This window comes from Uloborus diversus, chromosome 9, assembly GCF_026930045.1.
Source record: "Uloborus diversus isolate 005 chromosome 9, Udiv.v.3.1, whole genome shotgun sequence".
NCBI lineage: Eukaryota > Metazoa > Arthropoda > Arachnida > Araneae > Uloboridae > Uloborus > Uloborus diversus.
This window is the reverse complement of record NC_072739.1, coordinates 123,084,169-123,207,513: the sequence shown is the minus strand read 5'-3', so window position 1 is coordinate 123,207,513 and position 123,345 is coordinate 123,084,169. Positions and strand designations below refer to the sequence as shown.

General features: G+C 31.9%; 1 protein-coding gene and 1 long non-coding RNA gene across 4 annotated transcripts; both read left to right on the top strand.

The window, feature by feature from the left end:
* Positions 1 to 20,015: 20,015 nt before the first annotated feature.
* On the top strand, positions 20,016 to 105,058 carry LOC129230681 (protein FAM13A-like). Of its 3 annotated transcripts, none has more exons than XM_054865096.1 (24): positions 20,016 to 20,205; positions 60,748 to 61,125; positions 62,737 to 62,829; positions 66,937 to 67,126; positions 72,955 to 73,158; positions 73,984 to 74,167; positions 78,143 to 78,284; positions 80,992 to 81,119; positions 81,490 to 81,548; positions 81,642 to 81,853; positions 83,746 to 83,859; positions 84,565 to 84,919; positions 86,449 to 86,551; positions 86,631 to 86,684; positions 87,709 to 87,771; positions 89,906 to 89,964; positions 90,196 to 90,254; positions 90,349 to 90,430; positions 91,368 to 91,570; positions 97,206 to 97,478; positions 98,770 to 98,927; positions 100,260 to 100,361; positions 100,451 to 100,505; positions 103,623 to 105,058. In XM_054865096.1, exons 3-24 carry the CDS (start codon positions 62,779 to 62,781, stop codon positions 103,689 to 103,691), a joined length of 2,919 nt encoding a protein of 972 aa, XP_054721071.1. In that variant the 5' UTR covers positions 20,016 to 20,205; positions 60,748 to 61,125; positions 62,737 to 62,778; the 3' UTR covers positions 103,692 to 105,058. The 3 variants fall into 3 exon arrangements, with proteins under 3 accessions (XP_054721071.1, XP_054721073.1, XP_054721074.1); XM_054865099.1 differs by having other exon boundaries at positions 20,036 to 20,205; positions 60,748 to 61,074; XM_054865098.1 differs by lacking the exon at positions 60,748 to 61,125 and having other exon boundaries at positions 20,016 to 20,105.
* Positions 105,059 to 110,013: 4,955 nt separating this feature from the next.
* LOC129229924 (uncharacterized) lies at positions 110,014 to 118,510 on the top strand. Its single transcript, XR_008581127.1, has 3 exons — positions 110,014 to 110,170; positions 111,993 to 112,086; positions 118,300 to 118,510. It is a non-coding gene; the product is annotated as an uncharacterized LOC129229924 (long non-coding RNA).
* Positions 118,511 to 123,345: the final 4,835 nt, after the last annotated feature.

Below are 123,345 nucleotides of genomic sequence, written 5' to 3'. Positions count from 1 at the left end.
TAATTTTTCGAGCGCAGACAAAATTTTTTTTTTTTTTTCAGCCGAAAGCAGAGGAGTAGAAAATGATTTCTTACTAATGAAGTTGATAATAATTTTAATGTTTTATATCGTATTAGAATAAATAATTAAAGATTTACTGGTTGAAACTCGTAGTTTTAATTTGGCATAGTATTTTTTCATTTGTACAAAAGTTCGAACACTGCTATTAGAAAAATCTACATTTCAGCATACAATGAAAATGTTTTTCTGCACAAAAAGGATTCCCTTGAGGTATATCTAATTCTTTTTTTATGCTTATACATTATGCTCAGTGGTCTGGACGGAGTCAAAGCTTAAAGAAATAAAGGGAAGAACACCCTTCGATTAGCAGTCAACTTATCTGAATGATAACTGAAGCCTGCATAAAGGAGTCGAAACACCAAATAGCATTCCCACTGCAATTTATTTTATTACATGTGTTATCTGTTGTATGTTATGAGTACATGTAATGCGTAATATTACTGTAAATTTGCTATTATGTCAGACAGTCCGAACTGGCGCGAAGTTCATTACAGTTTATAGCCGAACGCTCTACCGAAAAAAAAAAAAAAAAACCACAGGTAATTTTAAATTTTTTTTTTTTGCCGAGAAGTTGTTTTATTTAAAAAAATTTTTTTTACAATTTGCTATCGCAGGCTGTTTGAACCGTTATGACTTAGATGGCAGTACGTGTTCATCATTTAACAGCACGGTTAAAATATAAAATAATTTGAACTAAGTTCTTTTTTAAGCGTAGCTTTTCAAATGTAGTAAAAATGTGATACGCTATTTGTTTTTTTGCAAAAAGAAGAAAAATATATATATTACCCTTTAAATTGAGGTAGTATTTTTTTTATTTGTACAAAGAGTCAAAAACTCATTAGAAGAATCTATATTTCAACATACAATTTGTTATATTTTACTGAACAAAAAACAATTCCAATGTAGCCTGAAATCTTAAACCTGATACTTATATTTTCTCTTACATTATGCTTTAATTTCCTTCCCGGAGCCAAAGCTTAAAAAAAAAAAAAACCTCACAATTGAATATTAATTTAGCTCCGTGTTGCATCAAGTTTTCATAACAGCTAGGAGCGTTTCTTCCTCATGTGTTCCCTCATATTTATTATTCATGTAATGCGCGACATTTTTCTAATTTTTTGATGCACATTGTCCGGACGTGGGCCCGAACACGCACTCTCCTGGTTACGAAGAGAACGCTCTGCCGATCAAGCTAGTCAGCTCTGTCGGTCATAGCGCAAATTAAAGTTATAAGTTTAACTGAAAACCTAATTCTGGTTCTTTAAAACAGGTTTTTCGGCCGAAAAACACAATTTTTAGACCGTGGGTCTATTTTTCGTCAGTAGGCAGCACCATAAGCTTTAAAATAAGGCGTAAATCAAAGAAATCGATCAAGAATTGAGGAAAATCTGGCGTAGAAACCAAAAACAGGCTACAGAAATAATATATAAGGATACTGAATTTAGGACAATTTTTGCAATTATTCATCGATTTTTTAACGAAGTAAAACTAATTTAGTTAAGTTATGGTTAAAACAACTTAAAAATTTTTGAGCCTATAATTTTATACTCCACTGTATATACTATAACATTTATTTACACAGTTAAAACATGTAAAAAAATTAACTAAATAAACAACCTGAATGTGATTATATTTGTGTTTATTAGTTTGATTTTGTTTATTCCGAAAGTAATAAAAAAAAATTATGCCTATTTATTTTATATTTTTTAATATATCTACATCAAAAAATAATTATAAGGTTATTAAATTAATAATGAAATTAATTAATTAAATTAAATTAAAAATAAATAATATATATATATATATATAGAGAGAGAGAGAGAGAGAGAGATAGATAGATAGATAGATAGATAAATAGATAGATATAATTCAAATTACACAAAAAGCAATAACCACACATGACAAGAATTCTTGTTGACATTTGTGCAATTTTCACTCTACACTTACGTTTTTAAGGTAAACTAATTTTTAAAAACCGGAAAATGAAACCAGTACTTCTTACAGAAATAATTTTTAACAGTTTTGTCAAACACGAAATCCTCAAAATAGGAAAACAACTGCTGAAATATTTTCGATCTTTCGCAAACAGCATTGCTATAAATTTCCCAGACCCATCAAAATTATATTTACTTTTCCCTCACACGCGATCTACTCAAGATGATAAATGAATATTTTATGCTTTTTCCCCAAAGTCCTAAATTAACTTCGGCAGATTACAGACAAAAATTAATGTGTTCTACTTTCGGAAAACTACTACATTATTCACATCTTTCAGCAACTCATTGATTGTCCATAATATATAATGGCGGTAAAATCTAGTGGATTTTATGATTAAAAAATGAGTGTTCAATAAATTTCCTTCACCTTTAGATACATGTGATTCTAAGAATTTTTTTTTAAATGTATTTTTTATGAAATGAAAAGATTTGAAGCAATTTAATTGTTTGATAAAATTAGAGTGTCTTCGAGATGAGTTTTTTTAATTTTTCATAATTTTTACTTCCTTTTACGAAAAGGGAAGTATTGTATTCGCAAAAAAAATTTCACTCAAAAATCGACCTTAATTTCCATTTTACTCAACCCCGAATGAATATTGAGTTTTTTTTTTCGACTCGACCACACATGGATAAGTGCCTAAGAACGTATAGACAAGCGAAATATCCATAATGACGATTCTCGAGTTAATTACAACGAATTTTCTCGTGACGTCTGTATGTACGTATGTATGTATGTGCGTATGTGCAGATGTGTGTATGTGTGGATATGCGTGTGTGCGTATGTATGTCGCGTAACTCAAGAACGGTAAGTCCTAGAAAGTTAAAATTTGGTACCTAGACTCTTAGTGGGGTCTAGTTGTTCACCTCCCTTTTTGGTTGCATTCGGGTGTTTCTGAAGGGATCTTTTGCCCCTTTTTAGAGGTAAATCATTATTAACTTCGATGTAAACTCAAGTGGTGTTACAATTTGGCGGACACTTGGCGATATATCACCAGTCTTTTGGTCACCAACTTGGCGACAAATTTGGCGATTTTTTCTTTTATCTGTTTCAATTTGTCCACTGTTGGTGATATTTAGAGAGTAAACTATTGAATCACATTAAAATTGCCAGTAATAGGAAAATGACATTAAATTGGAGTAAAAGGAAGTCATGTGATGCACACATCAGCTCGTTCCTTTCTTTCTTCATCTTCTTTCTCTCTCCTTTTTTATTTATTTATTTATTTATTTTGAGATTTTCTTTTTCTATGTTATTTTCTTTTAGACATATTTGTTATTGGTCATGTTTTTACATTTTCTCCCTATTTTGCTCTCCTTACTTTTACTTGAAATAAAATTTTATCACCTTAAGCAAATACATTTCAAGCCTTGAACAAGAAAAGTAATTTTAGAAAAGGAAAAGAAAATACAAAACAAGACCTAATTGTTTAATAAAATAGTATTTTCATGCAAATTTCATAAATGTATTGAAGAATGAAGGCTTATAAAAAGATGAATTGAAATTGCGCAAACTTCTTCATATTATTATTTTTGATAGAGTATATTACAAACGCGTGTTTAAAAGAAATAAAAGAGAAAAGTTGTTTTCTTCCTTCACCAATCGAGCAATCTTTAAAGAAAAAGAGCTTTCTCTCTCTCTCTCTTCTTTTTTTTTAAAGGGTTTTTTTCTTTCCCTTTTATTTCCTTTTTACCCCTTGACGCTTTACTTTTTCTTTTGTTTTTTCCTTTTTTAGTCATTTTTGTTCAACGGTTATGCTTTACGTTTTCTAACTATTTTGCTCTTCTCGATTACTTAAAATAAAACTTTAGGACGTTAAGCAAATATATTTCAAGCCTCGAGCAAGAAAAATTACAAAAGAAAGAAAGAAAGAAAAAAAGTCACATGAAGTGAAATTGTTTTTAATAAACAACTAAAAATCTTCAAATTATTATTTTTGCCAGAACATGTTATAACACATGTTTGAAAGAAATAAAAGAGAAAAGCTATTTTCCTCTTTTACCAATCAAGCTATCTTCAAAATAGTACATCTTTTAAGGAATTACGCAACAATTACAGTTTTGTTTCATTTGAGGATTTATTTTACAGATGTTTTCGTTTGATAAATTCTTTCAGTGTTTGCTTTGAGGCTGCAAACAAATCCGATTTATCTGATAAAGCTCTTGTTTTATGATTTAAACTGAATACTTCTATGACAGTTTTATCTACGCCGTGACTTCAATGTCATAGCAACAATTTCAGCTGTTATAAAACAAATACATTCTCAATAGGACTGCGAAACTTCAGTTTCTCCTCAACACCTTGGATTTTCAACAGATATTGAGTGCTTTGGGTTTTATTTAGAATTATTGGGTTTGGTGCTTTATTAACGAAATGGATTAAATGTCTTAGAGATTACATTTTCACAAAAACCTAATTTTTTGGCCAAGCTATCTTACCCAGCGTTTCTCAACCTTTTTTGATCCTCGGACCAGTCAGAGCTTTTGAAAAAAAAAAAAAAAAAAATACGAACCGGTGATTTTTTTTTTCTTCTTTTATTTTCTTTCTTTCTTCCTCTTCTTCCTTTTTTTTTTTTTTTTTTTTTTTTTTTGCATTTACGGACCGTTAAAATCATGTGAGTGTTTTTTACTAGCCAGAGCTGTTTTTTCTCTTTTTTCTTCAACATTTTGCGAATGACTGAGAGTTTTTTTTCCGTTCTTCTCTGCATAGTATAAAATGAAGTCCCCAAAAAGCGTCTATTTGTTTGAACGCACAAAACTCAAGAACTAGCAGGTATATTTCACTCAAATGTTCAGTTTGTTTCTTTTAGCAGTGGAAAGGTTTGCAGACCAGTTCGAAAAAAGTACGATTAATAGTTCTTTTTTTTTTAAATTCTAATTTATGTCCAATTTTCGCATAAATTCCAAAAAATGGGACAAAAATTACCCGTACAGATTGATGTTATAATCGTTGGAAATGGCAGATTTTCCTGCGTTCTATTCAGTTTGTTCCAATTCTCTAACTTAATTATTCGCTTTTTTATCTGTAACTTTTCAAGGCTTCCCCGGATTTCAAGCACTACTTTCTTCATTAAAAAAATTTTTAAAAAGTGAACGAATTGTCCACATTTTTTCTTTGACTCCATTGAAAAGAACTCTTTTTACTTTAGATCTAACTTGACTTTCGGTCGAAGAACCAAGCTTCTTTTTCAGTTAGAAAAAAAGTTACAAGCGTGTTAACCTAGGGCTCAAAATCTGTTCTCCAATCTCCATTCAAGTTATTACCGTTTTGTTTTGTGCTGTCATGGTTAGGGGAGAGTGGCCCAAAGCGGGTAAGTTTTTGAAGAACGATCGAAAATTGTAGTTTTCGTTTTATTTCCTATAAGGGATCTTGAACTTCAAAATAAAAATAATCTTTCATTATTTCAAATCTAATATTTATTTATTATTAAGCATTAGAAACACTTGAAAAACCCGCTTTGCCCTACCAGGGGTCCAAAGCAGGTAAGCCGTTCGCGTAAAGTGGAAATGCTTAACTAATTGTGATTTGCTACATTTGTCAGTCAAATATGAAGTAATAACTGATTAAACCAATTGAAAAGCTAACTGTCATTTAAAAAAATAAAATAAATAAGGATATTCTTATCGAATTTAAATGAAAAATCTAAGTCAGCACATTTGTTTATAAAACGTAAAGAAATAATTCATTAAATCAATCGACTAGCAAATTGCCATCATAAAAAAATAACTTTTCAAAGTTATATTTATCCTATTTAAGTAGAAAATCTGAATCAGTACATTTGTCAACAAAACATATATACAAAGCATGTATACCCGCTTTGCCCTTCCCACTTTGCCCGAAAGCACGTTTTTTATTTCAATAATTATAACCATAAATTAAAAGAAAAAAAAACGGAATGATCATCGAGGTTCATAGGTGGATGGTGTCAGAATAATAAATAATAAAAAAAATTTTTAAAAATATTAATAATAAGCAGGTCTTCGACTAATTACAAGTTACATACCTTCAGGTTTTTTTTAGAAATGTATGATTTTTTGTATTTTAAGTCTGGTTATGCCATGCCGCTTCACCGCTGCTTCGCTGGGACTGATTGAAACTCGGGGGAATTCGGGTAATCAAAACATACGTATGCATCACCGCTTGCACACAATGCGGTAGCATACGATTACTTACCCGCTTTGGGCGACACATCCGATTTGGGCGACCCTCCCCCTACGCCTTTCAAATCCTTCGTTTCTTTCTTCTTTCTTATTTTAATTTCCTATTGGTATTTTATTTTATAGCGATCAGAGACCTGTTATTTTAATTATAATAGGGAAATTATGCTGTTTAGTTCAGGGTAATTCCGTGTGAGTTTTGATGAAAAAAAAGTTTAAGCGATTGCAGTGGAATTATTTTCATTAAACCTGACTTGTTTTTTCTCTGAACTTAAAACATTGAAAATATGAGAAACAAAACATTAAAAAATACATGTATTCCTTTTTCCCCTATTGTTTATGATATTTTCTGCTTCGTGGCGAAATGACTTTTTTGAACCAAGTTTTTTGGCCTTATGACTCTTTTTAACTAACGAAACAAATTCTTTTCTTTGTTTCGGAGTGGGAAGGGAAATTTACATTTGATTTAAGAACTTTTTATTATGCTCTATAGCACGAGCAAAGCCGTGCGGGTACAGCTAGTCTCTTATAAAACACCTGCAATTCTAAGCTTTTGTTCTGCATCGTAAGGAAAATGCCATCATTTTTTTTTTCTCTCAAACATTTATTACTAGGGAACCGCCCGTCAAGGTATGACGGGTGAAAATTGCTTCTACATTCGAACGAAGCCATTGCCTGTTTGGGTATTTTAATAGTTGAAATTTTAACCCTAACTGCAGTAGATTAACCCTAAACTCCAGTAGATAGCATTCGTCGTTGACCACTTTTTCGTGTCTTCAATCCCCTGAAATGACACAGCCTTACCAGTAAAACAGTTAAGTGACCGGATCCAGTTCAGCCTTCGCACAATAAAGCTTTTCCCTGTACGTTAAACATCACCAAAACACATTATTAAATTACCATGCCATGGCGCAAGTTTCATTGCTGATGACGTCATGCGCGTTACTCGATCATTGGCTATAATATATATGAGGATTTCAAAGCTATTACACGTGCTGTAACATTTTTCTTCGTGAGTAATCGTTCAAAATAAATATTACATCGGTATCAATATTTCCTCTCATAGTTGCAATAGTGCTTTAAGAGGTCATTAAAAATGAAAACAGCTACGCATTAAATTATTTATTCATGGATTTTTTGAAAAGTTGCCGAAAAACCTTCTTCTAGAAATTTCTCCAGATAAAAACATTAAAATATGTTTAAGTCCACGATTCATTCAAAGTTTTCTCTCGTTACTAGTAGCTTTTCTTCACAATTCGCAATATTACTTCTTGATATAGGAGACAATGGAGGCGACGCATCCTCAGAAATATAAATTTGCATTAATGTTATATTATAAGCACACTTAATTTCATTTCATCTGTGAATCTAGCTTGAATTATTAATAACATAGGAATTTTCTGTCCTAAAGATCTTCGATGCGACTCTTACGCAACATGCGATATCTTTTTTTTTTTTTTTTTTTAGTTTTTACAACTTGATTTTTTTTTTCGGACATGGGGCTCATAGGAGTGACTCCACCAGTCTGATTTTACACAGAAAAAGAAGTGAAAAAAATATCCAGAAAAAAAATCGCTTTTGATGATATTTTAAATATTTAAGGTAGGAATGTCCCCATGAGTCCCTGCTTGCTAAAAATGTTCATGCTTTTAAACTTTTCATCACTCTATCCCCTCAAAAAAAATCAAGTTTGTGATGTAAAGCCCCCTTCTTCTGAAAATGAAAATAATAGGCATGAAGGCGTTGAAAACAGAAAAAAAATTGAAGTGGGAGGTTGCTATGTTTAAAAAAGGTGTAGGCGATGGGGAAAATGGTTATCATGTTGGAATTCATGGAATCATTTACCATAATCTTTACTAATAATAAAGCTGAAAATCTGTATGGATGTCTGGATCTCTGTGACGCGAATAGCGCCTAGACCGTTCGGCCGATTTTTATGAAACTTAACCCAAACTTAGTTTGTAGCATGGGGGTGTGCACCTCGAAGCAATTTTTCCCAAATTCGATTTTTTCTTTTTCTATTCCAATTTTAAGAACATTTTACCGAGCAAATTATCACAACGTGGACGAGTAAATTACCGAATTATCATAACGTGGAACCGTAACATGGACGAGCAAACTGCTATAGCAAATTGGCGAGACATTCATCAACCAATAATTGTAAATATACAAGCGAACCAAATGACCTTTTAATTTTCTACTACGGGCAAAGCCGTAGAAACATAAAAATCGGTAAAAATCATTTTGAGAGGTTTTTATTTCCCGCATAGTGTTATTAAGGATCAGCCAGGACTCTGTATGACGCTCTCAGCTGCAGAGGATCGTCCACAAATGATTTCGCTCGTTTATAAAGCGATGAAATTATGACAGTTTGTGACAAAGGGGTGGGAGCGGTAACAAAAAATATGACATTCCATATTTTGGTTGAAATAAAAACATTCGTGCACAGCAATATGTTCATATAATAATGCATGACAGGGGGCGGGGAGGGGGGAAAGGTTAAGGGTGACACTTTGTACCAAAGGGTGCTTGAGCGAGTCAAATATGTTGAAACAAGATGTGACATCATTTATGGACTGTTCCCAGCGGGACTAGTTAACTTTGAACATAAAAAAGAATTCAGACTCATCTCAAACCCAATTTAAATAGGAGCAAGAATTCTGGAAATGAAACACGTCCTGAATTTTTTTTTTTTTTTTTTTTGAAAATTTAACTCTAGCGGAGGCAAACATTTTGACAAACACACATTTCACTCACCTTATCACACTATTTTCAATTTCTTTATTGTAAAATTATTGAATGAATAATTATTTTTTTTTACATGAAAGTAGGCTAAATCAGAGGAAGTTATACTTCGATGCTGTATACCTGAAATAAGGAAACTCCAACGGCACAAGATTTTCCTTTCTCACGCTAAGTAAAATCACATCAAATCAATCAACTTGCTGTCGTCATATCAACAGTGACGTCACCAACCAAAGTTACTACGATCGCGAAAACAAAACTTATTGAAAACGTCTAAAAAGGAAGAGAGCAAGCATTCAGGTAAATGTCTTAATCAGTCTTATGACACTCGAGTTTTGTTAATATTTCATGTTTCAGAGCTTTTCTTTTTCAGATATTTGAGCTTTAGGTGGCCTGTTTTACTTTATAAAAACACTCGGACATAGTTTTCTACTTTCTTGTACCAAGTAAAAAAAAGTAGTATTGCATTTGTGTAAAGTATCTCTCCCAAACTCATAGCTATTTATTACAGGGATCCCTTGCCAGATAGTGCTACACAGTGGCGGATTTACAGGTTTGGGGATCTGTTGCACTGTATTTTTGTGAGCCATAGCCATGGGCGTAGCTAGAGGGGGGCAAGTAGGGGCAGCTTCCCCTCCCTTGGTTCTAGATTAGAGTATATTTATTTCGTTATTTTACACTTGTTGGTTTTCCAAACTCAAATTTTCATTTCCGATATAAAAAAAAATAGACTTTTCTTTTTTCAGGATTATTTATTTTCAACTTGCATATTTTCCCCACAGATTACAATTAGAGAAAAGAAAATAGTAGGTAACCTTGATTGATGGCCAGGTGTTCTTTACTTATTTAAAAAATAATTTTAAACCTAGTAGAGCGTTATAGATGTCAGATCATTAGCTGTCTAAAGCTCCCGGTATCGAAGACACTGGGCCCTACAAAATGGCAATTCCTATTATTAATGATCATCTTTACTCTTTATTATTACTGATAATAAAGCTGAAAGTCTCTCTGTCTGTATGTCGGGATCTCTCTCTGTTTGGATCTGTGTGATGCGCATAGCGCCTAGACTGTTAGACCGATTTTCATGAAATTTGGCCCAAATTTAGTTTGTAGCATGAGGCTGCGCACCTCGAAGCAATTTTTCGAAAATTCGATTTTGTTTTTTTCCTATTCCAATTTTAAGAACATTTTGCAGATCAAATTATCATAACATGGAAGAGTAAATTACCATTACATGGAAGAGCAAATTACCATAACATGAGTGAGCAAATTAACATAGCAAATTGGCAAGAAACCAATCATTCATTATTTGTAAATATACCGACGAACCAAATGATATTTTAATTTCCTATTACTGGCAAAGGCGTGAAGGTACCACTAGTACATAATACAGTGGCGGACATAATTATAAGGACACACAGAAAAAATCCCAAAATCTTGTCTGCATTTGGTCGGAAAGTTATGCAATTTTTATGACTAGAAACTAATGGTAAAAGAAACTTCTTTCTTCCTTTTACAAAAAAAGGAAGTATTGTATTCGCAAAAAAAAATTCACTCAAAAAAATCGACCTTGTTTTCATTTTACTCACCCCGAATGAATATTGAGGTTTTTTTTTTTTTTCGACTTAACCACTCGTGGATAAGTGCCTAAGAACGTATAGACACGTGAAATATCCATAATGACGATTCCCGAGTTAATTACAACGAATTTTCTCGTGACGTCTGTATGACGTATGTATGTGCGTATGTATGGGTGCGCGGATGTGCATATGTACGTCTTTTGGTCGCCAAGTTTTGTCTCCAACCTGGCGACAAATTTGGCTTTTTTTAAAAATCTGTTTCAATTTGGCCACTGTTTGTGATATTTAGAGAGTTAACTATCAAATGACATTAAAATTGCCAGTAATAGGGAAATGACATTAAATTGGAGTAAACAGAAGTCATGTGATGCGCAAATCAGCTTGTTTATTACTTTTATTGGAAATACATAGGAATTTCGTATTCATAGAATGAAGTTTGAATTTAGACATACCTGTTATACGGAAAATTTTTGAAGGAAAATTAGATTTGACATTTTTTTATTAATCACGACAAAACATTTTTATTTTGTATATGCAAGAATTCTGTTTTTTAACAATGATTTCTAGCATGAAAAGGTATTTTTTTCATAAATTTCACTGAATTATTTCAGAAATAATTTTTTCACTGTGCAATTTTCTCTGCGTCCTTATAATTCTGACCACCACTGTAGTCTCGGTTGCGGCGACAGTATAGGGTTCATTCAGTTATGTTTTCACTTTTTTTTTTCTTTTCTTAGTCCTTTTTTCACTTTCTGCATTTTTCATACAAAAAGTTACTCGTTGGACACTTTTAAAAGATTAAATTTGGATTTATCACGCTGTTTTTAAGGGATGCAATGTATTGTTTTTATTTATTATTTTACGTCGATTATTTTGTTTTTAAAAAGTACTTTGCTTTCTATAACTTTCTATAACTGAATACAATAAAGTTCTTTTAGTCCTTTTGTTTTCCATCATTTTTTAGAAAACAAAATTTCACACAAACTTTTTTTTTTTTCAATGAGTATAGTTTTGTGCTTATTTTCAGGATTTGTACAAAATAAATTTGAAATGCGGAACACAAAGAGTTTAAAACTAACTGCAAGATAAATTATTTTGGTTTGACAAATACTTTTGTGTGATGTAGAGGAGAAAGCAGGAACATTGCATTCAAAAGAATAAAGAAAAGTGGGGAGACAAACTATATTTTAGGCGCTTCTGAAATTGGAAAGTTTGAAAGACTGAATTATTTCTAGCTAATGCTATTTTTCTTTATTTTGTTGTAAAATTAACTTCTCTAATGTGATAATTGGTGTCCCAAGCTATAATCTATTCCTGCATACATAAAAGAAAAATTAAAACGTTAAGTGTTCCAAGTTGGAGAATAGGATCCCTAATTTGGGACAATAAATATTTTTTGTAAATTTTTTTTAGTGGAAATGTCAACACATATGTACTTTGCCCTGAAGTAAAGTACCAAGGCTCGTCCTAAGAATAGAATATTTTTTTTAGATTGAAACATGTGATTAATATGCTTCTAAAGGTTAAAAGTTCAAAGCTGTCTCAAATATTCACCCTATTTCGTTAAAATTGAAATGAATTTAAGTCATTAAAAGCCGTATAGTTTTCTTACTTTACATGCAATGATTATTGTAAGTAAAACATATGTACAAGCTTCAAATAGGCCAAAAATTGCGACTTGTCGAAAGAAGCAATGTTTTTTTTTTTTTTTTTTTTTTTTTTTTTTTTTTGCATCCTATAAAATTTGTAATGAAAACACAGTACAGGCTTCAGGAAGTGTTATAAGGCGCTTGAGTGTACTCTTGCGTTTATATCACCGCTGATGACTGCCGACTGAAATCCTAACATATTGGATAAGCAATCGTGAAACACAGCTGCGCTATTTTTAACTGTAACTCTTATACGTTTTAAGTAAAGATTATAATTAAAAGACATTTTCTTTTCATCATCGGGAATAGCAATCGCTTTTGAAATATCGGGTACATTTTTATAACGACCGGGTGGAAAATTCCTGGGCAAGGGCGCCCATATAGGGGGCAAGGGGGGGCTCAAATCCCTCCCCCCCTTTGAAATGAGAACTTTCTTGCTTTTAATGCTTTTTTCATTGCGAAAATGTATAAAAATTTCTTTTCCACCCATTGATGAATAAGTTATTAAAAATATCAAATATTAATATCTCTAATCTCAACTGAAATCAGTTTCCATTGGGAAATATTCTGCTAAACCATGGGGAACATTTTTGAGTTCCCTTTAAAATTTTGCATATGGGCGCCCTTGTTCCTGGGTAGTACCAGAGGCAAACCAAGAATTTTTTTCTGGGGAAAGGTTAGTTCATAAAAACTCTCATTTGTCTATATACTATCATACAAGGATTGGTAAATAAATGCGCGGTCAAGAATTTGGGGGGGTGAACTTAAAAACTACCCCATGGTTCGGTCCTTTTTTATACAATTTTGTGCAATAGTTATGGAATTGTTTGATAATTCAATTCCATCTGTTTAGTGAATTATCTAGAGTGATTTCTAAATTAACATAAATAAAGGTATGACTAGCCCCTGAAAAAGAGCTTTATAATCCATTTAAATTTTTTATAAATTAGGTAATTAATTAACACACTTTTTTTTGTATTTATTTATTATTATTGTAATTAATTAATTTATTATTTATTTATTATTATTATTTTATTATTTTATTTTTTTAATTAATTTATTTATTTGTTTATTTATTATTTTTTCATTTATTTATTTTTTAAGTTTTATTAATGGTGCGATAGTGTATTTCAGATTCATTTCCGTTTTTTAATAAAATTTAGTAAATTATTTTAATAGTATATCATGTGCGACTCTTATGCAACTCATTTTACTCTAGAATACAAATTAATCGTTTCACTCGTTAAGATATAACGTAGTATTATTTTCGGCAACATTTGATAATCAGAAAAATGCTGTGTAACAAACATTTTGAAATAGACTTTCTTTATTGTTTATACTTTTAATTAACTGAGAATTTCACAGCAGTTAAATTATTATGTGCATAGAATGGTTAACTGTTTTCAGTGGCGCACACAAGGGGAGGTCCAGGGGATCTGGACCCCTCCCAGTACTCTTGACTTTTTTGATTGACTATAATCCTATGTATGTAGCACGAAAAATAATTCCAATCAAAGGAAAGAATAATTCCATTACTAAATGAAAAATAAAATTTATTTTTTCTCTTTCTTCCCCTGCAAAATCGAACTGAATGGAAACTGTTCTAAATGATGATATTGTTTCGCTGTTTTTATCTTTAACTATGAGAAAAGTAAATGCATTCATTCTGGTGCTTTCTGGCATTTTAATCAAGAATTTGTTATTAATAAGTTAATTTTATTAACTAATGCTAAGTAATTATTCAATTTTTTTTTAAATATTTTTTGTTCCTGACAATGGATAAAATCAAAAGAATATGTTTGGATGCGTGATAATGAGAATGGTGGACCTTCGGTCCCGCCCCCCCCCCTTGAAAAATTGTGCGCCACTGATTTCTATACATAAAATTTCAAATTAAAATATTTTATGTCGTGTGTTCTTTTTATTTATTTTGAAATAATATAAAATCAGCGATACATTTAAAAATAAAAACTTAAAAATAATAATATATAAGATTGTTATAACTTTTATACCCATGTACAAAATATTCGATCAAAATTAATACGTAATTTTCGACATTCAACCGAAGCCTAGTTACGAAAGAGTATTTTTTAAAAGAAACATGTATTTAATATATTTTTTCTTTTTTTAATAAAAACATACACCAGAAAGAATAATCCAAACAGTGTGTTTAAAGTTAGAGAGCCTATTTTGTAGTAGAGCTTGAACTTGATGCAATGTTAGAACCTCTTTCCCTCATGTAAGTTACAGAGGCATTGCATGAGAAACGCGGACCTGTCTTTCCTGACCTGTATTGTTCAGGTATTGCATCAGTTTTGAGGAATGTGTAGAAATCAGTCCCCCCTCTTCGATAACCTTTTCAACACGGAACTGGTCGAAAGTTCTTGTTCCGCATTGGCGCATTGCAGGATGTACACATATTTGAGAAGCATGGCACACCCTCCCCCTCCCCCTTAGATATTGGATATGCAACCTTGCTTTAAATTAAAATTAAATAAAGTGCAACTAGCTTAATTTGCTAGAGTATTCGTCACCAGCGCAGTCAGAATTTTCCTCAAGGACGGGATTGATCAATCAGTTGTTACTTTTATTTTTATATTTTCATGTTAGGATTGGTAATATAGCTGAAAATGAGGGGGTTGCGCGAGTTTAACCCCTTTTTTTATGCTTCTGATGCTCATGCGAAATTAGTGAGACCATTATTTTTCCCTTTTTTAACTCTAACACGCTTTCCTTTTGAAGCTATGTTTCTTACGTTGTGGGTGTCGGAGCAGGGCCGCAGAGAGCCAATGCGGGCGCCTTGTTAGTTTTGTCGCCAGGCCCCTGCCCTCCTACCCCACACACAAAAAAAAGAAAGAATAAGAAGAAAAGAAGATGAAATGAAGAAAAATGAGAAAAAGAAGGGGAAAAAATGGGGGAGGAAGAAAATCAGAACTGCTTACTGGAAAATAATTAACTCTATTATAAGTGCCATAACAGTAAATAAAAAAGAGATTTTACTTTATATTTACGTTTCCGCTTATCCGGAGTTTTTCGCCCCATTTTTCTTTCTTCCCTTTTTTTTTTTTTTTTGCTTCAATGTCCCCCTCCCCCCCCAAGGCCCGGGCCCCTAGTTTCCGACTTGGCTGATATGCCTCTCATCGGACTTGCGCCGGAGTGAACTTCAGAAAAAGAAAACTAAATAAAAATGCGTTTCATTGGTCAAACAGTCTAACGTATTTGAAAAAACTTAACCCGATTAGTTATTTCAACACACCTTGAAAATTTTTAGCTTACTGTTGTTCAATAACCCTTATAACTAGTCGGAGGGAAAATGACCAACTTCGAGAATTCTAGAGCCTTTGACTCTGACTCCTTTACCCCAAAATCAGTCCGACTCCGCAAGCGCTGGCAGAGTTTCGGACCTAAGACCAGGAATTAGTAACTGGAGAGAGCTAGTCCAATTCTTGGTTTAGGAAAAGCTGATGCAAAGCTCTCAAGTCACGTGATTCAGCTGCAACGAATGGGCGACACGTTTTGCGAAAGAAACCTAATTTCTTCCAAAACTTTACTTCAAATGCTATCATATGACTTGGGATCTTTGCTTCAAGGTTAAGATGCTTTTGTTTAAAGATTCACTCTCTCCACCTTTTATTTCATCTCAATGATGCGGACTTCGAAGGAAAATGACCGACTCCGACTCTTGAAATTTTAAATCTTCGAATCCTGACTCCAACTCCTTTATCCCAAAGACAGCCGGACTACGATTTAATGACTCCGACTCCGCATCTTTGGTAATAACTCTGAGTAAAAGCATAGGTTCTGTCGGTCAGTCTGGTGACTGCCATTTTTTCTCTTTTCACTTCTTCCTTATTTCTCATCCTCCCTGACAATTTTTCGACATTTGAAATGTACGTACAGGGTTGCCCGTTCCATCAAGAACAATGGAGACTGCCCCCCTCCCCCAAGACCGAGAGCCAACCCCCAAAAGGAGGAAAATGCCCCTAAGAACATCATATTGAAAACTCCCCGTTATTACACCTCCGTTTACAGGGGTGCCCACAAGGAGGGAGAGGGGAGGATTATGGCGCAAGTTGCGCCTTCAAAATTGGGGGGGGTGGTTCAAATTTATTTATTAATTTATTTTTAATTTAAATTATTTATTTTATTTTATTCTGTTTGTATTTCATTTCATTTATTTATTTCGTGTGTGTGTGTGTGTCTGTCATTGGCGTAGCACAGAACGTTTCTAATTAATAATAATTATAATAATAATTAAAGAAAATAAATAAACAATATTTTAAAAAAGTAAATAAAATTAAAAAAGAGAGAATTTAAAATGAAAAAATAAATAACTAATGTTTAAAAAAAAGTAAATAATATTCAAAAAAAGGAAATAAAAATAAAAAAGGGAAAAAGTTGAGAAATATTTTTTTTGGGGGGGGGGCGAATTTATGCCATCGAAATTAGGGGGGGGACACCCCTGTCCGTTTTCATTCGTTCAGAGTGTTGAGTTCTTCCACAAACTTTTTCTTCAAACAAAATCCATTTTTCTTTCACAATCAGCTCACTTCTACGTTTCAGGATACACGTGTATTGAAAGAGTTCTTACATCTTTGGCCTTATACCTGCTTTTGCTCACGTAAAAATACTCCCTCCGCGAACTGCCGAAACATCAGAGAGGACGATTCTCAAGGTCGGAACTTCGAACTCATATAGCTTCTCGGCGAACTGACGAACGACACACCCAACACGAGCTAAAAAATCCCCCGATTCTAGGTTAAGTTGTTTACGCAGTTAAATTTGGCAGTATGCCCAAGACTCATTTAAACTTCTTAAAGCTTACGCAAATTAATAGCTTGGTCGTCATTAATGTTTGTTCGCGAGGCGGAATGAATACGTGGAAAAGATACTTTTCGTTTGAGATATAAGTCAGTTATAATTCCTTTTACATCAGAGCTCTTTTGGCTAAATACTTCGAGCTGTTGCGCATGTTTCTATTTTTGCTTGGTTTGAATAGAAAAGGAAGAGACGGGAAAAAAAGAAAATAAATGGAAAATATTGTATTTATTATTATGGCGGGGGTGCATATCTCTCCAAGGACAGTGGCAAACTCCCCCCCCCCCACCTTCCAAAAAAAAAAAGATTAAAATGCCCCTGAAAGCACAAGGGGCGGATACAGACTGCTATTTCAGGGGGGGAAGGTCTTACTGAGGAATGACCCCCGCTCCTCCTCACAAACCTACGGTTTTTGGATGCGAAAAAATTATGAAATTGTTTCGGTGTCAACAAAGCGCACCAAATCGGTTAAGAATAATGCATCTAAGAAGGCAAAAACGTTACTTATTAATTTCATAAGCAAGGAAGAGAAGTGATACTTCAAATGTTTACTTTAAAAAAAAAAATCTGAGTTTAAAAGAATACTGCAATTGTTTACATTTTATTCTTAAATTGGTTGGACGCAATGTGGATGTAGAGTAGTCTAAGTTTAAAAAATGAGAATTTGACCTTTTTATACTCCTTCTGAAATTTTAAAGCTGGTACGTGATCTAAAAGCAGATATATTTATTTTTTAAATATTTTCCCCATATTTAAGATGTTAATACACAACTTTTTTTTTTGCTGTTAGAAGTCTCTTATCAAAATTATTCAGTTTTTGGCCCACCCTACACAGGAGCCCCTTAGCACCTATAGCTTTGAAATTTGGTACAAGTTAGTTTGGACCCCGTGGGAGGGGTTGTTCTTCGATACGTTTTCCTTGAAAAAAATTTTGTTATGTGTATTGTTATCAAATTCTTTTTGTTTTTAAATGGGAGCGGGATTTATTGATTGTTCTAATTATAATGATCATAATGAGCTCTTTACTTAAATTCTACTGCCTACTGATGGGAGAGCGGTATTTTCATTTTTTTTTTCTTATAGTAACGCTTGTTTTAATCTAGTTCTTTACAACATACGATTTAAATTTTCGCGAACCAAATAGCAGGGGATGGAGCCCCCTACAAATAAAATTAAACTCGTCTCTGAGCAGAAAAGCGCGTGAAAGAAATTGATATTGAAATCATTATTGTTGCGTTACTCTGCTCGCACTCATTCCCTTCAACATGAAAAATTTCGTCATTGGATTGTTTTGTGAATAATAAAAATTCCTTGGTCGTGCGTTTCTTCATTTCCCATAAAATTTTATTTAAAGCTCCTTTTCTGCCAATTCGTCACACGCAGAAAATAGTTCAGAAATCATTTGGCAGCAATTTTCTGCCAGCTGCTGAACGTTTTCAGGTGCAGTTGCACTGGAACAAAAGAGGAGCATTGGCACTGAATTGTTTTCTAAAACAACACGAGCTCTTCAGAAGACAATCACTGTAAACAAAAATGTAAATCATGTACTTGCAACAAATTGACGTCAAGTTACAGAATCGTTAAATTCTCTCACTTGCAAAAAGAAGTTTCAATTAAAGTTATAAATTGCAATATTGCTTTGAAAACAATTGGAACTTTCTTTCTTTTTCTTTATTTTTTCTAAAAAATATAATAGGGTCATTCCACAGTATTTTGCTGTGAAATGCCCCGTAATATATGCAGGGGTGCCAACTCCCTGCTTACGGCAAGGGCGCACCCCCTCCCCCTACATATCGCAAAATCCCCCCAAAGTACGAGCCCCCTAAAACGTAAAAAAATCCCCCCAAAACACTCCCTAAAAATTTTAATGCCACAGTCTGCACCATGCCCCCTACCCCAAGTGGGAACTCCTGATATATACGATATATTTTATTATTTTTTTCGCTGTAAAAATGCAGGGGACGAAATTTTCGATTGTTTCTATCTGACCTCCCAAAAACTTCCTTATTCGGCAAATTTTGTCTAACGATTCGGCAAATTTGGAGTCATAATTGTAATATTGCTCTTTTAAAATACCCCAGGGGTGCCTCCCCCCCCCAAAGATGAATAGCACAAATCCCTGCCCTTCTCAACCCATTTTCTTTTATTTATTTATTTATTTATTTACTCTATTTTTTATTTTATTTATTTTTAAAAAAATATTATTTAATTTTTTTTTAACTATTATTATTATTAAATTATTAGAAAAGTTCTGTTTTGCGCCAGTGACATACACACACACAAACTAAATAAATAAATGAAATAAAATATAAACAAAATAAAATAAACTTAAAATTTTCATTTAAAATAAGTCAATAAATAAATTTTTAAAAAATAATTTAAAAAAAAACCCTTTCCCCCAACATTTTGATGGTGCAACTTACATCCAGATGTACTTATGTGCATACCCGTATTTTATTACTCGGCAAAATTTGGAGTTCCATTTGACAAAGTGAGAACTTCCACCCCCCGCCCCCAAAATTTTAAGTTAAGGACGCCCCAGAACCCCTCAACCTTCTTATAACAAGAAGTAACCCCTCTTTTCTACGTTTTTTACTTTCCCGTGATATATTTTAAAACCCATCACCCTTTACATACCCACGCGCACTTGGACAAGAATTCCATCTTTTCCCACTCAAAAACATACGTTCTCCACCCTTTTAGAGCACCTAAGGACTGTCACTAGGATTCATCCTTTCAAGGACATGTACGGGAAAAGATGTTTGATAATAAATGTGGTAAAAGTAAACAATGTAATGTGATAACTCTCCCCTAGCTCACTTGAAAGCATGCATAACAATTGCAGCCAACATCCTGCGAGGCGATTTCTCGTTCCTCTTGGCGACTAAAAAAAATTTTCTGCAAGTCCAATGATGAAAATATTTGCCCGACACGTTGTTTGAATCGCTTGGCAACCCCCGGCTTCTTACGGTGGGAAACCGGCTTCAGTTAATTTCAATAGCTTGAATCATATGTCCATAAAGTTTTCAATCGGACGGTTTGTTTTTCCTGTAGTTACAAGGACACTCTTACGCTGGCGTTGTTTATATTTTTTTCCCTAGGTAAGTGAACGTGAAAAAGTTTTAAAGAAACAGTTTGCAGGATTGAAATTGCGTTTGAAATTATTTGTTTACATGGGATATGTCACTATTAAGCGGAATGGTAAGTTATCTTCATAAACTTTCTTCATAAATGTTATCTTTTTGAATTCATTTTCAGAAATTGATATCAAATTTTCATGTTTACTAGAATCTTTTAAAATGTTTTCAGCGCTTGAACTTGTTCATTTAAAAAAAAAATTTTTTTAATAATTAAAATATTTGAGAAGAAAAGTTTGAATGATAAGTAACCGAAAAAAAAACTTGTTGCATTGAAGACAATTTTTTATTTATTGATAAGTAATTGTTAGCGAATTTTATCAAATGGAATATGCAGCTAGTAAATCATCAGCTTGTATTTTTTCCATTCAATATAAATCATTGAAGTGCTCCGAACAATTATTTCGAGAATTTTCTCTGGATGGATTTGTATTGAAATCGCAAAGTGAATTTTGTTTACTAATTGCTTAGTTTATTCTTCAACTTTTTAAAGGTATATATTTATAGATGCAAAATAATTTTTAAAGTTATTCATTTGACTTTAAACTATTGTCATATAGCGGAAAGGGTAAACATATTTTGTAAGAGTTAATTTTGAAGACATTTTTTATTAATGTAAGAATAGAAACTAAGATAATATATGTGTAACTTTGGATTTATGAAAAAAATAATAAAGAATAAATTTTCGTGAAATCGAAATGCCAATAAAAAATTATAAATAAAATTATAATAAACTAGATTCCTGATTTAACGTAACTACAGTAAATTTTTGAATTAATTCATTTTTTATTCAAAAACAAGGAAATAAATACGATGCCAGAGAATTTGAAAAAGGAAAAAGATCGATGTGAGAGAGAAAAAATAAAGTGCGCGTTGATGTGCTCATTACTAATAAAAATTTTATTTCTTTACTTCGACTCTTTTTGACTTCGAGTCCGGCGCTTGAAATTCAAAGCTTTCGACTCCCGACTCCTACTTTCCAAAATCAGTCTGATCTCCGACTTCAAAGCACTGTAAGTGACAAAGATGTATAAATTTTAGTTAAAATTAAATTTAAACGTATTAGAGCAGCAGAAAAGTGCAGAGAGAAAGGAGCAATTTTATTTTAATTAATTAATTTTCTAATTTTTATGAATTATTTAAAAAATGATGCTAGCAGGGGTGAAATAAAATAAAACCTATAAATCTTACATTTCTTTAATTTTTAATGCATTTTTATTCGGTACAAGTAACACCTGAAGAATGCGATTAATCGGTTCCGTGTTCTTTGAAACCGTGTTGCTCGAAACTACAAAAGACGGATTTCGTTTTAAGTGTGGAAATTAAGAAAAAAAAAATTCTTTACAATTTTGATATTGATCTATTTTTTTTTTTAATCAAACTAACCACATATCTGTACTTCAGAGCAGACGGACGTAAATCACATAATCACATATCGCAACTTTATAAGAGAGAGTACAAACGTTTTTCTGGCGCATGCTAAGGCTGGGGACGGGACGCGCGCTCTTTTGACCATAGTCAAGATTTGAAAACGATTTTTTTTTCGGGAGAATTACGTTCACATGGCTCAATGTGGAATAGACTTCCACATACAATGAATGCACTAATCAACGGAGAACCGCAATTTTTGCGCGTACGTTAGTCTAGCTTTGAGGTACAGATGTTTCGAAATAATTTTATTATGTTCAGTCATGGATGATGTTAGTTGGTAGTAAGTTACGTCATAAAAGCTTAACTTCTCGAGAGCTGGATATTACGATTTAATTTTGCATTCTATAAGTTTGAATTTTCGTAATACGGTTTTTTAACTAGTTGGTTGCGTAAAAAAGTTTTTGAGGCGAAATAACATTACTAAGCATTGATTTTTTTTTTTTTTTATAAAACTTTTAACATTCGATTACGCATTATCTATAAAATTGGAATTGAGATTGGCTCAGGGTAGAAAAGAGTTATTTAGTTGTAAGAAGCGGCACAGAAAATTGAATGTATTTTTCATAATTCTGCATATTTAATGCATAGTAATTAATTTAACAAATAGTAAGATTTTAAATAGAGTGAATTATAGGGAAAACCTTCTGATTAAGAAAGACCGTGACTTACGTCTAAATGAGAGTGAGAAAGTTGGAAGCAAATAAATAAATAAATAAAACAAATAACTTAAATAAATAAAATAATTAATTGATCAACTTAAATAACTTGTTTTCAAATAATTCTAAGAAAGTTTTTTTCTAAGCATAGGAAAGTTCTTTGTTCTAAATAATGCACTTATGTTGGTGCTAATTTTGTAAAAAAAAAAAAAAAAAATTAAGAAGAGAAGGACAAATGAATAGAAATAGAAAAGCTATTATCGTTCTCTTGCACAAAACAAACGTATTGATAATATCGAAGGAAATTTTTAGTATTCTTTTTTCTAACTATAATAATTCATTGTATCTTGTTCTCAGAGAGGTAAATAATTATTGATTATACATTCTTAGTGTTCTTTACTCAAAATAGATAAACAAAAGGGATTGTTAATAAAAGAATGACAGAGATACTTTGGAACTCCTTTCATATGAATCGACGATTTTGATGAAACGAAAATAATTCTGTAACCAGGAAAAATTGTTAGCACTTTCGCTTTATTTAAGTTTTTAAGTTTTTGTAGCTTACATCATGTTATCGAAGTAAATAAATGACCGTTTTATTGTTTAAAAAAATGTTCGCTCTAAAAATCCGTTTCTGTGAACATTAATTTTGCATGAAGCAGTACTGGACTAAGAAAACCGTTTGTAATTCCTTACAAGAGAAGAAAGCCAATAAAGCATTTCTCCTGGGCTACGGAATCGGACTGATTTTGGCGTAAAAGAGTCGGAGTTGGCGTCGAGGGTTTTAAAATTCCAAGAATCGGAGTCTGTCGTTTTCCCTCCAAGTCGGAATTTATGTCATGGCTGCAGGGTTAGAGTCGTGGAGTTGGACTGTTTTCGGGATAAAGGGATTGGAGCAACACCAGGCCTGACGAAAGGCTAGGTCAGCCTAGTCGGAAACTAGGGGTCTGGGCCTTGGGGGGGGGGGCGGCGACACTGACGCAAAAAAAAAGGTAAACATAGAAAGGAAGAAAGGAAGAAAGAAAAAGGGGAAAAAAAGTGAAGATTAAGTAAAATTTACTCGTTTGGTATTTACTGTTGATGTATCACTTAAAATAGAGTTAATTGTTTTCTAGTAAGCAGTTTTGATTTTTTTTTCTCCCCCCACCTTTTTCTTCTCCCCCCTTTTCTTCTCTCCCTCGCCCCCTTTTACTTCCTTTTACAAAAAAAGAAAGTATTGTATTCGCGAAAAAATTTTCACTCAAAAATAGACCTTAATTTCCATTTTGCTCACCCCCGAATGAATGTTGAATTTTTTTCGACCTGATCACACGTGCATACATACCTAAGAACATATAGACGCCCGCAATATCCATTTTGACGATTCCCGAGTTAATTACAACGAGTTTTCTCGGGAAGTCTGTATGTATGTATGTATTTGCGTTGTGCGTATGTGCGTATGTATGTCGATAACTCAAGAACAGTATGTCCTAGAAAGTTGAAATTTGAAACGTAGACTCCTAGTGGGGTCTCGTTGTGCACCTCCTCTTTTGATTGCATTTGAGTGTTTCTAAAAGGGTCGTTTGCACTTTTGGGGGGAAAATCATTGTTATTTTCGATGCCAACTCAAGTGGTGTTTTAATTTGGTGGACACTTGGCGATATATCACCAGTCTTTAGGTCGCCAAGTTTTGACGTCAAGTCTAATAAGTGTTCTAAATCTGGTTTTAATTTGACCATCGTTGGTGATATTTAGAGAGTTAACAATTGAATCCCATTAAAATTGCCAATAATGGGGAAATAACATTAAACTGGTGTAAAAGGAAGTCATGTGATGCACACATCAGCTCGTTTTTTCTTCTTACTTTCCCCCCTTTCCTTTTCTTTTTTTCTTTCTTTTTTGGGGGGCCTGGCGACATAACTGACAAGGGGCCCTGCCTTGGCTCTCTGCGGCCCTGAGCAACACCTACTAGAAGGTGTTGGACCAGTTTAGAAGTTGGTGGTTGGAGCCAGGAATCGAAGGCTTTAAAATTCTTAAAGTCGGAGTCGGAGTATATCATTTTCTCTCCGAATCTGACTTTCTGCCACGGCTGCAGAGTTGGACTCGGACGGATTTTGGGGTAAAGGAGACTGGAGTCGAAGACTTTAAAATTCAAAGAATCGGAATCGGACTCGAACATTTCCTCTCGAGTCTGCATTTCTGCCACGGTGCGGAGTCAGAGTCGATGGCGTGGAGTCGAGTCGGATTGATTTTGGGGCAAATTACTCGAAGTCAAGGCTTCTGAAGTTCTATGATTCAGAGTCTGAGCCGATCATTTTCGCTCCGACTCCGCAGCTCTGTGCATTTCGGAGAATTTGCAAATGTAGTACTGTTCTTTACTTTCTTTACTGTAATACTGTTCTTTACTTCCGTTTCCCTGTACACGGCAGGGTTGTAGTCCTTTTACTCTACTTACAGTCCTTAGGAGTTTTGTCATTATTTATGTACTATTCAACTTTTTGACCCCTCTCCCTCCCTTCGTCATTATGCGTCACACTTCACCATACCCCCCCCCCCCTCCTTCATCAAATGTCACGCAATTTTTCATAAAAATATTGTTATAAAAAATGCGTAATGTCACACTTCTTGTCACTTCGCCCTCCCCCTTATCTCAAACTGTCACGATTTCATGAGCCCTCTCCCCCCTCCCCTCAAAGCGTCATATCATTTGTGAATAGCCCCGGTTAATAATACTGAAAATTAAGGCTATAATCTGAAGTAATTTGTGTGATGAGTACTTCTCCCTTCTTCCCCTCAAATTTCTATGAACTTTTACGTCTCATCCCTCTAATTGCCATGGTTCCCATTTTTCGACGATTCTTCAGACGTTAGAAAAATTTCGTCAATTGCGGCGATTCTTTCCTTGCTGGGTCACATGCCCAAATCTCCCTCAATTTTCGTCGATTTGGAGAAGAGTTTAATTGAGGCATTTTTCATTTTCGCGAAAAAGAAGAAAATTTAGCTAGATATAAGAATGCGTATCTCAGTGCAATGTTAAAATTTTAAACAAAAATTTAAAAGAACTGAATTTGAAAGATGACCCTAACCACTCTTACAACTTCCATGACAAATAATAAGAAACACAGTATAAATCAGGGCGTCGTAGTCGGATTGATTTTGGGGTAAAGGAGTCGGAGTCAGAAGTCGAACATTTAAAAATGCAAAGAGTCGGAGTTGGCGTCGAGGGTTTTAAAATTCCAAGAATCGGAGTCTGTCGTTTTCCCTCCAAGTCGGAATTTATGTCATGGCTGCAGGGTTAGAGTCGTGGAGTTGGACTGTTTTCGGGATAAAGGGGTTGGAGCAGCATCAGGCCTGACGAAAGGCCAGGTCAGCCTAGTCGGAAACTAGGGGTCTGGTCCTTGGGGGGGGGGGGGGGGGCGACACTGACGCAAAAAAAAGTGAACATAGAAAGGAAGAAAGAAAAAGGGGAAAAAAAGTAAAGATTAAGTAAAATTTACTCGTTTGGTATTTACTGTTGATGTATCACTTAAAATAGAGTTAATTGTTTTCTAGTAAGCAGTTTTGATTTTTTTTCTCCCCCCCCCTTTTTCTTCTCCCCCCTTTTCTTCTACTCTTTTTTTCTTCTCTCCCCCGCCCCCTTTTACTTCCTTTTACAAAAAAGAAAGTATTGTATTCGCGAAAAAATTTTCACTCAAAAATAGACCTTAATTTCCATTTTGCTCACCCCCAAATGAATGTTGAATTTTTTTCGACGCGATCACACGTGCATACATACCTAAGAACATATAGACGCCCGCAGTATCCATTTTGACGATTCCCGAGTTAATTACAACGAGTTTTCTCGTGAAGTCTGTATTTTTGTATGTATGTATTTGCGTATGTGCGTATATATGTCGATAACTCAAGAACGGTATGTCCTAGAAAGTTAAAATTTGAAACGTAGACTCCTAGTGGGGTCTCGTTGTGCACCTCCCCTTTTGGTTGCATTTGAGTGTTTCTAAAAGGGTCGTTTGCACCTAATTTATTATTTAAAAAAACTTTACTATAAAATTTAGCTAGATATAAGAATGCGTATCTCAGTGCAATGTTAAAATTTTAAACAAAAATTTAAACGAACTAAATTTGAAGGATGACCCCTAACCACTCTTACAACTTCCATGATAAATAACAAGAAACACAGTATAAATCAGGGCGTCGGAGTCGGATTGATTTTGGGGTAAAGGAGTCGGAGTCAGAAGTCGAACATTTAAAAATTCAAAGAGTCGGAGTTTGTCATTTCCCCCACTGTTACGGAGTCGGAGGAAATGTGACCGACTCCGGGGATTTTAGAGCCTCCGACTCCTTTATCCCAAAATCAGTCCGAGTCTACAGTGCTCTCCGCAAGCACTGATAGAGTTGAGGACTTTCGGGGGAAATGAGACTCCGACTCTTCGACTCCGCAGCCCTGGTTTTCCCTTCGAGTCCGCAATCTGTCATGTCTGCAGAGTGTGAGTCAAAGTCGGACTGATTCTGGATTGTAGAAGTCGGGGGATTTTGGAGTATAGAAGTCGGAGGATTTTGGGGTGTAGAAGTCGGAGTCGATAGCTCAGAAATTGTCGGAGTTGTAGCTCGAGTCTGCCAGTTTCTTTCCGACTCCGCACCCCTGATTTCAATATTAATAATAGTAAAGAAAGGATGAAAAATTAGCACATAGAAAAAAGTTCTGTGCATTGTTTTTTTTTTTTTTTTTTACCATCGACATGTTTTTCCTTCACTTCCGAAAATTGTCTCCTTTCATGCCTGTTTTTTCTCTGCAATTAGTTAAATGTTCTGCACACACGTCAAAGGACTATCCTTGCTTTTCTGAGAACTCTCAAATCGCTGCAATGAATCCTCCAAATTACTCCTATGGATTTAGGTCAAGGTTTTACAAAAGCATTACACATTAACAATTGTCTAACCGTCTTACTTGACACGGAGGCTGAAAAAAGGCTGCATTGACGAGGTTGTAAGTAATTACGATCATGTTGTTGTTAACTTGTTCCATCCTGTTATTGCTTAAGAATTCTAGAACTTTCTTGAATGACAAGAAGTTACTTGTTTGAGTTCTTGGTAGTTTTTCCATTTTGATTTCGAACGAAATGGAGATTGTGACGAATTCCAAATTTGTTTTTTAAATTTCCGGCGTGCTCTACAGTTTTATTGAGATAATTCACTGCTTTCAGCCATACATTAAAACTCTAGAGTAAGAATTCTGAAAAGTAGCCACTGGCTACCAGAGTCACAAAAAATGGTAGCCATTTTTGACTTTTGATAGCTCTTTTTTTTAAATATGTTCAGCACAATAAATAAATAAACTTAAGGCAGTTTGCTTCGAATTACTTTGCCAATGTGGAGTATACTTATGCGCTGAAAGTCTGAGGATTGGAAGCGTTGTCATAATACGATTTACGATATGATTCGTAATAAAGAAACACAAGGTTGCCACTTTTGGCGGCTGAATTTTTTGGCAGCCATTTTCAATGCAATGGTTTCCCGTTGGCGATTAGTGACCACTAATCTAGAGCTTTGCCACACTTGTACTAGAGAAGCCAGAAGTTTCCCTTGGGGACGGATCAAGGGTGGATACAGAAAGTTTTCAAGGGAGGGGAAATTGATTTTTATTACTTACTTTTTTCTATGCATACTGATTTAAAAATATTGATCACAAAGGCTTTGGACTTGAATTCCGAAACACATCCGAGATAAGGTCCAAACCTAAACCTCCCTTATCCTAACATCAATGAAACTCGTCTAAATTTGCGTTTTTTGAACTTCATTTTCGAAAAATTACAGGAGGAAAGTCCCTCAAGGGAGGGGCGATCGCCCCCATCGCCCCTCCCTTATATCCGTCCCTGGGACGGACTTCTTCAATTAGTTCTAACATGTTTACATATTTCGATACTGGGACTGGTGATATGGCTTAAAAATCAAGGAGTCTGGGGATTTAACCCTCAAACTCTCCCCACTGCACTCTTATATTTATTTATGTGTTTATATGCATCATATGTGCACATAATCGTTCTCATGTATAAGGATTCATCTCGTTATAACGTCAATAAAGCGCAACTAGTAAAAGAGATTTTTATACCCAGAATGATTTGGAGAAAATGCATTGGTGCACTATTTTAGCATAAAAATTCCCATCACTAACTGCAAATTCTGCATCAAGTTTCATAATTTATGCGAAACAATTTGGTTGTATAAAAGTTAAGGCAAGGTCTTGTACAGACGAGGTCTTGTCCTTGTTTTACAGGATAAAGTTTGATTTGTTATTTAAAATGGCAACCTCATTTACAGCGTTTCCTCATTTTTAACTTTATAAATATCGCGGGTTGTCCTAGTGGTCGGAAAAACTACATTTTTCTTTTTGTCACGAATTACAACTATAACCAGGGACGTGTACAGGGGGAGGGAAGAAGGGACACCTGTTAGCCCGGGCCAGAGTCTGAAGCGGGCCCGAAATTTTTAAAATGAGGGGTGAAATATATGTAGACACTTAGGGTTAAACAGTATTGAGAGGGCCCATGAAAGTCATTTGTGACGGGCCTCAAAAATTTCTGTGCACACCCTTGACTATAACTACTTTTCTCAAATGTAGTCAACTACAGCTACAATTGCTTTCTTTTTAATGTAACGACTACAAGCTACATAGCATGATAATTTGATAATATATTTTTCGTAATGTTTGACATGCAGGGGAATGTTTTATTTTAACAAGGCTGAACTGGATCCGGTAACTTAACTGTTTTACTGGTAAGACTGTTATTTTAAGAAAATGAAGAAACGAAAAAGTGGTCAACAATGAACGCTATCGACTGGAGTTTGGGATTAATCCGTTGCAGTTAGGGCTCAAATTTCACCTATCAAAGTATCACAAGCAGTTAAGAAACAATTTTTACCCGTCATACCTTGACGGTAGATTTTCTAGTAAATAAATAAAAAGCATGCACACACACCATTTCAGGATTGAACGAAGACATTCCAAAAGATATGAGATTTAAAATTATCATTTAAACATGAAATATTACTAAGAATTATTCATTATTTATTTATTTATTTATTTTGAGCAATTTGTCTTTCTAAATCGTTTTTACGATTTTTTACGAATATTCGCTGTATCGAAGGATTAAAAGATTGAAATGGTTCAACCGTCAAATTTTTAATGAATTCTTTCCAGCGAATAATTCAAGAAGTGTAACTCGGCTACTTGAAAAGCAAATAGAAGCAGTTGATTTAAATTTTACATATACATACAAAAGCATAAAATTAATTAGCTGATAAAAATTAATCTTTTAAACAGAAGAGAAAAGGTTTAATTTTCACCGTAGGAAAATATTATGGGAACCTATATTTTGTAGGAACTGGTTATTTTATTTTAAGCTTCAAACATCGGCACATGGAAACCATCCGCCTTTTTACGTCACTGATAAAATGAAACAAAAAAGTTTTTCCCCTACTAAATATACTGAAAAACTTACAAATATTTTATAATTGACTTATATTATGTTAATGTATCAACATTCAATCACTAAAAAAGCAAAGATTTAAAAATATATATATATTCCAAACGACGCTAGTATTCATTTTTAAATATTAATCAATGAGCTATCTGCTAGGTAAAACAAAACTAAGAATGCCTAACTTCAATGTGCAATCTTAAATTATATGCGGATGACATTAATTTAAAATAGAAAACTTTTTGCTTAACACAAATAGAACAAAGGAATCCCCCTTCCCCCTCAAAGTGCGACATCATTTGTGGACGATCCCACGATGAAAATTTTCACTTTCAAAAACTATACACAAAAAAAAGAGAGAGACAGAAAAAACGTATAACCTTGAAGTAAAAATGCATCAGCAAACATTGTGAAAAGAAGTATCTTTCGGAAGGAATTTCTGTGAATAAAACGTTCCATTGACTCAGTTTATATTATTTACGATGAGAAAATGCTACAGAAGCTGATAAGAATCGCCAAGCAATCAAATTCACCGGGATTGTCGTGATAAGAGACAAAAAAGCCCAACAATCAACAAGTAATGGGACAGCTTCAAAAAATGCCGCTGAAATCATTTGAACACTTTCTTTCATGTTACTTCAAGGTCGTATGCAGCCTAGCGAAGCCTGAGATTAAGATCGTTTGTTGATAAATATTGAAAAAACATAAACAAACCTACAGAATTTTTGTAGGTAAAGGAATATTTTTAAAGTCACGAGTGATGCATCTGCAAATTTGGCTAGTTTGAAAGAGTAAAAGGGGTTGTTCACAAATAATATCACGCTTTGGGGGGGGGGTAATGAAAATGTGAGTTTTTAAAAAAGGTGGGAGGGGTAGCAGGAAGTTAATGTGAAACTACAGTGAACGGATATGACAGAAGAAACAATGCGTTTCAAAAATTGGTATGCTATATTAAAGGCACATATTTCGAAAGGGGGGGGGGATGCTTTCGATGCCTCTAGTTTTTTCCACATTAATACTATAAACTGGTGAGAATGAGAAATGTTACGCATATTTTAATAATTTATGAAATAAAAGAAATTTTATAGCATTTTATTAAGTTTAAGTATATTGAAAATATAACTAAATTTTGAATTTGATGTCCATATTTTCGTGCTAAATACGCGTCATATTTTTGTGCAGGATCTTTTTTTGTGTGTGTCTGTGTGATTCGCATCTTTTGCAAAAAAATCCCCCCCCCCCCCGATAGCGAATTTTATGAAGACTCCATTATGGTGTTTAATAGAAGATCCAAATAAATCTCTTCAATTATTTGATTCTTACCTCCATTATAATACGAAAACGTTTCAGTTCTCTCTGAAATATTACTTTCCCTTTTCGTTTGTATATGAAAAAAAAACTCGGGTTTAACGCTCTATTTCTCTAATGCAATAAATTTAGCGTTATTAGAAGTCGAAATCAAGAACTAACCGCAGTTAAAATGTTCATATTGAAATTTCAAGGGTGAAGAAATGAATTTGAACGTCTGTGTGTGAACAGAGGTACTTTATACTTTTTTAAACTCTCCCCTAGCGTAACGCACGCACTAAAAATCTAAAATACACTTTAAAAAATAGTCAAGCTTATTTTCATGCTTTGTGTTTGAATTAAAATTTATCATTGTAGAAAGAGGAGAAAAAACAATTGGAATTTTTAAAATATTACATTTGAATGTTGTTTAATCGTTTTAAATGCAAAATGTCAAGCACTCGATTAAGGGAAAAAAAAATACCCTTCATTTCTTTTCTTTTTATCTTCCATCTCATCCTTATTAAGTTAGTTTTTTTATGGAATTGATTATTAATCCAGTCTTTACTGTTTTCGTACATTTCACTCCTCTAAAATTAATTCCACTTTTCTAAAAAATATCAAGGAATGTTTATAACTCCTTGACTTTTTTCAGAGTTTTTTGAAAAAACTCTAGAAATATATCTGCTTATATTATTGCGTAGTTTATTATATCGCGTGGTACATAGTATTTTCGATATAATTTCTTGTAACTAATTATTGATTTATATTATTTGTTTATTTGCTGACTGACATACTTCATGGTCCAAAAAGAACACATTTTAACAGCACTTGTAGCTCATTTCGAATATCAACTATGATATAATCACTGAGCAGCTATTTTTACGCTTTGTTATAGTTACGTACATTGCTTCCTATAATTCAACAATGACATATTGCTAAATGATCAATCATCGTTAGATTCTGAGGCTCGAAAACAAGCGATAAACTATTATTCGACGCTATTACTATGTAATTACTACTTTGGCGTTTTGGTCTCAGTAGTCATGAGACCTTTTATTGATGCGAAAAGAAGTTGTAGTGATTAATTAATTATACAGACATTTTAATAATTTAATATTTATTAAACTTATTTCCGTTTACATTTAAGTTCATTGAACTGCGATTCATTTTATTTTTTTTTTTTGTGTTTGCCTTATCTTTCACTGCATTTAGAATAGTTAGTATTTTTAGTCTTTCAAGAACTGCAATGGGGTCGTTTCCAAAATTTTAAAAGTATTTTTTTCGGAAAGAGCATGTTTAAAAACATAGAATCTGATCATTTTTTAAATAATTTGTTCAAGTTTAATATTTTTAAAAAATTACTTAAATCGCTTTCTCTTTCATTATTTACACTTCTGCCGATGACATCACAAATGATGAAATGCCATTCTCTGTTGCTATTCACAGAACAAAATATTTAATTCGCATCTTTACTCACGTGTATTGGCAACGATATGGTTGATAGGAAGCGTAGAGCGCAATTTTAATTCGCTTCTTGATTATCATAACGTGGAAACGCGTAAGAAAGATGCGCCAAATAGCATCATTTGTGACGTCAACAAGACCACGCCTTGTTTGAAAAATCGGACAATTTAAAAAATTAATTAAAAAATAACTGTTGGGAAAATGAAAGTATTTTCTGGGTACATGTTATTTATTTATTTATTCATTTATTTATTTATTTTATTTATTTTTTATTTATTTATTTATTTATTTATTTATTCATTTATTTATTTATTTATTTTTTTTTTTTTTTTTTTTGCTTATTCTATCGATTTCAGTGACAAAAAGTACTACTTTTGGACTAAAGGAAACAACCCCATTGAAAGAATACAACCTGCTAATCACTGATTTTTTGAAATATTTATTGACTTGCTTTTTCTTATTCAGACTATGCACATAACTTAAATGTTCAGTAGAACCTCGTTCATTCGGCTCAGTTTATCCGAATCTCCGACTAATACGGATCGAATTTTGTTGAGTTTCTTAAAATAATTATATTCACTTAAATATTACTTTCAAGTCATGATAGCAGTATAAAGTGCACCAACGATTTCCTTTTCATTTTGATTAAACGTACAACTGCATAATTTAGACAGTACAACAAATTATAATAATCTAGCTAGGCTATGGAAGTTGTCTGCTAAGTAACTGAAGAATATCACTTCGTGATTATATGTGTTGACCTCGACCAAAATGTGTAGGAACAGATTCAGAATTACATGCAGAGTTTATGAATAATTTGTGCAATTTTCGAAAAAGGTCTTTAGAACCTATTGTTTTTTTTTAATTATTATTTTATTTCAGTAAAAATGATTTAAACAGTCTTCAAAAATTTCCTTGTATTTGTTGTCCATTGAAACGTCAGAAGGGTCCACTGAAGTTTATTCGCGAAATCCATAAGAAAACCAAAAAAGTCTGGAATGTCTTTTTAGTCGATGCTCGATGGATAATATCTGAAAAGCGTATATTATTTTTTTATATAAACTAAAATATTTGTAGTGCAATGACGAAATGAAATTTAAAAAACTGAGAGACTGTCCACAATTGATATAACACTTTGAAGGGGTGGGGGATTGGTAAAATTGTAACACTTAGTGACAAGGGGGATGCTAATGAAAAACAGCGTGTCATCTTACAAACAGAGTGGAGGGGTAAGTTAAAGTGAGTCAAGAAAAAAGTGTAACATCATTTCCGTACCTCAGAGCCAGACTAACATAAGTCACATAATCGCTACTTCACAGGAGAGAGAGAAAACGTTTGTCTGGCGCTTACAAAAGATGAGACGCGCGCTTTTTTAACACTGGTAAATAATTACAAAGAATTATTTATTTACTTATTTATTTTCTCAGAATTACGTTGACATGGCTCGATGCGGAATAGAATACCACATACGGAACTAAGAAACGGAAAATCGCAATTTTTGGACTTACGTTAGTCCGGCTCTGAAGTACAGATTTTGGATTTATACCTTTGAGAAATTTCCCTGTTTAAATATCTTTGAGGTAGAATCCATTTCAATTCAACAAGGGACGTAACATGACGGTCTCTGATTTTTTTTTTTTTTTTTTTTGAATTTAACATATATGTTGAAATTCATAAAAAATTAAGAAATACCTTTTTTTTCTGTTTTGATGTTTTTGTTTTTCCGTAAAAAAATTCCTGGGCCGAGATACAGGCCGCCAAAGACGGCGGTCCCGTCATGATTTCTCGCTTGGGATTTTCGTCAAAGTCTTTAAAATACGTTATCTCAGGAACGGTAGAACATATTTTGTTGCGGTTTGTTTTATTTAAAAGGATATTTTTTTTTGTTTAGAAAAATATGCAACATTTTGAAACAGGGGCTTCAGTTTTTTTAGTCTTAAAAAAAAGAGTTTAAATTAATTTTTTGGATTTTTCTTAAAAATGTTAACTTTAAAATTTTTTTACATTTTATTAGTACCAGTTTTCAGAGTAGTATGTTCCCTGAAAAGGAGAGCTTCCCCTTTTTCGTTTAAGTGATTTTAGAGGCATGGGGATTTTTAAGGAACTTTTTACGTAATGGCAGACCTGAAAATTCAAACAAATTTTACGGAACATGTGGCCAAAAAACACCTTTAATTAAGTTATATAGTGAAAATTTCATTTTGAGTCTCCACTTTATCCAGGAGTTTATTCTTTTTTTTATGAAAACAAGAACGTAGTCTCCAATCAATTGTCTGCATTTCCCCGCGCAACCTTTCAGCTTAGCGCCAAAAGAATCGTTAAGCGAAATGCCATCTTGTTCTCACTAATTCAAAATCCTGAATAAAATGGCGACTCAATATGAAAATTTCGCTTTATAACTTAATCAAAAGTATTTTCTGGCCACTTGTTGCGAAAATATTTTTTGAATTTTCAGGTCTGCCATTACGTAAAGAGTTCCTTAAAGCCCCCCATTTTCTCAAATGCCTTTAAAATCTCTTAAACGAAAAAATGGAAGCTCTGCTTTTCAGGAAACATAGTGCTCGGTGGTACTAATTAATTGTAAAAAAATATAAAAAATTAAAATCGGCACTTTTGTGAAAAATCAAAAAAAATTTTAAAACTTTTTTTTAAAAAAAGACTGGAAGAAAATTAAAGCACATATTTCAAAATGTTGCATATTTTTTTAACAAAAAAGTATCCTTTTAAATAACACAAATCGCAACAAAATATGTTCTACCGTTCCTGAAATAATGTACTTTAAAGTTTTTGACGAAAATCCCAAATGAGAAAATCATGACGGGATCGCCATCTTTCGCGGCCTGTATCTCGGCCCAGGAATTTTTTTGGGCAAAGCAAAAAAACGTATTTTTTAATTTTAACGTCTGTTAAAATCAAAAAAATCGGAGACCATCATGTTAGGCCATTTTTAAATTGAGATGGATTCTACCTTAACATTATTAGTATTTGTTATTCAGTTTTGTGAAAAAAATTTCGAATCATTGTTCAACCTGTGATCATTTTGAAAAATAACCTCGGAAGCTTAAATTCTTTTAATGATCCTTCTCCATTGTACTACGTATACAGATCACAAAAGAGGGTTATGCCACACCACTCCATAGCCACTCGAGGTTTAAATGATAATATCTCCACCAAAATGTCTTTCGTATGAACAAGTTCAATGCATATCCTTAAAATTTCTCAATGCCATCATGTTTACCCGTTTAAGTGTTAGTTATACAGAAGGTATTACGTCATCACTGACGTCAGTGAAACAAACCCTTTCTCGGTCATGGACTTCTTTTTTTTTCTACTCAAGGATATTCAATAATATTTTCTTTTTCGTTTTTTGACTGTAATCGTAACTGATTGATATACTTTGAACGTGTTCCTCTTTATAATAGGTGCATAATTGCTCGATTGGTTTTTCTTTTAGACTCTAACTGATTTGTTCTTGCTGATTTATTGATGAACGTTATTTATTTATGCATTCCTGTTTTATAATGACTTTCTCGAAAGAAATGCTATCAATTGTGCAGCATGAATTCCATCCGTTATTTTGTTCTCAGAAAGAGGGTTGAAACTTCAACCTCTAATTAATCTTGATACTCGGAACAGACAATTGCTCAAGAACTCATAACTTACAACTTTTACAGATTTCCGTGGTTCTATTTAGATTTTAAATCCTTGCTTTTGAGATCGAAATGCTTATGGCAGAATGCTAATTAGTTGTAACTTGAAAAGAAGAGGATTCCCCAAAAATTAGAGTTCTAAGAACAAAACACTTTTGGTACATTTAATTGATCATTTCTGGCTTGAAAGATTGGAGATTCTATATAAATACTCCAGGATTAACTTCGAAAAACAAAATCCGTCTGCTAAAAAATGTTGGTGACTGAGAAGGCTGAGAAATGTTTTGAGTGCCAACTTTTTAGAACATAATGCTTCTGGTAAAAATGCTGATCATTCCTGGCTTTAAAATTTGAGAATTCGGCATGGAATTCGTCCTATCTTCTGAAAACAATATTACTGGTTCACATTCTGATCAGTTTTGAACTCAAAGGTTCAGGATGGCGCATGCAATTTCGGGTAGTACTAGAAACAAAATGCTTCTGGTAGTAGTGCTCATCATTCCCAAAGACTCATGCTTAAAACTTAGTCTTAACTTCTGAGAATCAAATGCTTCTGGTACGATTGCTGATCCATGCCTGGCTTTAAAGGTTGAGGATGGTGCGTAAAGTTTTGAAGAAAAAAAAAGAAGAAAAACTTCTGGTACAAGTACTGATAATTCCTGAGTTTAACAGAGGATGTCACATGATCCTACCATTACTACCAGTACTGGGTTTAGTGCAAAAGATGAATTGAGGCAGTGAGAAGCAAAGTGCCAAAATTAAAAGTTTGGAGATAATCAGAACAAAAGGTAGCTGAACCTCTCCTCTGTTTTAGGGCAAGAGATAGTACTAAAAGTTCTGGTAGGTGCTGGCTATATAGATTGATTTAGAAAACTTTTCAATGAAAGTCTACCTTGGACCTTATCTTCAAATGCGCTATACTCAAAACTTTACATCCCTTCGCTTCTCACTGTATTAATTTTAATTTTTGAACTCCATGGTTGATATCGTTTATTTCTATTGCATACTTTAATTGCAATTACATCACCAACATAGTTATGACATATTTTATTCTTCATAATCCAAATACAGTCGACTCCCGCTACAACGCGATTCGACTTACGCGAAACGGCTATAACGCGAATTTTTCACGAGTTACGAATTTTAGAGCTAACGCGAATTTTTCGTCTGTAATACGAATTTTTTAGAAGGAAGTATCGGCTTCGTTATTTGCCACTAAATATTGATTTCGTGAATACTATTACATCCCTTTAGGCATCACTTGCAGGGAAAGTTTCCACATCAAACTAGTCTACGCATCGCGTTGTTAGTCACTCAGCATCATTCATTTATTTAATTTTTTCATTTGAAATATTAAGGTTGATAAAATATAATGGTACCTTAGTGGCACCTTCATCTAAACTTTGTGAAAATGGGAAGAAAAACAAAGTTTCTGATTAAAAAAGGGGGTGGGGTTGTGGGGAGGGAGCTAACATTCTCGAGATGCTTGAACAACTACAAAACGTCGACGGTAGCACGACAATAAATATGAGTGAATCTTCCATGCGTACTAATAAATATGTTTCTGTATACTATACAGTACTATTATAGTGCAACGTTTTATTATTGCTACATACTGTGCATACCGTGTTGCTTTATTTTATATCTTTCCCTTCCGTTGAGCATTCATTTTGTGCATCTTAGCACCTCATCTCGAATAAAACAGTTTTTTATTTTTTTAAATACAGTAAAAGTTCAGTTTTTTATGTAAAAAACTGTAGTGTATAGTTGAGGAATGCTTTAAAGCAGTGTGAGAGCGTTCATAAGTGTCTAAAAGAATTTGGTATGCTTCTAAAAAAAATTGTATACACATATTTTTCCACAACGCGACATTTCGACTTACGCGAGGAGTCTTGGAACGCATCCCTCGCGTAAGTCGGGACTCGACTGTATTTCGTTTTCCCCACTTCCCACGTAATTTATTCATCTTATAAAAATAAAGGATGACAACGTATCTGAAAACGAATTCAACAGAAAAGAATATACTAGACTAGATGAAATATAATGTCAAATATAGTTGTTCTAACTTTTTATATTGCGTTATAAAGGCGTGTATAAGCACACTATATTCTGCGAGATTGGTCAAAAATTACTTGCGGTCGGTATTAAGGAATCTCAACTAAACTAGCCTGAAGGATTTGTTATTGGATTAAAGCGTTTCTAGAACATGTATACATCAAAATATGTATCCCTCAAAATGCATTTACCAAATGGAAAACTGGAACATCTCTGCTTAAGATTAGTTACATCTGGAATTTCATATGAATTTTCTCGCAAAATTTTGCTCTTAATCCCCTGAACTTATGCATCATGGGCAGAATTTCTAGCAAAAATGTACAAAAGCTTTCTTTTTCTTCATAACTAATTATAATGCACTAATCTGAAATTCGGTCTCATCCGTAAAAAATCACAGAAAAAGGAAGAAGAAAAAAGGATGACCTTTATAAAAGTTAAGCGGCTTTTTTAAGCCTGTAAAGTTGCTTTCTTTGTTAGTGGTGTACAGCTGCCAGGAAACAAACTTGCCAGTTTTATCGAGACGCCATCCGCAGTTGCGTTGTGTGGACAGATGAAGTATGTAAAGGGCCCATTAATTAACTACGTAAGGGTCCCGAAGGGGAGGGGGTTGGAAAAATCTCTACATATCCTTACTTTGAAGGGGGGGGGGTTCAAACGCATTCTTACGTAATATTTTCCAAGTCGATGTTTACATTTGAAATCGCGCGGTCAAGTGGTTTAACAGGGATTATTTTTCATTTGCGTCAAGAAGGCAAAAAGCATATTAGGATGAGCTGTTTTTTATTTGTTTTACAAAGAATGAATAGTGTAATAAAAGAAACGCACTATGTATGGCATGTTTTATTTTTAATTAGTATCGCATCTTATACAAAAAAGTGTCGAAAAAACATTCAATCTAGAACACAAAAAGGTTTAATTTAATAATATTGAATTTAACTTCGATTCCAGTGATGTAAGATTCGTTATTTTATTATTTTGAAAAATCAAATGGATTTTTACGTAAGAATAGGGGTGGGGTCTGAAAAATCTTAGTTACCATTGCATGGGGGAGGAGGGGTCAAAAATTGCCAAAATCATCCTTACGTAATTAATGAATGGCCCCTAAGGGAAGGGGGAGGAGGTTTTTCATGTGCCCGTGATCATGGAAAAGTAGGTTTTCGATGAACACGACAAGCCTCGCATGGCTCTTGAAGAACAACATGTGTATAGATTAGCACCTATTTTGTTAAATTTGAAAAACTGATATATTGCACTCAAGTCTATACAAGACAATTAAGAAAAATGAGACGAAAAAAAAGAACAATATATAACGCAAATAAATACAACTTATTGCGTGATTACTTTTTTATAATACAAATTAGCAAATAATAAAAATTAATACAAATTAGTTTGAAGATGCATCGGATAATCATTGACCTAACACTGAGAAAGATTGCTCTTTAAGCAAGAGCACCTGGATGGGAGGTCACGGGAGGTCATTGTGACCTCCAAAAATTTCCTTATTCGGCAATTTTGTCTGACATTCAGCAAATATGGAGACATAATTGCAACATTGCAGTTTTTAAATCCCGAATGTCCCTTTTGACGGACTTGTGTGTGCATGCTCGTATTTTATCATCCGGCAAATTTGGAGTTCCAATGGGCAAATTGAGGCTTTCAGCTCTCCCAAGGTCCTGCTGTCCTCAAGTAGCGACAAGCCGCAAGCGTGGATCCAGATTTTAGTTCCGAGAGGGGGGGGGGGAGTGGTGACCCACCTTAACGTTACTGAAAATACAGTAGACCCTCGTTTTACACGGGTTTATTTTACGCGGTTTCGATTATACACGGTTTAAAATTTGACACTTTTATTTTACGCGGATGGGGCAATGCAAACACATAACATTTCCCTCTCTTTCAAAATCCAAACCCTTAAGTATTGCAGATTACACGTAATAAACTGCATTTTGGTGTGCTAATAATCGAGTTTGGCTGGAGACATTTTACGCGATTGGTTCTAGAGCTCTTGCCAGAAGTAAAGTTATTAAACTCACACAGTTCAGAACTCACTGGAAGGGGAGCTTTTAGGAGTGACAAAGGAGGCCAAAGTCAAGGATACCGAACTTGGTGACACACAATCAAAAACGTTCACATTAAAAATTTTGAACCATTCCTAGACAATAGAAAGGATCTTTCTGATTTGTTAGTGAAGGAAGATTCTATCATGGAATTGACGCAAGTTATCAGGGATGCGTTAATGCTCTGCAAAGCATTACAGAGAAAAATTTTTAATGAATGCCAAAAGATTGTTCTGACTAAAGAATAATTAGTTATCCAACATTCCTGCGAAGAATGATCTTCATAGACTCATCGTCGCATACACCCTAAAAGCCCTTCACATACTCCCTGGGGATACATGTAACCCACTTTCAGAAGCACTGATTAAAGGAACTGAATTCCTGGCCCATTTCTGATTGAATACTTTAATATCACCATTTTCGAGGAACTTGGTTTCAATGTTGGTCTTTTTTAGAGATTAGTATTTTCAGGAAATTAACTTTACGCCACCCTAGCATAAAACAAAAATTTCTTCACTGCTTTCTTCGATTAAATCGGCTTGGGCATCGAATTATTTCCTTTAACGAGTCATTGTTCCTTTTAATGAACTGAACTTGGTAATTTATCTTCATTTATAAATTGAAGCTTTCCATACCTTCTGTAAAAGGGCACAATAGTTAGTACAAAAGTGCAGCTTTGGGATATAATGCAAAATGTGAGTTCTTATAACAGAAATCAAAAGCTGGCCACACAAGTTTCACAGTAACACATATCAACTTGAGTGGATGTTACATTTTTACAGCATCTGAATTTGGATCATTACGTACTTGCAACCAAAATAATATATCTTAATAGTGTAGTTTATTTAGTATTAGTGTTGACAAAATAATACATGATTTTTGATTGAGAAACAATGAAAATTCTGCTACAAATATCAAAAACCGAAAGTATTCTGTTATGTATGTGAAAATTAAAAAATCCTATAAAAATATGTACATTAGCAACAATATTGTTACTATTTTGTTTTATTAAATCCTCATTATTCATAATAATTTGTGTGACATTGTACTTACTAGTTCATATTTTACCATATATTTGAATACCATGAAAGAGGATGGAAATATGCTTTTGTTGTAGATACGAAGATAAATTCTCTATCGCTCTCTCCCTCATATGTGTGAGAGAGAGAGAGTTTTAGAGCGTTTTTAATCATTTGTTTTTTATTGTTTTTATTTACTTTGAATTATCATTTCAATGATGTAGGTACGGAGTATAAATTATCTCTCTTCCTCGTGTATGTGTGTATTTCAGAGCACTTTCGACCGTTTATTTCCTATTGTTTTTATTTCTTCGAATTATTATTGCAATGATGTAGATACGGAGTATAAATTACCTTTCTCTCACATATGTGCGTATATATTTCAAAGTTTTTTCTATAATTTATTTTTTATTATTTTGGTTTAATTTAAATTATTATTGCAATGATGTAGATACTGACTATAAATTATCTCTTTCTCACACATATGTGTGTGTATTTCAGAATATTTGCCATCATTTATTTTTTATTGTTTATAGACACGCGTTTCTATATTTGCTTTATACATGTTATGGGAATACAATTTTATACTTCTCTAATCATTTAATAGTCTATAATTGATGTTCATAAGACCTAAAAGAGATTAAAAATGCAAATAGAAATGAAAAGTGTGTCCTATTATTATTTTATTTGTTTTTATAATCAAGTTGTGTTATTTTGCTTCTACATATTCCTAATATGCTATTTTAATTTTTAAAGTAACTTTAAACATAAAACCGCTTTTCCGTGAGGACAACTTTTTATTATCAGTTCCTATACGTCTGGACAAACCTCTTTCTTTCTTTCTTTTTTTTTTTAATTTTCATTTTCATCTGACACGATGATACTTTTTTGAAGAAGTGTGCGTTATTCTTGTAGAACTTGACTTTCTCAAAAATGATGAAGAAAAAACAAAATTAATAGAAATTAAATTATTTTTTATCCTATCGTTTCACTTCGTACCACTAATTAAATAACCGTAAATAGAAAAACTGTTTCAAAAAAACATTAGAGATCAAAACTTTTTAATGAAAGAAAAGTCAAGAGAAAATCTTCAACACAAAAAGGTGTTTTAATTCCCCTTCTTCTTAAATGTTTATTAAACCTGCCAGTAAAGCATCAACGAAATCGCAGTCCCTTCAGCCCTCTTTTAAATCTTTTCCCACCAGCCCACTCTCTTTCCACAATTTTATCGCTCGCTATTATAATTATGCTATTTACATCAAACCCTAATTTAAAAATAGATTTCTCCTCCTTTGCACGAAATCTCTCCTAATGTCTTGGCGAATTTTCTTTCATCTTTTCACTCCCAAAAAGTCCATAAAACTGAGAGGGAGCGCCAGGGAGCGATGTTTACTTCCAATCCAGACAAAAGGACGAAATGGGAGGCTGCTGTGACACGTGCCCACATGCATGGATCGATAACTTCTTCCTCGGTAGTGGTTGATGCTCACCACGTGGAGCAGCTGGATGGAACATATACCTACCTCGCTATCCGGGCTCGAAATGCGAAGATAAAGCTATATAGCTGCCTAGTGACAGATGGCAGTTAGGGCGCAAAAGAGAGAGAAAACCTCCTAAAAGGAAGCGGCATGGAGCATCCTTCTTAAAATAGCACGCAGTCGGTTTATTTTGGTGGGGAGATATTCATAATTTTCACTGACGAACGGATGTCAAGTTGGGTTGAGACTTTTTATTGCGTAAATAACAGTCATAACATCTTGACACCTTCTAATCTGGTTTTTCTTTTGTATGATGGATGACACTGTTTTTTATTTTTATTTATTTATTTTTTATTTTATTTTTTACGTACAAACGCTTATTTTACGCTTTTAAGATTTTTTTTAGTGACGTTAAATCATTTTTAATTAACGTACATAAAGTAAACATTGCGTTTATTTACGTTACGCACGAACGAACAATAAACAAAATACGTTACGTATTTCGTTTATTGTTTTTTATTTTACGTATCTTTTTATGTTCATTTTTTTTTTCTTTGCGTTAACTAAAAAGCATAGTAAGCGTTGCGATTAAAGAAAAAAAATACTTTCATTACTTATTTACGTTATTATATTAGAGGAGACTGGGGATACTTGATACCTGGGGATATGTGATCCCATAGCCAAAAATGTACCAAAGTCATTAAATAGAGATATGAAACCTTAGCATTATGTTAAAGTTATACTTGTACATAAAATCTGGCAACACTTTTTTTTCAGTCATTTTGTTTTAGTTCAAGGAATGATTGTCTGAATGTGTCAAGAGAAGCTTTTTTTTTAGGAAAGCTTTCTGAAGTTTACATTATCCAATATATACAACCTAAAAAAGTACTGAAGTGTAATGTTAAAGTATAGACAGTCTTTTATAATATAACAAGTATGTTTGTAAAAACCGCATATTAAGGATACTTGATCCCTTCGTTTAGAGGGATACATGATCCCAGGAATCAAGTAGCCATATGGCAATATAAACACAATGAAAATATAGCAATATAAACACAATGAAAACAATATAACTGTTGTTTACTTAGTTGACATTAACTTTAAACATTTAAAACCATATTAACATAATAAAATTTATAATAGTATGAGTGATAGATTTATATAATCACTGCAGTAAATATGCTAAATTATTAAAATATCAGTTCGCACTTGTAACCCACCTAACACCTCAAACATCTAAACATAAACTAACTCTACTGATGAGTTATGTTTTTATCAGCCAAATGAGCTTGAACAATTTGAAATAGATGTCCCGTTCACTGGCACAAAATCTACTGAACCAATTTTCACAAAATTTGACGCATAATTTACGTCGCTATTTAATAGTTTTATGCATAAAAATTCGCATTATAGCGCAAAGCCTATAGTGCTTAAAGGGTTAGCCCAATTAGTATTATTTTGCAGATTTTGTAAATGGATCTGTTAATAAAACAAGTGATACACCTATTATTTCACCAAAAACTTTCCTTTATTACTTCCTTTTACAAAAAAAGGAAGTATTGTATTCGCGAAAAAATGTTCACTCGAAATTCGGTCTTAATTTCCATTTTGCTCACCCCCGAATGAATGTTGAGTTTTTTTCAACCCGACCACACGCGGATAACTGCCTAAGAACGTATAAACACCCGAAATATCCAATTTGACATTCCCCGAGTTAATTTACAACGACTTTTCTCGTGATATCCGTATGTATGTATGTGCGTATGTATGTGCGTATGTATGTAGCATAACTCAAGAACGGTATGTCCTAGAAAGTTGAAATTTGGTACGTAGACTCCTAGTGGGATCTAGTTGAGCACCTCCCCTTTTGGTTGCATTCAGGTGTTTCTAAAGGGGTCTTTTGCCCCTTTTTAGGGGGAAATCATTAATTTCGATGTAAAATCAAGTGGTGTTATAATTTGTCGGACACTTGGCAATATATTGCCAGTCTTTTGGTCGCCAAGTTTTTTTCGCCAATTTGGCGACAAATTTGGTGATTTTTTTTAAAAATTAAATCTGTTTCAATTTGGCCACTGTTGATGATATTTAAAGAGTAAACTATTGAATCACATTAAAATTGACAGTAATGGGGAAATGACATTAAACTGGAGGAAAAGGAAGTCATGTGATGCACACATCAGCTCGTTTTATTTTTAATTTTCCATCACTTCTTTCAATTCGTTATAAAACAGGTACACAAAGGATTCTCATAATTCAAAATTAACAACAGTTTCTATATTTATTCTTCTGATTGCAAGACCGGAAGGCAATCCACTAGATTCTCATGATACCATTTTTTACCTGTTCATTTAATTATTTTTACTTCTTTTTTTTCTTTTTCTCTACTTGTTCAAAGGAATAGTTTATAACTGGGATTTAATGTAATATAAATAAATTAGAACTTATTTGACAGTACATTTATGAATAAAGAAAAAAAAAGATTTGCAAAACGTTTCTAATTTAACTGCATTCATAAATAATGATTCGAAATAAAAAATACAGTGAAACCTCTGTAAGTTGACCACTTGCGCCTTGCGGTGCGGTACTTTAGTGGTCAACTTAGCCAGGTGGTCAACTTACAAAGAGTTTGTTATATGATTCTCATACAAATTTGGTGCATATTGGTGGTTAAGATAGACATGTGATCAACTTACAAGTGTGGTCAACTTTACAGGTTTTATTCTTCTTAATTTCAGTTTTCTTTTTGAAAATATCATTGTGCTTAAGCTGTATTTAAAAATGTTTTTTATGTGAAGTTCTTGGTGGCAACAACTTAGTAGTTCCTATACAAGTTTCGTTTTTTTTCTTTTTTTTCTTTCACTATCATTTATTCAAGGAATAATTTTGAAAAAAGTACTATTTTTTTAAACTTTGAAAAATGACGCTGAATTCAAACATTGAACTGAGCAACAGTTGAAATTTGTCGGGGAATAATGTAAATCCATTCTTTAGTAAATTAAATTTTCTTATTAATTTTCAGTAAACATAACACTCGTATGTATATCGTCCGCCCTACTTAAACGAATGTCAGCGATTACTATTATTCGACTATAAGGGGGAGGTAGACTGATATGTTATCTCGCGGTATAAAAGCATGACATTTCTATCGATATGTTATGTTTTTCTTTAAATTATTTAAAATCATTATATCCTTATTCTTTTTTCCCCCCAATCTTTCGCTTGGAAATCTTCAAGAAACTTATGTGAGTGATACAAGATCAGAATCTTGAAACAAGAAGTCTTCAAGAACTGTACCTCCATCCAACGCAATCCTTATATTGCATTGGAGGGAGAAATTATTCTAATAAACAGCGAAATTTGTCTTTTTGTCAATGAAGAAATCTTAGGATCTGGAAGGTTTTATTCCAACTAGCGGAGTATTTTTCTTGCAGTTATACAGATTAACCAATCAAGCAATTTATGTGTGAAATAACCAAACGGAAGCGTTAGGAAAACTTTTTTTTTTCTAAAGTGCAACTCTATATTTATTTGTGAAAAATATTTGTTAATAAATAATCTTTTCGTACGTTATAAAAAATACCTGAAGGCTTTATGAAATTAGCAGAGTGTTCTCGATGCAGCTCTCCAGTTTTACCAATCAAGCAAATATCTGTTACATAAAGCAAACGAGAACTTTTGAAGAAAAAAAATCCGAACAAAATGCAAATACATAATTAGGAATAATATTCGTAATGTTAGTAAATAATATTTTTTACGTTATGAAACAACATTTCTCCAAAAATATATGTTCCTATTTAACATTGAACAGAGTCGATGACTCTTATTGTCCTTCCACTCTTGGCTTAATTTTTGTTTCAGAACAAGAATGTTTTTCTCTTTTGACTCGAGTTCTAATTTTATGGTAGGTTTTTGGCAACGTTTCTCTTTTTGCCTCCAATTAAACCAATGTTTTTCACGGACTTAGTTTTTATGAGTCTGTTGAATAGCCCAAGAAAAAAAAATGATTTGTAGCTGAAATTGAATTTCAGTGGAGAGGAAGATAATTGATTTTCATGTGAACAAGAAGGGGGAAATATCAAAATCAACTATTAATGAAGTGTATGACGTCGCATGTGATTTGTATTTCCTATTTCTACAAATTATATCCAAAGTAATTTTTAATGATTTAATAAATGGACTCCGCCAATTAGTGGATTATTGATGAAATCATGATTTATTCTATTGACTGATTCATTGTCTTTTTCCTGTAGTAGCATCTGCACTTAGTTTAAGTCGAAATTGAGTTCTCACTGTCTTCTATCAAAAGGGATTTTTTTCTTTTCGTGGTTCATTCTGTCTTTAGATTCATTGTGTCTTTTTATGTAGTATCTTCTCTATATAATGTTCAATTAAAGTTAGTCATTTCTAATATTCCATAAAAATGATCTTTCGTTTTTCATAATTTATTCTCACGATTGATTCATTGCGTCTTTCAAGTGTTTTCACGTGTATTTAATTTAAAATTAAACTTAGTGATATCTATTCTCTGTATAAAAAGGGAATGATATTTCGTTTTTTCATTGTTGCATAGTTACATACATTGTAACCTCTCAACAGGTTTTAGGGCTCATTTCCGCGGATAATTTTAAGTAAACCAGTTATTTAATAGACTTTATTTGTGATAGTGCAAGTCATAAGTATTGCAAAGAAGCGACTATGCTACGTAATTAATAACGGAATAAAAACAGGACACAAATAAATATTAAGAGAAAGTAATCGAGAGCCTTAGAGCTAGAATATGCGAAATAATGATAATTGTCGCAGTTAATGCTAAATAAAAATTATATTTAAGATTGTATTGCTATTTAATAAAGTTCTGTAAATTTCTGCTTTTATTGTTATTTAGTTTCTTTCTTTCTTTTTTCTTTCTTTTTTTTTTTTTTAGATAAAGAACGAAAACACGGAATTTTTTTCAAAAAACATTCATGCCTGTAAAAAATACTTTGCATTTTTGCTCAATATAGGGGAATGTGGGGCAAAGTGAAATAGCGAGGCAAAGTAAAATAGCGGCGCAAAGTGAAATGGTGAAATATTTACTATGCTTTTAGTGCCATAAAACCGGTCTATAATATTAAAAATATCTAGTAATATTTTAACTATGTAGTAACTCAAGTAGTCTATTCCTGTCAAGAAAAATTACTTCTGAAAACCATAGAATATGATAATACAAGCAATTTTCAAAAATTGATACTCATATTGTAATATTTTGTTACAAGTTGAAAATTATTTTCAGTATTAAAAAATGATAAAGTTCTTATAATTAAAATTTGAAATATTAATTGAGATCTTCTAAATTCGGTGCAATACCTATTTGATGAACATTAAGCTTCTTTGTATTTTAAATATTTTGTACAATTAGACAAGTACATGCGGGGCAAAGTGGATGAGGCTAAGTGAAATAGTAAATGTCGTTTAATTATTCCATCATTTAAAAAAATCTCTTACGTATTCTTTATTAATTACTTTATTAACATACCTTAACTTATTCATTCACTCTTTTACTTACTCATTTTTTCCCCTCATACATTAATCTATTTATTTAATAATTCGTTTATTTTTCAGTATATTTTCATTTATTCATTTAAACTTTTCTTTACTGATTCATTTGATCAAAAGTATTTTTTATAGTCGAATAAAAAATATTTCATTACAAAATATTTCATTTTTCACTTTGCCGCATTAAAAAAAAGTGAAAAATTTCCACTTTTTTTTTAAAGTGAACATTTACTTCCAAAAATAAAAAAAATACTATTTCAATGCAAGTTTTATTATAAAATACAAAGTTTTTTCTTTGTGTACAGCAATTTTCAAAACAAAATTTCCAATTTGTTCATTTTGAAAAAGCTCAGCCTTCTTAACTATTTCACTTCGCCCCACATTCCCCTACTTGTATTATTTTCTGTTTAAGAAATAATAGTTGTTAATATAGAAAACAAATCGCAGATGCATAAAGATTGCAGCAATGCTTTAAAACTACGGAAGCTAACTTAAATTCTTACAAGAAACAATAGTGGTGCCCAAACTCTTTCTTTTCGAGGGCAATACCGCATGCTAAGATGAATCTCGCGGGCCGGAGCAAACACAAAATTTAAAAAAATTTAAAAAGTCTTAGATTACGTGTGCAAATTTGGAAAAGGAAAGAAACTTACAAACCGAGAATTGTTGTTATCATTACTTGATGCTTAGTTTATTGATACAAATTTCAAATATATTTTTACAAAACCCAATTAATGGCTATTTGACAAGTTAAAATTAGCGTTTGCTTTGGAAGGTTCCCAAATATTTTTTTTCGATCCGTAACAGTTAACATTGCAACGAGTCACATCCATTAGCTTCGTGGGCCTGTGTGGTCCGCGGGTCGTAGGTTGGCGCCACTGCTTCACAAGAATGCGTGGTTTTTTTTATAGTATAATCATTTCAGCTTTTTATTATTTGAATGATACATTAAGCGTCATTATAGTTTTTTACAATGATGTGTCTAAATTTCCGAAATAGTCAGACAAAATTGGCCGAATAAGGACATTTTTTCGAAGGTCACAGGGACCTCACGTTACCTCTTATCGCGGCTCCCCTCTATACAAGTACCTTTCGTTCTTCTGAAAATCAACCGAATAATATAAAAAGAAAGCCACGATGCTTGTTAAAAATAATGTGCAACTAATGCACGTAACAGTTTTCACAATCTCTCTTTTGTTCCTATTAATAACACCCTCTTCGCCTCTTCATATCGGTTTTTAAAAAAACGTTCGAAAAGCACTGACGTGTTAATTATTCAAGGCGGCGGGGATGTACAGAATGCGGTTGAGTGATTCGAACTGTCTCCCATTTTGTAGGTCAGGCACGTGGATACTTTATTCCTGTACAATGACCTACAGAGATAGCTTTTCGGAATTCCAACCCGTTTATTTCCTTTCATCCGCCCTCTCGCGAGCCATCGATCGCTGAGAGTCATTCGTTCTCGCCTAGAGAGTTGAATATCGTCTGCGTTTTTCACTTAGCAGAAGATACCTGCAAGGCCGCAACCACTTTCCGATAAAAGTTAGTCAAAAGGCATATTTTCTGGAGACCAAAGCGTAATTTAAGGGATTTTGGTTGGGGCGATTCCACACTTCCTGGTCTTGTTCAAAAAAGTAAATAAATTATTCTCTTGTGTGCGTACCGACAAGCGCCGAGGGCTAGGACGCCAAGACAAAAAAAAAAAAAAAATCAGGATCCTGCATTCATTTTTTGAATTTTGACGTCTTGAATTCAAATTATGTTTTTCGCAATCACGAATTGTGATAGGACCGTTGGGTTTCTAATTTCTATAAATGGAATGGAATGGAAATGGCAAAGGAATTTGCACTCGGCATATTATGACTGGTAATTTTTTTTTAAATAGTTAATACGAGGCATATCCATAAAAAAGAAATAGGGGTTAGGATGCGGTAGTAAAGATAAATATTTTATGGCCGATATTCACCTGTACACTTATCGTAAAGATTATTTAAAGCGTATAACGTTATGTATTTTTATTTCTCATCAACCTTAAATGATGGGAATAAATAATCTGGAATTTTATATTTAGATGAAGTTTTGCTGTTTAAGTTCATGTACGCAGGTGTTTTTTTTCCTGAAAATACGCAATTTTACACAAAAGAAAAACTTTTTTTAATGTGAAGTCTGCGTGAGTTAAGCTTTGAAGAAAATAAGAATAAAATCGAACCGCAGATGATTTGTAACTATGTCAAAGAAAATTTCGTTTTCTAAATAAATATTAAAAACAACCAGTGTCATGGTCATCTGAAAAAACAGAGCAACATCGACTTTGGTCAAGTGCAGAAAAAAGTAATTCGAGATTGCTTCAAAAAAATAAATAAATAAAATAAAATAAAAATAAAACATCTTGGTGGCAAGTTTTTCTTGGACAAAAATCTTTCAGAAGCTATGATACTTCGAATTTTCGTTATAAACTCTGAAATAATTTGTCCTGCCTCGAAATATTTTTAATTAAAATTTTTTCTGGCTACAAACATTTTGCAATTTTTGCGTATACAAAGATACATACAAATTCTTTCAACAGTCAACTACAACTTACTTAAATAAAAAGTCATCAACAAGGCTTTGTGTTAAAATAGGATTAAAAAGAAAGAAGAAAAAGTGGTTATTTATGCAGGGATGGCCACCTGGGGGGTCATGGCGCAGACTGCGTCATTGAAATTTTTATGGGGGGGTGAGGGGTAATTTTCTCATTTTAAGGGGGATCTTTGCTTTTTTTTGGGGGGGGGGAGTCTTTGCGATATTTAGCGGGGTGTGCCCTTAATATTAGAGGTGGTGGGCAACCCTGATTTATGCTTTTATTTTGAGTCTGTTAGAAGACTGCTTTTTTGATCTCACTTTGTCCTAAACCTCACATCTCGATTTCTGGCGGGCAGATTTCTGTTTTCTTTGTGATTAGTAGCAACAGTCACATGATCTTTTTTTTAAATTTCGTTGAATAACTAATACAAAACAAAAAAAAGTCACACAACCTAGATTTTCTTTGTTAATCGTCGGAAGTTTAGCTGTATTTTTTAATATAAAAAATTTGAAATTCTGTCAGGATTTAAAAGGTGTTAGAAAAATTAACCGTCCAAACTTTGACACCAGAAATATGTGAAACCTACAACATTATCATATAGCAAAAGTAAACTTTCGTTATGTCCTTTTCTCATCTCTGTTTTGAAGGTAAGTGAAAACTTACAAGCGTATACTTACAAAATACTCAATACTGCCTATTTCTATTTTGAAATTTTTACCCTGAAAATGATTGAATATAAATAAAATCGCAAGAATGATTACGACATTAAATGGAATATTAATAAAACCATCCGATTCTACATCATTCTATAAATGCTGCGAAACTTATTTCGACAGAGTAGAAGTGGAAAAGAACAAGTTCTTAAAAATTGATGCAAGTAGTATTAGAATTTTTCGTTTGATCTTCGATTAGTCACAGCCGAAGAAACCGGATTCGGAAAGTTTTTCTTATTTAATGATTTCACTGAAACCTTGACTTGAATGTCTAACTCTCCGTGAATAAATTAATTTATATTTCTTTTTTATATTCAACTTCGAGTTAATTGTATCCGATAATTTCTACTTCACAGTGAAAAATATGTTTTGGGATATTTTTATACTTGCCAATGAAAAAAAAAATGATTTTTTTTTTGTCATGAATAGTATTATCTTAGCTAATTAATTACTTCAACTTCTTTAGTCTTAGGATCAAAAAAAAAAAAAAAAACACAAATTTAAATAAAAACTTAACATTGTGAAAAAAAATATATATAGTAGGATGATACTTTGAAATTCCTCAGTAATTCGCAACTCCAATAAACTATAGGGGGCGCTGCACCACTGTCTAATGGCGGATGAAAAAGATAAAACAAACAAATGCCGTATCTTGTAACATGCTTTGACGATAAGTGAATGACAGTAATTTTTTATTGTGTTTGTGGGAAGCTTCCTTTTCTATTCTTCTGAGATTACATTACACCACAAACTGCCTGAAGCCTGTAATTTACCCCAAGAAAACACGTGGAATGGAATGTTTTACCTTTTTCTTTAGTATTATTAATCACCGCAACGTAGCGTATTCCAGCTCTGGAGTTGCGGATGAAATTTACTGTATTGAAGATCAATACATACATTTTAATTGGTTTACATCTTTGTTAGCTTCATACCTTATTGATCCTTCTCCTCCAGGGGCCCCCCGATGGGAGGTCGCTGTGACCTAAAAGAATTTCTTATTCGGAAAATTCTGACTGACGATTTGGAAAGTTTGAAGAAAACATAACACTTTTGCAACACAGTAAATCCTCATTAATCTGAACCCTATTAAACAGGACTTTGCACAATTGTGTGTTTTTGTAGGCCAGTATTTTGTACTTCCACAAAATCAAGTAAATGGGGAAAGCCCCCCCCCCCTCAACCTGATCAAACATTTAATGATGATGATGCGGCACGGTGCGAGGGAAGCTACCGTAGAGTCCGCGACGCTTCCAATGGCGTCAATAGCAAAAAGCTAGATTATTGCTTGAAATTTTACGTACGCAGTAGTTTACGTACCTCAGGTCAATTTATAGTTTTTTTTTACTCATCCGTACTTTCATTAATTCAGGCACTCTGGATCCCATATTAGTCCGAATTTATGAGGTTCTACTGTTTTGCTTTTTTTTCTTCTTAAATCTTTTTTATGTACCTTAGGGTTCCGGCACCAGCAGTGTTGTCAGATTGGGGAAAATTTCCCCATTTTGGGGAAATCTGGTGCTCTCTGGGGAAATTTTGGGGAAATGAGTTTTGAGGGGAATTCTTTGCGGAAAATTTTTTTTCCTGGGGAAAACCTGGGGAAAGAAAAAACCTCGGGGAAAAAAGAATTTTTTTCGTGTTTAGATTCACGACAAGAAGTAGTAGTTACATTGTTTGTATCAAATAGCGTTGGTTTAGCTTTGCTCAACTTTATGGAATTCGCATTTCGCATTATGTGGAATATTATGCTACGGAATTCGCATTAATGTTCTGCGTGAGTAACTAGTTGATACGTGAAACAGGTGCAAATAAGTGTGATGAAGAATGTTCTTGGATAAATATATACAAAAATCATAGTTTAAATGTACATACAGAAGCAGAGTAGTAAATGCAAGTAGAAAAATAAACATTTGGCTATTTCTTATCTTTCAGTCAGGCGCTTGTACTTATGAATAGCGACACCCGCGCGGCTTTGCCCGCAGTAGAAAATAAAAAGGTGTTTTGGTTCCTCTGTATATTTACAAATAATGCATGATGAATTTCTCGCCAATTGGCTTGCCTACGTTACGGTTCCACGTTATGATAGCTTGGTAATTTACTCGTCCATCGTATGATAATTTTGCTCGGGAAAATGTTCTTAAAATTGGAATAGAAAAAGAACAAAATCGAATTTTCGAAAAATCACTTCGAGGTGCACACCCCTATGGTACAAACTAATTTTGTGCCAAATTTCATGAAAATCGGCGGAATGGTCTAGGCACTATGCGCGTCACAGAGATCCTGACAGACAGAGAGATATTCAGACAGAAATACTTTCAGCTTTATTATTAGTAAAGATAAAGATAAAGAAAGATAAAGATAAAGAAAACAAAAAAAAAGAGCGAAAATGTGAAAAAAAAAGTTGGGGAATTTTATAAAAAAATTTGGCTATTTAGGGAAAAAAAATTTTTTAAGAGACAAAAATATTAAAGGAAGCCGATTCATTTTAAGAAAATATTAGTGGAAAAATAATTTTGAATTTGGGGAATTTTGATAGAAAACATCGCTTTTTGGGGAAAAGTTGGAAGGAAATTGGGGAAATCTGGATTTGACCATCTGGCAACACTGGGCACCAGAAACAGACATGCTTAAGACATCGCTCTTAGGTTAACTCAATTTTTGAGCCTTTTAATGATTATAGACTTTTTAAACTATTTTTCTCTCATGCAACTACATCTCATCTAACGTTTGGATGTATCTGGACCCTGTGATTTAATTGATTCTATTTTTGTTTATTCAATTTCGAAAAAAAGTCCAACCCTCAGTAGCAGACACCGAGAAATGTGATGATTACCCAGTAACAGATGGGATGAGGGAAGGATGAGTAATGTACAGAATTCCCCTTTTCTCTTCAAAATGTGCAAATGTTCTTTATTTTTAGAACCAAATCCTTATTAAAATCAAATGAACATGAAACACCAGCTGACCTCGTGGTGTCGTGGTGGTTATTCATAAACTTTCATCACTGCCTTGTAAATACCAACTGGCTCATAAAATTCACTCTGATAACGCTATATGGTTGCACTGTTTTCATGGACCACAGTAACATCAGTTTTACCAACCTAAAATTCTTATTTTTTAAATCCAAACCTATGTCTGTAACTGAACCCTTGTCTGTCACTGCTGCCGTTACCCTATTTCTCTTTTTATTACATAAAGGAATGTATTTTATTTTATTTTATTTTTCATTAACTTATTTATTTTAACATTCGATCAAATTCGTAGTTTCATTCCGTTCATTGGAAACCCCTCCCCCCAACTTTAGGTTCTCCTCCCCCTCCCGCAAATGTTATTTACGGGCATATTGTTAAAATTTACAAACGATTGAAAAGACGCTGCTTTGCGCTAAAAATGTATGAAACCTTTTTGACTGTTGTATCATTTCATATTCTAGTTGTGCATATTTCTAACAGCATATAGGAATTTTATTTATTTATTTATTTATTTTCATTTATGTATTATGGCAATTGTCGGCAGCCGTTTTATGAGAGTGGGCCACACTGATTTTAAAAACTGGAGAAAATATGGGCCGAATGCGGTTTAACAAATGATTAATCACCCTTCAAATACACAAACAGCATCCTCTTTGCTAATTATGTACTTATTATTATTTATAATTTAGGTTTTGAAAAGTAACTAGAATAAAAATTAAGAGAGCTGTTTAAGTAACAAAATTGCAATTAGCTGTAAGTACTTACGTGAAAAATAATAGTTTATTAACTTAACTCCTGAGACTGAAACTAGACGCATTTTCTAAATTAAAGGGAATACTTTTAGATTTTGCATTTATTTTTATTGAAAAATTTGCGCCCTTTTCGTCAGCTGGTCGAACAGACTTACAATATGGACCGTTCCGTATATGGCCCGCGGGCAGGAGAGGGCCAAAGGCAAATATTATTATAGACATTTCCAAGTTCAAGTTTAAAAATATTAACCCTTATTCACAGTGAGTAGTGTTAAGTTTATTTTGAGAGGGGTTAGGGCCCCTTCCTGACCTAGAGGGGTCAGCCCCCCCCCCTAAAATACGCCCTTGCCTGCCTGGTTGCTGTATTACGGAAGGACTTTTAAATTGTTCCAATTTATTAGTGTTCTTCTCGTATGATATTTAGCGTACGTAAAAAATTCTAAAAAAGCATGGTCTACTATCGAGAAATTCGAAAGGGTTAAAGATTTTTGAAAATGATGATGATGATGGCTTTTTTTAACTGCAATCCATCATTGTAAAAACTTGAATCTGTCAGAAAGTTTTTTTTTCTTTCTTTATTGAGCAACCAAGATTACTTAATAATTTTACTTTGTTGTGACTTGGCGTCAGTTTTGTTCGCTTTGAAATTAGTAAATAGCGAGTTAAGTTATTCGTTTTACTGTATGCGAAGCATCGCTCAAAAGCTCTCTAGATACAGTAGTTGAGGTAACTTTGAATGATATTCCTTTACGTTATGTCTACCTTAAGAATTTCTTGCAACAAATACATGAAAGCGAATTATTTAAAAATGTGTTTTTATTTTCATTTTGTCTGCTTTATAATTTTTAAACACTATAATTTTGAAATCGTATCTTTTAATTTAACATTACAATTGCGCACATTACAATCACTGCATCAAAAAATTATTTTTTTCTTACTTTTTATTCTTTTATGATTGCTTAACTTTTTAAAATTCTGCCTTTTGTATGAATTTGTTTGAATAAAAAATGCGAAAAGAGCATAAAATTCGCAAAGAGCGTTTTAAATAATTTAAAACATTGTTTCAAAAACTGGTTGCAATCTCTGATTGCGAAAGCTAGAAATAAATACAATTTTTCGTATTGCTTTTAATGTTTTAGCCTTAAATAATCTGGAATCTATTTTGAATCACTGAATTACATAAGTTAGTCAAAAAATAACCGAACGTCCTCCTCTGGCGACAAAACAGCCATGAACTGGCGAAAATTTCCTTCAATTCGTATGGTAACCCTATCGTGATCCTCTGATTCTCCTCTGCGAATAGCGAATGTTAAATCGCTCTGCACATTCGGCCATTTTTGTCTGAGGCTCACACTGGCTTTTAATGAATTCTACGTCATAGGGCTGATCTCGAAATTTAATTTCACTGGAAGAATATCAACTTAGAGTTGTAAGTATTCATTTTCTTTGTTTTTCATCTTTCCAAAAAATAACTCTACGGAATTTGACCGGAACTTGTGAACTGGGATTTATTTTTTTAAAGAGCATCTGTCTCCTGGCTGATTATTACAAATGATTTACTTTTTATACGACTTGGCTGAGCACGATGAAAGTAAAAGGGTAGCTTTTGATTGATTTTATATGAATTTTTTTGCCACATATAGTTTCAATGCTGTTTTAATTTCGAAAATGTAGTACAAATTTAAGATTGTGTTGCAAATAGAAATTTCTGGAATGGAAACTAAATCAAAAAAGAAATTTCTTATGAAAACATGTGAATTTTTATTAACGTAGATTCTTTCTTCATTTAATTTCATATTCGTCATATATGCAATGAGGATACATGCTTATAACTAGTCATTTTTGTGAATGAAAAGTTTAACCGGATATTGTGTTTACTTATGTACAGGGCGCTTGTGTAAATCGATATTTTGGAATACTAGCTCGACATGAGACTTTCACACCCCCGCTAGTCCTGGGTGTTTATTTTGAAATGCGATATTGATTTTTCTCTATATGTTGCTCCCTTGTGTTCATTCCCGATCTGTGCGAAAGGTCAAAAAAAAAAAAAAATGCATGTGTCATTGATTATTGCTTTCCATAAACTATTATACTTATTAGCCATTAATCGATAACGTCTGCGCTATGGTACTAAGGTATGGTTATAAATATTTCCGAAAAACAATGAACATATGCATTTCATATTATATAGATTTTATCTCTGTGCCTTTTGTGTTTTCGTACTTCTACTTAGAAAATTTCCTAATTTGAAAGTAAAACTCAATTTCATTCTGAGCAGTTTTTTGTCGAACTATATCTAATTGAGACCGCATCTTGTGCAGAAAAAAAATTCTTTTGAATGACATAAAACAAACGTTAAGGGAGAATGAAATAAAATGTTCAGCGGAAGGGAATCTCATCCCCTTAATTGCCAATTTATGTGAAATTTTTGCTAAAAAAATAATTACAAAAAACTAAAATAGAAATGAATAAATTCTCCGAAATGCAAACCCCCGGGACCCAAAACATTTTTGTACCAAATTTCAAAGCTGTAAGTGCTACAGGGTCTTCTGAATGAGGAACAGGCACCATTTCACAACTTCTTTGACTTTTTTTTTTAAATGTATGGAGGTGAATTCAGTTTCACATAAATCTTATGTTATTAATTAAAACCTAGGTGTAATAAATGTTCTAAATCCCAGGCTGGCAATTTTTACAATATTTTAGAGCTATTGATAGCATGTCAGTTATCTCCGTCTTCTGTCAGTTATTTGAAATTATGTATTTTATACTGTGTTATGTTTTGAACTCATAAATTAAATTTGTTGTAATTTACTAACAATAGGTTTTTGGTAGTACAATTGTATAGCTCGCAAATACCATTTTCCTAAATCCTGCATAATGAATTTTTTTTCATATTGAAAAGGTTTTGTTATTTACATTTTTTATGTACAAGTATTCATAAACACACAAATTATTTCCATTCTTATAATTTCAATCTACAAATATTCAAGTTTCTACACCCTAACTGTAATTTTTGCGAATGGAAAAATAAATTATTCTATAGTAAGGAATGTGTTACAGAACAACCTAGAAAATAGGAATTTATTATTCTGTATAGAGGTGATAAAATTTATAGGTAATTTTTGATTTTTAGAAAATTTAAGAAAACTGTCCTCACTGCTTGTCTTTATTAATGAATGAAATGTTAACTTAAGACACCATATGAGGAGAATTTTCTCTAAAATAGTTACATCTTCATTTATTGAGAAGTGAGGCACTAGTGACAGTGAGCCTAAATCATGTATCTGGTCAATTTTAATATTTTTTAATTTCTTTTGGAATTCTTGCAAAATTGAATTCTTCAATTATTAAAAACAATAGAAAGACTTTTAAAATGTATATCTTGTAAATGATAAATTGTACCTTATGCAATAAAATTAGAATAGCTACTCTAAGGAAAAGAATCCGCAAAAATATTTCCTTATATTCTGGTCAAGAAAAAGCCTTTTTTTTTATTATTATGGAGAAAAAAATGTTGAATTAATGTACAAAAATGGCTTTTAAAAGAAATTAAGCTGTTTTAAACAATTATTTCTTTGAAAACATTTTTATGGATTGCCGTTGTCACTTTTCAGATTTTGTAAAGGGTCTGCTTTTGCGTTTACAAGTTATGAGTAGGGGGCGTCAAGGATCACAATGATCTGCTTTTCTACTTTTCATTTTTTATCTTATTAAAACATTAAATGAACAGTTTGATTTTTTATGGGGTTTCTTTAGATATTTCATCATCCCAGATTTTTTTTTTTAAATGTTCAGTTAACTTTTTACATTATTTTTTAAACAAAACTTTATAATGTGGACCATTGTGCCCACATTATGAAAACAACTTCTGTTATAATTTTAGTAATAAATATTACCCAATATTGTTATTACCTTATCTTTTATGATTAAAATTAAAAAACAAAAGTTTAAAGATCAATATAACCTAACACATTAAACCAAAATATTAAATGAACCAACTTCTAATTTTGCCCTATTTATGCCAGAACCCTCTACTATTTTTCAAGATTCAGCACTGCTTTGATATTTCACTGTTGCTGTTGTAATTTTTTTCTATAGAAAACAAAATAAGAAAACTAGAAATAATTATGAAGTAAAAGAATTTTAGGAAATAAATTCAATTTATTGCTCCATTCTTCATGAAAACCATTAAAAAAAAACAAAGTTATAGACTCATGAAAGTTATTAAGCACTGCCAAAACTGCAATAAAATTTGTGCTGTAATTATAATTGTACCGTGTGATTTCATTAATACTATTTATAGAACTATAGGTGCTATTTGTTGGTCCATGAATTTAAATAAAAATATGAATAATATTAAAATAATCGAGACAGGGCCAACATGCCCACTGCCCTTGATATAAAATTTCTTTTTACCTTATCTTGTTTTTGAGTATAAATTTGTTTTCTATTGAACTTAACAGTTTGCATTGGTGATAGTACAATCCCTCAAATTATTGCTCATGAAAAATCATTTTCCCAATTAAATTCCTTAACAGTGATTGATTTACAGTACTGCTTTTATATTCTGTTAAATATTGCTAAGTGTTTTGTGTACAGTACAAATATTTGGCCAGCTAGTAGCTTTTAGGCCCTGGGTAATTATTGTGAAGTTTTGTATTGTTGAAAACTTTTTGCACCATCACCATTGACAACATTCTTGCTTTACTTCTGCCATAGCTGTTCAAAAAATTCAATCCTTTAAAAATCTAGCACTTATAAATTAACTTGAGTTATTATGCATATCTCCATTTAAATCTCTTACGTGTTCAATAGCAATTCATATATTTTATCTATATGAGGGAATTTCCATTTTAATAAAGAATCTATTGTTGTACGAAATAGCCTACAAAGACTCCAACGATCAGGGGCCGGCAAGTAATTTTAGTTGAAGTTAGGATACTTTTCAAAATTTTTATTGGTCCAGAAAGAACCCTCTTATTCTAACAAATCCGAAATTACTTCCAAAATACTAGAAAATGGATAATAAGTGGTGCATAAAGATATTGTTGCCTAAAAGTATTTTTTAAGAATTTATTTGTGTAAGTTATTTTTTCAAAACATTTTTGGGTCCACCAATTGCCGATCGCTGTCTTAGATCCTTGTTTTGTTGCATGAATTTTATGAAGAACATAAACTCGACTTCTATGAAATGCAATTAAATTTTGAAGATTTCCACAAGCAATATTTATATGATATTTTTTGCCCAATAATGGGCATAACTAATGACATACTGAGCTAATATTATTTAAATATTGTTTCTGGAAATCTTCAAAATTTAACTGAGCTATATAGAAGAAGTGTCCATGTTCTTCATAAAATTCACGTAATAAAACAAGGATTTAACATATTTGAAGTCTCTGTAGGCTTGTTTTGGGAAAAATTAAAATGTCTTACTGTGGATTGCCCATCTATTAAAATGTTTTGTATATTGTACGTCTTTTTTGTATGGTAATGGATTTTTTTTTTATTTTGCAGGTTTTCCTTTGCTTGGCTGAGAGGAAGGGGGAGGTGTAGGAGGCAGCTTAAAAAATAAGTTGCCTGTTCCAGTTGTGGCCTTCAGCCACAGCTAAATTGAGAGTCGCCTCACAGTAGCGAATGCTATCTTTGCGGCTGGTGTCTTGCCGGTTTCTCAAACAGCCATAGAAAGTTCAAATATGTTTGTTGATCACGATCACTTTGTTGCCTCCACAGACTAAGATCTGACTTTACAACAGATCTTTCGTGCATTCCTAGACCTCCCAGCAGGTTCTGGTTCGTGCCAAGTGAAGAATCTGTGTTCATTCCTGCAAATTCTTTGTAGTGGTTACGTATTTTGTTGTACATTATTGCTTAACAATAGATTAGTAATTTGTGGTAGGTAATGTACTTAATTATTGCATGTACCATTTCTTTGTGATGTTTTTCTTATTTTGTTTTTCTTATTTCACGTTTATTACTTTTTCATGCAGTATTTAAAATGCTCATTTTCTTGTTCACTAATTAAAGTTCTAAATGTTTTTTGCATTAAGTTTATACTGCTTTACTTTTATTGCATTCTTTTTATATTGCTGTTAATATATTTTAAAACTATTTGTTTCATTTTTTTGCTTTTGAAAAGCTTAAGTTACATTCATAAATTGTGTGAGAAAAATATTTTTAAGACCACTGAGAAAAGTATTACCATTTTAAATTATTTATTTCTAGGTAGATAAAGAAGATTTGGTAGGTTTTAAAACTTATAATTTTTTTATTTTATTACAGAAACTGCTGAAAGTTTAAAAATAGAAAAATTCTTAAGTTATAATTTTTGCTTGTTTTTATCTTGTCATTATTGTAGTTATTTGTGACTGTATTATTTCGTCTTTGTTTCTTAAAACTAGAGATGAAATGACTTAGGATTAATATTAGCTGACTGCATTGGGAACCAATTTACATCAGGCTATGGTTTGAGAAATGGACTTTGGCTTACTGTCGGGTGCAGTAAAGAGATTTACTTAAAATTTGAGAAATTCATTCAATTCTGAAATCACTCAAGTGATTCACTTGATATCTGAACATTTTATGTTAAATTAAGGAATTGTATCCATAACTATATAGAGAGACATATGCTTTTGTAGCGGGATGGTACTGTTATGAGTAACAAGTAATCCCTAGTCAAAGAAAACTTACTAAGTTCTATAAGTACAGCTCAGTCTGAAAAAATTTTAAACCTGTTTAGTGCATTTCATATATTAGAAATTTCATATGCATTTTTATTAGAGCTTAGCATAGCATGCAGTTGAAAATATAGATAAGTTTAGTCGACTAAAGAAACTGCTTAATTTTTGAGAATAACTTTCTGGCAAATTGACTGGTTAGTATGCTTTCTTACTTTATCCATTGATAACCAACAGAATTAGTGCAATTCAACTACTTTTGTTTTTATTCATACATGATTGAAACTTTTTTTGTTTTGCTACAAAATTTATTAGATGAAGTTTAAATGCTCTTAATAGAAACAGTTTTATGATTGTTAAAAAATTTCTATTAAATTGAATCAACATCAAAAAAAAAAACTGAATTTAATTATCTATTAAAAATATCAGTTCTATCACACATTTTAGGAATAGTAACTAATTCTTTCAATTTAAGTAAAAAGAAATGCAAAATATAGGTGATTGAATGAAAGTTATTTCCTTACCTAAGCACATAAACACTTCAAAATTTAAAAACATCATCGGTTATGTCTTTGTGTTCAACCCCATTCTAAAATATTGTTGTCATTCGTAATTAGGAAAATAGTTTTGTTTTTATAGCCAGAATTACAAAATTTACTTTTTACAACAGAATTCAAATTATTGTTGATTGTAAACATTTGAAGGGATAATAACACATTAGTACTAGTACAAATTGATAAGCAGTTATATTTTTATATGTGATTTGCATATTTTATCCACTTTTATATATTTTTTGTGAATGAAAATATTTCTTTTTTTCATTCATTAGATTTTACTTTTTTGTTACGAGTAACTACAGTGAAGTAGTAGCATGAGAGCACCTTTGTGTTCTGACACTGCAGATTTATGCCCTGAAGAGCAGGTGAGGGTTTTGTATAAATTTACCTAAAGGTTTCTTAATTGATGTTTTTGATTTTCAAGATAGCTTGGTGTTACTGCTTTTAAATTACTTTGCAAATTTTAACAAAATATTTATTTTAAATGGAAATTATGTGAAAATTGTGACCCTCCTGTCAGGGCTCAATTAAAATCTGAAGTTAGGAAAAGGTCGGTCTCATCCCTTCTCATTGATTAAAAAAAATACAGTGGACCCTTGTTTTATACGGGTTTATTTTAGGCGTTTTAAGATTTGACACCTTTATTTTGTTTTATGCAGATGAGTTTTGGTTTTACACAGATGCGGCAAAGCAAACAGATAAAATTTTCCCCTCTTTCAAAATCCAAACTCCTAAAAATTGCAGATTACACGTAATCAACTGCATTTTGGCATCATTCTAATAATCGAGCTTGGGCCACTGAAGACATTTTATGGGATTGGTTCCAGAGCTCTTTCCAGAAGTAATTTATGAAACTCACACAGTTCAGAACTCACTGGAAGAAGAGCTTTTAGAGTGACAAAGGAGGCCAAAACCAAGGAGGATACCGACGTCAGTGAGGCACAACCAAAACCGTTCACATTGAAAAATTTTAACCATTCCTAGACAATAGAAATGATGTTTCTGATTTGTTAGTGAAGGAAGAGATTCTATCATGGAAATGACACAAGTGATCATAGATGCATTACTGCTCTACAAATAATTACAGAGAAAAATTCTTGACGACTGCCAAAAGACTATCAAAACCAGCTCCTCTTTATAAACAGAACTCAAAATTAATTTTTTGTTTTTTTTATGCGTGTTGTGCATAAAAGTCGATGTAAGTACACATTAAACTTATTATACAATTAGTCATCAGAGCCATTCCATTTCAGATCTAGCAGGGCCTGTCACATGACCATCACAGAATTTTTTTTTTTTTTTTTTGAAAAAATTACAGTAGTTACAACTAAGGAACGTATGAAATATCCCAAAAGGACTTTGCAAGAAAAATTTTCTTCAGTTAAAGCCTACTAAAATTCTGCACAAAATCGGCCATTTTGGAAAAAATCCAGCAAAACACTCCATTTGAAATGGACATTATTTCAAAAGTATTTAACCTATTTAAAAAATTATTTTTCTGGAAATAAATGAGGACCCATTTATCCTCTAGAAATCGTTTTTGGAGATTTAGTTAATTTTTTTCCTTTATCAAAAAACCTATTTTTATAATGAAAAAAACTGCTTTTTTACCGATTTTATGATTTTTTTTTAACTAAACGGAGATGGCTGTTTAAAGCTCTTATGTGATAGTTTCATAGCATATTTTATTATAATCCTTAGATACATACAGCTATGAAAATAAAATTTGAAACTGTACCGGAACTTGAAAATTTACTTGGCATTTACCGTACTGAAGTTACTAATGTTACAGTCAGGGACGACTATTGAGAGTTGATAGAACTGTCTATCATAACTTTTAGGTAGAGATACAGGAAATATATTAAAAATACATAAAAATAATAGCCATTGCACTAAGTTTGAGCAATTTACTTCCTAAAGCTATTACTATTTAGTTCACAAAAAAGAAGATACGAAGGAAAATGAAGCATTGTCAAGTGTCTGCTTGTTTATAGTGACGATATACGTGACACCATGGCTTCAAAATGCATTTTGGCAGTCAAAGCACCCAACAAAGATTTGAGCTTTTTGAAATTTTTGAAAGCGTATGAATATGTGGACCCAATTATCTCGAAAGCTGCTCTACAAACATTCATCCAACATTTATGGTATTTGTCTGACGAAATAGCAGTCTTAGCTCTTTTTGATGATGAGGTAGAAGAAGAAATAATCAAAAATGGTGACAAATTTACGTAGATAAGACTTCTGGATCCATGAGAAAAAATACATTCTATCGAAGTAAGATCTTTGTGGTTCATTGTATGGTACATTTTGCAATTGATTTCATCTAGTAGTTTAATTGTTCATTTATATCGTGCATTTGTTACCGGTTATTTTTTTTTTGCAGAGAAAACAATCTATGATTTCATATCAGCCAAGTGCCAGTCATTGTTTACTAGACTTAAAATTGATTATAGATTTCTCAACGAGAGTCCCTCTTTATGGGAGAATAATATTTCATTCCTTGATGCGAAAAAGGACGGTCTCAATGCTTAGAGCATCAAATGTTGTAGCTGTAAGAGCAGTAAAAAAGATGCAGGTCTTTCATGACTTTCTAACAGCCTAGGAGGAACAAAAAAAAATGTTATGTTGTGTTCAAGAGCACCAGAGGATTTATCCTGACTGCAAAATGCAAACATTGAAACAAAAATATGTGCAGTGATGTTTCTTGTAATGTATTATTGTTGTAAATATCTGCTTTAAATAAATTGATGTCGCGTGTAGTAAGGAATTATACAGTTAGCAATTTTTTCACTGTAGTCGCTGTACCAGTATCGCTGTGTTTCAGGGCCAACTTAGACCTCAAGTCGGCACGGTATCCCATTATTTTATTGCAATAAATTTTTTTCCTCAGTTTTCTTCTGAGGTTCTCAGTTTGTTTCTGAGGTGAATTGGAAAAAATATGGAGGGTATGCGTATTAGATTCACAATTTTTTTTTTCGCCATTATATCTTGGTACACCCTACCCCTACGGTCTTCAGAACTTATTTTAATGCTTAAGTGGCCTGAATTCGGTCAAAAATACAAAAATTTGAGTGAAATAAACAAACTATGGGAGCTCAGCTCCCGTAACAATTAGGCCCCATTCCCTTCGAAGTTAGAACTTTCTTGCTTTCAGCACTTTTTCCTTTGTAAAAATGTAAAAACATTTCTTCTCCGGCCATTAATGAATAATTTATAAAAAATGTCAAACTTTAATAACTTGAATCTGCACTGAAATCGGTTTCATTGGAGAAAATATCTGAGCCCCCTCCCCCTTAAAATTATGCATATGGGTTCTGATCAGCTGTGAAAAATATATTTATAAGTCAGATGGTCACTAAAGACTCATATATAATTACGTGCAGAGTCATTTAAAAAGATGAATTGACTGGGTCATCAAAAGTAGTTTGTTGCATATATATTATTACAATTAAGTAAGATTTTAGTTGTTGCTGATAAAGTGTACCATTAAAGCAGCTATTAGGCTTTAATATAATCAGAATTTTAGTGAATGAAATTATTAGACATTTTTATTTTACATGCATGGGGCGATAAGGTCACTTCCAAAAATACATAAAACATTTTCTGGGAGAAAATACGGGATGGGGTTTTTTTTATATCCACTTGTTAAGCATTAAAAGGGGTTCAAATGAGCCAATTTTTAAATTTTTAAAAAATTGTTTTTTTGAGTAATCTCACTTCAAAAATTGTTAATTTTTGAACATTTTCAAAATTTTAAATTTTATTTCCATGGCTGTATGCATTTAAGGATTATAGTAAAATATGCTATGAAACTATAATATAAGAACTTTACACTGCCATCTCCGTTTAGTTTAAAAAAAAAAAAAAAACTCATGGGGGGGGGGGGGGGAGTCATAAAATCATTCAAAAGGCAGTTTTTTTGCCATAAAAATTTCTTTTTTTTTTTTTAATCAAAAAACGTGACTAAATCTTCAAAAACAATGTCTAGAGAATATATGGGTCCTTATTTATTTTTAGAAGGAAAGAATTATTCAAATAGGTTAAATACTTTTGAAATAGTGTCCATTTCAAATGGAGTGTTTTGCTGTTTTTTCCAAAATGGTCGATTTTGTGCAGAATTTTAGTAGGCTGTAACTGAAGGAAAAAAATTTTTCTTTCAAAATCGTTTTGGGATATTTCATATGTCCTTTAGTTGTAACTACTGTAATTTTTTCAAAAAAATCGGTGATGGTCATATGACACTTTTCATACCTGCCTAAAAATCTAAAATATAAATTATTAACAATCAAGAGAATAGCATGAAATGCAAAATTATCTTTAAAAGTTTTAAACATCTTAATTAACTATAAATAATTCTATAAAGCTTTGATTTTGTTGTATATGAACAAAGTTAACATTAAGTTTTAAATATTTTAGCCCATGCTTATTGTTATTCATATCAAACTAAAGGTTTTTATTATCATTTTAAGGGCTGCCTTGGACCTAACGGTGAACGAAGTGCTGAGATACAAACTATTGAGAGATCATTGGAACGAAACAACATTACTAAGACAACAGTATTTGGAGTTTGTCTGAAAAATCTGATGGGCACAACGCCACATGTTGCTCCGCAAGTTCCTTTTATATTGTCCCGTCTGTGCTGCTATATAGAGAAGCATGGTAAGTTGTCGCTAATTGCACTGCATAATTTTCTTTTACTTGCACTTGTAAATTAATACCTCATTTATGATTATTTTCTTTAAGCTTCTGGGCATTTAATCTACTTAAGACATTTCAATAATTTGACTTGTGTTCATTAACCATCTATTCTATCTGAATTGGAACTTTCAACTGATTATGCAAACATCTTATTCAACAGCTATATCTTTTAGTTTGATTACGAAGAGTTAAACATATGCATTTAAAAAAATAGAGGAAAGCTAAAATTTTAAATATTCATTGCAAACTGTTGTAAAAATGTTGCTTTAAGAAAAAAAACCTTATATATTTTTTAGGAATTACCCCAGTTTTCTGGTTTATGTACCACAAAATATTCCTTTTGAAGAATTGTGGCACAAACTTAAGAAATAACATTTTATGAAAGAAGATAAACTGCATAAATTTATTAAAGAAAACATAACAATCACCAATTTTCACCCTCTCCGTTTGTTTTTATGCAGTTAGTCTTTTACTGTTGTTTTTAATTAGCAGTTACTACACTATGCCTACTACTATGATAAATCATACCCGAGCGTGTCGATACTTGCTTCTTTAGTGTTCCATTGAAATTGTTGGACTAAAGTCTTTAAATAATAATAGTAATGATATATTTACATGGATTGTTTAGGGAGATCTTTCCAAAATTTTTCCTCACATTAAGTCTAGCCATGTTATATTTTATGAATGTTTATTAAAATCACAACATGATCAGTTACAAGCCTGAGCAGTAGTCTGCAGTTAAACCATAGGAGATACTCTTTATAGATTACACACAAGCATCAAGTTGCAGTTAAAGCTGATATGCAAATCACATAAAACACCTTCCTTTTTCAGAATTTAAACATTAAAACTATATACACAAACCAGCTCAAGTATTTACAGTTCAAACTATTTTACCAGTGCAACATTCCTGGATGATCTGGTGATTAGATCTGGTGATCTAACAGTTCTTTCGTATTTTGTTACATAATGTGTTGAGTTCATTCTAGAGCAATTGTTGTTTGAATTTTAAGCACCCAAATCAATATTTGAATCATCTGTTACATTTTCAGCATTTATAGAGCCATCCATATTGCAATCAAATCTAAAACTGAGCTCATTATAGGAAAATCTTAAATGGCACCTATTTCGCCTTACTACACGATTAGAAGTTTTATCATAACTTATTTGTTGCTTAAATGAAAGAGTTTCTCTCGCAACTTTCGGTTGTGTTGGTGAGCTTTTTGCACTGATGAAGAGGCTCCATTGTAGCCTTGAAATAACTATATGTTGTATTTTCTTCAAAATTTGTTTTATTTACGTTGGTTTTTCACTTTAATCTTATTTGTTGCTTAATAATTTTATCCCGAACATCAAATTGTAATTCAGGTTTTAACACCTCTCTATTTATTGGCAGTTTAGTATGATTTCTTTTACTCATTAGGGCTTGGGATGGGGAAAAATCTAAACCTTTAATAGATGTATTTCTGTATTCCATGTGCATGATGTATTCCTGATAAGACTTGTAACATTTTTTAGGTATAATTTTAGCAATCTTAACTCCACTTTCTGCTTGGCCATTAGATTTAGGATGCCTTGGACTGCTATTGATTATTTCAAAATCCCAATCTATTGCAAATTTTTTAAATTCCCTAGAACCAAAAGGCATATTATCCGCAACAACGAATCTAGGAATGCCATGAGTACTAAATATAGCTTTCAAGCTATTAATTACTTCAGTCGCTTGCTTATTAGCAATTGAAACAATTTCTAACCATTTTGTTAGATAATCCATAAGCATTAAGTAATCCTTTTTTGCCAAATTCACAAAGGTCACACCCTACTTTTTCAAAAGGTAATGACAAAATCTCATGAGATATGAGTGGTCCTTTACAATTACTCGACCTATATTTTTCACAAATAGAACATTTAGCAACTAAGTTTTCAATATCATTACTCATACCTGGCCAAAAAAAAATTGTCTTGCTCTGGACTTTTATCTATACCAAAATGTCCTTTGAATTTTCCCAAGCATTTCTTTTCAAAGCTCATTCGGAACAACAATTTTATTATTTAAAAACACTATCCTGTCCTCCTCAAAAAAATCCTGCCTCAACTTGAAATAAAATCTAACATTTTCAGGAACATTATTTCTATTATGAGGCCAGCCATTTTTACACAAGGACATCAAATTACTTAATGTTGGATCCTTAAAAGTACATTCTTGAAATTCTTTTAGTCTTCTTTCACTAAACTGCAAATGTCTTAGGATCATATCTAAGCAATTTCAGTTTCATTTGTTGCAGTCTACATGATAATACATTAACAATATTTTAATTATGAATTGATACAAGAGGTTTATGATCATTTTGCACAATTATTTTCCTCTCTCTCTGTACTCTTTTTCAACTTGAGCATAATTTTGTTCAGCGGTAGGCAAAGCAATAGATGTAAAACCAACAGGTTGACCATTCTGCATTAAACATCACCCTAACCCATTTTTTGAACTGTCACACTTCAATACAATTGGTTTGGTAGAATCAAAATATGCCAAGACTTTACTAACTTTTTTTTTAGCTCATTAAGAGCTCTAGTATGTATTGGTAACCAGTCAAAATGTAAAGATGTTTTTAATAATTCTCTTAAAGGTGCAGTAGTTTCAGACATATTAGGAATAAATTTTCCTCAATAATTAATCATACCTAAAATTCGCTGTAACTCTTTTTTATTAGTGGGTATTTGCAAATTCAATAAGACTTTTACCTGGTCGGGATCAGGTTTCATACCAAACGTATTAAACACATGTCCAAGGTATTTAACCTCATTTACTCTAAATTCTAATTTATTTTATTTTAATTTAATATTTAACTTTCTAGCTCTTTCAATAACTTTACTCAAAATTTCATCATGTTCTTTGTCATTTTCTGCATAAATTACCAAATCATCAAAGTATATTAATACACCTGGAATGTCGTCAAAGTTAATTTCATTACATTTTTGGAACAGCTCGGGGGCTACGGAAATCCCGATGGGTAATCTATTAAAGTAATAAACACAACCAAATGGAGTACTAAACTGACTAAAGTTTACTACATAGGCTATCAAGTTTTATTTGAATAAAACCTATCTTTTAAATCAAGTACACTATAAACAGCTTTGTTACAGAACTTAGGTATTAATTCGTCAATTGTCGGTATTAAATGATACTCTCTTTTTATTACTTTAAGTCCTGAGGATCTAAACATACCCTAATAGTACCATCTGGTTTTTCGACAATTCCTAAATTATTTATCCAACCATCTGGATTTTTAACTTTACTTATTATACCATCTTTTTCAAGCACATTTAGCTTTTAGCTTTAATTTAACTGATTCTGGAACTCTTCTTGGGGGTCTAGCTACATGTTGTGCATTTTCATCTATTTTAATTGCACAAGTTAAGTTAAATTTTCCTAAACCTTCAAAAACATATTTATTTTTTTCAATAAAGGAATTTTCCCCTTAATTCAATGCTATTAATATTATGTCTTTTAACAAAACCAAATTTCTCGCAGCCGGATAACCCAAGTATCGTTCCAGAACTTCGTCCGCAATTCATAATAACGAACTCTGGACATTTAACAATATTTCCTACTTTACATTCTAAATTAACAATGCCTATTGGCTTAATTTCACTTCCACCAAATGCCTCCAACATTAAATTAGTAGGTCTAACATAATTAGTACAATTCAAGGACTTAAAAACATTATTTTGGATTGACGTCGACACTAGAACCTGTTTCTTACATATCAAAATTTTATTTCCTACCTCTTATTTTATGCATCCAACAGGAATAACGAGTACCTTCATTAAAAACAGTATCTATAATGAAATTCTCTTGAATCGAAATCACAGCTTTTGACTTACATTTACAGCATATCGCGAAATGATTTAGTCCCTTACACTAATTGCACTGTTTCCCGTACTCAAAGCACTGTCCTTTTGAATGTTGCCTGCCACATTTCTTGCATAAATAACTAGAATCGCTCTTTTTATGCAACAAGTCAGATTTTGCCGATTAGTTTCTTTCCTTTGTATGATGTCAGACTGTTGTTTACTCCAGTTTTTCAGCTCTGCATATCTCTATGGCTTTCTGCAGGGATAAATCAGTTTCATGCAGCAATCATTCCTGAATGCTTCTATCAGCTATTCCCAAAACAATACGGTTGCGTAATATACTAACTGCTAAAGTTCCATATTCACAATGCTTGATTAATTTTCGTAAATCTGTTATGAATTCATCACATTTCTCATCATCTTGTTTACGACAATTGAAAATGCATCTTTCCACTACAATATTCCGTCTGGGGTTTGCATAATTCTCAAACATCTTCATATTTACTTTGTTGGACGTCAGTAAGCGGAAATGTATTGAACAATTCCACTGCTTCTTCACCAACGCAATTCAGCAATATTGCAACTTTAACATCGTCACTTTTTCTCGACATACCCTTCATCTTTCAGAAAAATTTCAAAGTTCTGACGAAATCTGCGCCATTCTTCGGCCAAATTTCCACTTAAGTTTAAGCTTCTTTGTGGTTTTATGGGTGACTCCATTGCTTCAATTTAAACAAATTAATTTATTCTATGCATGTAAGTTCCAGTGCAACTGCGCCATGTTGTATTTTATGAACGCTTATTAAAAGCACAACATAAACAGTTACAAGCCTGAGCAAGAATCTGCAGTTAAACCATAGGAGATACTATTTGTAGATTACACACAAGCATCAAGTTGCAGTTAAAGCTGATATGCATATCACATAAAACAAGCCCTAAGCTGTGAGTGGTCCCGCTTGCATATTACACAGCAAACTATTTAATGAAAAATCGTTTCATTAATATGACATAAATGCCATTTAAGAAGGAAACTATTTTAGAAACTATTACCTGTACCTGGCAACTATTTTCGAAAAATTTTCATATTACAGGCTACTAAAGCAACTATTTTTAAATGGAACTCTGTGGCAGCAATGAAGGCAGGATTGGTATAATTTTTTTTTTTTTTTTTTTTGGTTTTAAACCAGGTTTCCTTGGTTTAAATGGTAAGGGATGTAAAAAGTGTGCAGGTATAAGTGCAATTTTATGCCTAATCTAAGTTTCTCTAGTCATTTAAATATTCTAGTGTTAGGATATTTTTACACTATGCATCGCTTCAATGGTACATAATCTATGTCAAGACTGAAAAAGAGTGATAATTAAAAAGTTTTAAAGAGAACTACTTGAATTTTTTTTTCTATGTAATTTTAGAAAAACTTAGCTATTATGCCTTGTATATTTATGTACCTTACAGGAAAGCTGCATAGATTTAACAAAAAATAAATAAAAATAAAAACTATTCAGCAAACTTGCATAAACTTAAAAAGTATAAGTTTCTAAATTTATTAAATCTATAATGTATCTATAAAGCTTTGCTAGTTACTTTGCATTTAATTAGATTTTAATATTTGTAATAATCTGTAAAAATTATGAAAATTTTTTGGGGGAAAACTGAAAATTTTCAAAAAAAAAAAACGACATGGCTTAAAAAAAACACTTGGTTTAAACCACGGTTTGAACCAACGTGGTTTAAACCAAACAACCCTGCATGAAGGGGCTGCCACTTTCTAAACTATCTATTTAGAAAAGTACTTTTTAATAATAACGCTCACAGTTGGTGCATATATAACTGTTTTCTGGATGAATGCACTCATGATATTTTGAAACATTATGTAACAATATTTAACTTTCAGATTTTCATGGATGTGAGCTTAATCATTTTTTTCTATCCTCAGGATTATTTCATGAACGCTTGTTCCTTGAAGGAGATGAGTCAAAAGAAAAATTAAAAATAGAGTTTATTAAATCTGTTGATGCTGCTTTAGAAACAGATGACAATGTATCTTCGGCAGCAAAATTACTCATAATATTTTTTGAAGAACTACCAGAACCATTGATTCCTGTACCTCTCCAACAAGATTTCATTAAAGACATGGAGAGTAAGTTTTAAATATTTTAATTTACAGTGACATAGTGATATTTGAACTTAAAGTTTAAAAAAAAAAAACAATTTTTTAACTTACACATTATAACAAAATAATTAATTGAGCAGGATTCTAGCATGTATTATAACAAATAACCTTTTTTCGTTTGTTTTCTCTCAAAGTAATGTATAAGTGTTATCAAATGTCACTGAAAATGCTAACTTACAAAAAAAAGATTCTTTTTTATATTTATTGTCAATGGGTTACTTCCAAAACTTTAGAAGTATTTTTTCTTTTTAAATGAAAGAGCATGTTCTTTCACGTAGGATTTATCCATTTGTTAAATAATTTGATAAAGTTTAATATTTTTAAATCATTTTAATCCATGCACACATTCAATTTCATTTTTTTACGCTTCTGTATATGACATTACAAGTGATGAAATACAATTCACTGTTGCATTTAGTGCAGAGTGTAATATTTAATTTGCTTCTTTATTCTTATGTACTGGCAAGGCAGTTAGCAGCTAAGCATAAACATTCGATGCACCAATGGAGTGGTGCGGCAAAGTACATCACTTGAGGCATGAAGACCACTCCTTTTTTCCAAAATTGGACATTTAAAAAAATCAAATAAAAAAAACAACCGTTGGAAAAATGGGGTCTAGAAATGACCTGGTTTCAGGCATAAATTTAAAGATCCTGTTTTAAATGCCCGGGAACAGGTATAAGTGAGAGTTATTTAAACCGGTCAACTGTGTGTTAATGATTATTGCAAATTTTTTATTTTCTCTTCTATGAGTTTTCTAGCTTAAAAGTAATGTTTACAATGTATTTTCAGAACTTTCTTTAAAATCTTCTGAACATGTTTCACAACTGAAAAGAAATGTGGAAAAATTACCCAATGATGCATATGATGTCTTAAAGTATTTTTCAAGATTTTTGCTTCATGTGTCAAATCATAAGGAAATCAATGGGATGAGTCCTGATAATCTTGGATTAATATTTGGACCTGTGATGTTCAGGTAATAACACATATTTACTTAAAATAACCATATTTATTTCCAAACACATTATTTCTTGTAAGTCGTTAATCGTTAAAAAAAATTATTCAGTAATGATTATTTAACAGGAATGTATTTTTATCTAGTGTGTATGTAAATAATAATCGTAAAAAAAAATCCTAGGAATAAAACAAATCAGATAAAGAATGTTTTGCAAGGTTTACTGAAGGTACCATATGTAATCATAAATCACCAATGTACAGGATTTTTTAAGACTACAAATTACTACCTACGGAGTTCAGTTTTTTTTAATTTTTTCATTTGCAAATCAAAATACAGGGTGTCCGAAAAGTCCTTGACACATTTAAAAAATTCATAGAAAATCTAGCAAATTGTCGTATGAGCTTGCGGTTTGCACCATAATATTTCACAGGTTGAAGAGTATTTATGACATCGAAAAAAAAATGAAAAGGGGAAAAGAAGAAGAAAAAAGGCATTTCGCAGCCAGGGTGTCAGTATATGCTATGCTTATAATTCTTCGTTTAGTAATTTTCATTCTTTTTTGCGTTTTCCCATGTCAACAAAAACAATTTAAAAGTTACTTTTAAATATATATTTTAAATATATATTATGTATATTTCTGAACTTATCAAAATGTAGGTTTCTGCTCATAATCTCAACTGTCATAAGAACTCTGTTAATTCAAAAACCAATATTGTTTCTTCATTAGCATTGAATAAATCTTCAGATGCCATATTTAAAAAGCAAGTACTCTGCAGAATTTGAAGATAAAATCTTCAAAGAAGTCTGATTCAACAACTTCACAATTTTTTTGCCCAGAGAAGTTAATTTTGAGTTGTATTTGAATTAACCTATTTAAGTTAGTATATGTGGTACCAAGCTTGTTTTTAAGCATCAGTTTTCTCGAACTATGTTGTCATTGAAAAGGTATTGTAAGAGTCATTCCATTTCATATCAGGCAGGCAGGTATGAAAAGTGTCATATGACCATCACCGATTTTTTTGAAAAAAAATACAGTAGTTACAACTAAGGGACATATGAAATATCCCAAAAGGATTTTGCAAGAAAATTTTTTTTTCTTCAGTTACAGCCGATTAAAATTCTGCACAAAATCCGCCATTTTGGAAAAAAACCGGCAAAACACTCCATTTCAAATGGACATTATTTCAAAAGTATTTAACCTATTTGAATAATTCTTTTTTCAAAAGATAAATAAGGACCCATATATCCCATAGATATCGTTTTTGAAAGTTTAGTTAGGTTTTTTGATAAAGAAAAAAATTCATTTTTTTCGCGAAAAAAACTGCATTTTTACCGATTTTATGATTTTTTTTCTCCATGAAAAAAAAGTTTTTTTTACTAAACGGAGATGGCAGTCTAAAGCCCTTATATGATAGTTTCATAACATATTTTATTATAATCCTTGGATGCATACAGCCCCAGGAAATAAAATTTGAAATTTTGAAAATTTTCAAAAATTAGCGATTTTTGAAGTGATTTTACTCAAAAAACCCATTTTTTAAAAATCTAAAAATTTGCTCATTTGAACCCCATATAATGCTTAACAAGTGGGTAGACATCGCATCCCGTATTTTTTCCCATAAAATGTTTTATGATTTTTTGAAAGTGACCTTATCGCCCATGGCATGCATGTAAAATAAAAATGTCTAATAATTTCAGTAACTGAAATTCTGGTTATATTAATGCCTAATAACTACAATAAAGGTGCGCTTTATCAGGAACAACTGAAATCTTACTAACTTTTAATAATATATCAGTAACAAACTGCTGTTGATGACCTAGTCAATTTGTCTTTTTGTAAGACTCTGTGTGTAGCCTTTAGATAGAAGAGCCTTTGGTGATTATATTAATGACTAATAGCTACGATAATGATGTACTTTATCAGTAACAGTAAAAATCTATATTTTTTTTATAAATATTAATTTATTTTGTCTCCAAAGCTATGCATTCACCGTTACTTTCATATGCAGCAACGAATCATATTTTTTCTCTTTCAATTTTCTTTCTCTTCAACTCAATTACGCGACAGGGGAAACCATCAAAGGGAAGAACAATACAATGCATTTAAAACGATTAATTTTAATTTCGTGCTTTGGTTGACATTGGCGAATGTTGTCACATAATTTTTGGATCCTACCTAGTATGATTACTTTTATACGTAAGAATATGTATACTAAATTCATACCGCAAAACTCACTTGTAGTTTAAGAATTTAAAAAGCCCACTGTTTTATGAGAGAAATAATTAATTGAACATGGGTGTAAGTTGAGGTAACCAAACAGATCTCACCAAAGGTAGCTATTATAGCCAGGGATCCAATTTCTAACAAAAGAAGGTCAGGATCCCTATAGTCTTCAGAACTTATTTTAATGCTTAAGTGGCCTGAATTCGGTCAAAAATACAAAAATTTGAGTGAAACAAATAAGGAAGTATGGGATCTCAGCTCCCATAACAATTAGGCGCTGATCAGCAGAAAAATATATTCATATAAGTACAAAAAGACGAATTGACTGGGTCATCAGAAGCGGTTTGATACTGCTACATTATTAAAAGTCAGTAAAATTTTATTTGTTGCTGATAAAGTGCACCATCATTGTAGCTATTAGGCATTAATATAATCAGATTTTCAGTGACTGAAATTATTAGAAATTTTTATTTTACATGCATGCCATGGGCGATAAGGTCACTTTCAAAAAATCATAAAACATTTTATGGGAAAAAATACGGGATGCGGTGTCTACCCACTTGTTAAGCATTATATGGGGTTCAAATGAGCCAATTTTTAGATTTTTAAAAAATGGGTTTTTTGAGTAAAATCATTTCAAAAATCGCTAATTTTTGAAAATTTTCAAAATTTCAAATTTTATTTCCGAGGCTGTATGCATCCAAGGATTATAATAAAATATGTTATGAAACTATCATATAAGGGCTTTAGACTGTCATTTCCGTTTAGTGAAAAAAACTTTTTTTTCGTGGAGAAAAAAAAATCATAAAATCGGTAAAAATGCAGTTTTTTCGCGACAAAAATGATTTTTTTTCTTTATCAAAAAACCTAACTAAATTTTCAAAAACGATGTCTAGAGGATATATGGGTCCTTATTTATTTTTAGAAAAAAGAATTATTCAAATAGGTTAAATACTTTTGAATTAATGTCCATTTGAAATGGAGTGTTTTGCCGGTTTTTTCCAAAATGGCGGATTTTGTGCAGAATTTTAATAGGCTGTAACTGAAGAAAAAAAATTTTTCTTGCAAAATCCTTTTGGGATATTTCATATGTCCCTTATTTGTAACTACTGTAATTTTTTCAAAAAAATCGGTGATGGTCAACTGACAGACCCTGCCTGATCTGAAATGGAATGGCTCGTAATTCTTAGTGTGGTTGCACAAACCAGTGTGTCATAGTGGTGAGGTTTTGCCAATTCTTAGTTTCCGAAATAGATTTGACTTTTTTTTTTTTAAATTTTGATGACACACACAGTTGTGTACTTCCCTTATAATAATTCTGTGTTACTGAAGGAAGGTGCACTCCACAGATTTTAACCCGTTGCCGTAACCCATTACATAAATTGGAATCTTAGAACAATTTTGCTTTTTAGCTATTAATTTTCTTTTAACGCAGTCTTTTAATTTTATTTACATACATTTTAAAGTTAATATTGAAGAAAAAGATATAAATTTTCAACTTTAATGTTTCATTTTGTGGTGAGAAATGATTGTTGAGAAAAATTGTGTAAAATTGTTGAGAAGGCCAGGGCCTCACCTAGGGCTGTCGTGCCACTGAGGAAGGAAGGGAAGAAAAGTTCTTTTTTTTTTTTTTTCAAAACAAATGAAATTTTAAAACAAGTTGAACTAACTCTATCATCCCCTGAAAAATAATAGGTATTGTTGTTTTTCTTAATTTTAACTTTGATAAATTATGTCTTATGTAATTCATTTTATAACCTTTTTTCCAGATTATCAACAAATGATCCTGTTATTCATCTTGGGGTTCAGAATATTGTAAATCATTTTGTTCTTGACTATCATGCTATATTTGAAGATGATTTAAAAAAAGAAAAGTATGAAAATTGTCTGCAACCAAAAACACGAATACAAGTAAGAAATACTTCCTTTTTTTTCTTTCTGAAAATGAATATTTTATCTTCAATCATATTAATAAGAACAACTGTCACATGCTTTCTACCAAGAAATTTGAAATGTTTAATTTTTTGTTTTCTTCAATAAGGAATAATTCCATAAATTTTTAATGTAGCTAATTATTTTTCACTGGAGGCATTTCATTTTAAAACTGAATCCACTTTTTTTTCCAATACTGAAATTATTTGAATTTCTTGATATAAAAGTTAGGACTTACTTTCATTTTAAAACTGAATCCACTTTTTTTTCCAATAATGAAATTATTTGAATTTCTTGATATAAAAATTAGGACTTACTTTAATGGTTAAATGGAACTTTTAACCATGTTTTCTTTCTATCCTGCAGTGGAACATGAAATACCTCATTTGTTGTTGGGAGGGGAAATTATATTAGAATCACTCTGTATTACATTGTAGTGAACTATTGAATGTATTAGAAGGTAACTGCCTCCTCACTTATGTTTTTCTGTATTTCTAACAAAGGCATTCCTTTAAATTTCTTGTTTGAATTTTGCATACAAATAAAGATGAAATAGAACAGTTATTTTGCATGAGTTATTTTTTTCTTTTCTTTCTCTGCATGAGATAAGTTTCTTCTGTTGAATTTAGTTTATAGCATAAATTAATGACATTTGTTTATATATTTTTAAGCCTATAAGTCAATATGCTTGCTTCACTTCAATTCACTGTGAACACAAGGGCCAACTGCCTGTTCTCTGTTACAATCGTAATTAAAATAGCTGGTTTACTACTTGTAAAACATATTGAAAGCACACACAAGCATTTGTAGAATTGAATAAAAACATTCTGTAACTTCAAAATGATCTATGTTATGTAATTCAATATTTAATGGACCCTTTACTTTTAGTATTTCATTTTTAGGTACCAAACTTTACAAAAATGTTCAAGGAATGTAATATATTTCCCAGTATATTAGGGTATTCGTTTGAATGTAATATGAGAATATTTTAAAAATCAAACAGTATATACAGCAGACCCTCGTCTTACGCGGGTTCATTTTACACAGTTTCGATTATACGCGGTTTAAGATTTGACACTTTTATTTTATTTTACGCGGATGAGTTTTGGTTTTGCTCTGATGCGGCAATGCAAACAGATAAAATTTTCCCCTCTTTCAAAATCTAAACTCCTAAAGATTGCAGATTAGACGTAATAAACTGCATGTTGGCATGCTAATAATCAAGCTTGGGCCACTGGAGACCTTTTAAGCAATTGGTTCAAAAGCTTTTTCCAGAAGAAAAGTTATTAAACTCACACAGTTCAGAACTCTTTGAAGAAGAGCCTTTAGAAGTGACAAAGGCTGCGAAATCCAACGACGATACCGACATCGGTGACACACAACCAAAAACGTTCACATTGAAAGTTTTGAGCAATTCTTAGACAATAGAAATATCTTTCTGATTTGTTAGTGAAGGAAGATTCTATCATGGAAATGATGCAAGAGGTCATGTATGCGGTAATGTTCTGCAAAGAATTAGAGAAAAATTCTTAATGACTGCCAAAAGTCTTATCATTGCTGGCTCCTCTTTATAAACAGAACACGAAAATAATATACATTTTCTTTATGCATGTTGTGCATAAAAAACGATATAAGTACACATTACACTTATTATACAATTAGTCATCACTAGAATGAAGTAATTTTTTTTATCTACGGAACCTAACCCCTATTTTAACACTACTATTAGGTCTCAATTTACGCGGTTTTGATTTACGCAGCATTTCCGTGGAACGTAACCCCCGCATAAAACAAAGGTCTACTGTATTCATCATTTATAGATTTTTAACTCTATGGTTCTTTAATATTTTTTTTATGAACAATATATTTTTCCCTTGAAGCTAAAATTTATTTAAATATTTTAATCATCTGTTGATATACACAGTGCTGATTAAACTAGATAATACTTATTTTAGTTTGATTAATTCAGGTTGCTCCCCCCTCTTTTTTGTTATTGCATTTTACACATTTGAATGATGTTCACTCATTTTAATATGCATTAGAATGGATGTATGAATGAAGTCAAAGTCAACAACAAAAAAAAAAAGATATATTTACAAACATTCTTAACATACAGATAAACATTTTTAAATATTTCTATTGCCCTGATGCATTTGATTTGAGCAACATTTTTAGGCTCATTGCTGCACTATTTATTATCATAAATTAAAACAAGTATTTATTGTATGTTATTTAAATCTATGGTTAGTAATATGTTATTTGTTGTGTCTTTATTTTTTGATTTTAACATTTGATGGTTGTTTTGCGAGAAGAGCCATATTTTGTCCAAATGTAAAGTATTTTGAGAGTATTTTGTCCAAACGTAAAGTTTGTATCATCACACTTTTTTTTTTTTTTTTGTCATTTTACTGTTTGATTAGCACAAAGTTTTATTCCAAGTAAATCCTACCAGCGCATAAACTCAAACTAAAACAACATGCTAATCAAACAGTAAATTAAACAGTTATGGCAAAAAAGTCATATTGCTGACTCCACATTTGGACAAAATACTGTGAAATGGTCCTTAATTAAATTCAATCAAACTTCACACCTGTGACAGTTTTAGAAAAAAAAATTCTTTAAATTGAAGAAAGATGTTTGAAGCATTTTAAAGGTACATCATTGAGTTTGTTTCTCTATCCACTAGTTGCCTTGCCCGTCTTCTGTAATGCCTGTGATGCCTCTTATGCCACTGAGTGTAGTAATCCCTTCTGCAAATTCAAATATGAATGATGAAAAAATGAAAAAGAATATTCCTGTTCTATTGATAGAAAAGTAAGTAATTGTGATAGAGCGAAAAAAAACATTGTAATATTGAATGAAATGTTTAAATGTCAGAAAGCATCATAATATTAACTGAAAATTTTTCTGTAACTTAATGACAGTCAATCATAATTCCAATAAGGTTTTGTGTGTTTCTATATTTTTTATTGTTAATGCAACAAAATATATTTTAATTTTTCATTATTAAAATTAAAAAACCGAAAAGCCTTTTAAAAGGGAACTATTTAACTAATTAGTAAATACATATTGAATCTGTCCGTGAAAATTCACATAACCTTGTAATATTAATGATTGATGTTCTACATTGATTTGTGATGCTATTTTTTATTGAATATTATTTATTTTCTACTGTGCATTGCAGCAATGCAGATTCACTACTGGAATCACCTAAAGTCAATTTGGATTCCACTCAAATAAAAGGTAAGCTATTTGTTTTTGTTTTTTATCTTTCATGATTTCATGACTTCGTATTTCAATGTTTTTCATTTTGTTTCTTTAATTATTCAAATTCAGTTGTTCCGGTAACCCGAAAACGCAAGGAACGAAGACTGTCCGGAGAAGATTTACAGCAACGATCTAGTTCTGAAGAAAGGCCTACTGCTACATCATTATCTTTGAACAAAATAGAGTTGACTCGCAGATGTAACAGTCATGAAGAGATAATAGAAGTTCTTAATAAAGCAAATAATACAGAAATGAACCCACTGACTCCTCTGAAGTTTTTTGTAAGTTTATGTACTTTGAATTCTCTTTTATGTATGAAAATGTTTAGTAAATGTATTAAGTGTTAGAAAGCATGAATTTCAAAACAGAAGTTGATTACATAAGGTGCTAAAAATTTTATATTTAAGGCATACCTTTTGTGGCATTTTTTTTCCTTTTAATGTTCTGTATAAATCATTAATTAATTAAGGCTTGTCCTAAAAAAAATGTTCTTACTTTGATGGTGAATAACATAGAAAATTTGCGGATAAAAGGCTATCTTTCTTTGCATAATAGGAAAGTTTTCGATTTTTCAATTTTATTTTTATATGATAGAGTAACATGTATGAACATCATAGGTGAAAAAACATTTCCGATACGGTAAGTAGTGTTTTTTAAATTAATTTTTAAAGTTCAAGCCCTTGTGACGTCAAATGGCATAGGAAGTGACGTCATGCGCTCTTCCGATAGGAGAGAAACGCTAGCGAACCAGTTCCCATGTCATGGGAGAAACCGAAGAACGTGCATTCGACTTTGAAGACAAAACGTAAAAGGCTTATCTCCTCGTATTAAACTCCTCGCGTTTCTGGAACATTAAACCTCTCATCCTCTCGGAAATATTCGAATATCATCATTGATATTATTTGAGGAAGATTATTTAGATTGTGCTTTAACGAATCCGGCCTCCATAGTGTGTTCAAAAAGATTATTGAATTTCTAAAAAATAAAAATATCAGCGCGCTCATAATGTCCCTAGCGAAAACAAGGGATCTTCGGCGGAAGGCTGCCCATTCGCGCCCTGTGACGTAGGCTCGTGATGTTTCAGAAGAGCGCACTTTTGCGCTTGGATTTTTAAAAATTCATTAAAAATCAACCACAGTGTTTTAAAATTCGGCGATGGTGAATTTTTTAGTTTTGAGGGTCAATTAATAATATCCAATAGCCAAAATATGAACATTTAATAGGTTGCAACTTCCCTATTGCACTTGTTTTATAGGAGAAAAAACATGAGTATATTAAATATTTTCGAGAAAATAGTCGCACTTATTGCTTGATAGTGCTCATCAATTTTTATATATTCTAAGCTTTTTTACTCCTTTACAGTCATAATTTTTTGAAAGTTGTTAAACTTTCAGCACCTCATTTTTAAGCAGTATCTGTTTAGCAAGAACCCAGCAACATTCACTAGGTCAGGATCAGGAGTATTAAGAGAATTGGATTTTTTTTGAGAAAGCCAATCTCTTCTCTCTCTGTCTTGTGTTACGTTATCTGCGTAGCTGTATTGCAGAATGTTAACTCAACTTAACACCAAATACTTTTCCCTTTTCAATGAGCTTCCAAAGAACATACACTTTCAAAAACAGGCGCCAAGTTACCAGAGCTGAATTCATCAATAAGTTTAAAAATTGAAGGTATTAAATTTTGTTTAATTTCAATTTTTGGTAAAATTTTAGTTTTTTTTTTTTTTTTTTACTTTCAGCTCTGAATTTAGAATAGTGGAATCTCAACTCTGGTGATGTTAATTTATTTCATATTCAATGAAAGCATAAACTTTATAGCTCTTCTAGAAAAATGTGTATATTATATACGATCTTACTCCAGATGCATTCTTCTGTTATTTTACTCTCTTTATCAAACTGTTTATACAAATTATTAATGTTTTTCATTCATTCATTTTTTTTTTCTAACTGTAGTACGTCAACTTAAAAGAATTTACCACTTTAATATCAAGAAACTATTTGTATATTAAGTTTTATGCATATTTTCTTTGCTAATATTGAACCAGATTACCAAAATATCAAAATCTTATCGCATGAAACTTAAACTTGCCATGATATGTGAATGTAAAACAAATGTTTTCAAGCACTTTAGTATTGTTTGGAGTAAAAGTTATTAATGCTTAATTTTCCATTAGGCTCAAGCTTCAAATTTGGACTCAACTTCAGCTGAAAATGAAAAGAATCACAGCCCTCATCCTCCATATGCCAAAAGACGTGAAATGGAACCAACTATTGATAAATCTGATATAGTATGTTAATGTTTGAAATTTTCTGTAATTGATTTAACTTTACAAATAGTTTCTACTGAAATAGATGTATTGAGATAAACATAACTTCAGTTATATTTTACCATTAAAGAGAGGAGATCTTAAAATAAATAGTTTAATTTACCATTGGAAAAAAATAGAAAGTATAAAAATAAAAATGGTAGTCATGTTTAAAAAAAAAAACCTTTCAATTGAAGACCTCAGTGCAAGAGAGAGAGAGAGAGCTTCACCTTTTAAAAACTTTCAGTAATTACAAAAAATAGTTTTTAATTCATTATTAAATATTTTTATCTTTATATTTAATGTTTTTTTATTATTTACTTTCATGAAACCAATTTTAGTGACATTTTAATGAAACATGATCTTACCTATGGATAATTAATTGTTACATATTGGAGCTGTCCCGTTCTTTCTCCAAATAAGTATAAATATCAAAATTCTCTTGGTGATGTGACAACACTTTAGTTTCCAAGTAATCCAAAGAATTCGTAATGCTTTTTATTTCTTTTAAAATACAGCCTGTTACTGCTTCTTTACGTATATAATACCTTAAGGAATATTGGCTGGAGATGTCTCATTCTTATACTGTGTCAAATAATTGTTAAAAACTCCTCAAAACATTGATTGATCCCTGGCGAATGATTTTTGTGAGTTTTTTTCTTGCTTAATTTTTTCTTTCAATTACAGGAGATGTTACCTGTTCCTTGGCAAAAATCTTGTCTTTCAAATATTTCTGCAGATGCAAGCTTTGTTGAAAAGTCTCAACACTCTGTCAGACTTGAAAATAATTCTACGCAAAATTCCGTTGCTGAATTTGATGAAAAATGTACCATGGAGTGTGATACATCTGAACCTTTTTATGATAAAGAGTGTTCAAGCACTGATGTTGAATCAGAGTTCAGAAAAAGTGAGAAAGTTAGCATTCCAAGACCAGCAAGTTGTCCTCTTCCTTGGCATAACTCTGATGCTGATGGTTCCTTGGAATCTGAAAACAACTGCCTTTCATCCAGTTGGAGTTTATTGTTTGAAGCAGAAGATTCTGGTTAGTTATGACAGTTATTTAGTGGCAATTATATGAGGTACTTAATATTAAACCAGCCCAATCCATTGTTTAAAATGTTACAGGGAGTGAAAAAAAAATCATGCTTTGACCACTTATTTTTCCAAAGGAATTAATTTTTGTTTGAATAATCTACCCTTTATTCTCCAGAGTTTCCTTTCAAGTGTTATATGTGTTATCTCAATTTAATGCCATTTACTAGCTTGTAAAATCAAAGGTTAGTTTATTAAGCAGTTTTGAGGTTATTGCATCTGTACAGCACCCCCGAGAATGCCCTGTTAATGTCACTTGGCGTGACTTGCCCAGATGGGAACCCTCAGGAAATTGCACCCATACAGTGGCTGTTCATTAAATGCCTCAATTAGGGCGATCATGAAGTAAAATCGTCTTTTGGCAGCTGTTTTTAACCAGATTTGAGACTGCATCATTCAAAATCCATCTGCAGAGTGATAGTATCGATCAAATTTCATAAGACTTTTAAAAATTGATGGATTGATTGTAAATGTCTCATTAATTAGGTTTTTTTTTTTTTGCTTATGGAATGAATCATTTTCACTTTGTTTCGCTTGATAGATAGTGCCTTTTTGTTTCCTAATATTAAGCAAAAAAGGCATTTAGTGCAGTAAATTCAGTGTTGGATCTGGCCCTTACCCCAGGCAGCAAATTTACCCTATTTTTTTCTATTTTTCGCTGAAACTCGATATAAAACTTGAAGGAAGATAGGTAAGGGCAGCAATCACAAAATTTACCCTGGGTTGGAAAAATCGAACATCTGGCATTGTACGTTTAGTGTGCAAGAATCTTATTTTTCAGTTTAAAATTAAATTTTTGATTCAAAAAATTAAATTTTACACAATGTCTTCTAAGAGTCTACAGATAAGTCTCAGAATTGTCAAAATTCAAAATGGAAAAAGATTTTTAAATCAATGGAATTTGAAGAAAAAAATTGCATAAAAATTTGTTTTAAAAGCAGGAGAAGTATTAATTTTAATGCTGTTCTAATTTGAAAAAAGAAATTCATTTAGGAACCATTAAGAGAGTTGTAAAATAAATTTATTAGAGATGAGTATTTGGTGCTAGTTAATTAATAATTACAGTATCCTTAAGGATATTCAGCTATTATTTTTTAAATGTTCCGCAATTTCATCAAGTAATTTGTGTATACTATTTTTAAATTTAAAAGTCAAAGAAAGATTTATTCTCAGGCTTTAAATCTTTTTTTCTAAATTCAGAAAATTAACAGCCTTTTGAAGCTTTAGTGCATCTTAAAAGTACACACTATTTTAAACCCAATATGCATTGCATATGTATGAACTTCATATATACATTTGTTTTGTTAACCTGTTCCATATTTTGAAACTCTGTAATCCCATTAATATTCTTTTAAAAAAAGGGGGGGAGGGGGGTTACAGTACCAACAACATTTTTTTTTCCAAATAAATTAAATGCACAGCTATTTGCTCGTTCATATCGTTAATAAGAATTATGTTACAATCAATTTTTCAATTTAGAGCCAATGCGATCTGAGCAACATCTTCGTTGGCCACTAACCAAAGAAGAGCAAGAGGATAATGCTCTGCTTTCCCCATCAGTACAAACCCTTCGTAGATCAAAGTAAGTTTGTTTTGTCTCATTAAAATATTTTTTTTCCTCACTAATTGTATTTTTACTGAAATATTACATTGTTTTACAGTTATGAAGCACCTCTATCACCCAGTGCATTTCGAAGCTACTTATCTTATCGAAGGTCAGTATTTTTTATATCAGTTACTTTGTTCTTGTTTTCTATTAATGTCTTACTAAAAGCATTTGTTTACTAAAGTATTTTTAAATATCATGAAGACTTTTCAAAACAGCAGGTATTAAATTTTTAGAAATAGGACAAAATTTCATCTTAAAAAAAAACAATCGGAATTCAGATTTCTGTCCTTTTTTTCTTAAAACAATTTTTTTACAAGGAAATATTTTTCATTAAGAAGATATCAAGGCGTTATTTTTTTTAAGGGGGGGGGGGGGGGAGAATTATTTTAAACATTTTTTTTAAGAAATGAAAAATTTTGTTTTAAAATTTTATCTTATCCTCATTGCTTTAGAAGCTAATGTGTTAAAACCGACAATATTTCAACTAAATTGTAGTTTCATGAGTATATTTATTTTAAAAAAAAATTATGCTACAAATTCAGAAATCTATCTAAATTTTTGGCATAGTTGTCATATTTGGTCATTCAAAAGATGTAAGTTTCCAAAAAGAAATGTAATGTTTATTGCATTTCAAACTACTGAAAATAACGCAAATGTGCCATTGTAATTTTTTATTATTTTCTTGAAAAATGCAAAATTTTACCTTCAGAATATTATTTTATTTTCATTGCTTAAGCACCAATGTGCTAAACACTTTCTAGTTCATCTAAATTGTAGTTTATTAAAGATTTCTTATTAGTTAATTTCTTTTATGTAACAAATTAAAAATCTATTGCTTTAAATTTTTCACTTAGTCTTTGGTCATTCGCAAGATTGAAGTTGTGAAGACTCTTCATTTTTTTTGTTTTTGGTTTCCCAAAAACAAAAAAAAAAGAATGTGTGAAGTTCTATTTATTTATTTTGTTATGAAATAGTAAAAATTATCCCCCCCCCCCCATTTTGTGCTTTAAAACTTGTTGCAGACTCTTGTGGCACCACTGAATTTTTTTGGGTCTAGTAACTAAAATTTCATCTTTAATTATGTTATGCTTTTATATGTCATATTAGTTATGCCATGTATACATTTACAGTAGTCACTTGGATTCAAGTGTACCTCCATCACCTCCTGTTGAGCAAGAGGATTTTGCTAAAAAGTAAGTCAATAACTAATGATTCCCCCCCCCCCTTGCATAAGAAAAGTGGTCAACATGTTCTTACTGAATTAAGGCATTCTGTGTTTTATTTCACTGATAAGAAAAATGTTATTTTCATTCAACTAACAATATGTTACTTTTAAGGGAACCCCTTAATTCAAACACCAGTGAGATGACCACACTTGATGTTCTCGATGTAAATATCAATAGTTCAAGAGCCCATGAATGTCAGAGCTATGTCATAGTATAAAGGCCCAAAATGTTTCAGCTTAAGGACATCACAGCAGGTAAGAAAGGTTTGCTATTATTTAAACTGAGTCATGCTGGCTTTGGCAGGAAACCAGTAGCAAATGTGCGTAAAATTGCTGCAAAATCAAAACTATACATCATAGATTCATTCCAAGTCCCACAACCTGATTCTCCCCATCCAACCATCTCTGATTTGGAGGACATTCTAGTGAGGACAAACTCACTAGAATGTCCTCCAAAATAGGAAAGAATGGGAATGTCCTTCTTTGAAACAAACCTATGCATAGTTTCAGCTTCCAAAACTCAAATCATGAAAATCTACAATACCTGAAAAAGTTTTAATGGCCTCTAGGGGGAACCGTGCTAAACATGGCAATTTGTTGGTTTCACAACGCTGATCCTCCATTTTGGAGCCCCTTTTTTTAATAGATCCTAGATCCTCAGGATTTCGGTCTTGGAAGCTGAAAATTAATATGGGTGAGTTTCAAAGGCATGTCTGCACTTCTATAAAATTTCCTTTAAATTGAAGATGGTCGGGTGGAGACAACGGGGTCACTTGACATGGAATGACTCAGTTTTTGATGCAACTTTTGCTACCTGTTTCCTGCCAAAGCCAGAGCAACTTAGCTTAAATAATAGCGAACCATTCTTAACTGCTGTGATGTGCTTATGCAAAAAAAATTTGGACCTTTATACTATGACGTAGGTCTGGCGCTCATGGACTCTTGCTCTACAAGACTTAGCAGCCAAAACACTCACTGCATCGTCCAACAAATAATATGAAGAAGTGGTTGAGCACCTCAACACACCTGAAATTGGCATTCCTGTTTCTCAGTGAGTGCTTGAGTATCTAAATAAGGTTTACTACAGAGAGCCCAGAAAAAGTGTTTGGGCCTCACAATTTTGTAATTGGGATTTGTAAATGTTACATACAAAAATCCAATTCTTTACACCCAGGGGCGCCCAAAATTGGGGGGGGGGGGTAATTCTCAATATGCCAAATGAAAATCCAAATTTTGCCTAATGCTAAAATACGAGTATGCACACATGTATGCATCTGATGAAAAGGGATATTCGAGCATTTAAAAATTGCAATATTGCACCTATGTGTCCAAATTTGCCGATTCAGGGATCCGATTTTGGGAGGTCTTAGTGACCTCCTATCTAGACTCCCTTAGTCACACCTCATGTAAAGACAAAGTCACAAATTTTGACATTAACTCATTAAAACTTATTACTAAACATACCAAATATTTTCTCCTGTAATGAATTTTCTTGGAGGTAATTAAACTGCAGACTGACAATAGGGCAAATATGCGGGAAACATCCCTTGTCCCAGAAGCTCATATTTGCTTTAGAAATGCTAAAAATTTAGTTAAAACTTCCCATTTTGGGTATAGGTGCAGCACTCTGATAGACCTGTTATTTGATGAAGTCAATTGACACCTCTGACAACTAATGTTTCTATGTGTAAGTTGACGTAGTTTTTGTTTTCTGTTAAAATTTGCTTTGTATATACAGTCCCAAGAAAAATTTGAAATGATACTCAGCACTGATCTAAAAAAGTAGAGCTGATAGAGGAAAACTTATTTAATACTATAATTCAGCACCCGAAACATAGCTAAAATCGATTCTAAATCTCAGGGCAGCAAAGAAAGTTCCTTTTTTTGCCTTGTGCAATGTATACATCTGGCTCCTTTATATCCAAAAATGACAGAGTTGCTCTCTTTTGATTCTTTTAAATTGATTTCCTGCATATTTGTATAAATTTCAAATATAAACTTGCTTTTCAAGTAATTTAAAATTCAAGATATGGTAGTTCACAAAATGAAATTTTTACTAGTGTTCATTTATGTGTGATTCTATAATTGTTCTTTTATTTCAGAATGATAGAAGCTAATGGAGTTAATGATTCAATCAAGAAACTGACCAAAAGAATACATAGTAAGTTACTTGGATCAAAAGAAAATTTCTTCTTTGTCATTTTTTTCCCTTTGATAAAATTTTATTGTTTTCTTTTTGTTAACTAGTATGTCATTTTAAAGTTAAAAATGAGAGAAGTCTTATTCATGACGTGTATTTTGTTTAAAAGTTGAGTTTGATAGTTGCCTACATTTTAAAAAATGACTAATATAATTTAATTTCTTTGATTTAATTTCAAACTTTCTTCAATAGGTATAAAGAAAAAAGTCAGAAAATTTGAAGAGAAATTTGAAGCAGAATTTGGATACAAAGTAAGTTTTCTGCTTAAGAACAATTTTTAAAAATAATAAAATTTAAAAATAATAGTAAGTAATTATATGGCTAATTTATGATTTTTTGTTCTAGCCTTCCCATGCAGAAAAAGCAAATAATCCTGAAACTAAAAAGCTAATGAATGATTTGCATAAAGCAAGAAAAGAACTGAAAGGTAAAAATAAGTAAACAGTATTTATAATTTTTTTTCATTTTGTTTATAAAACTTTTATGATGCAGCTTTATACTATACTTCGTTTATTTTTAAGATGAAAAGCTGTTAAGTAAGATTCTAATTTTTGAATCGAATAAAAACAATCTTATTTTACATGTTGTGGAACCTATGTTTAATGATATTAAGCTGCCTTTTGCAGCATGTCAAGCTACCATATCTTTTCGTGCATTCAGCAAAAATGTTTGGAAACAAATTTAAAGATGAGTCTGTCTTTGTGTAGAATTTCATATTACTTTGAAAACAGTTCTTCAGTCTGACAGTAGCAAGTCATTTATTAGACAAAATTATTAACACTGCTGTTCAAACGTCTAACCAAAAAACTCTATTATGTGTGTGACTTGTTACTTAAACGGAGCATAAGCAATACTTGCATTTTTTCTGTAGCTTTAAAAATAGCTCTGCAGTTAAATCACCATGATTTGCCTGATAGTTTTGTGCACAACACCATTGTGATGTCACTGGCATTTGCCCAAACTTTTCTTTCAACACCAATGTAGTGTCAGCAGCATGTGTCTGATACTTTTTGCAAATTACCAATGTGATGTTGCCGGCATTTAGATAATGGTTTTAGTGGGACACTGCCGTGTGGTGTCAGCGGACAGCATAGTGCCAATGTTATGGTAGTCATTTGAAACAGAGTATATAAAGTAATATATTTATTTAAACTAGTGTGTAATTTGTAGATTGAACACTTTATTATTGAACATTGAAATTATGAACTATTATTATTGAATACTTTTCTTACCATTATTAAAATGTGTATTGACAATTTATTTGTTCATTAAAAAATTATCCGTGTGAAGTTTGTTTCAATATATTTTTTGTAGTAAAATCATAGCATAGGTTAACATAAAATGACTATTAAAATTTCTTTTAGTTTTAAAGGAAGAATCTCATCTTGAACATGTAAGTCCTGCTGCAGATTGGCATGCATTTAGTGTTCCTCACATTTTAGAAGATGCCACAAACCACGTTCAGGAAACTTGTAAAGTAAAGCCTTCCATTGAAGAGTCTTTTGGAAGTACTATGAAATTCTTGTCTGATGAAAGAATTCTGGCTAATAGGCCTGAAGCATTTGAGGTATTTATGTCTAAGTTGTATTCTAATAATCTGGCTCAAAATGCTAACTTACTAATAAAAGGTTGCTGATGTAAATGAATGAAAAAATATTGCAAATAACTTACACATAATCTGCAAATTCTTGTATAAAAAAATCTGGTCACATATTTTCATGGCTCACATTCGCTATTTCAGTCCGTCGAAGTGATGTTTTTCTGCAATGCTATGATGATTCTTTTGTAATTTTGAAGAAATGCCTGCTAGTTAATATGTAAAACACATATAGATGTGCTGTATTAAGGCGTTTTCATCACTTTTCTGTTCCCATATTTAGGTAGAGCTAAAATTTATAATTCAAAAGTTTGTAAGGTACTCTTTGGCAAAGAGATTATTTAAGAAAGTTAAAATAATAGTAAAAATATTTGGGGGTTGTTATAAATGGGATGTCTAAATGTTTAAGAAGTTAATATAGTGGTCAAATTTTTTTGTTTTGAAAATGTTTAAGAAGTTAATATGATTCAAATTTTATGATTGGAAAAAAAAATTGAAATTACAGCAAGTAAGTTAAATTTTTGAATTTGGTTTTATTGGGAGAATACAGAAGGCAGTAGGGTAAAGACCCCAGTAATTGGCACTTAAAGAGTTTGTCCTTAAACTTACCTCTGTTTTCAGTACTTAGAAAAAAAAACTCTCTTGCAAATATTTTTGTATCAAAGAGTGCACATCTGTGCATCTATTTGGTTCACTAAAATCAAAAATATTTGAATCAATACTTTCATAAAAATATGCATATAAAAAGTTACCAAAATCACCAGTAATTGGAACCTGATACCCCAGTGTATGACACCTTGTGATCCAGTAATAGGCACATGTTAATAGAACTGGAAAATCACTTTATTTTTTACTTTTAAATTACATACAAATTTTATCATCATAAGAAATATGAGCAATGTTAATGTAAAGTAGGTAATCTTGACTAATAATAAAGCAGAAAGTCTCTCTGTCGGGATCACTGTCTGTCAGGATCTCTCTCTGTCCGGATTTCTGTGACGCGCATAGTGCATAGCTGCCAAGTGCTCCGTTTTTCCCGGAGTTTCTCCGATTTTTATTGCGTACTCCAAAAATCCGATTTTTTTCCAAAAAACTCCGTTTTTTTTTACTTTGCTTGTGCACTTTTCGATTTTTGAGGAAAAAGAAGAAATTTCGCTATCCTCGAAGGCAGGAATTGTGCACAAACTCAACGAAAAAGAAGACAATTTGATGCTTTGGAAGCTTAGTGTCAGGATAAACACTGAGGGGGAGCGTTGATTGGAGATCGTCGTTTTTTCATCGAGCATTTCAGCTACGTGTAAAACGTAGCCGCCATGTTTGGTCATTCACAAGATGGAAGTTAGTAGACGATGCTTAAGCGCCTTCGTTTTCAAAGACAAAGCAGAATTGGGTGTTTCTTTTAACTGCAAACTAATGAAAAAAGCAAAATGTGCTGCAAAATGTTTTTTTTTTTTTTGGTTATTTTAAATTTTATTGAGAAATATGAAAACAGTTATACCATTTAAAATTTCATTTTATCCTTATTGCTTTGGGCAGGAATGTGCTAAAAATTCGCAATTAAATTGTAGTTTCATGGGGATTTTTTATTTTTAAATTATTTTCATGCAATAAATTCAAAATTTTATATCTGAATTTTTGACTTAGTCGCCATATTTGGTCATTTGCAAGATTTTAGTACACAAAACTCTTAAGTGGCCAAGTTTTCAAAATCGGAATTAGTTGTTTATTGCAATGCAAAATATTGAAAATAATGCGAAATAAATTTTTTTTTCTTTTTTCGGAAAATTCTAAATTTTTTTCTTGAAAAATGCAAAATTTTTTCTTCAGAATATTATTTTATCCTCATTAGTTTAGACTCTAGTGATAAAAACTTGCTATTTCGTCTAAATTTTAGTTTTTTAAGGCTAATTAATTATTTATAATTACTTTTAATGCAACAAACTCAAAAATCTATTGTATTGAATTTTTCGCATTGTTGCCATGTTTGGTCAATTGCAACATGAAGTAGACAAGACTATTAATAGCCTTAGATCCCGAAAACAGAATTAGTTGTTTGTCTCAATGCAAACTATTAAAAATAACAAAAGGCAAAAAGTTATGTTTTTTTTTAAATAATTTTCTTGAAGGGGAAATTTTATCTATTTTATCCTCATTGCCTTGTAGGCTTTGCTATAAACTAAAACTATTTCATCTAAATTGAAGGTTCCTGCTGACTTCTCATTTATTTATTTTTTAATTTTTATTATTATTATTTTTTTTTAAATAAATCAGAAACCTATTTTAACTTAAATTTTCCATGTGCAAAAAATGTATTGAATATCTCTCTTTAAAGCCTATTCATCTATTATTTTTTCAGGGAAGTTGTAAAAACTGCCTCCCCCACTCCAGATTATATTTCAAAACTTGGCGACATTGGTGACCACTAAGTTTTTGGAGTCTAGTGGCCACTTTCAAAATTTCAGAGTCTTGACCTTTACTATGAAGTTGCTTTACTTCCAAGTATAAGAAATAATTGTGTTTTTTAATCTTCAATATGTTCTTATGTATGTAGGATATGTATACAAGCATATTTTTAAAAAAAAGATTGCAGTTTTATTAAATCAAACAGTAATCATGTTTTTTTTTTTTAACTTTTCAATATGTATCTATGTAATGTTGCTTTTTTAATGTAAAATAATTTTGTTTTAAACTTGGTTGTAGTTTTGTTGAAAATCTAACATGAAAATTCAGAAAAGCATTTAAAAATTGCTTAGAATTTATGGAAACTTATGGTACAGAAGGAAGGTTTAGCGCAGGCCACAATTTCATGCTCCTATTTTAACCCTCAGTGCTCCTATTTTTTCCCTTAAGTGCTCCTATTTTTTGTATCTTGAGGTTGGCAGCTATGATAGTGCCTAGACCGTTTGGCCGATTTTCATGAAATTTGGCACAGAATTAGTTTATAGTATGGGGGTGTGCACCTCGAAGCGATTTTTTGAAAATTCGTTTTTGTTCTTTTTCTATTCCAATTTCAAGCCCATTTTTCATATAAATTTGATAATATGGGGAAGAATTTGTTTTCTTTATCTTTATCTTTACTAATAATAAAGCTGAAAGTCTCTCTGTCTGTCTGTCTGGATCTCTGTGACACGCATAGCGCCTAGACCGCTCCTCCGATTTTCATGAAATTTGGCACAAAATTAGTTTGTAGCATGGGGTGTGCACCTCGAAGCGGTTTTTCGAAAATTCGATGTAGTTCTTTTTCTATTCCAATTTTAAGAACAAAATTATCATAAGATGGACGAGTAAATTACGAAATTATCATAACGTGGAACCGTAACTTGGGCACAAGCCAATTGGCGAGATACAAAACTACCATAACGTGGAACCGTAACATGGGTACAAGCCAATTGGAGAGAAAATTCGCCACACAGGCAAACCAAAAGACCTTTTAATTTTTCTATTACGGGCAAAGCCGTGCGGGTGCCACTAGTTTTATATAAATTAATGCTAAATCACTCTTCTTCATGTTGGAAAAGTATTTTAGAAAAATAAAAACATAAATTTGGAATGTTCCATGGAAAAGATATTGAAATTAATGCTGTTTCATCCTTCGGTTTACAGTTTTGATTTTACGAATACTACCAAGTTAGGTTTGCCCCAAGTATAGTTAAAAACTCATATAGCATACTTTTTTGCATAAGTTTTCCTCTTTTTTTATTTATCAAATGCAACAAGTTGGTTTTCTTTCTCTTGAAAAACCACCTGCTGCTGGCGGCGTTGAGATACCGTAGGTGGCGAACGGGGGTTAGCGAGCGAATCGAGCAGAGGACGAAGCCCCCAGTATAAAATTAATTACTGACTAACTTTCATTTGGATTTTTTTCTGGTGAAAGTCACTCCAATTGACAAAAAGCCGCAACTTCAAAAATTGATGATTTTGATGCTTTTTAAGACAATTACTGTACAAAAGCTACCGATTTCAATTTCCGCTTTATCATATTCGTAATCTACGCAAAAAACTGAAGAAAATCACACCTCATTCAGCTTTATCGCGGAAATGACGCTATTTCCCCAGTACTTGGCACACATGCAAATTACTGGGGACTAGCAAAATTGAAGCACCAGTAAATGGCACCCATCATTATTTTAAAATTCCAAGCAGGGACGAAAATATACTTCTACACAATTAAAGTAACACCTTTCAACTAAACAAAACTTTTGACAACGAAAATTTAAAATATATTTTAAGTCAGATTTTAATGGATTTATGTGCATGCTTCCCTTAAGCCAGAGAAGAAACTTTTGCTACAAAAATGGCTGATTTTACACAACCCACAATTGTTTCTCTTTCCTACGTACTGCTGCCGTTTAGTAACATGAATTGAAGTTATAATCTTTAAAATTAAGGTATATTCAGTTGGTATATAGCCTTCTATTAAAAAAAATGGATATGAGTCTTTTTTAGGACATTTTTGTTGGAAGTGCCAATTACTAGTGTCGTGTCAATTACTGGGGGTGTTACCCTATAAAGGGCGGGTGGGGGGTGTGATCTATACCCGAAAATGCTATTGCTAACCCAGAAAGAGTTGTTTGGGGAAGCCGAAAGCTCTTATTTTTTGGATGGACTATTGAGATCAATTGGTTTCTCTTTCTGTGTTGTGAAACTAACAGGTTTTGGAATATTTTAGGAATTAGAAAATATGGTATAAGCTTTGAAAGGACTTGAAGTTAAAAATTATTTAGAAATTTCTGTATTGACCAGTATTATTCACCTGAGGTTTCCAATAAATTACTGTATAAAGTCTGGTGACATCGGTCACTGTTTTAACTCCTTAATAACTTTAATATGATTGAAATGAAATTTTATTTGTAAATTAGTAATAGATTTGTTATTTATTTTTATAATTAAGATGTGTGAAAATGTAAAAAAATTTGTCAGCTCTTTCAAATCAATGTTCTTGAAAAATTAGTTTCAACTGGGAAATAAAGTAAATAAGTCAAATTCTATGTCCAAAAAGTAAAATTGAAAACTAAGGACAAGGAAAGAAATTTATATGATTTATCAACTTTTAAGCATTTCTTGATGCCAATTTATTTTAAGTTTTATGTTCTTTGATTGCCGGTTTGCCGTGCAGACTATTTCTGTGTTATTTTTAATGCTGAGTTGCAGACTTGTAAAAAATATTCTATTACATTGATCAAAAGGCTTTGACCGAGTTAAGTTGGGTGTTAAAAACAGAAAATAAATTTCCTGGGTTTTTTTTTGGTTATGTCTCTTTATTTAAACAGTGAAGAATGTTAGGGAACAGTGTAATTATGTTTTTAAAATTATTTCTCACTCTCTGAAATTATTTGATACTTTTATAATTATTTCTTTTGTTAAATTTGAAGAAATTTGTTTAAAAAAATGGTAAAAAGTAGACTCCAATACTTTTGTATCTTTATACCATACAAAATACTCTTTTACTTCTTAATTCTGGAGTATTGTTAAATGAAGGTGCATGGCAAGTAGGCTATATAGAATTAATGCTACATATCTATAGAATTAATGCTTCCATTAATGCTACATATCTTTCATTTTCAGTATTGCAATATCTTAATTTTTGCTTGTATATTGTTTTCAGGAAATGACAACTTCACAAGTTAAAGATGAAAAGATAGCTATTCAGAAATTATTGTTAGGATTTGAAAATACTCATGGAAGACCTCGCTCAAAATCCGAACGAGAGACTATGAAACCTTTGTATGGTAGATATCGTGACTGTAAAAGGATACTTGGGAAATATGGATCTTTTCAAGGAGCTATTGCAAAAAATAAAGATTTATGCAGTGATTTACAACCACTTTGGGAAGATAAAGAAGTGAGCTTCAGTTCGCCTAGGAATGATGCTGATACTGTAAGTTTAACATTCTGATAAATATAAGTATTTTTCTCATGAGAATATACTAGCCCATACCTGCCAACCTCTCTTTCCAAAAATGCAGGGGATCTTTGCCTATGTATGAACTAAAAATTAACCCATTCCAGGATCAGCCCAAAAATCCGTAACAAGCATGCTGCAGATAACGAACAGAGTTGCATTTTGCTATCGAGGTTTTACTGTTTTTGCTGTTCAGCTTGTATTCGAAAATTGCATTGCTTTAGTAGTTTTTAAGCACTGTATTAAATAGTGCAATAAAATACAAGGTTGCTAATATGTGCTAAAATATTCATTAAATTTACACGTTGACGTAACAGGAAAATAATAAATAATAGAGGATGGGACAAAAAGCAATTACTCTTATAACACTAATTATTTTATTGATTTATTTTTCTTTTTGCTTTTATCATGGTATATCATTTTTTTTTCTTTTTGTAAACTCAAGAAATCAAAACTATTAAATGTTGTATGATCTATCTTTCAAAAGGCCTCAACAAAACATTATTCAAACAATTGACTGATCCATCCAACCTGTGATCAAGGGAATTGAATGGACAAAAATGCTTTAACTATGGGAATGATTTTCTAAGAGGATAAAAAGTATTCTTCGGTGCCTTTTGATACATTATGAGACTTAAAAACAACCAATAAACACAGAGACATCCCTTTGCTGGTCGGTTCTTTTATCCTAACTGACTTTCAAATTCGTTCTGAGTGCCCAGATAGCAGTTGCTCAAGCGTGGGAAGTATTTTAAAGATAAATGATTATAAAGGATCAAAACTGCGGCTAATCCCCTATTTCCCTAAAGAATACTTTTGTGCATACAACTAAAAGCCCCCAGCTGAGAGAGGAGTAACAGAGACGCCCTGGGAGATCCATTCCCTAAGGAACGCTTTTCGCAAATCCAAGCAGAGCAAGTTAGTTCCATTCAAAGAGTGGTCAGAAAGTCTTGGTGTCTTATGTGGTCAACCCTTCCACATCATTTTTTTACAACAAAACAGTTTAAATCAAAAAGGAATTTCAAAGCAAGCTATACTGCTTGTATCACATTGTAAATTTACAGCTAAGTTGGCCCAAATTTACAGCTAAGTTTGCAAATTGGCTGACCAATTCGTGATCTAACCAATTTTGGGCTTTAACCAATATTGGGGTGTGTAAATGTAATTTGTCACATTCCACTAAATATCATTCAAATAGATTTACTATTTATGCTTATCTTATATTTGAATGTTTACAATTTTACCACTTTTTTATTTTTTCTTGCAGCAGTTGGAAGATCAACTAATCATTACAAATGAAAAAATTGCAATTGAGAAGGAGGCAGCATTTTTGGAACCTGTCTCTAATAAAGAAGAATCAAAATCTGTATCAAGTAGCTCATTGGCTCTAAAGTATGATAATTCCAACATTCATGAATTGCCATTGTAAGTTTATATTTTGATTGTCTATACAAAGCAATCAATTTTCAATTAAAATATGTATATATCACAAAAAAAAAAATTGCTCCCAGCAGGAAACTATCTTCACAAAACTTAACATGTATGTAATCTATGAGGAGATAAGCAAATGATTACAAATCGAGATGATTCAAGATCGATTTATTATTAAGGAGTTGCGAGACAACAAGAGTTACTAAACTAAGTAGTATAGCCTACTTTGGCAGCTATGCAAGCCGAAACATGGCATGGAATAAAGTAGGTCACCTATGGGCCCTGTGGAGGATCATGCCATAATCTTTGAAGTTGGCAGCTTATTAACTAGTATTGTGGGATAGCAGCAGTTGTCTTTCGAGAATGACTTAAACATACATGATTGAGGAGAGGTCTGGTGATTTAGAAGACTAAGTGAATAAGACAATATGTGGCTGACCCTTGTCTTGCTGACAAATGGCACTTGAGCGACTCAATTTCGTCATTCAAATGTGTCTAAAATATTACTTTGCACTCACCCATTGAAATTTTTAGCAAGTGGGGGTGATTTTGTAAGGGTTTTGATCTTATTCTAGTTTGTGCTTTTTTAATACTTAGCCAATTGATTGGGGAGATCTCCTTAAACGCTCCTGTACTGATAGTTTACAAAGCAGGGAGGTCTTTCAAATCTGAAAACAGTGTTAATTTCACTAAACCTTTTTTCTGTTTATTGAAATTTTTTAACATACAATCAATCTCTAAGTGAGCATTTGCAGTCCCCCCCCCCTCCCCCGCAGCTCTCTTAAAAGGTCATGAGTCAAACTTGAAGTATAAATGCCTGTTAAAAAATAAGGTTTATGTGCAGTGGCATGGCTAGAAATTCCTCAAGGGAGGTGTCCTGTCTAAAATCAGCCAACTCTGATACTGAACGTTACTATTGAAACATTAAATGAAACAGAAATGATTTGATTCTACTTTAACGTACACAGTATTACATACAAAAACGTAGATTTGATGAAGAAAAAAGCATTTTAAATGGAATGGAATAACTTGAATTTGCATTATTGGCACTTAATTTTGAGCTTTGAAGGACGGGTCCATACCCGGGGACCACCCCCACTGCTTTTAAGGAAAGTACACGAAGTGTTTTAAACTTCATTTGTGTGTAAAACTTATTGTTTTTTAAATAATGGGTAAAAATTACATTTTGAAGTTGTCCATTTTAAATATTACGTTTTAGAGTGTTTTACACTATGCTAGCTGTATAAGTATGTAAATCCTTTGGCACTTGCATGTATTAAATTTTCTTCTTCTATATGTTTTATAATGTGCTTTATTTTATTGTAGGTCAGAAATGATATTTCAATTACAGCAAGTAAAATCTGAAAAGAGACATTTGCGTAAAATTTTGAGAGAGTTTGAATCTGAATTCTTCAAAATAAATGGAAGGTAAATAAATTCTCTTAACAATTTTACTCTCCTCTTGTATCTCTCAGTAGAGTTTCAATTTAACTTGAAAGTGTGTTTTTTCTGTCTAGGAAAGTGCAGAAAGAAGACAAATCCCCCGTGGAATCTCTCTACAATGAATACAGAGTGAGTTTTATAGTGACATTTCTTACATTTATTTTAAACAATTTTTCATGAAATAAATATATTTTGAAAAAGCCCCTACATAAATATAAAATTTCTCATTTGACATATGAGGCAGTGAGAAGCAAAGGGATGCAAGTAAACATTTTCAAGTTTTGAGTAAAACACATTTAAAGATTAGCTCCTAGGTAGGCTTTCATTGAAATTTTTTCTGAATCATGCTGTACAGCAGCACCTACCAGGGCTGCTAGTGCTATTTCTTGCCCCAAGACAGAGGACAGGTCACCACCTTACTATTTGTACTGGTTATCTCCAAATTTTTAATTTTGACACTTACATCCCATTGCTTCTTTCTCAATGCCTCATACGTGTTTAGTATGCTTAAATTTAGTACCATTTTAAACTGAAATTTTCTTCAGGCAATGTTTTGGTCATTCACTCTTCATATTGCTATATGTTACTGTGACAGTTTAAAATCTGGTAAATGTTTATGTTAACCGATGAATATCACTATTCGGATACTTAAGACATTGAGAAAGGCAGGATATTTCTGGTGAATCACCTGTGAAAATCAACATTCTCCAATTTCGGTCTTTCACGGTAACATATTAAAATATGCAAGTATCCACATTATAACATGCATAAAACCTAGGGTTGTAGGGTAAGTACAGGGCAATCAATTAGGGAGGGGTAATGGGTCAATATTTTTGTCACCCAAGCAAAATTTAATGTTGAATCTGTTAAAGTACTGTATATTCCAGATTATAATTCATGCAGCATATAATGTGCTGAGTACACATTTTACAGCATGGTTGTTGCCAGTAAAGAGAAAGATATCTCTGTATTTTCACTGTCGAAGAAATAAGACTGCAGTATCTAAAAAAAAGGCTAAAAGGTTGTTGCACATTTAAAGCAAAATGCTAACCTTACACATGGCATTGGAGAAACATTGAAATATGTTAAATTACAAAGACTGTAATGTGGAAAAGCGAATGTGATTTTTAACATTCTAAGTTTTAAGTGTGCTTTATACATTGAAATTAAAAAATAAATGTTGGCCAAATTTCATTTTTTCTCTCATGGCAGTGATTAATTCTAAAGCAAGAGTTAGCTTGATTTTAAAAAAAAAAGCATTGAAACAATGATTTAGTTAGATTACATTTTGATTTAAGTAAATAAATACTTGTTCAAGTGCAAAACAATTAACTTTGTAAAAAATGTTCCTCCTTCATTCAGAGTATGATTTCAAATTAAATGTATCAATTTTGCATAAAAATGAGCATTAAAAGCATCAGCGATGTCTCAATCAATGTTCTTGACAAACCAATGTTTTAAGTAACTTAGTCAAAATATAGATAATCTGCTGTAGCATATAATACTCACATAAAAAATTTCAACTTTTTTAACCTGTTATCCACTTATAAAAGCAAGGTTATGGTACTGGATTTTTATAAAGCTTTTCTCACTTAATATGCACATGTAAGTACATGTGAGGGGGGGGGGACACCCGTAAGCACGGACCCGAGATTTTTAAAATGAGGTGTGAAATATGTGTAAGGACGTAGTAGTAATCAAAATGGAGAACGGCCCGTAAAAGTCATTTGTGACGGGCCCAAAAATTTCTGTGCACGCCACTGGGTACATGTTCCAAGCAGGAGTGTTCATTTTCAAAATTCTAAAAAATGTGCCTTGCCTATTTCAAAAATTTACTCATTTGTTCTCCAAAAGAGAGGGTGGGGGCAGACCTCCTCAGAGTTGCATGTTTTACTTCAATCCCTCTCTTCTCTCTCTTTTTTTTTTTTACTTTTAGTATGAGTCTTTTTCAATTTTATGTCTTTTCTAGCTTTTTTCATTCATCAGTTTTTCTCCCTTCTATTTTGTTTACACTACAGTTACTATACGAAGGGGGACCCAAAAATAACGGGATTTTTGTTCTAAAACATTTATATATTAGTTTATTCACAAAATTTCTTTAATCTCCTTCAAAGTGTTATGCAATACACTTGTTAATTCTTTTTTTCTACTGTTAGAAGCTCCCCCGGAACTCTCTAACTTTGACAATGTCCAGTGCCCTTTGCAAAGCAGTTTTTACAGCCTCTATATCATCAAAACGCTTCACTTTAAGAATTTTTTTCATCCTCAGGAACAGAAAAAGATAACAGGGGGCTAGGTCTGGCGAAGACGGGGGTCAAGGAACGACTGGCCACACCTGAGAGGCCAAGTAGCGGTTAATAGTGAAGGCTGTGTGTACGGGAGCGTTATCATGGTGAATAAACAATTCTTCTGATCACCCGCACGAGCTCCAACTCATTCTTGTTTCTTCTAAAGTTTCGTCAATTGTAAAACGACGACTCTCATTGATTTTTTGGCGGATTTTTTCAACGTTTTCATCATTTCGAGACGTTGAAGCGCACTCAGAGCGAGCATGATCTTCAACATTCATGCTACCACGTGTAAAGCGCCCAAACCACTCGAAAACTTGTGTACAGATCATAGCATTGTTCTTGAAAGCTTGTTGAAGCATTTGGTAAGCTATTCCGTTTTGCCAACTTTTCAAGCAGGAAGCAAAATTTCAATTTTAGTTTGTTCTTTTTAAACCTGCCATAATGAGTTCGCAGGCGGAAAGCAACAACACCTGAGAAAACCAACACTACGATCAGACGTTATCAACTAAACTGACGCCACTTGCACAGCTGGTTTGTGAAGGTCTCTACTTGAGCCATCTAGCTGGAGAACACTCTACTACATCCAGAATTGGCATCGCACAATTAGTCCGGTTTCTTTTGGGTCCCCCTCTTATAGTGTCATGGGCAACCTTGTTTCATGACATGAATTTTTATTTTTGCTGGAAAATACAATGGTCTCTCTAAATGCATGTATGCGTATATGTATATTTGATATGATTCAAATTATAACTTTAATTTTACATCCAAATAGCAAATTTCACACTAAGTGCAGAATTTTAGAAAATTTCAATTACAATTTAGAAAACTTCATTAGCATCCACTAACACCTCTGGCACTGAGCTTTTTTTTTTTTTTTAATTCCATTACAGTTTTTTTTTAAACTTCGATTTTATTTTTATACAGGCTTATTTATCAAAATCCTTTATCTTTTCAGCTTGTGAAGGCGAGACTAAAACTGCTTGATGCTCTTATTTCCAAGCATGATCAACATCAACTTATGTAACTTTATGCAACTGTACCAAATCATTCTACCATCTGCAGTTGTAAATGTGTTCCTTCATTTGTTATTGGACTAGAAAAATTATTTCATTTTTCTTTGTACTAAATGCAATGTTTTTCATGTGTTTTCACATGCTAGTCCTATGCTATAAATACTTATGCATCTGCCATAACTGTGCATTTCCGAATGCCACCTGGGCAATATAATCTAAAGCTTGTCTTTTAAATATTTTTAAACATATAAGTTTTACTAGAATGTGTGAACATATGAGTGTTACTGTTGTGCAGCTGGAAAAATAAGCGATTGTCTTTTGTTTGATGCAAATGATGGTATTTGTTTGTTTTAATAAACATGTTTAGCTGTTGTTAAAGTGCCTATTTTTGGCTTTAGTTTTTTTCATGATCTTATTGTATGTTTACTTTTTTTGTTATGAAAAATTTAGCTTTATAATTAAAAATATATAATTTTTGAAAATTTGAGAACTGCATTTTTAAGTTAACATTTGTTTTACCCTCTCCCTTTTTGGTAATTTTTTTGACTAACTAATGTGTACTCACAATTGCACATCTTGGTTTTAACAATTTAACACTTTTAATGCAATTTCTTGACAGCAAAAACAGAATTCACAATTATTTAAATTTGTTTTTAATTAATATCTACGCCGATTTTGTTATGCAATCAAAAATTAATTTTTATTCAAAATGCTTCAATTGTGGATAAATGAAAATAATTTACTGGGCTATATTTTAGGAAAGCATGCTTGTCTTTGTGAACTTTCAAAAGTATATGCATATTTTTGAAGCAGATTTTTCATGAATGTTTAACAAAAATGTTTTTTAGAATTATGTCTAAAAGTAACAATTTCAACACATTTTTCTGAAAGTATTAACAATTTTTTTAACCTAATTCAAACACATTGTTTTTAATTGTTTTTTGATACAGTTTGTGTAATGTTTACTGTGTGTGTGTGTTTTTGTAAATATTCTATGATCAGAATCACTGCTTAATAAGTAATTTAGCAATTATCAGTTTTCTGTGTTGCATTTTGTGTTGAATATGAAGAGTTTTTGTGTTAAATTGCACTGTTTTACTAGTGCTGTTTTTTTTTTTTTTTTTTTTTTTAATTATAGCTACATGACGTTATTTCTTTTAGTACTAAGTGCTGTTGACTGATTGTTTTGCAGACTTTAATATCAGTTGATGGTTAACATTTTGTTTAAAAATACCATGTTTTTATCATCTTTCTTCTTTATCATTGTTTCTATGATTTAAAATGAAACAAAACATTTGTTATATGTGATATTTTATTATTTTCTCAGTATTCAGTGTTAATTCATGTTATTTGAAAATAAATCCATTATAGAATAGAAGTCTTTTTTTTTTTTTCTTTTTTTTTTCATTTAGTCCTCTCCTTTTTGAGTGTACCTTTCAGGTAGAAATTGTCAGGATGAAAGGATTCTGTCTTCAGCATCTTTTTTGCTGTCAAAATGATATTAAAATAACCTGTTTCATTAAATTAGATAGAAAGTTCATTGTTGAGAAATGTTCAAGTTTGACGGTTCAATTCACCAAATGGTCTTGTATTTGTAATCGGTAACATTTTCATGCTAGTCTAAAACTAAAGCCTTCTGCTTACTGAAGTCCTCTTTGTCAGATAATTCATAGGTTTTCTAAAATAAACGAAACTAAATAGAAAGTTATGTTTTTTGAGTCAAAAGATCAGCAACTTGTAATTCCTTAAAACAGGAGTAATTCTGTGGTGGCAAGAAGCCAGAGATTGTTTTCTAAAAGCAGGAGAATTGGCACATCTGTAATACTTCCTACAGTGGCTCCCAAAAGTGTTCGTACACTTTGAAATTTTTTAGAAAAACCAATATAACTCAAAACTGAATTCGAATATGAAGTCCAATATTTTTTCACATCATTCCTATGTCATTCTAAATACAACCCATTGGTTTTTTTCAAAATATTGACGGATCTTCTTTTTGAAATGGATCAGAAAACGAAGAGACAGAGAAATAACACGCCACAAAAGTCATCGTACACTCAAATATTTTCGAATAAATTTATGATTAAAATTATCATATGCCATTTTATTAATATTTTTGTATTGTGTTGACCCTTAAGAGTCATTTGGCTTTAATTTTTTGTTTATTTATTCCTTAATATTGTGCTTATTACTGTAAAATGGCTGGTATTCATAAAAACCCACAAACACCATTCAAAATTTGAATTTTTTTCCCACCGTAGTGGTAAATTGGTTTCAAATGTCTCTAAATTAGTTAATTTATTTGTTTGTATAGTAAAGTGCTTGATAAAATTCTTTACAGAAAGGAATTGGACCGAAAACAAGGTAAAAAAAGGTCAACCGGCAAAGTTGACAAAACGTGATTGGAGATTTAAAGTTAAAAAGTTTATGAAAATACACATTTGAGTGCTGTAAAAGTTTCTGCAGAGTTAAATGAAACATTTTAAATTTAATTTTCGCGTAAAATTGTTCGCCAAGTTCTCTGATTATCTGGATTAAATGGGACCTCTTCTCGCAGAAATTTTCTTGGTCGTGCGAAAAACAGAACGCTTACGCTTTTCGCTGCAAAATCGATGATAAATAAGCTAAAAATGCTTTAGAACCACGTCCTACTTACAGATAAAAATTAATTCAACATTTTAGGTTAAATTGTTGTATAACTGTAAGTAGAAGATAAAATTAGGAACATAATCTTAAGAACTTATTTGGATCAGTTAATCTGGACGGTGAAGGTTTTCTAGTGTGAGTGTGCATATCAGCATCAGGACTTGGTAGTTTGTAATTTTTTGATGAAATAATGAATCATGATGTTCCTTTAAATATTTTAAAAACCAATTTTGAACTCTTATCCAAAAATTTTGTTATTGGAAATAACTTTGTTTCTTATCAAGATAACGATAAGAAACACACGGTTTTCAACGTTTGCATCTAGTGCCTCGAAAATTGTCCTAAAGTTTAGAAAATATCCCTTCAATCTCCAGATTTTAACTTAATGTAACGTATTTTGAGATATGTGGAGGCTAGATTACGAAAATAGGGTTTTAAAACGAAAATAGAGCTAGAAACAGTAAGACTCGAAGTGTGGTTGAACACCTACTCAGAAATTACTCAAAAAAAAAAAGAATGAAATCTATTCCCAGATATTTAAAAGGTGTCATGAATACTGTATGATGTTCTACTAATTAATAACTTAATCAAAAGTCGAATTATTCAATAATATATAGACATTTTATAAAGTGTACAAAGACTTTTGTGAGATAAAATATCCGGCACGTTTTGGTTTTTGATTTTTAAAAAATTAAGTTTTAATATTTTTTAAAAACTTTTCATGTAGTTTTGTTAAAAAATGATCATAGATCTTATAATTAAATACCCATTCCGAAATATTAATTCTAACCAATGGATTGGGGCCTGTTTCGTTGAAAGTCGTAGGTGTACGAAGACTTTTGGGAGACACTGTATGTAGTACATGTGATAGGACACACGGTCATAGATATATTCTGCAGGAGAGTGGGAGATATAAACTAGGCTGTAGTAACTTCCTTCTATCCATTTCCAGAATGAAAATGACTGGAAAAATCTGTGTTTGTCCACTGGTTGGGGCACTTTTTTCACCCCCCCCCCCAAAAAAAAAAAGAAAAACCTAGAAGCAGAACCATAAAAACCCTCATTTTTTCAAAAATAACTACTTCTATTTAATGTAATTTTACTGTCATTTGGCAAATACTACAATTTTTATTGTCTACCCTACCTTAGGTTTGGAAAAGACTTCAAAACTTTTCTTTTTAGTTTAAGCTATTTTTTTTTCTTTTTTTTTAAAGAAATTGCATAGGAAGGAGAAATATTGCCTACAGTGAAAAACAAAGGGATGTAAGTGGACATTTTCAATTTTTGAGTAAAACGCATATAAGATTAGGTCTTAGACTTTCACTGAAAAGTTTTCCTAAATTTTTTTAACAGCACCTACCAGGGCTACTAGTACTATCTTGCCCAGAGACCCCCAAGGAGAGATTAACCTACCATTTGTAGTGGTCATAGGCAGCTTAGCTTATACAGGGGGGTGACTGCCCACTCACTTCTAAAAGTCAAGGGGCCTTGTCTCTCAGTTTACAGAGTTAGTCAGAAAACAATTAAGGATCAATTGAAAAAAGATTTTTTACTAGCAGATTGATTTATTTCACGAAAATAAAAACAAAAAATTCCAAATAAATGGACTTTTTTCATGCTATTTCATAAGAACGGAACTTTTAATTGGAACGTGGGGGGGGGGGGACTGTGTTCATTCCCATTTTTCAGAGGTCACTTAGCCAACAAGGGGAAAACACAATAACACATAAGATAAATAAATACTTTGGTGCTGAACAGTAAAGTAAGAAAAACAACGTTAAAAAAAGCACAAATTTGCTAATTACAGCAGACAGGTATTTCGGCGTCATAGGGAACGCCTTTTTCAATGCAAAAAGTAATGAGCTTATGGATGAAAAGACATCCTTTTGTCGGATGTCTTTTCATCCCATTTTTAACGTTTTTCTTACTTTACAATAACACATAACTCAAATTTATAAAAATTGAGGAAAAATATACACTTTTTGGGTAGTGCTCCCCCCCTCCCCTTTTTTTTTGCTCACCAGACGTTTATAGTACTGGTTATCTCCAAATTTTTAATTTTGCAGGGCTGCCACTGCCGACTAAAAAAAGCGACGATTTTGAAAAGGATGCGATCGCAGGAAGTGAGCGAAATTTGAGCTGCAAGATTATGTTACAAGATACATACATACAGGCGAAGCTAATAAAAGCGTGTTAAAAAAAAGATAACTTTAACAACTTTTAACAAAAATAAATTCGAAATATCTGAACTATTTTTCTTTTGTTTGACGCACCAAAATGATAAAAGACGTGCAAAAAGAAAAATTATATACCAAGTCCATTTTTCATAAACTGCATTTTTTATTAATTTTATCTCAGTTTATCAATTTTTTAGGCGAAATATATTTCTTAAATTAATGTTTTGTATTGGGTTTTCCCCTAATTGTTGAGATTTGCTGTAAATTTACAAAAAAAAAAAATACAGTAGAGAACTAATTATCTGGGAAGTTCGGGCCAATCGCTGTCCTGGATATCTGAATTTCCCGCTTTTCTGAATCCTCAAAAAATTGAAATGAGAAGAAAACAGTTCAGAAATGCTTATAAATATCGAAATCTTAAAAACGAATAGTGAGAGAATAATTAAACACGCAGAAACTTAAGTTATTCATAATACCCGAGACTCTTACATTGTTTGGAAAAGAGAAAAAAATACAACACTTTTCGATTTAAAACAAGAGAAAATGAAGGGAAGGGGAAAAAAAAAAGTTTTTGAACCTTAATGTGCGATTTTTCTACTGTAGTGTATAAAAGAATTCGTTTTCATGATCGCATTTTTAAACAAAATTTTGTAAAGGTTTTGTGTTAGCGATTAAAGTAGTTATCAATAACAAATGCTTTTTCATTTCAGAAAAAATCAACAGAAATTTGATTTACGAGTTCTTACAGCTTTATTTTTATACATAAAGGGCTAATCTCTGTCCCTAGTAGCACAAAAATATAGAACGACATAGGACCGACACAGATCGACGTTTTGAATCCCGATTCATAACGGATACAGTTTTTAAAATATAGAACTATGTCAAAGTATATTTTTTTCACTGGCTTTATATAAAAAGTGGTTTTTACTTCTTGTTTCGATTTTTTAAAAATAGTTAGCCATAATTAAAAGCGTTTATTTCGTAATTTTTCTTATAAATATGCAATTTAGGAGAAAAATAGAAAAATTTCGCGAACGTCGAAAAAAGTCGTTTAATGTCGAAAGAAAATATTGTGACACCGACATACTTCGACGTCAATCTATAAAAAAATCCCCATATGGTTTTCTAAACATAGATCTGTGCCAAAATATGTTTTTTTTTCGACATTTTTTAAAATTTCATATTTAAGCTGTTTTAAATCAAATGAGGAAAATAAATATACTTTTTCTTTGGCATATTTTCATTGGCAGATTATTAAAAGAAAAAAAAAAAACTCTGAAGATGCAGATATCGAAACAATCTTTAAAAGAAATACCTCGAAGTTTTTACTGCTTATTTTCATCAATGTGTCATTAAGAAATCAATGTGTCATTTTATTATTCGAAAATATAGCTATATTCTTATTTGTATAGAAATCAGTAGTAAATAGAAAAAATTGCAAACATCGAAAAACGTTTTTTGACCAATTTCGACGTGAATCTGTATAACTTCTGTATAACAAGACCAATTCCGGAACCGGATGTCACGTGATCATGATGACTTGTCGCTACTTCCATTTTGTATTTGTATGGCGGCAAACGGCATCACGGCATGGCAACTTTGGGAAAGAAACATCGCCATTGATAAATTGGATTCAGCATATTGAAACATCATAATGAACTACAATTTAAGTAAGTAACATTACAAGCAAAGTTACAAAATATAAAATGTTATGATTCTGTAGTTTTCGGCTTTGTATTATTTTGTATTATTTACAACGCTATTTTTTCCTATTGTGAGTTGAGTATTTGGAATTGTGTGTTTTTCTTTTGTTGATCTTATTCCATGTTATTTTTATTTTCCAGCTTTTAAAAATTGAGGTAGCATTCCCCCCCCCCCAATAATTTCAGTTATTTTCTTACCCCTTCAAATTTTAATTTAGTACACTTGCTTTGATATTTGTTTTTTGTTTTATTGTTTACGGTTGAGATAATTATATTTATATTTGGTAATGTTTGCATAAGATTTGTTAGCAAATAATGTACAAATAATATTATTTCCTATGCATCTAAGATGGTTTTATGTTCAAACTATTTTGGTCCTGTAAGTATTTTTGAAGTACTTTGTTCAAATGCATTTTCTTGATTAGCGTTTTAAGATGCAAATAAGTTTTGCAGACTCTCCTTTCTACTTAGGATTAGGAATTAGTTTCTCAGTTTCATCTCAATCCAATGCATTTTATATTGATATGGGGTGGATGAAATAATTTTTTTACTAAATGAGGAAAAGGATTTCACTATTATTGAAAAAAATAAATAAATAAATAAAAGATTGAAAGTGTGTTTACCTTTGCTGCTCAAAATTTTGCTTTTGTATTTCAGTGCAAGGTCTTTTAGGTTATGAACATTAAAAAATGTTTTCATAATTTTCTAGTTTCACTTATTTTGTGTAAAATTAGTTCATTTTGTTGATAATAGTGCATATTGTTCAGCGTTCAAAATTACGGCTGGTTCACTGGTCCCGGACCAGTGAAACCTGCCTCAGACTACAAAAAGGGACAAAAAAAAAAAAAAAAAAAAATCGGTGGTCCCTTGGCAATTTATGCTCACACTTTGCTAAAAAAAATTCAAAAGCATAAGCCTGGTTGATGCCTGAACTAATTATTAGCTAAACCATTCATTGACTTTTTCTTTCAAACCGCTGTACATAATTTATATGAATCATCCACATTTTATTCAGCATTTGAAACTAAGTAAAAATAGCAAAATTAAATTATCGAATTTTTGGTAGCCCATTTTAAGGGTTGATTAATGAAATTAGTTTTCCGACTGTTTAAACTTGACTGTTTAAAAATTAAATGTTTATTGCCAAACAAATTTTGAATATAGTGCTTTATTTAATGTTAAATCAATTAGCTAAAAATAAAGAAAGTTATATTTAAAACTAGTGGTACCCGGATGGCTATGCCAGTCGTAGAAAATTAAAAGGTCATTTGGTTCGCCTGTATATTTCAAATGATGGATGATTAATTCCTCGTTAATTGCTTGACACTTGGCACACATTGTTGGCATTTGTTTGTCCACGTTATTATAATTTGCTTGGTAAAATGTTCTTAAAATTAGAATAGAAAAAGAACAAAATCGAATTTTGAAAAAATCACTTTGAGGTGTTCGCCGAATTTCATGGAAATTGGCCAAACGGTCTAGGCGCTATGCGCGTAATAGACAGAGATTCAGATACAGACTTTCAGCTTCATTATTAGTAAAGATTACTTAATAAATGCAATCATAAAGCATAAATAATTTTATGTACAGACATATTTATTGGTTAAATTTAAAGCGGACCAATAATGTTGCTGTTGACTAGCCCGAAGGACCAGTAGGATTTTTTGCTGATTTCTAACTTTGATGTTTGTCTCATTTATGTAAAGTACCTACCCCCCTTTGTGTGTGTGTGTGTTTAGTTTATGGATAGTTCTGTTGTTTGCATACATTTTTTTTTTATCTGTTACAGATTTGTTACTTAGTTAGTGCTTGGAAAATCTGCAGGAAAGTTATTGGGATATACTCAACAAGCAATAATGTTGCTGCAGACCCGGACAAAAATGGTAAGAACTCATATTATAGAAAATGTACAGTAGTCTCTGCCTTATATGATTGGGGTCAATGTTATCAATCCTTTATTGCTAGTATCAGAATCCCTCAGTCCCAATTTTCTCTATTCATTTGCATGTTAAAATCTCTTTTTGTTATCATGACATTTTTTAATGTTATCAGTTTTCAAATTCGATTCTTAACTATCAATGAACTACTTAAAAGAATCGTCTTGTATTTAAGTGCGCCAGTGTTTGTATTTCTGAGAATTCTCCCTATTAGAGACGTACTGAGTAGCACTTGTGCCGAGTACTCAACCTGTCACTACTTGGCTGAGTATCAAATATACTTTAAGAAGAACCACAGACAAACACATGATGAATTTTGAACTCATTGGAACTGTAGTATAGACCTCCATGTCCATATAACAGTTTTTAAAACAAAACTTCATCTGAAATTTAATTATGCATCATTTAAAAACTTTTGCTTGTGTCAAAAATTTTACAAAAATGTTATTTTTAAAATTAGAAGAAAGCAAATAAATAAAAGGTATGATTAATCAAGTTGGAATTAAAACAAATTATATCAACCTATAATAGTTCTAGTTGCCAAACGTAAATAATTTTTTAAAGCAAATAAAGTGTTAAAAGTACAAATGTGCAGAAATCCTGCAGACCCGTGCTTCTGTGTTGCAAGGAACGTCTTTTTCAGTGCATAAAGTGTGAGCTAATGAATGTAAAGACATCCTACAAAAATATCCGACTTTTGTCGGATATTTTTAACACATAAACTCGCATTTTGTGGATTAAAAGGCATTCCTTGTAATGCCAAAACACACGTCTACAGTATTCCTGCACATTTCTGCTTTTAATGTTTTATTTGCTTAAAAAAATGATTTATTTGCTTTTATTTTTAAACCAAAAGTATTTTCATATTTTCTATACTTGCCTTTTTTGTGTCTCATTTTTAATAAATAAGTTTTATTAACTTTGGTGACATTAAAATAAAGATTTACTTCATTGAAGCATAACAAACCTCATTATTCTCAAAATTTAAATTTGAGTTGTAAATTTGAATTGTAAATGATTGCACTATATTATCTGTTTGCACTTTTTTTTATTAATTGTCAACTCTATCTTGAACCAATATTCGATTTTTTTTTTTACAACTACTCAGTATTAGCTGAGTATCTGAGCAAAATTTGGCTGAGTGCCGAGTAGTTACAGAGTACTCGGTACCTCTCTACTCCCTATTTAGTCTAAGGAAAGGAGGAATGTACCAAAGAGTAGACAATGACACAATTCCAGCAATTTGTAGAGATATGCGCACTTGAGGTTGTCTTAAGTCATTTGATATGATAGTACCTTTTCGAAACATTTGTTAGGTTTCTTTTAAATTAATTTCATTTCAAAATAATATCTGGCATAAATTTATAAATTTATAATTTCCTGATTCGCTTTTTCAGTGGTTGACTCAAAACACAAATTTGGTCTGCTTTGCGGCCCTTCAAAAAATTTTGTCTCGCAAAAACAGGTTTAAACAAAATGTATACCCTAAAGTTAGACATTTCATAATATTTCTTATGTAGGAACCAGGGCTCAGATTATATTGCCCGACATGCACAAGGCATTTAAAAATTCCGATGGGGCATAAATCTTTTACTCTTCTTACATGCCTGGCCTGGCATGTAATTTTTGATCACATATTTTTTCCTTAACTTTATTATTTCGTATTTGATTGAAAAATTACCGTATCCTTACTTGGAGCTCAAAATTAATTTTAAGTCTGCTGTTTCTGGTTTGCGTGGAAGTGATCCTTCCCTTTATATAATTTAAATTTTGTTAAATTTAACGACGGCTTATTATGTACTATTTATTGAAACCATTTTTTAAAATTAATTTATATAAAAATAATTCGTCTGATTAATGCTGTACGACAAATTCAAATGCTTTTATTGATATACAATAAGGAAAACCGGGCATGTATTTTTTAGACAAACATGCCCGGCAAGGCATGTAAAATTTTAAAGATTTTTATAGCCGTGATAGAAGCAGCGCTTTCATCACTTTTACGCTCAATCAATTCCACTGAAAGCAAAAAAAAAAGAAAAAAAAAGTTAAAACACCTCTTGCTTCCTAGTCATTTTTAGCGAAGTCCTTCAGGCTAAAGGGATTTCAGATTGGATTTGGAACAGCGAAACAATGTATAAAATAAGAACTTTTTTTTTTCCACAAAATTTGGAGTTAACATAAATCAACTCTGGTTTTTCTTTTATCGTTATCAATCGGTTTTTTTTATCAAAATCATTATGTCCCATACTGACCCATAAGGCAAAGATTACTGTAACTAGTTGTAAAAGAGCTGTCGAAAAACTTAATGAGTGAAAACGACAGAACGTGTATAAAATACAAATAAAGTGTTAAAGAGTAATTAAAAAGTAGAGTAAAAAAGAAAGAATTTAAACTCTTTTTTAATACTTTATGCACGTTATGTCGTTTTTACATATACTGTAACTAGTAATTCAATAAAATAAATTTAGTGGAAACTTCAGTGCATGATTTTTTGAGGAAAAAGGTGTGGCTATTAGTGTGACCCCCTCCCTCGCAACTTATAAATGCAAATTTTTTTTTCTTTAAATGAAGGGAACTTTGAAGCAGCTGAATGATACCAAGTAGAGGATTTAACATGTAGCAATTGCAAGGGACCAAACTAGGTTTGGGTTTTGGACTGTCCAAAACTGGTTTAGGACAGGACAGGTGGTTTTTACCATCCAAAAGTGTCTTAAACTGTCCTAAAGTATGTTTACACAAACAGAGTGTAATCTAATCAGTTCATATTTACTTCAATCTTCGTAATGTAGAAATATAAATATAAGGGGCGGGCTGGCAAGTTTTAGTTTACTTAAGGGTTGCATTTTTTAGTTTACTTAAGCAAATATGATGATTAAGTAATTACTTGAATTATTAAATAGACATTTTTTGTTTTTACAGTTGTAACCCGTTTCTGGCAGCAGAAAGCCAACCCTGCTTAGTAAGAATAATAAGTCACTGCCTTCAAGAAAATGAAATGGGGTTAATAGTACTGTCGGCTCTTGCTTAATCAAATATTGTCGGTTCCAAGAAATATTTTCCATTAAGTAGGGAAAATTTCCTTACCTTTCTAAATTGACAATGTAATAATAATTAATCAATAACTATATATAGGAAATAATGTCATTTGGTAAAAAGCTTTTGAAATAAGCTAAGTAAGCAACAAAATAGTTTCATAATTAGAAAAATATATTATAAGTACGTATTAAAATTATTAAAAGGTAACAACTTGAGAAATATGAAATTTATGTTTTGGCATGTTTTTTCAGTACACCATATTTTGAAAAATTCTGTGATATTGGATTCCTTGCTTGAGGTCTTTGGGATCACTTTTCTGAACTCCCTTTTTTACCTCCTTGTTCGCTTTGTTTTCCACTCAATACAGTATACTCTCGATGTCTTGATCTTCGATATCTCAAAGACCTTGATGTGACAAAATTATTTTCCCCCTCGATTTTGCGTATTTACCTGAGGTTATTTTTTATTATGTCGAAGACTTTTTAATCAAAACCTTGTAATGTTGAATATTTTTCAAACCCATTTATAATTTTTCCAGGAAACACCAATTTTTGGCTCGAAGCAACTAGAGAAATGTTTCCAAAAATTTATCACACCCTTCATTATTTTTTTTTTGGGGGGGGGGGGAGGAGGAATGATTCCGTGAAGCCTATCTACTGTTGTTTTCATTCTAGAGCACAGCAGCATCAGAAAATGTAAGTCCTGAGAAACAGAGTTGAGTTTTGGACTGTCCAAAACTGGTTTAGGACAGAACCGGTGCTTTATACCGTCCAGAACTGTCAGAAATTGTTTTAAGCTGTCCAAAAGTATGCAAAAGCCAAAGTTGGGTCTAATTTAATCAATTTGTATTTACTGCAATATTTGTTATGCATAAATATAGATATTAATGAGGTTAATGAGTATTTGATAATATTTTTCTCAAATGTTTGTTTTTAAAAATACTTTTAAAAAATTGTCAATAACTCTATTACATAAAAATTTCCTTATGTAACAGTTGGTAGAATTATAAAAGGAAATTAACAATGCTACGAAGACAACTAAATTTAGTTCCATTTGTAACTCAAAGGAATGTTATTAAATGTGACATATTTAGGTGCCAAAAAAGCTTAATTTTTTCGGTTTTTTTTTTTAAATCATGGATTAAAGATTAATAAATTAATGATTAAACATTTACATTTCAAAACTTGTGAATATTCTTTTTTTAGTTTCACTTTTGATGTATAATACATCCTGTAACTACAAAAAAATTTTTGCATTTAAGTCGATTATTGCACTAATATTTTGAACATTTTCTTTTGTACACATGCATAAATGTCAAAAAATTTGGTTTATGGCTAGGAAAAAAACATGCATACAAATTGAAATTTTTAATGAAGAATTGAATTTCTACGTAATTAGATTAAAATCAGCTGTATAAATACATATATATTTATACTTAAATGTTCACGTTGAATAAATATATTAAATAGTCGAAAAAAAAAAAAAAAACAATTTTGACACATTTTTTTCTGTCATATTTTCTCACAAAATATAGTTTCTCAGAAAATAATTTTGGACACTAGGGTTTTGAACAGGGCATTATAAACCTTGCCAACCCCACTGTCTTTTGCACATGTATCAACTAGGGAAATTTGATTACTTTATCAAAAAAAATAAACGAATGCATACAAATTAAAATTTTGATCAAGAATTCAATTTCTATGTAACTAGATTAAAATCAGCTGCATAAATAAGTTGAATGTTCACATTGAATTAATGTTCAATATATAACATTACTTTGATACATTTTATTTTGTTTTTGATGTTTTGTCACAAACTACAATTTTTCTATAAATATAGTTTTGGACAGGATGGTAAAAACCAGGGTTTTTACTGTTGTCCAAAACCTTGCCAAGCCTGCTGAGAAGCCTAAAAAAGTGCTTAAAACTTTTCACACCATTCGGTTGAACCTTTTGACTCGATTTTCACCTCCATAAAAAGGGGAGATGAACGGGAACCCCCTTTAGAGACACAAGGAATGGTGCAATCTTTTGTGCAACTTCTTTTGTATTGGGGCGTTCGAATCTCGTTTGAAACCATTCTGCAATTTGGTAATCGAAATCTTTGCCAATTTAGTCGTGATAATTATTACGTTTTGCTACTTCACTAGAGCATTCTTTTTTTCTCTAATTTTGACTCATTTAAAAAATTTCAATTGTTATTCTTTTAAGACTTTTTTTTCAATACATATTTCCACTTATTTTTAGTGATCGTGACTGATTTTTAGAATAATATTATTTTATTATGGTTATGACCTTGTTATGTCGAAAACTACCTATATATATTTACTGTTCCTTCGATTTCGTGACATTAAGAGCGTACTGTATTTATCAATTTATTACTGTCTGAAATGTGTATATTTCTTTTTTTTATTAAATTTTTCAGCTGCGCTTTTTTTTTTTGTAATAGCAACGACAAAAGAAATTAGATGGATCAGAAGAGTTGTTTTGATGGAAAATGAATGCTTCCTCTCCTGTTGATAGCGAAAAATATTATTTTACATTTTTACATCAATAGCTGTTCTTAGCTTATATCTAGTCGATTCAAAATTTTTCTCAACAAAAATATTAACAAAAGCTGATCAATATTATTTGATTATTGGGGGAAATTATTCAATTAAGTGGGGATCTTTAACATTGCTTCTGTGGAGAAATATTCGGTACCAAGAGGTTTAGAGGTTTTATTCATATAAACAGGGTATTCATTCAACCGTTGCCTGATTAAGCAGGCTGACAATATTTTCTAGGTTTTTCACCACAGTTTCTACCTGCAAAAAACCTAGTTTTCCCCATGTCGTGGTAAAAACTAAACCCTGCAATATGTGTTGAAATTGCGAGTTCTATTCGGGAGGTTTGACTCCAAAACCCCTTGGCTGAGCCATTCATACTATTTCAAAGTAAAGTGCATTTTTTGCAATTTTAACATTACATTACTGGTACAATCAACATGACTAATTCAATTCTCCCCTGTGACTATCTAAAAACAGATTGTTCTTACTCGGTATACAGTCAAAAATTGATGGTTTATTATTTTGTACAGTAAAAAAATGTTAAATGTTTTTAATTCTTATATGTTTTTCAGCTTGTGCTCCCTATGCTATTTCAATACGTGAAAACAAGATTTGGTTAAGTATTCTGAAGTGTTCATGTGTGGAAAGGATTGAGTGCTGCGAACAATCCCAATGCTCTATGGTGAATGGATGATTAGATTTTGTTGCTCTAGTCTTTACCTGAGTGTGTTTAATTGACTTCATATATTTACAGCTGATGCAGTGTTTCCTGTATATACTATGTAAACCAGTTCTGTTTAATTTGTTTTTAATAAATATTTTAAGAAATAGTTTTGCTTCTACTCTTTATTTAGGCAAGATATTGTATTTTGCAACGAGTAGTCTGACTCTTGAATAACAACTTGATCCCCAAAAGCTGAGAAACTACTAAGTAATTTCATGCCTTGCATGAAAGAAAATCTAAGAGCCTTAACCTGCATTCCTTTGTTAATGCTTTTAAAAATTGCTACTAAAAGGCATTGCTGAAAAAGTACAATTTCAGTTTTAAGGTTGTAGGCTCATGCTTAGAAAAACTTAAGTATACTCTTATTTTTCTGTTATTTCTACTGTTTTTACTGATGTGGTTATTGTTTTATTGAAGATGTCATTTATAGGTATATTATGGTGATTTATGTATAATTAGTAAAATATATTTAATGATTATTTTGTATTTATTGGAATTTGAGGTTGACTTTTTTTACTGTAAGAAAGCTTTATTTTTACTATTTTATTTTCTGACAAAAAAATATGTTGGGCAGAAATTATTTCTGAAATTTGTGCTGCAAAAAGCCATCATATTTACAAAACGTGAAAGATTTTAACCGTCTTATTTAATCCTATTTTATTTATTATTATTTATTAAATTTTAATTATTTACTTAATTTTTTTTTCATTTAAGAATTTTAGAAAAAGGCCAATTTTCTTTCAATATTGGGTTAAAAAGTTTATTTTCTCCTTTTTTTAAAGGGCTTTTTCTTAATATTTCATTGTACTTTAAGTACGTAAATAGAAAGCACTGTTTCACATGAATGAAATCGGGAAAATGCTTGAGCTTCATGTATCTTGAACACAAATGCATCTGATGTATGAAATTGCATGCTTGTGCCGAGCAATAGTACAAAACCTTCTTACTTAATAACATCAACCGCAATTATGATGAATATGTTTTGAAAGAAGTGTAAAAACTCTTTATTTATAAATTATTGTATCTAAAAAAAAAAATGACATATTGACGCCTCATAGCAATTCTCATATCGTCATCAATTAGGGCGACGATATAGAACCGTTACTACTGAATGTTCAGGGCCGATATTCGTGAACGTAACGGAAGTGGCAAGTTTTTACGTAGTTCGACGTCGGTGAAAATATAGTTCTATGTAGTTTTTGAAACTTTTTCTACGTCGATCGGTTTTTAGAACTGTTATTTCTGAATATTCAGGACCGTTATTCCTGTATGTTCAGGGCCGATATTCGTGAACGTAACGGAAGTGGCAAGTTTTTACGTAGTTCGACGTCGGTTAAAATATAGTTCTATGTAGTTTTTGAAAATTTTTCTATGTCGATCGGTTTTAGAACCGTTATTTCTGAATATTCAGGACCGTTATTCCTGAATGTTCATGGCCGATATTCGTGAACGTAACGGAAGTGGCAAGTTTTTAAGTAGTTCGACGTCGGGGAAAATATAGTTCTATATTGTTTTTGAAAGTTTTTCTACGTCGTTCGGTTTTTTGTGCTACTAGGGGTCCGGGGTAAACTTCAAAACTACTGGACGGATTTTAACCATTTTTTCACCATAGATACTACATAATCGGGGAACAACTTAGGCTATAATTTATCGCTAAAACACTTAGTTTAAGATCGTCGTGATCGAAAACAGTAAATGTCATGTAATTTCCAAATCAAATGATTAAAGATTAAACCCATTGTTTGGAAAATTCGTTGCCTAAGAACAGCAATAGTTATCATAATGTAAATTTTGAATCAAGGTCTCTCTGGAGCAAGCATGATATTTATTTCTTTCTTAGGAGTTGCATCCTTATCTTTATACATAAAGGGCTACTTCTGCCCGGATGTCCGGGGTAAACTTCAAAACTACTGGACGGATTTTAACCATTTTTTCCACATAGATAGCTACACAATCGGGGAACAACTTAGGCTATAATTTATCGCTAAAAAACTTAGTCTAAAAACGTCCTGATCGAAAACAGTAAACGACATGTAATTTCCACATCAAATGATTAAAGATTAAACCCATTGTTTGGAAAATTCGTTGCCTAACAACAGCAATATTAAACGTTATCATAATGTAAATTTTGAATCAAGGCCTCTCTGGAGCAAGCTTGACATTTATTGCTTTCTTAGGAATTGTATCCTCATCCTTATACATAAATGGCTACTTCTGTATGTAAGAATGTCCGGGGTTCGTGCAGTCCTTCAAAACTAATGTGCCGATTTCAACAATTTTTTTTACCATAGATAGCTACATTATCAGAGACAACTTAGGCTATAATTTATCGCTAAAAAACTTAGTCTAAAAACGTCCTGATCGAAAACAGTAAACGTCATGTAATTTCCACATCAAATGATTAAAGATTAAACCCATTGTTTCGAAAATTCGTTGCCTAAGAACAGCAATATTAAAAGTTATCATAATGTAAATTTTCAAACAAGGCCTCTCTGGAGCAAGCTTGACATTTATTGCTTTCTTAGGAATTGTATCCTCATCCTTATACATAAATGGCTACTCACAACTCCAACGAACTGTAGGGGGCACTGAAGTCACTGTCTAATGGCGGAATTGAAAACTAAAACAAACGCACATGGTAACGAAGAAAATGCTAAAAGTGTTGTGATTTTTGTTCGTACGTATGATTTTTTCGCTTTATTCTTTTTAAATTAATTTTCAAAGTCTTGTGGATATTCTGGCCCACGTAGAAAGAAATGAGAATTCAAGAAGCATTACTAAACGTCAAAGATTAATGCAAACTACGTAGTTCGTAGTTCTAAGCAGCTATTTCCATGATGTTGAATTCGATATTTATCAATTCTTGATAAAACTAAATAATAATTGTGGCCTGACAAGAACAACAATTAATGCTAGAAAATTCAATATGACATTACAAATTATTATCGAAAGAAGATGATGCTTCTTTGCCTTGCTTGGCTAGCGCTTATTTTTTTTTCCATTTGTAGCTGAGTTATTTCTCTCGAATTCCCGAATCGGTTCATTTAAAAATTTTCTGTTTCGATTTTTCTAATTTCTGAGTTACGATTTAATTGCGTCATGTTATGCAATCATCAACAAAATTCTCACGCATATATGGTGGTAGTTTTCTTTTCAGTTGATTGACCATTATTTCTTTTCACTTATCGAATTCTGTAATCTTACTACCATTTTATTAAACTCATGATAAAAATTAAAAATGGTTTAACTAAAAACGCGAAATCTCGCCAAGGCTACTTTGCTCGCACAATACCAAAATTATAACCCTAAACAAATTTGGCGAAACCGTTCTACGATAATAAATCCAAGAAAATATTTTGCATACTATGTCCATTCCAACTAAATGCTGCTGTAAAATATGATTAGTTAAATTAATTTAAGATAAAAAAAACTCATATTCTTACAAATTCATACAATAAAAAATTTTACCTGGTATAACGTTATCCAATTTTGTTAATCCAGAGTTTTCTTGTTTACGCGTCCACCATTTAATACTTTTTTTGAAAGAAATAAGGAAAACTAACATTATTTTGAGAAGCTCGAGAATACTCTTAGGGGACGAATTAATTTCTGTAGCTGAAAGCAAACTAAGACACATGGATTGCGTTAATAAATACTCAGAACAAACTGCCTGTGTTTACGTCAACAGACACACATGGAACTAAAACGTGGCAATGTTTTAGTTCCATCGGCAGTTTTATAAATCACCGCAAGGTAGCGTATTCGAGCGCTGGAGTTCCGAACTTCTGTATGTAAGAATGTCCGGGGTTCGTGCAGTCCTTCAAAACTAATGTACCGATTTCAACAATTTTTTTTACCATAGATAGCTACATTATCAGAGACAACTTAGGCTATAATTTATTACTATAAAACTTAGTTTAAAAACGTCGTGATCGAAAACAGTAAACGTCATGTAATTTCCACATCAAATGATTAAAGATTAAACCCATTGTTTCGAAAATTCGTTGCCTAACAACAGCAATATTAAAAGTTATCATAATGTAAATTTTGAATCAAGGTCTCTCTGGAGCAAGCATGACATTTATTGCTTTCTTAGGAATTGTATCCTCATCCTTATACATAAATGGCTACTTCTGTATGTAAGAATGTCCGGGGTTCGTGCAGTCCTTCAAAACTAATGTACCGATTTCAACAATTTTTTTTTACCATAGATAGCTACATTATCAGAGACAACTTAGGCTATAATTTATTACTAAAAAACTTAGTTTAAAAACGTCGTGATCGAAAACAGTAAACGTCATGTAATTTCCACATCAAATGATTAAAGATTAAACCCATTGTTTCGAAAATTCGTTGCCTAACAACAGCAATATTAAAAGTTATCATAATGTAAATTTTGAATCAAGGTCTCTCTGGAGCAAGCATGACATTTATTGCTTTTTTAGGAATTGTATCCTCATCCTTATACATAAATGGCTACTTCTGTATGTAAGAATGTCCGGGGTTCGTGCAGTCCTTCAAAACTAATGTACCGATTTCAACAATTTTTTTTACCATAGATAGCTACATTATCAGAGACAACTTAGGCTATAATTTATTACTAAAAAACTTAGTTTAAAAACGTCGTGATCGAAAACAGTAAACGTCATGTAATTTCCACATCAAATGATTAAAGATTAAACCCATTGTTTCGAAAATTCGTTGCCTAACAACAGCAATATTAAAAGTTATCATAATGTAAATTTTGAATCAAGGTCTCTCTGGAGCAAGCATGACATTTATTGCTTTCTTAGGAATTGTATCCTCATCCTTATACATAAATGGCTACTTCTGTATGTAAGAATGTCCGGGGTTCGTGCAGTCCTTCAAAACTAATGTACCGATTTCAACAATT

Excerpts from the sequence above, each read along its gene's own strand:
- LOC129230681 (XM_054865098.1), top strand. The coding sequence starts at position 62,779 with ATGAGAGCACCTTTGTGTTCTGACACTGCAGATTTATGCCCTGAAGAG. Across the intron at positions 81,549-81,641 it reads GGATTCCACTCAAATAAAAG|TTGTTCCGGTAACCCGAAAA; the intron begins GTAAGCTATTTG and ends ATTCAAATTCAG. Across the intron at positions 87,772-89,905 it reads CAAGAGGATTTTGCTAAAAA|AATGATAGAAGCTAATGGAG; the intron begins GTAAGTCAATAA and ends CTTTTATTTCAG.